Source organism: Camelina sativa, chromosome 20, assembly GCF_030686135.1.
Source record: "Camelina sativa cultivar CO46 ecotype springtype chromosome 20, ASM3068613v1".
In the NCBI taxonomy this organism is placed as follows: domain Eukaryota; kingdom Viridiplantae; phylum Streptophyta; class Magnoliopsida; order Brassicales; family Brassicaceae; genus Camelina; species Camelina sativa.
In genome coordinates this window covers 11,911,503-12,055,681 of record NC_141899.1, presented here as the reverse complement: position 1 = coordinate 12,055,681, position 144,179 = coordinate 11,911,503, and the positions used below count along the sequence as shown (strand labels likewise).

Here is a 144,179-nt window from a genome sequence, read left to right as displayed (position 1 = left end):
TGTCTTAGTAGACACTGGTAGCACGGTTAACGTCCTGTTCTCGCAAACAATGGGGAAAATGGGTGTCGCACCGGAGCAAATCAAACCGGGAGGCAGAACGCTGACCGGGTACGATGGCGTAGCCAAAACGTCGATGGGCGACGTAAAACTGCAAGTCCAAACTGGTGGCGTAACACGCAAGACCAAGTTCGTGGTCATAGACGCCCCACCAATCTACAACGCCATCTTAGGCTCACCCTGGATCTACTCCATGCAGGCAGTTCCTTCCACCTATCATCTCTGCCTAAAATTCCCAACGGCTGCGGGAATTTATACGTTGTATGGCGACCATAAGATGGCTAGGACCTGTTCCGTTCTCGAGAAAAAACAAAGGCGGAAGGACGACGCATAGCAATTACAGGGTGAGGATCACTCCGTCGATCCTCATAAACCAGAACGAGATCGGCTGAAGGCCACAGGATGCCGAATCATACAAGTTAACATCGACGGAACAGACCCCTCCCGGGCCGAACTCGACGAAAGACTCAAGACCGAGCTGGTAGCGCTTCTGAGATCGCGATCCTTGACGTTCGCCTGGTCCACTAAAGATATGGTAGGCATCGATCCGTCGGTCACATGCCATAAACTGAATATCGATCCCACTTTCAAACCAGTTCAGCAGAAACGACGGCGTCTCGGTACCGATCAAGCAAAGGCAGTGCAGGATGAAGTCAAGCGACTCCTGAAAGCCGATCAGATAACGGAAGTACAGTACCCCGACTGGCTGGCCAATCCGGTGGTGGTCAAGAAAAAGAACGGTAAATGGCGAGTCTGCGTTGACTTCACCGACCTCAATAAGGCATGTCCCAAGGACTGCTTCCCGTTACCTCATATCGACCGACTCGTGGAGGCCACAGCAGGTAACCAACTCCTCTCGTTCATGGATGCTTTCTCCGGATATAATCAGATCGTGATGAGCCCAGCCGATCGTGAGAAAACCGCATTCATCACGGATAGAGGAACCTACTGCTACAAGGTGATGCCATTCGGCCTGAAAAACGCAGGGGCGACCTACCAACGCCTGTTCAACACGATGTTCGCCGACCTGTTAGGAAAAACGATGGAAGTCTACATTGACGATATGCTGGTCAAATCCCTCATAGCAGAACAACACGTCCAACACCTCACCGAATGCTTCGACATCCTAGATCGATTCCAGATGAAGTTAAATCCCACCAAGTGGAATTTCGGGGTTTCCTCGGGGGAATTCTTGGGATATATCATCACAGAACGCGGAATCAAGGCGAACACCAAAACAGATTGAAGCGGTGCTGGGACTCCCATCGCCAACCAACAAACGAGAGGTACATCGCTTAACAGGTTGAGTTGCCGCGCTAAACCGTTTCATCGCCCAATCGACGGACAAGTGTCTCCCATTTTATCAGCTTCTTCGGGGCAATAAAGACTTTCATTGGGACGACGCTTGTGAAGCTGCCTTCATACAGCTTAAGCAGTACCTGACCAATCAGCCGGTTCTCGTAAAGCCCGAGGAAGGAGAAACGCTATACCTCTACGTCTCCGTCTCCAGCTCGGCGGTAAGTGGGGTGCTAGTCCGAGATGACCGCGGCGATCAGCGACCAATATTCTACACAAGCAAGGCTCTCAACGATGCGGAGACACGCTACCCAACCTTGGAAACACTCGCTCTCGCCTTGATCGTCGCTGCTCGGAAGCTACCACCTTACTTCCAGTCGCACTCCATTGTCGTGTTAACCGACCAGCCGCTCCGGACGGTCCTTCACCGCCTCCTTCAGTCCGGGCGAATTGCGAAGTGGGCAATCGAGCTAAGCAAGTACGATATCGAATATCATTCTTGCCCGAGCTTAAAGTCACAGGTCCTAGCGGATTTCATTACCGAACTATCCCCTAACCTCGAAGAGACCATATCTAAGGAGGAACCCTGGACGTTGTTCACCGACGGCTCCTCTTCCAACCAAGGATCTGGCGTTGGGATTATACTCCGACGGCTCCTCTTCCAACCAAGGATCCTCGAGCAAGCAATAAAACTCGGCTTCAAGGCATTAAAAATGAGACCGAGTACGAAGCTGTCCTAGCCGGACTACGGTTAGCTCAAGGTCTGGGGGTAACTAGCATCCAAGTTTTCTGCGACTCCCAGCTAGTGGTTAGCCAGTTTAGTGGGGAGTACGGCGCTAAGAACGGGCGCATGGAGGCATATCGCCAGTTATTCCGGACTCTTTCCGCACAGTTCGCCTCGTTTGAACTAATCAAAGTCCCGAGGAGCGAAAACGCGTCAGCAGACGTTCTCGCCGCCCTGGCAAATTGTTCCGACCCAAGTGTGCGGCGAATGATCTCAATCGAGTGTATCGAAGCTCCCAGCATCGACCACGTTGACGTGGCGTACACCATCAGCGACGCCGTAGACCCAATATATGTCGATCCACCCGTCCAGGAGCCGGTGGAAGTAATACAACCGCCAGACGATTGGCAGCTCGAAATAAAGAAGTACATCGAGGACGGTAGGGTCCCGGAGGATCGCTGGCAAGCTCGCCGGTTGAAGGCTCGATGCGCACACTACGCCATGATGGGCAGCAACCTCTTCCAACGCAGTTCGTCCGGAGTCCTTCTCACATGCGTCAATCGAGAGGAAGCGGAACGAATAATGACAGAGGTCCATGAAGGCGATGGCGGAAACCATTCCGGAGGGCGTGCACTCGCGTTGAAAATCAAGAAGGATGGTCATTACTGGCCGACCATGGTTGCTGATTGCGAGGCATTTACCGCGAAATGCAAACCTTGCCAACGCCACGGACAGATGAAACATGTACCTCCCGAGCTGCTAAATACCGTCACCGCGCCATATCCCTTCATGCGTTGGGCGATGGATCTCGTCGGCCCACTACCCCCATCAAGGTCAAAGAAGTTCCTCTTGGTCCTGACTGATTATTTCACCAAATGGGTGGAAGCAGACTCGTTTAACAAAATACAGTCACTGGACGTCACCAACTTCATCTGGAAGAACATCATCTGCCGCCATGGGCTCCCTTACGAGATCGTCACCGACAACGGAACATAGTTCACCTCTCTTATCACTAGACGCTTCTTAGGAAAATGGGGAATACGTTTGAGTACCTCGACCCCCCAGTACCCTCAGGGAAACGGCCAAGCCGAGGCAACCAACAAAACCATCATAGACGGATTGAAGAAACGTCTCAGACTCAAGAAAGGGGCATGGGCAGATCAACTCGACGGCGTGCTTTGGTCCTATCGGACTACCCCACGATGAGCTACGGGGCAATCTCCGTTTTTGTTAGCATACGGCATCGAGGCTCTGGCCCCAGCCGAAGCTGGAGTGCCTACATTACGCCGCGCTATGCTGGTCGACGATTCCAAGCTCAACGACATCATGATGCTCGATAACATTGATTTCGCCGAAGAATTGCGCAATCAAGCTCTCGTCCGGATCCAGAATTACCAGAATGCCGCGTATAAGTATTACAATAAAGCTGTCCGCCAGCGCAGATTTAATGAGGGCGACCTGGTGTTGCACGAGGTGTACGAGAATACAAAGGAGACCAACGCTAGCAAACTCGGTGCTCGCTGGGAAGGGCTGTATCTCATCTCCAAGATAATTCGCCCCGGAGTGTACGAGCTCCTCACCATGGAAGGCAAGCAGATAAAAAACTCTTGGAACGCGGCTCACCTCAAACGATACTACTACTAGACCATTTGATTAAACTCGGTTTTTGAAAGTATGTATACTACGAACTATGACTGGCTTGATCCCGAATTTCGGGTACGTAGGCAGCCCTTGATTTCTTTTACAAGATCTCGAGGGCACAGCTAGGAAAACAATAAGATTTCTTTTATCCTGAAAGAACTTGTTATTTCAATTTATGACTGCCATCTCACCACATACAAAGAGTATTCGACATCGGCATATCGCCCTAGAATGACGGTGCATATTAAAAAAAAAAAGAGAGAGAGAGAGCTACAAGCAAGAAAAAGTGACGATCTAATGCAATAATAGGTCTTCTAGTCTCGGGAAGCAGATGCGAAGTGTGACCCCCTCCTGTGATCTCAACCTCCTCGGCGATTCACAGGCGCAGAGCTCGAGAGGTTAGACTCCAACGGCTCCTCAACGGCTATGCCTTCCAGATATGCTCGCCAGTGTCAACGCTCCCGCCTCAGCTCTTCTAGCCGACCTGCTGGCACTTCTGCCCCCTTGTCCGCCATTTCCTCCAAAAACGCGCATGGACCCTCCACAGTACGACTCTCCCGGTAATGATGATCAGTGGCCTCCAGGTGAAGGATGTATTGGCGTAACCTCTCTATACGACCCCTGTAGATCGGGATTTCCGCAACATGCAGATTCTCCGATTCGCCTAACTGCTCGTAGTCGCCCTCCGGCAGGTCGGGTAATAAGGTCCTGGCGACCTCCCCCTCACATCGATCACGATCGACAAGTAGTCGGGTCATGCGCCAGCTCGCCAGATAGAAGCCTCTGGCGATGAGCTTGTCAAGAACCAAGATGGTTCCTTCCAGGCGGCAGACCTGGTAGATGAGATCGTATTTCAGGCGAAACGCCTTGATATATGAGCTCATCCGCTGACAGTAGGCTCGGTAGATGCGAATCTCTCTTTGCATGGGGTCCTCCTCAATGTCCACGGCGAGTTTGTGGGATGGGGGCGAAACCGCCTCTTCTATGGGAAGGGCGATATTCGACGCTTCCGGGTCGAATCCGCTGACCCCGGCAGCAGTCAGCTCTCGAGCTCGCCTCAACCATGCAGATCGTGTTGTGGTAGGCATACTTTGCAGTTAATCTTTCTGAAGTTTGGATGAGAGATGCTCAGCAAACCTCCTCTTCACCTATTTATAGGAGGAAAGGGGGAGATAAATGTTGCGTCCCAAAAATCTCGCACCAATCAGATCGTGGGAAGATACGCGCTGCGTCCCGAGACTCTTCCACCAATTAAATTGCATTGTGAAACCGCGTCTGTATTTAATGCAGCGGTTACGCCTCGGGAATGAGCAAAAAAAAAAAAAAAGAAAAAAACCTACTCAGTTCGGAACCGAACCACTCGACATCTCGGTCAGGTGATCGACCTACTCTCCATCAGGAGATGAATCGGACCCAGAGAATTCTGTTCGGAATTGTTCCGATCGTAAGCCTCCGGCGCGAGGCACATCGAGCCCAGAGAATTCTTCTAGACAAGAGATAAACCGAACTCAGAGAATTCTTTGGAATTGTTTCGTAAGTTCCAGCTCGGACAAATATAAGCCGAACCCAGAGTTATAAATTTCGCTTTTTCGCTTTCCGAAATGGGAAAAAGAGGGTAAGCCGAGGCATCATACCTCGCCCCTCGTTTAAAAAAAAAAAACACACACACACACTCGTGTTTGGGCTAAACTGCCCTCACAAAGGGTTATTCAGTGTAAGCCGGGAGACGTCTCGCCTCGTCTGAACAGGACAAATGCGACAGAGAATTAGGAAATAAAATATAACGAAAGGATCAGATCGCCAAAGCATGTCAACTATCCAGGTCAAGTCCGGCGTCAATCTTCCTGGTATCAGCTTTAAGTCGCTTCGGCATGGGCCATAGGAGTTGAAGTCCCGTTTTCTCCCAGTCAGCAGGATGCGACTCCAATGCCCTGATCTTTTGCTCGGCCTCGTCCATACGAGCAACGGCTTTTCCTCTCTTTGCCCTTAAGGAGGTGATCTCTGCATCCAATGCCGCCAAACGGTCATCGATTTCTTTCTTCTTCATGTGGTGATAATACAGCTTGTGGCATTGTTCGCGGTGCACGGATTCGATCTGCACACAAGGTCGTCGATCAATAAAGATTTGTTATGATAAATTCGCATAGATAAAACTAGGGTTCGTTACCTGGCGAACAAAGGCATGAGCAGCAGCAGCTTCAATGTTGTTGGCACGTCTGCTCGTGTAAAACGTCTTCACCTTGGAGGGCATGAACTCGCCGCTCAAAGAAAAACTTGGTTCGCTGGGAATCGAGTTCTCCGACCGATAGCACTCATTGCAGTAGTCGATCAAGCACTGCGGCATGTCCGCCACCCTGTTCAGACCATTTTCGATCCAGAACCTTGGGTGGGATTCGAGCAGCATAAGTTTGAAAAGCAGTTCACTTCGCGACTGCTCTATTGCGGCTAATCGCTCGCGGTACTCGGAATGGCGTTCTTTGATGCGGGAGAGGAAGGTCTCTAATTCCAGCCTCTTCTCCGGACTAACACGAAACATTAGCATCCAGGGAGCTTGGGTGTTCGGGTAAAAGGGCATCCCTCGCTCAATGGCTTCCGAGTTTGAGAACGTCGGGACATCGCTCCTCACCTCGACTGAAGAAGCAGTACTGGCAACAGAACTCGGCATCTCGAAATTATTTCGTCAAAGTTACGGTAAAATCAAGGATGGGGCAACCATATTTATACTAATCCTAGACGAAACATTTCCAATTTCGATATTGGAAAATTACCATTTTCATTGTCTGACAAAAAGGCGATATTCCGTGCAAGCGCAAAAAGGAAATTTCCAAAAGAAAAAGAGAAGTCAGTCGCCAAATAGGCAGCAATATCACAAAGTCTTAAAAAGGAAAATACAAAAAGAAAGGAGAACAGAACGCGTTCCTAGGGGACGCTGTCTGACAGATCGGCCCAGAAAAGCCCGGCATTGGAGCCGTACGGGTGTCGAACGGAATCAGGAGCCGTAGTTCCAGATTGAAGCAATCCAATGCCAAGTTGGTTTGGAGACATGTCGAGATCGCCTTCTCCGAACTGTAGGAGGTCTAACGCTTCCACCTCATTCCAAGCAATCTCTTGCTTTTCCTTGATCTCGGCAATTAGATTGTCCGGAATGGATGCACAGTTCTTCAGAAGATAATCCATAATCTCCTCAAACCCGTGTGCTTAGTTGAGAACATCCTCTTTCGGACGGGCGATCTCCTGCTCACGCAGGTAATCCTTTACCTTGTCAAGTCGGCGCTGCGCTTTCTTCGTGGTGCCCTCAACCTTGGCTTGGCGATCTAGGCGAATTCGTCTCATTTCTGACTCGAGCTTTGCCCCAAGATCCTCGAACTGCCTCGTCAACTCGGCCTTCTCTTCCCCCAGAGCTTTCTCCTGCGATTCCAGCTCGGCAACCCTCTTTTCCAGGTTTTTGCAGTCCTGCTCCTTATTCGCAAGAAGATCTTTCAGCTCCTTGATCCTCTCGCTCTTTAACTTATCCGCCTCTCGGAGATTCTCCAAGCACTCCTTTATCTTATCGAACTCGGTCTCTGCAGAGGTCATCGATTTGACGCGCCTATCGTACATAAGAGTGAGTGTAGATATGTAGGCGGCGGTCTGCATTTCGAAGCGGAACAAAGTGAGAATCCAAATGTGCGATACAAATATATATAAGGAGGGCAATGTGATTCGAACCGAAAGGGCGGACTGAGCGGTTTGGACTTATTGGTCTCTGAATTCCAGTTCGTCGAGCGGCGGCAGCATGACCGAAGACGGCTTCTTTGTTGCAGACAAGAGGTGTTTCCCCAAAATAGTCGTAGCGAAATTGGTCAGTTCGACCAGCCGCGCGTTCAACTCGGAAGTGGTCATATGATTCGAAGCCGGCCTCTTCCGTGGAGCATTTCCGACCTGTCCCCTGGGCGGATTCTTTTCCTTTGCCCTTCTCTTTGTTTTTGTCTTTCTTGGACTTTTTCTTTTTTTAACCACCATTCGATTCAGTGGCGATCTGAACTGCGATGATCGGCTCCATCGGTGGAGGAGGAGATGAGTCATTGGGAGCTACGTTTTCATCTTCAAAAGCAGGATCTGGGAGCTCGTCACCATCTTCAATGTTGATGAATTCATTTCCGGTTTGCTCTAATTCGGGATTGGCAGTCTGTTCTTCGTGTGGATCCACAGATTGGAGCATCTCGGCGACGACAATTGTGGTTAGTGGGACCTCGGAAGTTTGACCCAACGAGCTTGCGAAGCTGGCGAACTGCGTTCTTGCCTTGCCCATTGCTGCTTCCATGCGACGTCGAGAGATTTGACTCCAGCTACGGTCTGCTACACTGAGAAGAGAGTCCTTGACGTGTTCAAATCTGGAAGGTAGTCCCTGAGTTGAAGAAGGGCGAGCTGTAAAACACACGAAATTTAAAATCAGGTCAGAACGAGATTGTCCGATTTAGCAAAATAAAGAACGAGACGATACCCGGCGAATCGTTCCATACTCTTCGGCGGCCGCATTTCGGATTTTCAAAGGAGCGGTCGTCAACTCGGACAAAGAAATAGCAAGCTCTCAACTTCTTGAAGTTACTGGCTATTCTTGAAGTTTGTCAGCTGTTCAAAGCATTCTATTTCGAGAAAAACCTCAGCTTCGGCCGCGATTGTGAGGGCGGCGACGAAGTTGCAGATACTCCCTGGGGTAAGTTAGCATATCGGAATTTTGCGACAATGGGCATATTGGGTGAGCAAATTAGGAAGAGGGAAGAACAACCGGCATTGGGAGAAGAATCCCTCATATAAGCAGATATACCCGAGAGGCGGAGTCCACAGACGCTGGTGATCTCCAGGGATAATAATATGAACACCAGAATTGGACAGGCCACATGAATTCATCAGATCGCCAACCGACTTAGCAGTGTTGGTCGTCTTCTCGCGCCCAATGTAACCTCGGTGATCTCGGAGAGGAAGGAGGTTGTCGATCATGGCGTCATCAGGAGCAAGTCGGACTTTTTCACCATTTGAGTTGTCAGGTGGGAGATCGGAGATTGACGCAGCATTTCCGTGACCTTCGCGATCATCTTCATCGATCAAAGAGGGTATTGGAATCTCGTTGGATCTGCGCCTTGAGGAGCATTCGGCCTATTCTGGTCTACTCGGCATCTCGCCTCAGACCGATCTGATAGCATTCGGAGGTTGCCTACTGGAGTTCTTGCGGATCAACGGTTCACTTCTGGTAGCCGACGAGGAAGCCATGGCCGAGGTGAAGAACAATGCAGATCGCCGAAGAGTGTAGAAAAACTGACGAGTAACAAAGTAATTAAGGGCGAAGAGAGAAGGAGAGCGAAGTAATTACCTTTTGACGAAATGGCGAAAAGTGAAAACAATCGGTGGATATCGAGTATTTATAGAAGGGAGTGGGCAGCAACCCTACGCGGAGTCATAATTGCCTATCTACCCTATGCGACGTTTCAGTTTCCGAATTGATAGACGCAACGTATCGGACACGTGTCACCCGACTAGAGGATGGCGAAGCGGCGCAATAATCAAGGAAATTAGATTCGGATCTCTTTACAGATTAAATCAGATATTCTCTCTTAAAGTCCGGTCATTCGAATTAACTTCTGAATGTACCGAACTGAGGGGGGACTAATTGTTGGTGCGGGAATTAGCACCCCCAACATACCGATCTAAACCCGTTAAGAGAACCGATCATCTAAACCGGGAACTCGACCTGGGTTTGGACTTCATCCCTGAAGGCCCAATAACACCGAGAGGCCCACTGCCGAGGTGACGAACCGACACTTCAACTCGCCCTGCGGCTGACCTAGCAAGAAGGGAAAGACTTTCCTAATCAGTTCGCCTGATTTTAGGAAACTCAATATCTTTAATATATTCGAATATATTAATTAGATCTTTGAATACCTATAAATAGAGGGCAATCCTCTCATTGTAAGATCATCCAATTCTTAATACAAAAACCCTAATTCCTCTTTGTTCTTGAGCAAAACCTAACTTGTTTCTCAAGAGATTTCATTTCTCATTTTCTTGTCTACTTTGATCCAAGTTCTTTAAGAGATTGTTATTGAATTTGTTTCTCTCCTAAACAAATTCATTGTGAGAAACACCAGTTTCTACAACGTTGTTGTTTTGCCATTTCCATCTCTGGATCTTCAACTACAACTGATCCGCGAGAGATCCTCGCAGCAGATGCTTCAGTCTCAGGTGTTTCACTTGGATTTCTCAATTTTCCCTCTTTCTTCACCATTTTCGCAAAAATCAAAGGAACGGAAGAAGATCCGTTGATGATAGAAGCGTTTCGCCGGTGAAATTATGGAGAATTTGATGAAGAAGATGATGAAATCACAGAGAATTGCGGAAGAATTGCTCTGATACCATAATAGAGTTTGAGAGCAAAGAGAATTTGTGAAATGATTTTCTTCTCTATTCAACAGGTGTGTTATATACATCAAATTACAGTAAACCGGATTAAACTAAACCAAAGAACTAATTACAATTAAATAACTAAACCGGGTAACTATTTCACTCCTAATATCCCTTTCTCTCCCCCTTGATCAGAAGTTCTCTCATGGCCGCTTATCTCTTTGCTTCTAAGGGAGTTCGATTGAGAAGAAAAGCTACAACGGCGGTGGCTTAGCTTGGGATGAGAGCAATACAACAACGAAAACAGCCACGATGCCAACAACAACAAGCCAACGATAATGATGGTGAGCTCCGATGGGGTTAGCGTTCCCAACTCTCCCCTCTCGCCAGAAACAAAGACGGCGCCATACGTATGTATTTACATGTACACGAGATATAAGCAAAACGAAAAACCCTTGTCTTTTGTTCTTTTGATGGCAATAGGGCCTAATGGGCTGCAATTTCAAAATGGCTTACGTTCTAATATTGGAGTGTTACACCTCACCTTCTCCAGAGATCACTCTCGGATTTAACAGGGATTGAGCGCCACAGAACATCCATATTGGAACAGAGAGGTTGAACCTCAGTAATTATCTTTGTTTCAAGGAGGAGGCCGGATCGGTAGGATCAGACTCGAACCTCTAGATTCCGTCGCGAGCCCTCAGTAGAATCCTTTTCGCACTACTATGCACGTCAGATTCACGATCACCATGGATAAAGTATATTAAAAAAACAAATACACACACACACACAATTACTTTACAAAAATTATGTATTCTACATCTCAGTTAGCAACCACAATCATTTGCACCATTGAACAAACGACAAGAGCCATGGATCTCTTTGTTGAGTATAAATAAACACACGTTTGTTTGGTGTCATATCAGAAGTTGCGGTGGCTCAATTGATATTGAATGTGATGCAGTTATGTCTATAAGGATTGATGACCCATAAGGATTGCACATGATAAATACGAAAAAAAATTCTGGTTATGTAACTTAGTATATTGTGTCAATGCAAAATCATATCTATAGACAACAAATTTTTCTGTTGATAAACTCACACTAAAAGTGAAATTAAATAAGCCAAATATTATACAAGTGATATGAACTATTCCAAAAGCCAAATATGCAGAAATATTTTTCAAATACTTTAATACACCACTCAACTTATATTTCTGAAACCCAAACACACTTAATTTCATATAGCATGAATAAACCAATCCATATTTTTAAATGAAGATTCAATGTGAACAATCAAATCATGGCAAAAAAGCATTCATTTGGTCCCAACGTAATATTCAAAAAAAAAAAAAAAATGGTAAAAACAAAAATAAACACAAAACACGTTGTAACTGTTATAAAATGGATAATAACTTTTGTGATTATCCATCACATACTTCTCCTTTAAGTAACTTAGGCTCCAAGTAACTTTGATCCTATCTCTTCATATATTTTATTATTTACTTCTTATCTAAGTAATTTATACTTATCCTGTTTTAGCTTGGACACAAAGCTACTGTACTATATATATATATGTGCGATCTCATTGTTGTAAGTAGAAGTAGAGAAGTAAGAAAGAGTGAAAAATAATAAAGGAGTCTCATTATTTAGTTCTCTCCCTTCTACTCTCGATCTCTCTCCATTTATTTATTCTAGTGTATATAGTTATACATATATATACATATATACATATATAATATAATAATTTTATATTTTATGTTATGTTTTGTAACATATTATCAGCACGATGTTTTTACCGCTGAAGCTTTTACGAGGTAAATAAGTTTATATTGTTTCAATTATATTTATAGAACATAAATATTATAGACAACATGAAATTATACATTTTTCTGGATTGATCGTCATTAGTTGTAGGGGTTGCCTCCTTTACGATCAAATCTATAGCTAAATCATATCCGGATAGATCGTTAGATGGTAGGCTCTGCCTCTTTTACGATCATATAAAAGCTATGTCTTTTCCGGATAGATAGATCGTTATATATGGTAGGCTTTGCCTTCTTCTAAATCTAACAAAAGACATTGTCTTTTCCAGAAAGATCATTAAAAATGGAAGGCTATGCCTCCTATATGATCAAATATAAAGGCTAAGTCATTTTTTGGATTGATCGTTATAAGTAGTAGGCTTTATCTCCTTTGCGATCAAATATATAGCTATGTTATATCTGAATTGATTGTTTGATATATGGTAGGCTCTGCCTCCTTCAAGATCAAATAAAAGCTATGTCTTTTCTGGATAGATAGATCGTTATATATGGTAGGCTTTGCCTCTTTTATGTTATATATAGCTATATAATATCTGGATTGATCATTTTATATGGTAGGCTTCGCCCCTCCATCATGATCTAACAAAAGGCTATGTCATTTCCGGAAAGATCGGTTTTGCCTTCTATGCGATCATATATAAGGCTATGTCCTTTCCGCATTGATCATTATACATATAGAGGTTCTGCCTCATTCATGATCAAATAAATAGCTTTGTCTTTTCCGGATTGATCGTTATATATGATAGGCTCTGCCTATTCTACGATCAAAGAAAAGTTATGTCTATTAAATTCTTATATATAAGGCTGTAGCTCTTATTTTATTTTCTGAATTTATATGTTTGTTTATTTAATTTTGTTTATTCGTAAAGAATAATTATATGTGTCATATAAGATTTAAAGATAATGAAATATCTTTAAAATCAAAAATATATTTCTCTTATGAGAATATATGTAGCACATGTCAGTATATCATAGACAGTGCAAACAAAATTGGAAGTTCTAGGTGAGTTAGTCTCTCGACTTTCAAAGACATCAGATTCATAATTATCGATGTCTAGCGTTTTCCAAAGTCTCAAAGAAACTTATGGAGTTTCAAAGACATTTTGTCTTAATAAAATTATCATGTTAAGACTATAAATAATTATGGTATCGCAAGATCGACCATATTGGAGACATGCATGTATATGATTATATCATGCAAAAAGAAAGATGGCAAAATAATAGTATATATGAAATTCTTTTATGCTTCACGTATAACATTACCAGTTAAGCCATCCTGGTCAATCAATGATATTAAAAATCATTAAAAATTTGTTCAGAGGAACAAAAATTCTTTCAAAAGTATTGCATGTCCCCGTTCACATTTCATGAGGTTGTAAGCATTGCAGTTCATTCATATTTCAGGTAACATCTAATTTATGTTGAATTTATTTAAGTTTATTTAAATTTCTATCTATTGTTTATGGAGTCGATGGTTATATACCTTCTCCTTAATTCTGTAGTAGGCTATGCCTCCAGAATCATATAGTGTTGGTCCATTCACCATCCTTTTGGATTAACAAGCTCATTATATATATATGATGATTTGATTTCTTTAATAAATCCCCAAATTAAACCCCTAAAATAACCGATCTAAAAATAAGATTCGGTCAAAGATGAATGGTCATAAAAAGTCATCATCTTTAGAGGGGATAATACTAGTCTCACATCTCTATAAGGATCTAAGATAATACACATGACCCAAATCGGTATGTTGTTGATCCTAAAGTGGGATTCAGTACGAGATGAATGAACTTCAAGAGTTATCATCTCGAGGGGGAGAATTAAAGGAATCCCACATCGACAATAAGTCGATAAACTTCGGTAAATTTGACACCCAGAGCGATATAACTTTGGTGAAGTCATATCTTTTAGTGTATCACATATATATGTCGCATGTGATAAAGTGGAACATCCATGATGTTCACTCTTGAAATGAGCTATAATGAATCGTTCATAGCGCAACCCCAAGAGATTGTAAAATGGTTCTTGATGATTTAATCTCCATGTCAAAACATGGAAAACTGCATGTAGTCGATATTATATATGAGACCAACAATCTATAAAAAAATATCTCCCATGTTATGTATTCATGGTTGGAGATCAAATATTTCTCATTTTGAATCTTATGGGTGTGTGATATATATTTTAAAATGCTCCTCCACACTGCATAAAAATATCATCCACAGAGGATGAAATATATAGATGTGGGAGATGAATCTCCGCTCTAATAATGTTAAAGCCATCTTATGAGAGATGTGCTTATTGCAAGATTTGCATATCATCATGTTGGATGATAAAGATCCCATCACTATGGGGAAATCATAGAATAGTTTGGATCTTTGAACAAATGAATATAATGAATGTGAACTTGATTGTTCAAAAGTTCAAAAGACCACTATTCAAAATGTGTACTGCAAATCAAATGCAAAAAGCTGATGGATGAGATTTCATATTGATCCTCGTGTAAATGAATATGAACTTGTAGTTCTAAGAAATCTCACATCCCAGCTAGAAATGCTCCAATAAAATATGTCTCTGACGGATGACATACTAAGTCTATGACACACAAGAAACGTGATATACTACTTTGGTTCCTAAGATAAATAAAATCCTCGAAAAGAAAAAGAAGCAAATTTAAAAGAGGTTTATACTCTCAAAAGAGGAGCAAATGAACTCCTAAAGAGGAGTAGATAGACTCTTAAAGAAGAGCTAATAGACTCCCTGAGAGGAGCACATAGACTCCTAAAAAGGAGCAAGATACTTCTCAAGAAGAGTAGAGAAGCCGATTGATATGGTTAATAACGAAATCAGGTACCTGTATAAAATCATTTATATAATGATTAAAGAGATCTCGATTAACCATGTCATTACGGAAAATATGGAACCAAAGACATACATGTCGACAATAAATTGTATAGCGCAATGTGACTAATGAGGATCATAAATTTCTGCTCTATGAGTGTATAGAGATATATATTGGCCGATAAAAGAGATAATCAAGTCTATATTAAACTCGTATGAAAGACGAGTGATTTTTGGACTAGTGGTCCAAGCATCAAAAGGGTATAATGATATATAACAAAATGGTGTGTCGCGCCATGTTTTGTTAAAGTACCTTATATCAATCAATATTGATGTCATATGATGACTTGAAATACATCTCGTGGGATACTTGAAGAGTTTATCCCGAAAGATATATGATATCATAATTATGTTCTCGAGAACTCATAACAGTGATGATTTTGAACATCATCAAAACTTTTGAAGAGTTATATGGAATGAAAGATCTTGGAAAGACAAATATGTCTCCATATATTCCAAAATAAACATCTATCGAAATAGTTGTTATACTAATCACTTCTAAAGGAAGTCATATATATATATATATATATAGTTATATAAGATCATATATAAATGCTGACGAGCATTTATATATTTTATGAATTGTACATAGCATTTTCTACTAAACACTTTGCAGCATATAACTCATCCTCTATGAGTAGATTTTGAGATGAGTTAAAACGTATCTTCTATTGCAAAGGTATGATTAACTTCGGCTTAATATATTTTGGAACCCCCAAGTTTGGTTTAGTTGGTTTTGCAGATGGAAGATCTATATCGGATCAATATAAAGATAAATCGCAAAACAACGACTTCGCGATGTTTCAGTGATAGACATTGGCCGTCGCTTGTTCAAGTCATGCCAAAATAATTGTGCTTCATATGCCGTATCGAAAATCCCTAATGGCTCGAATGATGCCTGAACGTCAACCAATAGTTCTCTACCTAAGATTGAAGCCTCGTAACATGTTAGCGAAGAACTTCAAACAGAGGGTTTGATCGACATCAACTAGTTAATGCTTTTTGAAGAATCTGTTGTATATGTCGCCCAAATCAAAGGAAGCTACACCAAGAGCGACAAAACAAGACATATTCCTCTCTTACACTCAAGAATTCGAGAAGAATAAAGAAGTTGATAGCCCGTCCATCAACTCAAGTAACAATGTAGCAGAGTTACTTACAAAGGGGGAGAATATGATGATTCGCGTGGCTGCAATCTTTTTCCCTTATTATGGTTTTTATCCCACTGGGTTTTTCCATGATAAGGTTTTTAACGAGGCATCAAATAACACGCAGAAGATCGACCTCAAAGACGAATGTCAATGGTGAAGGTCAATCTCTCTTTAGAAGAATGAAGAGAATGATCGATATGGATCATCTACGGAAGATATGAAAAAGTAGTCTCGTTTGTTCGAAGAAAAGAATGATCGATATGAGTCATCTACAAAATCTATGAAGAGAAAAAGACTCGTCTATTCCAGAGGGAGATTGTGTTATTGTACTCCTTTTCCCGAATCATAGTTTTATCCTAAACGGTTTTTCCATGATGGGGTTTTTAACGAAACAGTACACAATACGTAAATAGTGATGGATACTCAAGGGGGAGTGTTATAAAATGGATAATAACTTTTGTGATTATCCATCACATACTTCTCCTCTAAGTAACTTAGGCTCCAAGTAACTTTGATCCTATCTCTTCATATATTTTATTATTTACTTCTTATCTAAGTAATTTATACTTATCCTGTTTTAGCTTGGACACAAAGCTACTGTACTATATATATATATGCGATCTCATTATTGTAAGTAGAAGTAGAGAAGTAAGAAAGAGTGAAAAGTAATAAAGTAGTCTCATTGTTTAGTTCTCTCCCTTCTACTCTCGATCTCTCTCCATTTATTTATTCTAGTGTATATAGTTATACATATATATACACATATACATATATAATATAATAATTTTATATTTTACGTTATGTTTTATAACAGTAACAAACTATTTGGATTTTTGTCTCATATTATAATTTGCCATCAGCTTATTAGACATAACTAGAAGATATTTGTTTCTAGAAATTTCTACAACCACAATAAAGAAATTAAATGAAGAAACACAAAACTTTATTGACAGAATACAAGTATTATTTAAACTCTCTACTCATACGCATATATATATTTATAAAGCTAATGATATTTAAGAACGTCATCATAATTACACAAGTTAGCACGTACATACAAAATATATATAGCCAGCAAAACTAATACGGAATAGTGACTCCCTATTAAGTATCCTGATTCAAATATATCAAGTAATTAACACAATTTATCAAAAAAAAAAAAAGTAATTAACACAAAACTCTAATAGATTTGTTTTTCTTTATCTGGTTAACCAAAAAGAAAAAGAAGAACAAGATTTTAAACTACCCTTAATGTGAATTCGATTGCCATTAAGATAAGGTTTGGTCCACGCAGCGTTTACACACAAAGTCTACAGAGAATGTGATGATAAGTGTATCATACGAAGTTTGTGGTTGCTAAATGTAGACCAACTAGTATTTAAACGAGCCTTGTCTCATCACCATTTCATCAATACAAGCTTATAACTCTCCACATATACATTTTGCAATCAAACAAATCGAAAGATGGAAGGCAAAACCGAAATATTTATCTGTATAACACTGCGAATGGATGATAAAATATTTTCTTGCATTCGAACACTTTAAAATTTAAAAGGCTTTCGTGGTAAAGGAAAATCAAAATATAATATTTTTTGGTTATGCAACTTAGTATATTGTGCCAATGCAAAATCATATCTATATATATAACAAATTTTCTGTTGACAAAACTCACACTTAAAGTGATATGAACTATTCCAAACAGCCAAATATGCAGAAATATTTTTCTGAAACCCATATCCATACTTAGTAAACCAGTCCACATTCTTAAATGAAGATTCAATGTGCTATACGTAATTTCCAATGGGCATGTACAAACCAATCTATATTTCAACAAAAATCCTTTTTTTATTCAGAGAAAATAAACAAATCATGCCCACAAGCATTCATCATGGTCCCGCGAAAAACAAACAAAAATAAAACACCGATTTATTGCCCACGACAAACAATCTATTCTTTTTACTGTAAACCCGAAATACATATAGAGGATACATAGATATATTATTTTTCTGGTTGAACTGAATTTTATAATTTCAGTGAACATTTAATTTTTATCGATCACGAAAGCTATTAAATATTTAGTACTCTAGAATTATCAGTTAATTAACTCTAACACACTAAGTCGGATGGATGACATAAGTTTCAAATATTTTAGCACACCACTCAAATTATTAGGCACCAAGTGTTTATTTGGTCCCAACATATAATTCAAAACTCCAATACAAAAAAAAAAAAAAAAAATTGGTTAACAAAAAAAAAAACAGAACACGTTTTAACAAACTACTGTATTTGGAGTTTTGTCTCACTCCAAATTATAAGAACGTGCTTAATAATTACACGGTTAGCACGAATATATACAATATATAACCAGCAGAACCAATACCAAATAGTGAATATTAGGTATCCTAATTCGAATACTAAGTTAACCATAACGAAAAAGAAGAAGATGATTTAAATTTATCCTGTCTGAATCAGATTGCCATAATGCCATTAAGATAAGGTTGGTCCACGCAGCAAGTACAGAAAGACTCTATAGAGAGCATGGGATAAACATATCATACGAAGTTTCTGGTTGCCAGTCGTAGACCCAACTAGTATAAAAGCGAGCTTTGTTTCATCACCATTTCATCAATACAAGCTTATAACTCTCCACATATACATTTTGCAATCAAACAACTGATCAATCGAAAGATGGAATGCAAAAGTTTGATTCTAGGTGTGCTCGTAATGAGTCTTGTCATGGCACAGATTCAAATCGAAGCAAAGAGTTGTTGCCCGAACATGACTTCTAGAAACTGTTACAATGTATGCCGTCTTTCTGGAGCTTCTAGGGAAACTTGTGCAAAACTTTGTGGATGCAAAATTGTTCAGGCGCCATGTCGTCCTCTGGATCCACGTAATTTAATTTCACATTTTTTTTTGTTGTTGTTTCATTAAATTATGCTGGACCAAGATTTTGATGCAAGTTACAAGATTTATTTTATTTTATTTTATTTAAGGTGGTGATGTCAACCAATACTGCAAGTTGGGTTGTTACTATTATTATTTTTTAATTATTAGATTTTTGGAGCAAGTGAAAAATCAATTAACTCTAATTAATATTGTTTCCGTAAATGAGATGCAAGTGAAATTGTGAATGGAGCAATTATACATTGCACCAAGGCATGTTCTGAGTTATGTACCAAGGGCTCATCCAATGCAGTTGAAACTGCCTAACAAGCATACCAACGAACTATGTGTTGTTTTCCCTGTTTTCAATAATTGTCGTGTATGCGACAAAAAATGCTAGATTCTTGAGCTAGCTTCTACTATTTCCAGGTTTTCTATGTGACGTAGAAGAAGATCATTGATTCCTAGATTGTTTACCCCTTCTACTTGCTATTATCCAAATGAAGAATAATAATGTGTCCTTCTACTTGATTTAACGTAAATCTCTTACAATCAGTGTATATATATCTTCACAACATCCTGTGCCAACTTAGCAAATCGATCAATCTCAAATTATATGAAGCCTTGTATGAACCATTCAGAATGCAATCGATAGGTTGAAGTAATGGAATCATTACAGGGATGATTGTTAAGAGTAGTAACCCAACAGACCTTTCGTTTTGATGAACATGAAATTCTCAGTAGTATATTGTAGAATTAGATATCAAACTGACTTGCTTTATTGATTTTGGGTAACAACCCTATATATACAAGTTTATCTAGGGTTTACATAAACTGTCATTAACATAAACATTACACTTAAAGCCTAATATACAAAAGCCCATAAGCTAACACTAAGGGGATGTCATTATCCGTAATACTCCCCCTCAGGTTGGAGCGGGAGGAACACGAACACCCAACCTGGACATGATATAGAGAAACTGTGGACGACCAAGAGCCTTCGTTAAAATGTCGGCCAGCTGCTCACTAGACGCCACATGTTGCAGAACAATAATACCATCACGCACCGCATCGCAAACCGCATGACAATCATTCTCAATATGCTTGGTGCGTTCATGAAATACAAGATTAGAAACGATATGAAGAGCAGCTTTATTGTCACAAAACAATCGAGCAGGCTGAGATTGTTTGATACCTAACTCTGTTAACAACTTACGAAGCCACTTGATCTCGCGAAGAGCAATGGACATTGCACGATATTCGGCTTCAGCGGAAGAGTGAGAAACAGTCTTCTGTTTCTTGGTTTTCCACGCAATGGGAGAACCACCAAGAAGCACAACAAACGAACTAATAGAGCGCCGAATAATGGGGCAAGAAGACCAATCCGAGTCGCAATAAACTATGAGAGAGAGATCAGAGTCAGCCTTAAGCAAGATTCCTTGGTCCGTAATATATATTGTCGACTGAATGATTACACCAAATCAATACAATAAAACTAGATCGAGGACACCTCAGCATTTTGGAGAAATCTGGAGCTGACACATCATTTAAAACGAAGTTACCAATCAAAATATCAGAATTAATACTACTCAGCATATTCATCCAATAATAATTTTTTTTTCCTCTTTTCCACGTGTACACATGTGAAGCATGATATAGCTTTAGTCATTTAAAAACTCTTCAACGCTTAAACAGTTTCGTTTTTATATAAAGCTTGAAGAAAATTTTTAATCTAAAGTTATGTTGAGTGGTAGCAATTCAAAATTCTCCAAAAAAGATAGAAAAATAAATCTATCAAGAAAAATGGCTCCACCGGTGCTGCTGCCAAAATGCATATATCCCTTAATTCTATTATTTGTTTTTAACTGTCAGAAATTGGGTACAAGAAATTTCTAAATTCGTTACGAACTTTTTTATCATGAATATTATGTATAGAATCGGAGGACAACTCTAATGATGATTTTGGGAAAAACCTTTGGTTTGTTTTGGTAGATTAACTCGAATAATCTGAAAATTTTCTCAAGTATATTTGGCTCAGCAAGTTACATTTGAGGCTGTCACCTTAGAAGTACTATGATCTATGTGATTTTTGCTTCCATCTTATGTGTATATACTTATATGGTTTCTTTTATGTGTCTCTGATCTGATTTGATGGTTTTAGAACTTTTCATGAGTTGAGGGAACTTGATATTTTCTTCATTAAGGGAACACAAGATTCTTTAAACATCTTGGTTACGAATTATTTGTAATCTAACATTTTTTTGGCAGTTTATTTTATTCTAAATAACAATCCACACTATGTGCAGAATAAAATAATTATTAAATAATGTTACCGTAATTTATATATACAGAATCTATAATATTTATCGGTAAAATTATTATTTTGGATCTAAAATTTATTTGTGTAGTATATATTTTCAGTTTTAATTGAATATATTAAATTCTTGTATAATAATTAAGATTTAACATATGAAAATTATTATAATATGAATTTTATATTATCTCATTATATGAATAAAGAGTTCTTAAACTTTATGAAAATATAAGTAAGTGATACAATTAAATTATAAAAGAAAATAGAAGAACTAAATTTTGGGTGTCATAAAAAAAATACAATGGTATGTAAATATAAATACTACTAAAAACAGAAGACAAATAAAGAAATTATTTCTCGAGCTTTGTGGGTGTAACATGTCAGCATTTTTTTGTTTTTTTCTGAGAAAGCTTATACGTATAAGGGATATGAATCAAACTAGAGTAATCTCTCAAGCTTCATTGGCGGATAAACTCTCTTTGTTAAGTATACATAAGCTAACTTTGACAATTAACATAATCCTTATAGACCTAATATACAGTTTAGCATAAGTATAATATTTAAATAATAACACAAAACCAAACTAACGTAAAAATATGTATATTTACTTTGACGACTTGTTATAAAAAGAATTAATAATTTACAAAAGGAAACAAAACAAATAATAACGTAACAACGATACACTACAAAATAAAACTACAATAATATATCTCCTGTAACAAATAACACGAGAAAAAAAGAACATAACATACAGTAGTGTTAAACCAATTATACATCACAAGCAAGCAACAGATCAAGGATTAGGTCTACAACAGTGGGTAACTTACTGCCCAATTTATAAAACAAATTTAGGTTTCCTTACCTATAAATGGTCTCGACGATGGGCTACGGCTGCTCCGGTGTCAGTGGGTTACATCTCCGGTTACACACAGTGGCTGATTGACCAATCGCGGTGATCGACGATAATCGTCGAACGACTGGCCTGGTTCTCGAGTACATTTCTCCTCTCCTTCTTCTCCTTTCCCTCTCGTCCCTTTCTCTCCCCCTTGATCATAAGTTCTCTCATGGCCGCTTATCTCTTTGCTTCTAAGGGAGTTCGATCGAGAAGAAAAGCTACAACGGCGGTGGCTTAGCTTGGGATGAGAGCAATACAACAACGACAACAACCACGATGCCAACAAAAACAAGCCAACGATAATGATGGTGAGCTCCGACGGGGTTAGCGTTCCCAACTCTCCTCTCTCGCCAGAAACAAAGACGGCGCCATACGTATATATTTACATGTACACGAGATATAAGCAAAACGCAAAACCCTTGTCTTTTGTTCTTTTGATGGCAATAGGGTCTAATGGGCTGCAATTTCAAACTGGTTTACGTTTTAATATTGGGGTGTTACACCTTACCTTCTCCAGAGATCACTCTCGAATTTAACAGGGATTGAGCGCCACAGAACATCCATATTGGAACAGAGAGGTTGAACCTCAGTAATTATCTTTGTTTCAAGGAGGAGGCCAGATCGGTGGTGATGTGATCGCAGGACACGACCTCGGCCAGGAAGACCAAGACACGCCGGATGCGACCGAGACGCCTGACCAAGATGCATCGGACGCGGCCAAGACAACCACTTCGGGCACAGCCAAAGCACCAGCAATCCTTCCCAGAGCCACCACACGCTCCAAGAGCTCAGCAAAGGCGGCCAAGCAATGGCTCAACCTGTTCATCCGGTCATTCACCCAACGCCAGCCGTCCCATGAAGACTCCGAAGGCTCAGTTCGCTTAGTCTTCACTCTTACCCATGATTGAAGACGATCAAATCGCTTAAGCAAGGAAGTGTACTCTTTTTCCTCACTCCGGGTTTTTCCCAATGGGTTTACCGGATAAGGTTTTAATGAGGCATGGAGCTAAGTGCACAACGCCAAAGGCTAAGTTGCTTCCCGCGCAAGGCCAAGGCGGTTATCTCTCTTCTCTCTTATCTTTGGTTTAAATTTGAACGTTGTGAATATTCCTCTTGTGATCCTTTTGCTTTTGAACGTTGGGAGCTTTGCGTTGAAAGTCAATTGAGGCGACGTGTTCAATTTACAAGGGAAACATGTCTAAGGACGATTGTGCGGATCATAAAGAATCCGCGTGCCCCTAAGCCCTCACTTGACCTAATGTATATAAACTCTCTCTTAGCATTTGTTCCTCCTTAGACTTGAATGAAAATAAAACTTTTCTCAAGAGAGATTCTTGACTTGTCTCACTTTTCTCTTTCTTCAATCCGGGATTGAACATTGAGGAAACCCTAACAAGACTCGAACCGGGTTCGACCTTGTTAGTGACCGTATCAAGAGGAGAGCCAAACCTCTTGTGTCGTCGTTCGATCCACCTCTTTTCCATCTTTCGTTTTCCCCTCGAGTCAACTCCATCTCGCTTTCATTTCCACAATCTCACCTCAACCATCGGTCATCTTCCCGCATCGTCCATCCGTTCCGCAACCGATCGATCTGATAGCAGCCTCCGACCGTATTCACAAACGGCTCATTGGAATCTCATCATTTCTCGTTTCCCTCGTTTGAATCCTCACTAGATTCGAACCCTCCTTCCTTGTCCGAGTAAACTTTCGCGAGCCGAGTTCTGTCCGAAGTTGTTTCTTCTGTCCGTACTGGATCCGCGACCATCGGTCACATCAGCTTGGTAACAGAGCTTTAAAAGCTCTTGTCAGGTTGTTTTGTTTCATAACTCATCTCTTTCGTTATAAAGTTTCAATCCTTGTTTGTTTGGTAGCTTAGTTTGCATCTTTTCGTTTCATAGGTCCCGTTAGAGTTTTGGTTTAATTTGGTGTATGTTTGCGGTTGATTATTGTTTGTCTAGGGTGTCAGCTTTCGATTTTGTTCATCGTGTTCATAATATTGTTTGTCTATGTTCTTGTGAGTCCACTTTTAGATCGATAAAGCTAGGAGTGTGTTCTTGTTTACGCGTTTTGATTTTGAGTCATAAAGCAGTATTTGTCGTTTTGCACTTTTACTTTTACTTTATTTGTTTAAGTCATAGGTTTGAATGTATCATAGCTGTCTTCAATCATTGGTGACGAAAAAAAATCTTGTGTGGTCCTCTTGAACGAGTGAAACTCACGTGTGTGTGCTTTTTTATGCTTAATTTTGCGAGGTTTAAATTCAAGTTTCACCGTGAAGCCGCGCCACGTCACCAACGACCAGTCCGTACAATGGCCGAAGAAGTTCCACCAGCGCCACCAGAGATTGGCGTCACCCTCGCCGCATTACGCACCGGTCTAGAGCAGCTTCCCATGAGAATTCTTGAACCCTCCCCGTGAGAATTCGTTGCCCGCGAAGCGACCATGATGAGAACCAGCAAGCGACCAGTCTGATGAAGACTTTGAACCGAGGCCTAGACGACGACACCATTATGATGATCAGTACGATGAAGCTCCAAGATATCACGAGCCGAACCACAAGATAATCGCACCCACATTCGCGAGAAAGTCAGACCCCGAGGCCTATCTCGAATGGGAAAGCCGTATGGAGCACTTATACTCGTGTCATGCCTATCCGGAGCTGCGAAAGGTCCAATATGCGGTGGCTCAATTCACCGATCACGCCCTTACCTGGTGGGATCGACTCGAAACTGAGCAGCGATGCAACCGCGACCGACCTATCACTGTTTGGGAGGTCTTGAAAGTGGAAATGCGAAGGCGCTACGTGCCTCCATACTACCACCGCGAGCTCCAGAAGAAGTTCCGGAGACTTACGCAAGGCGCGCGAACCGTGGAGGAGTATTACGAGGAGTTTGAGCACTTGCACAACCAATTGCAAGTCGATGACTCCGAAGAGTCTCTCATGGCTCAATTCTTGGACGGATTGCAAGAACGCATTGTGCACAAGGTCGAGCGCCAACCCTATCAAACTTTTGAAGAGTTGTTGCACCTCTCGGTGCAAATCGAGAATCAAATCAAGAAGAAGAGCGCCTCTGCGCCTCGTGCCTGAACTCAAGGAGTTTCAAATTGGACTCCTAACGCGTCGCCATCGAACCGTTTGCCAGAGAAGCCAAAGGCGACCAGTGCAGACTCAAGATTTAAACCAAGGGAGCCGGCCACCAATGAGCGCCAAGATCCGCGACGCAACACCACCGACGTCCGTAGCCGCGACATTGTGTGTTTTAAGTGTCAAGGGAGAGGCCACTACGCTCGAGAGTGTCCGAACGCACGCACAATGATCCTGACCGAGGATGGCGAGATCGAGTCCGACAATGAGGCCACCAAGGAGAATGTTCGAGGAGAGGCTGAACTGGAGGAAGCTGTTGCTGAGCCCGAAGTCGGAGAGCTGTTGATGATACACCGCATCCTGAAAGCAAGCGTAGCCACCGACGACGCCAATCAGCGCGATAATATCTTCCACACGAGGTGCACTTTCAGTGGTCGCGTTTGTGGCTTGATAATAGACGGAGGTTCTTGCACTAACGTGGCAAGTTCCAGTCTTGTCAAGAAACTTTCTCATGAAACCACAAGCCACCCCCATCCTTACCGTTTGAAATGGTTAAACGATAAGACCGTGATCCATGTAAAGGAATAGGTCACGGTCCCATTTAGTGTCGGTCCGTATAAGGACCAAGTCCTATGTGATGTAGTGCCTATGCAAGCTAGCCACCTCTTATTGGGGCGCCCATGGCAGTTTGATAAGCGCACTACGCATTGCCGCCACGCAAACCAATATTTATTCATTCATGATAACAAACGTATTTGTTTGAAACCCTTGAGCCCCACGCAAGTGCATGAAATGCAAAACAAGTTTTCTAAGGATTCGAACGATAAAAATAACTTTTTGGTTCAATATGGTGATGTTAGAAAGTCCATTAGGGACTCTGGCCAAGTGTTATTGATGGTTATTCGAGATGTGTTGCTTTCAGGTCTTGAAGGTCCGATCGACGCCTTACCGGAGGTGATCCGCGACGTCCTTAGGCGCTTCGCGAACGTGTTTCCCGAAGAGCTTCCCGAAGGCTTACCACCGATCAGAGTTATTGAACATCAGATTGACCTTGTTCCGGGAGCACAACTGCCGAACCGGCCAGCCTAACGAGTCAACCCCAAAGAGGCGAAGGAGCTTGAGCGACAAGTCAAGGAGCTGATGGCGCAAGGATACGTTCGAGAGAGCTTGAGTCCGTGTGCTGTCCCTGTTCTCCTAGTTCCCAAGAAGGACGGATCATGGCGTATGTGCGTTGACTGCCGAGCCTTCAACAACATCACCATCAAATATCGACATCCGATCCCACGCCTTGATGATATGCTCGACGAACTAAGTGGCGCCAGCGTCTTCTCAATGATCAACTTGAAGAGCGGCTACGATCAAGTTCATATGAAGGAGGACAACGAGTGGAAGACGGCCTTCAAAATGAAAAAGGGTTTGTATGAGTGGTTGGTAATGCCATTCGGTCTTTCTAACGCCCCTTCTACCTTTATGCGTCTCATGAACCATGTTTTAAGGTCGTTTATCAATTAATTTGTAGTGGTTTAGTTTGATGACATCCTTGTGTATAGCTCTAGTCTGTCCGATCATGTTAGGCACTTAGAGGCTGTCTTGTTACCTCACCACGAAGAGCAAATCTACGCAAACTTGAAAAAGTGCGTGTTTTCTGCTGATGAATTGGTCTTTTTAGGCTTTGTTGTGAGTTCACAGGGCCTCAAGGTCGATGGAGAGAAGATACGCACGATAGAGGAGTGGCCCACGCCAGCAAGCATCACACAAGTCCGATCGTTCCATGGGCTCGCGAGTTTTTATCAGAGGTTCGTGAAGGACTTCAGCACGGTCTCCGCGCCTCTCACCGCCGTTATAAAGAAGAACAGCGAGTTTCATTAGGGAGAAGAACAAGACCGAGCTTTCATCAAGCTCAAGAGGCGCCTCATGCAAGCCCCCTTGCTCACCTTGCCTGACTTCAACAAAACCTTCGAGGTTGAGTGCGATGCTTTGGGAGTCGGGATCGGTGCCGTTTTGACTCAAGGAGGCAAGCCCGTGGTGCAATTCTCAATTACCCGACATATGACAAGGAGTTGTACACCCTCGTTCGTGCGATGGAGGTTTGGCAACACTATCTATTGGCGAGAGAGTTTGTGATTCACACCGATCACGAAACTTTGAAGCATCTCCGCGGCCAAACCAATCTCAAGAGACGTCATGCAAAGTGGTTGGAGTACGTGGAATCTTTCCCTTACGTCATTAAGTACAAGAAGGGAAAAGAAAATGTGGTGGCCGATGCTTTGTCAAGGAGACACGCTCTCATCAGTACTATGGACGCTCGTGTGTTGGGTTTTGAAAGCATCAAGGATGCGTATGCTGGAGACGCTGAGTTTGGAGAATGTTTCCAGAACCATGGGAAGGGAATTTACACCAAATTCTACCTTCATGAGGGTTTTCTGTTCAGAGGGCGACGGCTGTGCATACCAAACGGTTCTATCCGGGAGTTGCTTGTTCGTGAAGCCCATAGTGGAGGCTTATCAGGTCACTTCGGCATCACCAAGACGCTGGCCGTGCTACAAGAGCATTTCTACTGGCCGAAGATGCGCAGTATGGTGGAGAAGCATTGTGTGTCGAGCCTCCAAGTCGACAACACACCCCCATGGCCTCTCCATGCCCTTACCAGTCTCAACCGCGCCTTGGATCGATCTATCAATGGATTTCATCCTCGGCCTACCCCTCTTGGCGCATAGAGATAGCATTATGGTGGTTGTGGACAAGTTCTCGAAGATGGCCCATTTTATCCCGTGCAACAAGAATTATGACGCCGTGCAACTGACGAACTTGTTCTTTAGTCAAGTCATCAGGCTCCATGGCGTCCCGCGCACCATCATATCCGATCGGGATCCCAAGTTTCTTTGTCACTTCTGGCGCACTATTTGGCAAAAATTCGGGAAGAAGCTCCTCTACTCCACCGCGGCTCACCCCCAAACCGACGGCCAAACGGAGGTTGTCAACAGATCAGTAGGCGCCTTACTACGCACAGCAATCGCAAGTAACAAAGGCTCCTGGCTCGAGTGAATTCTGATCATCGAGTTTGCGTACAACCAGGCGGTGCACTCATCTACAAAGAAGTCACCGTTCGAGGTTACATATGGATTCAAGCCATTAACGCCACTGGACCTCCTTCCTATACCACCAAACGAAGCCGAGAATCAAGACGGAGTCGCAAGAGCGGAGATGGTCAAGGCGTTGCACGAGGAGGTTCGAGCCAACGTCGAACGAAGGAACGAGCAATATGCATGTTTTCTCAACCAAGGCCGTAAACCGATGCTATTCAAGCCTGGTGACTAGGTGTGGCTTCACCTAAGGCCAGAGAGGTTTCAGCAGAAGCGAAAGGATAAGCTCAGCCCGCGTGGAGACGGCCCTTTCCGAGTCGTTGAAAAGATCAACGACAATACTTACCGACTCGAGCTTCCAGGTGAGTTTGGTACATCTACCTCTTTCAATGTCACTGACCTTGTTCCGTTTGATGTAGGTGAAGACGGAGATGTTTGGGGACAAAAACTTTTCAAGGGGGAGGGAATGATGTGATCGCAGGACGCGACCTCGGCCAAGAAGACCAAGACACGCCGGACGCGACCGAGACGCCTGACCAACACGCATCGGACGCGGCCAAGACAACCACTTCGGGCGCGGCCAAAGCACCAGCAATCCTTCCCGGAGCCACCACACGCTCAAACAGCTCAGCAAAGGCGGCCAAGCAATGGCTCAACCTGTTCGTCCGGTCATTCACCCAACGCCAGCCGTCCCATGAAGACTCCGAAGGCTCAGTTCGCTTAGTCTTCACTCTTACCCATGATTGAAGACGATCAAGTCGCTTAAGCAAGGAAGTGTACTGTTTTTCCTCACTCCGGGTTTTTCCCAATGGGTTTACCGGAGAAGGTTTTAAAGAGGCATGGAGCTAAGTGCACAACGCCAAAGGCTAAGTTGCTTCCCGCGCAAGGCCAAGTCGGTTATCTCTCTTCTCTCTTATCTTTGGTTTAAATTTGAACTTCGGGAATATTCCTCTTGTGATCCTTTTGCTTTTGAACGTTGGGAGCTTTGCATTGAAAGTCAATTGAGGCGACGTGTTCCATTTACAAGGGAAACACGTCTAAGGACGATTGTGCAGATCATAAAGAATCCGTGTGTCCCTAAGCCCTCACTTGACCAAATGTATTTAAACTCTCTCTTAGCATATGTTCCTCCTTAGACTTGAATGAAAATAAAACTTTTCTCAAGAGAGATTCTTGACTTGTCTCACTCTTCTCTTTCTTCAATCCGGGATTGAACATTGAGGAAACCCTAACAAGACTTGAACCGGGTTCGACCTTGTTAGTGACCGTATCAAGATAGAAGCCTCCGACCGTATTAACAAACGGTCATCTTCCTGCATTGTCCATCTGTTCCGCAACCGATCGATCCGATAGAAGCCTCCGACCGTATTAACAAACGGCTCGTTGGAATCTCATCATTTCTCGTTTCCCTCGTTTGAATCCTCCCTAGATTCGAACCCTCCTTCCTTGTCCGAGTAAACTTTCGCAAGCCGAGTTCTGTCCGAAGTCGTTTCTTCTGTCCGTAACGGATCCGTGACCCTCGGTCACATCAGTAAGGATCAGACTCGAACCTCTAGATTCCGTCGCGAGCCCTCAGTAGAATCCTTTTCGCACTACTGTGCACGTCAGATTCACCATCACCATGGATAAGTTATATTAGAAAAACAAATACACACACACACAATTACATTACAAAAATTATGTATTCTACATCTCAGTTAGCAACCACAATCATTTGCACCATTGAACAAACGACAAGAGCCATGGATCTCTTTGTTGAGTATAAATAAACACACGTTTGTTTGGTGTCATATAGAGCTGTCAAATGGTCCGTCCATAGACCATCTGGACGTGTCAATCTGGACATTCTTTTGCATGGGCCAAAGTTGGACAGTCCGAAATGGACAATGGTCCAAAAAGTGTCCATGCCCATTAAGACCATTTCCAAATGGTCATGACCATGGACAGCCCATTTCTTTTCTATTGTTATTCACTTATAAAATCTGAGTTTTATTTTTGTTCTTTTTTTAATAAAATCTGAATTTATTTTCGTCTAAACCGTAAAATTCTATTTTCCCGCAAAAACCGTAAAATTTCTGTTTTACCACCAAAACCCGTAAAATTGCGTTTTTCCGCCAAACCCGTAAAATTATGTTTTCCCGCCAAAATCCATAAAATTGTGTTTTCTAGCCAAACCCGTAAAATTATATTTTTCCCGCCAAAATCGTAAAATTGCGTCAGGACATGGGCATGTCCACGGGCGGCCCGCCCATTTGACATCTATAGTGTCATATCAGAAGTTGCGGTGGCTCAATTGATATTGAATGTGATGCAGTTATGTCTATAAGGATTGAAGACCCATAAGGATTACACATGATAAATACAAAAAAAATTGGGAGATTTTCAAAAATAGTACCAAAATAAGTTTTTGTTCCAAACTTAGCACAACATCTCTAAAAACTAAATACCAATTAATCTTTTAAAATTAAATCCTAAATTCAAAATACTAAGCCCTACCCCTTAAAACTATACCCTAAACATGAAATTGAGTACCCAAACATCAAAAAAAAAATTCTAAAAATTAATTTTAAATATTTTAATATGTTAAATAGTGCTATTTTTGGAAATTAATGTAATGTGTGCTATAATTGTCCATAAAACTTGGTTTAATGCTATTTTAGGGTATTTCTCAAAAAAAATCTGGTTATGCAATATTGTGCCAATGCAAAATCATATCTATAGACCACAAATTTTTCTGTTGACAAACTCACACTAAAAGTGAAATTAAATAAGCCAAATATTATACAAGTGATATGAACTATTCCAAAAGCCAAATATGCAGAAATAATTTTCAAATATTTTAACACACCACTAAAGTTATATATATTTCTGAAACCCAACACACTTCATTTCATATATCATGAATAAACCAATCCATATTTATGAAGATTCAATGTAAATAATCAAATCATGTCAACAAAGCATTCATTTGGTCCCAACGTAACATTCAAAAAAATAATAATAATAAATAAAGAGTTGGTAAAAACAAAAATAAACACAAAACACGTTGTAACAAACTATTTGGATTTTTCTCTCATATTTTAATTCGCCATTAGACATAACTAGAAGATATATAACTAGAAATTTCTACAACCACAATAAAGAAATTAAATGTTTTAATATTTTCACAAATAATATTATTTTATGAAATTTCTGATGAAATGTTATAATTATTTAGATTTTTGAACTTATATGCGATGTGCCATTAAATTTACTTCAAGTTTTCCGAGTTATTGTTAATTAGAATCTTATTTTCTTGTAATTGTTTATTTTATAATCTTCTCAATCGTATCCATACTTCATTTTTTCTCATTCTTAATGGGTAAAATGGTTAAGTAGAAGATATATAAAAAATATTTCAGTATCATTGATTTGTTTTAAGTTATTAAAAAAAATCCAACTGCAACTGCAAACGCTGCGGGAAATTGCTTTTGGAATACAGTAGTTTCAAGCGGTTGGGAACGATTGGGAACTATTAAAAGCGGTTTATGTGATTGGTACCAATCACTAACAACCGTTACCACCCGAAAACGCAGCATTTATGGGAGGGAGCAGGAGAACCAATCAACACCTTGTTATATTGTGCCAATGCAAAATCATATCTATAGACAACAAATTTTCTGTTGACAAACTTACACTAAAAGTGAAAATAAATAAGCCAAATATTATACAAGTGATATGAACTATTCCAAAAGCCAAATATGCAGAAATATTTTTCAAATACTTTAATACACCACTCAACTTATATTTCTGAAACCCAAACACACTTAATTTCATATAGCATGAATAAACCAATCCATATTTTTAAATGAAGATTCAATGTAAACAATCAATTCATGGCAACAAAGCATTCATTTGGTCCCAACGTAATATTCAAAAAAAAAAAAAAAAAAGAAGAGTTGGTAATAACAAAAATAAACACAAAACACGTTGTAACAAACTATTTGGAATTTTGTCTCATATTTTAATTTGCCATCAGCTTATTAGACATAACTAGAAGATATTTGTTTCTAGAAATTTCTACAACCACAATAAAGAAATTAAATGAAGAAACACAAAACTTTATTGACAGAATACAAGTATTATTTAAAATCTCTACTCATACGCATATATATATATATATATATATATATATATATAAAGCTAATCATATTTAAGAACGTCATCATAATTACACAAGTTAGCACGTACATACAAAATATATATAGCCAGCAAAACTAATACGGAATAGTGACTCCCTATTAAGTATCCTGATTCAAATATATCAAGTAATTAACACAATTTATCAAAAAAAAAAAAAGTAATTAACACAAAACTCTAATAGATTTGTTTTTCTTTATCTGGTTAACCAAAAAGAAAAAGAAGAACAGGATTTTAAACAATCCTTAGTGTGAATTCGATTGCCATTAAGATAAGGTTTGGTCCACGCAGCGTTTACACACAAAGTCTACAGAGAATGTGATGATAAGTGTATCATACGAAGTTTGTGGTTGCTAAATGTAGACCAACTAGTATTTAAACGAACCTTGTCTCATCACCATTTCATCAATACAAGCTTATAACTCTCCACATATACATTTTGCAATCAAACAAATCGAAAGATGGAAGGCAAAACTTTGATTCTAAGTGTGCTCGTAATGAGTCTTGTCATGGCGCAGATTCAAGTCGAAGCAAAGAGTTGTTGCTCGAGCACGACTGCTAGAAACTGTTACAATGTATGCCGTCTTCCTGGAACTGCTAGAGAAACTTGTGCAAAACTTTGTGGATGCAAAATTATTAAGGGGAAAAAATGTACTACTCCGCCATATATACATGCCATTCTTGAAAACTCTGGTAATTTCATACCTTTTTCTTTGTTGTTTCATTAAGTTACATCTCTTACATGTTGGACCAAGATTTTCACGATCCAAAAACTTTTTTTTTTAAATTTATTTAAGGTGATGCTGTCAACGAATACTGTAAGTTGGGTTGTGCATCCTCTGTGTGTGGTACCTTAACCACTCTCCAGAACTCTGGTAACGTGAAAACTCATTATTATTATTATTATTATTATTATTATTATTATTATTATTATTATTATTATTATTATTATTATTATTATTATTATTATTATTATTATTATTATTATTATTATTATTATTATTATTATTATTATTATTATTATTATTGTTAGATTTCTGGAACAAGTGATAAATCAATTAATTTTAATTTTGTTTTGGTGAAATAGATGCAAGTGAAATTGTGAGTGGAGCAGTTGTACAATGCACCGAGGCATGTTCTGAGTTCTGTACCAAGGACTCATCCAATGCAGTTGAAACTGCCTAATAAGGATATCCAAGAACTGTGTTGTTGTTTTTGCTGTTTTCAATAATTGTCGTGTATGTGACAAAAAATGCTAGAGTCTTAAGCAAGCATCTACTATATCCAGGATTTCTATGTGACGTATAAGAAGGTCATTGATCCCTAGATTGTTTACCCCTTCTACTTGCTATTATCCAAATAAAGACTAATAATGTGTCCTTATCTTCTATCTACGATCAAAACTCTCGCATTAACGTAATGTTCTCACAATCAGTTTTTTTTTTTTTTTTCCGGCAAATCAATATATTTGATATTAAAAAGTGTTTACAAGATATAAAGACATTTCTAAGCAACCGATTACACAAATACAGGAAATTATTACAATTTCGATGAAAGAGTGGAGGGTAACCATGCTATCTTTAGACTTATAGGCTAACAGATTATATATGTTATGTCCCTCTTTCACATACATTTTAATGGCTAACAGCTTATAGCTTAGACTCCAAAATGCACTTGGCATTACATTACTTAAAACAATGAAATTAAGTGTCGCTAGAAATGTTTCTGGAACTTGTTGTCGCATTAAAATCAAAATACTTGATGGTTACCACAAAGATTCTCTATGTTCATCATGATATATCCGTCGGTGATCTCTCCCATGGCTGTTGCCCTAGTGATTGTTTCCAAAGTGACCATTTTAATATGGAACACAAATCTCTCATGTCTCTTGCCAACGTTGCCTTTTTGTAGCGATGCTTCTCAGTAGTAAGATCATGAACTTCCACAACATGTTGGTCCGAATTAGAAACAGAACTATATTCATCAATAGCCTGATTTTCTTTCTCCATGACTTCAATAATAAGGTCGTAAACGTTGGCTTTTTGTATCCAGAGAGGAATTAACTTCAATACTTCATCTTGAATATTTGGAAACCATTTTTGGATTGTTATCATACAAACAGGAAAAAGCCATAAACTTCTCCGAATCACCAAAGACATCTCTTCGTCTGACAATTGGGGAAGTGGCAAAAGTTCATCATCGGTTCCTAGATTAATCCTAACTAGGTTCGGACCCGCACGTACGTGCGGGGTTATTTTATAAACAAAATTAATTTTGTATATATAATCAAATTTATATTAATTGAGATTTTTGTTTGATATTTGGTTTGGTTTATTAATGTTTGAAAATTTAAAATAATAATGATTTCACCAGTATCTTAAAATTTGGAACAACATAACGGTTGGACTGGTAACAAACTAAATCAAATAAATGATTGGTTAGATTCTATTAAATTTGTGAACTATCAAATTGGATATATAACCGCTAACAGCGATAAAAACCCATTTGAAACATATACAAATATTTAGAATGGTCATAACTCTCTTTTCGTTTTGTCAAGTTCCATTATGTCCTACACTCGTTCTCAAATTTTCGTTGCATAACAAAAAGCATTCCCAATATGGAACATTCCGGATATGGGAAAAAATTGTATTTCCGATTGAAAACGGGAGGGGACCGGATGAAAACATAAATTCTCGAACTCCCGTATGAAATATACATAAATATAATTCATAGTATATATGTATATCATATTTTTTAGTAAAAATATTACGAAATTAATTGACTTTTTTATTATTACTATTTTATATATATTTCACCTATATTAGATTATGTTTTTTTTAAATACTTTTAACTGTTATAGAACATATTTAAGTATTTTTATTTTTATTTTAGTTTGAACTTATGCTAGTTCAATTGAAAATAGTAATATTTATTTGAAAAAATAAATGTATTTTAATCTTTAATAGAACATGTCAAGAATTAAAATTATTTATTTAGTATGTGTAAACATATTTATATAGTATAACATCATTAACCCAAAATTTTGTCATTTTGGTTTATGAATATTTGGGTGTTTGAGTGTTAATCAGTACTTTAAGATTTAGATTACAAATTTTTATACTATGAATTATACTATGAGTCATCGTTACCTTGAATATTTCATTAGAGATTCAAGATAACCATGACTTAAAAGTCTATAAAAATTTAAAAAGTATTGAGATTAACATTCAAACACTCAAATTTCAAAGAAAATTTTAATAGACTTTTTAAAGATAACATGACTTAAAAACAAATTTCAAGGTGCTCATGTTATAAAATTTTACTGCCATGTGTGTTTTTTTGTTTTCTTTTCCGTGTCATCTCAAATTATAATGCCATTTTAATAAAGACTGTTAACATCATATATTTGGAAAAATAAGAAAATAATACAATTTAATACATACAGCTGATTACAATATAGTCATGGAAGATTAATTGTACTTATATAGTTTATGTATACGTAGCCCTTGTTGTATTTGCTGGTTTCAAAAGTTAATTAATGTTAATGCAAAGCTCAACTACATACTCTAATAAGAATTTCCTACAGAGGTTTCTTAAATAAATCTATATAAAAACTGATGAAAACAAACACTAACATAGTATTTTGTGATTTACCGGGTTCATATAAAAAATGTGGACTTCTTTTAAGCAATCAAATGTAATTTTCTTGTTTTGCAGATGCTATGTCAATTGGATGAACAGCCGTTCATACCACAATCTTCCCTTATATACAATATCTAGGTAGAAAAATGTATGCTTTCAAAAAATATCTTGATTTATATATGCTTATATACACGACAGAAAATTATAAATTTAACAAATCATAAGAATCATAAATCATAAACTGGACATATAGCATAGTATTGGTGAACTAAAAAAAGAATATAGTAGATGTTAGCAATGTATATTATACAAACTCAATACAAAGACACTTTTTTTTTCTTTTTTTTTTCAGAAATAAAGAGATAAAAAATAGTGTTAGAGTGGTTTATAACTGTATGTGAATGTTAGGTCGATTTCTCTATTTATAAGCTGGAAAGAGTAAACATTTTTACTTTTACGTTTAAAACTAAAAAATCTATATAAAATCTTCTAAAAACTTATTTAGTTTTCAGTAACTCTCAAATATACAATATGTTTGAGTCTATATGGATGATTAGATTTGAATTTTGAATTAATTGTCTAGATTTTCCTATTATACCGATGAGAGTAATATATAAGGTTAGTTTTAGAAATAATACCTAAATTTTAGAAATTTGGTAAATAATTACTAATTTTATTTCAAGATTTCTTAAAATAAATAATCTATTTAAATTTAAGTTAAGTTATTTTAATAAATGCTATTAAAAATTAATTAGATTCATTTTTATAGAAATCTTGTTAAATAATAAGTTACATTTTTGGTATGCTATTAATTGCCGAAATCTCTTATTATTTTATAAAATTTTAATAAATATATAAATTCAAGGAATCATTAATATAAACAATTTCATTTTTATTATAATATTTTAAATTTCATTTTGTAATCTTGTTGGCTTTAATTTGATTTAGAAAACTATACATGTTTAATATTTAATACATGTTTAATATTTAAATACATGTTTAATATTTAATTTAGAAAAATATTTGGAAAATTTAATATATTCGAAATTAATTATTTATGCTTTATACGCATATCAAAAATAGATACGAAATCTATAACCAATTATAAAAAATTAATCATTTATTTCATTAATAGTTGTTACAACTGTTTTGGGGAGATTTAAAATTTTATTATTATTTAGGCAAATAGGTCTGTTTGGCAACATGGATATATGTTATGTTTTTTTACTTTTTTTTATTCTTTAAGTGTACTCCCCAATTAATAGTATAGATATCGAAGCCCAACAATATATCCCTAATACCAAAAGAAACAAACAGAGAGAAGAAGAAAATATCACCAGCAATACATGAAATTGTTGTTGTAGTCATGAAATGAAGAACTGTGATCACAATCGCCAAAACAAACAGAAAGTGGGTTCCGTATATATGATCCGTCCGGAGTCGTATTCCACCCTTTCAAAATCTGTAAATAGGACTTCCTGGATCCCAAATCTGGGTTTGAAATTCTTTTCTCAATTTGAAAAAATTAACATCATAGTCATGAACACGACGATGTTGGAGACAAATATATTCAATATTGAGAAAACATAGGCCGCCTGGACAAAACCCCAGCGGAAAGACACCACCACTGTTCCGAAACCGATGCCAGATTGTGGTCGGAAAGAAACTCCCTTGAAAAGAGAGAACAACAATAATCGAACAAATTACCTGGGAAATCATATGCCGATGTTATTGATTATCTACAGAAGTAAACTAAAGTAAGGAAAGAGATCCGACCGACGCCAGAGAAGCCGACATCGGCCGGGAACGATGAAGACGAAGAGTTTGGTTGGGAACGGTGGCTTGGAACAATGTCCAGAATGCCATATTCTCGAAAGAAAAATGCTAGAATGCCATAGTAATATTTTTTAATTATTTTTTATTTTCTTTTTAATTAAAATTTATTGAAAAGACCAAAAACCCATCTAACATCATCCCTAATATTGTATCCCTTCGTTGATAACGTGAGACAAAATCTCAGATCTAGAAAAAAAAACTGACGAAATCGAGAGGAAGAGATGGATATAGAATCAGACAAAAGAGTGAAGAAAACTGTTAGAGATCTCGTTGATGGTGTTGAATCTGCGCAAAGGGAACCGATGTATCTATGTTGGCTTCAAATCCGATAAAGATTCATTTCTTTGCCATCGGAGATGTAAACAGACGACGCCGGAGGAAACCGTGGAGAGATTAAAATCTGGGGTCGACGGCAGAGAAGCGATGGCGAGAAGTAATGGGAGGTTGATGGTGCAGAATCGGCGACGGCGGCGGCGCTAGGGTTTAGAATTATAAGTGGTTTTGATTACAGTTGTACCCGTTGTATATAACATTTGTACTAGTTGTACTTTTATATATTAGTTGTACTAGTTTTACTATTCTTTATCAGTTGTACGCCCGTTGTATATATCATTTGTACTAGTTGTACTGTTATATATTAGTTGTACTAGTTGTTGTATTCTTTATCAGTTGTACTCGTTATAATATTATATCTCAGTTGTACCAATTGTCTTAGTTGTTCTATTGTACCAGTTGTCCATTTTTCTCTCAGTTGTTCTAGTTGTATTATTCTCCTCTAGTTGTACTTTTCGTCTTTAATTTCATTAAGGGTAATTTTGTAATCTCACAATTTTTATGGCATTCAGATTAAAAACTGGCATGCCAGATTAATTTTTTTCAGTTTGTGGCATTTTAGCCTGGCGCCCCGGTGGCTTTGGGTAATCGCCTGGCGAGAGAGAAAAAACGGTTATTATTACAAAAGTTTCATATCTTGACAACATCCAATGCAAACTTAGCAAAACAGTTAAGACTTACAAATTTCAAATTCTATAATTCATTGTATGAACCATTCAGCATGCAATCGATAGGTTGAAGTAATGGAAAACTTTTAGTCATGATTGTTAGAGTAGTAACCCAATAACTTCTTGGAGCAAGTTCTTCAAGTTAATCTTACAAGCAAAAGTTTTTTGAGAGCGAAGAAAAGTATCAGACGGAGCAAGAGAAGATTGCAACCTCGCAGTCCCAAATTAAAGATGCACATTTTTTGGGATCAAATGATGGCCCAACTTCATCAGACATAATTCCTCCTTCCGGAGCTGGACACTAAACTGCTTGGTGTTTACGGATATATCTCTTGTTAGCAATTTCGAAAATGTTCTTCGGCATTTAGTAAAGAGACTTACCCAAAGGAAGCACTTACATACAAAGAGTAAACACCGATATATTGCCGCGTTCAATGATCTATTATTTTTATAGTAAACCCTAGCCCTGGGCATTCGGGTTCGGGTTTTCGGGTTTTCGGGTTTTCGGGTTTAGACATATAGAACCCGTTCGGGTTTTCTATACTTTCGGGTTTGGGTTCGGGTAATACCTGTTCGGGTTCGGGTTATTCGGGTATACCCAAACTCAATCGAACCATGAACAAAGAAAAAAAAAACTAATTTTTATTTCTTTATAAATTTTAGAAAATTTGTATATATATAAATATTTAACATTTCTTTTTGAGACAGAGAAACTGAAGTGGCAAAATGGTTAATGATATACCCGTAAATGTTCAAGGTTGTGGGTTCAAATCCCCTGAAATACATATTTTTACATTTAATTCGGGTTAGTTCGGGTGGGCATTCGGGTTCGGGTAGTACCCGAACCCGATCGGGTAATACTCGAACCTGATCGGATATCAGAACCTTAGAAGTATTGAACCCGATCGGGTTTTATACAATATCCGAACCCGAACTGAACCATCCACTTCGGGTTGGGTTCAGGTTCGGGTTTCGGATCCGGGTAATATGCCCAGGGCTAGTAAACCCGAAATATTTATCTGTATAACACTGCGAATGGATGATAAAATATTTTCTTGCATTCGAACACTTTAAAATTTAAAAGGCTTTCGTCGTAAAGGAAAATCAAAATATAATATTTTTTGGTTATGCAACTTAGTATATTGTGCCAATGCAAAATCATATCTATATATATAACAAATTTTCTGTTGACAAAACTCACACTTAAAGTGATATGAACTATTCCAACAGCCAAATATGCAGAAATATTTTTCTGAAACCCATATCCATACTTAGTAAACCAGTCCACATTCTTAAATGAAGATTCAATGTGCTATACGTAATTTCCAATGGGCATGTACAAACCAATCTATATTTCAACAAAAATCCTTTTTTTATTCAGAGAAAATAAACAAATCATGCCCACAAGCATTCATCATGGTCCCGCGAAAAACAAACAAAAATAAAACACCGATTTATTGCCCACGACAAACAATCTATTCTTTTTACTGTAAACCCGAAATACATATAGAGGATACATAGATATATTATTTTTCTGGTTGAACTGAATTTTATAATTTCAGTGAACATTTAATTTTTATCGATCACGAAAGCTATTAAATATTTAGTACTCTAGAATTATCAGTTAATTAACTCTAACACACTAAGTCGGATGGATGACATAAGTTTCAAATATTTTAGCACACCACTCAAATTATTAGGCACCAAGTGTTTATTTGGTCCCAACATATAATTCAAAACTCCAATACAAAAAAAAAAAAAAAAAATTGGTTAACAAAAAAAAAACAGAACACGTTTTAACAAACTACTGTATTTGGAGTTTTGTCTCACTCCAAATTATAAGAACGTGCTTAATAATTACACGGTTAGCACGAATATATACAATATATAACCAGCAGAACCAATACCAAATAGTGAATATTAGGTATCCTAATTCGAATACTAAGTTAACCATAACGAAAAAGAAGAAGATGATTTAAATTTATCCTGTCTGAATCAGATTGCCATAATGCCATTAAGATAAGGTTGGTCCACGCAGCAAGTACAGAAAGACTCTATAGAGAGCATGGGATAAACATATCATACGAAGTTTCTGGTTGCCAGTCGTAGACCCAACTAGTATAAAAGCGAGCTTTGTTTCATCACCATTTCATCAATACAAGCTTATAACTCTCCACATATACATTTTGCAATCAAACAACTGATCAATCGAAAGATGGAATGCAAAAGTTTGATTCTAGGTGTGCTCGTAATGAGTCTTGTCATGGCACAGATTCAAATCGAAGCAAAGAGTTGTTGCCCGAACATGACTTCTAGAAACTGTTACAATGTATGCCGTCTTTCTGGAGCTTCTAGGGAAACTTGTGCAAAACTTTGTGGATGCAAAATTGTTCAGGCGCCATGTCGTCCTCTGGATCCACGTAATTTAATTTCACATTTTTTTTTGTTGTTGTTTCATTAAATTATGCTGGACCAAGATTTTGATGCAAGTTACAAGATTTATTTTATTTTATTTTATTTAAGGTGGTGATGTCAACCAATACTGCAAGTTGGGTTGTTACTATTATTATTTTTTAATTATTAGATTTTTGGAGCAAGTGAAAAATCAATTAACTCTAATTAATATTGTTTCCGTAAATGAGATGCAAGTGAAATTGTGAATGGAGCAATTATACATTGCACCAAGGCATGTTCTGAGTTATGTACCAAGGGCTCATCCAATGCAGTTGAAACTGCCTAACAAGCATACCAACGAACTATGTGTTGTTTTCCCTGTTTTCAATAATTGTCGTGTATGCGACAAAAAATGCTAGATTCTTGAGCTAGCTTCTACTATTTCCAGGTTTTCTATGTGACGTAGAAGAAGATCATTGATTCCTAGATTGTTTACCCCTTCTACTTGCTATTATCCAAATGAAGAATAATAATGTGTCCTTCTACTTGATTTAACGTAAATCTCTTACAATCAGTGTATATATATCTTTGAATTCTTGTTCCAAGTCTTTGAATTCTCTTATTCTTTGATCCAATGATACAAAGATAATAGACTCAAAGCTGCCACTTGTTCTTCGAGAATCCATTGATCTCCGGAGTTCGTGTCGTACTATCACACTGCATTAGTTGGTATCAGAGACAAATATCCTAATCATGCCTCCAAAGAAAAATCTTCAAACCCAGCTCGATGAACACAACGATGAATTCTGGAAGATGATGGCTGAGATGCAAAAGAATTTTCGAGATACCATGCGAACTACTATTGAATCTGCAGTAAGAGCTATCTTCCAAGACGAGGATGTGCGGAGACAAGAAGAGCCAGTTTTCGATGAGGATGACGACGAGGAGGAGGTTGAAGATAACCCTTTTGCACCACTTGGTGACTTACCAGATCGAAGAAATCAACATCGTGACATCATCGCAGCTCGACATTTTGAAGATAGGAGGTGGGAATCAGGTTTCGGGCTTGAGATACCTGAATTTACTCGAGGGTTACAGCCAGATGAGTTTCTCGATTGGCTTAACACAACGGAAGAATTGCTGGCGTTCAAAGAAGTTCCTGATAAGATGTGTGTATCTCTTGTGGCGACACGGTTCCGAGGAAGAGCATTGGCGTGGTGGCAGCAAACTAAGGAATCACGTGCAAGGGCAGGAAAAGATCATATAGCTTCGTGGGAAAAGCTGAAAAAGCTGATGAGAAAGGCCTTTTTGCCTTATAATTACACATGCACCTTGTACACACAACTTCATAATTTGAGACAAGGTTCAAAGTCCGTTGATGAGTATGCATCAGAATTTTTTTCTTTAATGGCCAGAAATTCATTAACAGAGAATGAAGAGCAGAGAGTGTCGCGTTTTATTGGCGGTCTTCGTTTACAAATTCAGAACACTCTATTACAGTTTAATCCCATGACGGTTTCAGAAGCACATCAGCGTGCTTTATTAATTGAGCAGTAGGCTCGAGGGCAACCATCTTCTTGGAACTCATCTCGTGTACGTTTGGGTTCTTCCATTGAAATAGGGGCAATCAAAACTAGTGAACCTGTGCGACAAAACGATTTTCACGAGAATAGTGGGATGTCAGGACAAACGCGAACATCGGCTTCTAAGTGTTTTAAGTGTGGGGAACAAGGTCATCATCAAGCGAGTTGTCCCACTCTCCAATGTTGCGGCCTGTTAACCAGTGATGCACCTGTTTATGATGATTATTTAGACGACCATGAGCTTGATGAGACTACAGAAGAAGTACTCGACACAGGGACTATGTAATGACCCTCACCAAGAGTAGAAATCTCAAAATAAAAGATCAAGGAAATGGTCCGGAAAAGACCTAAAATAAAAGAAGAAGAAAAATAAAGGAGAACGACCAAAGGAAGTTGCCCAGTACCCGAGGAAATTGTCGAGAGCTCGAGGAAGTTGCGGAGTACCCGAGAAAATTGTCGAGAGCTCGAGGAAATTGCCGAGTACCCGAGAAAATTGTAGAGAGCTCGAGGAAGTTGCCGAGTACCCGAGAAAAATTGTCGAGGCATCCGAGATGCATAGTCGAGGTATCCGAGACATGCTGCCGAGCGAGACCGATAGTAACCGAAGGAAGTGTCCGAACGAGACCGGGAAATGCCGAGAGCTGTCGAGTGCATCGGACGAAGGATCAAATATTTTTGGGAAAATTATTGTTTCCTTAAAATTTCGACCAATAAGAATTGAGGAAAGTGGAGGATTAATTTAATTAAGGAGAAGTTAGTGGAGGAAATTAAAAATTCAAGGAGATTAAGGGAGATAGTGGAGGATTAGCTTAATCAAGGAGATTAATGAAGATGGCGAAATTCTATTGGCGAAGGGCTAAGGTTAAGCACAATTAAGTGACATGCTCTAATAGAATGAGTTACATGCACTAAAAGAGTGGAGTTAGTGGAAGAAATGGCGATTAACGATTGGGGGGTGTTAATCACATTCAACATGCAAGGCATGAGCTAGCCACTTGTCGAAGAGCACTAAGGGAAGAAGAAGAGAAATCTCGTCTATAAATAGAGAGCAATCGACCTCATATTCGTGTTTTATTCTCTCATTTTTGCTCTCAAACACTTAAACACCAAAACCTTTGTTTTCTCTCAAAGTCGAGAGAGAGAGAGAGAGAGAGTTTGTCGAGAAAGATCGAAAGAGAGATCGAGAGGAGAAGTCACTTGCGTCGAGAGGGAGCTAATAAAAGACAGTATTTTGTCAAAGCGATTGAAGAAAAGGAGACTTTGTCGAGAAATCATCGACGAAGAACCGGAGTTCGTGTCGAAGAGATCACCAAGAAAATACGGTGATAGTGTCGAGAAGCTCATCGACAAAGACGGAGTTTGTGATCAAGAAAAAGGCCGGTAATTGTGTCGAAGAAAGACCAAGAGCAAGACGTATCTTGTGATCAAGGAAGATCGAGAGTGAAACTCGGTTTGCGGTAGGGTGAAGCCGAGAGAAAAAGTTGGTTGCGGATCAAAGCGGACGAAGCGAGAAGCTGTTCGACGCGAAGGAGGAGCGGTTTGTCTGATCAAGTGGTGCGGTGAAGTCCGAGTATCATCGCCGGTTGCGAAAGAGGTGAGTCTGTGGTAAGCATGTAGAGTCGCTGCATGATGTTGCGGTTAAAGTTTGTTGCATGCATGATCAAACCTGGAGGAATTTGAAAGTAATAGGCCTTGCTTATAATTGGGTACATACATGACTTAACGAGTAAAGCATTGTGCATTCTAAGGCATAATATTGGTTAAAAAGGGGTTGCATGCATAATTTGGACTTAAGAGACCTAAACGGTTAAAACGGTTGGGGTACATGCATAATTTGGCCTTAAGAGATTTAAGTGGTTAAAGCGAATGGACCTACATGCGTAAATTGGACCTAAGGATTTAAAAGGGTAAATCAAATTGGTTGCATGCGTAAATAAACTTGTTGCATGAATTGCTTAAGTTGAGGATATAAGTTGCATGCATGGAGTTTAATCATAAGTTCCTTGAATTTCTATTCTCGTTACTTGTTGATTTGTTGCATGTACTCTTGCTTCAAGTTTCTTGCTTGTTGTTGCTCGATTTTCTTGCTTGAGTTGTGGGAGGTGTGTTAGCGAAGTCTCTTGAATATGTTTCTTGAGTCTTCGCTAGTGTAGTGTCGATTATTCTGTTCCAAAAGCGGTTGTCACGCGTGAGTTCCCGACGGCCACTCACGTGGGGACACTGTCACGGCTAGCTAGCTACTAGCGTGACCGCTACATGACGATGTAGCTAAGTTGCGGGCACAGTGCTGGTGACCTTTGTGGTCTCGGCATGGGGGATGGTATGGAACGGAACAGATAATCGAGGGCCCTTAGGTGAAAAGAGTCTAGAGTATTCCAAGATCCTTGTAGTATTCTAGATGTCTTTGCTTGTTTGGTAGGCGAAGGAGTCTAGGTAATTCGAGTGTCCCTTGTTTTACTCTAGAATGTCCTGCGAGTCGCATATGGGTCAAGAGTCTAAAGTATTCTTTAGTCGTCTTGTAAGATTTATAACGAGTCTAGATCATCGAGTTGAGTCGTATGGATCTAACCTCTCTCGCTTGTGTGTGGTTTAAATTGCTTCCGCAAATGTTTTCGTTGTGTAACTCTGATAACTTGTCAAGTTTGTTTACTTGCTTGTTTTCTTGTGGACGGGGTAGTTGAGTTGGGGAAAGTAGAATCCCGTTTAGGATAATGGGGTACCCAGGCTCACTGAGTAATCTTAGATTACTCATGTTTTATTTGTTGTGGTCTTGTAGGGATGCCTAAGTGAGTCTAGTGCCGGAGCAAACGTTAGGGTACCGGATAGGGTTTTCTTGTGTTTCTTGTCAAACCCTATATTTCTTAAACGAATAAGTGTAAAGTTTTCCGACTATCTTTATGTATTGCTTTAATAACTTATTTACAAAGTAATATTTTGTTAAAGTAATATATTCGGTTGCAAAAGATACTCGGCCTTGTCCGGGCTAACACAACGCACCAGGCCGTGAGGGTTGCAAAGCCTAAGTAACCTCGGTTGCGGGTAGGATTGTGCCAGGGAGGACTGGTCGGGAAGTCTGCAGCTTCCGTCTCTCGACCGGATCACCTTGGTACAGTTCCGCATCGTAGCGTCTCGTGGCTGTCCGACGGCCTTCGTGGTCATAGGACGGTTCGGGGGCGTTACAACGGTGGTATCAGAGCGTTGTTTTCGAACCCGCGAGCACTTGTGCATTTCAAGGTTTTATCGAGTAAATGTGTCGCAAAAACACAAAACTTTTATCCGGTCGTTTGCTTGTCTAGTCTAAGTGGAACCTTAGAATGAACTAAGCATCTGACCTTGTTTCTTGTGGGTTTTAGATGTCTTCAGGTGATTCAGGTTGCGGAGACGGTTCAGGGAGTGAGGGGCCGAGACAAGAGGATTATGGGCATCACAATGGGTATTTGTCGACGAAATCAGAATCGAATGATTGGGATGAGGACGGGGTGTTCGACGCTGACGACACCAACTGGTCTATCGAGACCGATCCGTCCGAGTGTTTAGAGGAAACATAGGAGGTGGAAACTGATCAAGGTGACCAGACCATAGTGTTGGAGATTGGAGAGCCGAGCCGTCTTCAAGTTCGAATGGACGCGCAAGGAAAGTTTGAAACTATTCCGATCGGAGACCATGGAGAGGCGGAGGTGGAGCTAGCCGATAGGCTACAGAAATTACTGTTAAATCTGGTGGAGGATCAGGGAGACGATATCAGTCCCGAGAACTATATGAGGGAGTACCCGGAGGCAGTGGAAAAAATCCTAGATTTCTTGACGGACGTGTACGTACCGGAAAAAGGAGGCAACGCTAGTGGTGCGGGAGTTGTGCCCAAGGCTGGAGGCCCTAGTGGAGAGCGACCTGCGGAGGAACGACCAGAGACGGTTGCACAGATTCTCCTGATACTAAACGAGATGCGCTCACCGGAGAGAGCGAACGAGGGCGATGGTGAAGTCTTTGTACCGGAAACTGGAAGAGAAGAGAATCCAACCGATGGAGATACTAAGACTGAGGGACCGACCAGAGAAGTGGAGGTGATCGACCTTGTGTCGAGTGATGATGAGGGGATTCTGACTTTCGTAGTGGCGCCTAGGGGTGACCAAGAACCGATGCCGAGAGACCAAGACCGAGAGACGGAGACTAGTGCGAAGTCGAGGGAGAATGCGAGATTAAGGGCTAGTTCGAGCCAAGCCGCGAGAGAACGAGGAGAACCAAGTCAAGTTGCGAGAGACCGAGGGGAACCGGATCTCCTAATGCCAGACCAATTTGTACCAGATCAAGCGGAGCCGAACCAGATTGTGCCGAGGCACAATAGTCCCATTAGAGCCGTACCATTGAGGATGGTGTTGCCGAAGCAAGAAGAAGAACCAATAGACCCAGATTTGGAAAGGCTCGCTAAGATGTATGAGATAAGGAGACAATACCAAGAACAATCAAGACTTGAAAAGGGAGAAAGTAGTTCGAATTTGAAGAGATCGAGAGAGTACTACCAAGAGTTACAGGCGAAAGGGGAGTTAGAGGTGTGTTCCGTGACCTTTCAACCGAGAGGCCGGCTGAGGGTGAGAGCTACTGCCCGGAAGAGGGTGATCTACCCGAACCAAGTCCATATGCGAAACATACCTTACTGCGAGATATGCGAAGGCATTGGACATTGGACAAGGCATTGCTGGAGGACGTCGTTGAGATGCATGTGTGACCCGACGAACAAGGATTGTGAATGGTGCGGAATGCGAGGGCACTTTGCCTATCGCTGCCCAAACCCTGACCGCATGAGATACTGGAGGCGATGTGAGGCGTGTGCAGAACCGGGACATCCGAACAATCATTGCTGGAGGACAAGACCTCAGCATTTTCCGGACCCTGAGTGGGTTGTGTGTACCATGTGTGGTGGAAGAGGACACTATATCCATAGTTGTCCGTATCGGATTGTGCGTGAGAGATTGAACCCAACCAATCAATTCGAGGAGACGGGAGTGAACCCGATAGGTTGAATCGAGAGAGTTGAAGTAAACCCGACGAACCAAGCTGGAACCTCGATGGCTGCTGCCTCTACCTCAACCGAGTCTCCCGCTGAACCGCCACCTGATGAGCCAGTTGAAGAGCACGTGTGCACGTGTGAAGCGTGTACTAGACTCAGGAACCAGTAGGACTTTGGGGAGTAAGGGAAATTCTTTTTGGGGTTATATGTAAGGGTTGGATAGTATTCTATTTGTTGTCTCTAGACCTAACCTTGTTGTGTTTGTCTAGGATCCAAAAACCCTTAAGAGTATCGGCTAAGTGGTGTAGAACCTTTGTGACTTGTGTAAAAGTACTTTGCGTTCTTTAAGCCGTGTTTGTGTTGTTTGTTGCTATTTAACTTATTGCTAATCTTTGCTCGTTTGAATTACTTGCTTTGATTGTTGCTTGAGTTTTATAGGATGCGTAGTTAACTATTTGCATAATTAACTTGTACGCAATCGATGAGGATTCACGTAAGTCACCACAAAGCGCGATCAGACAAAAGAGAAGACGTCCAAGGGAGTTCAAGAGAGAGTTCAGCCAAGGCAGAATAGTTAGTTCAAATTGAAAGTAAAAGAAGGAGAAGAGAAAATAAATGGAGGAAGATGAAACAAATTCGAAAGAAATCGAAAGAATAAAAGTGTTGGTGCAAATTAAACGAAAGAGGCAAACGAGTTTGAGAAGGTCGAAACGGTTATGACCAAGGCGGTGAGAAAAATAGTGCGTGGCTCAAGAGTTAAGACAAAGAGGGTGCAAGGAGATAATGTGTAGATGACGAAATTATCGAAGGATAAACAAATAGGGTGCAAGAAAATAATAGGCGGCAAAAGAAGAAGCATTTCTATGTTAAGAGGCGAGAAGTGGGTAAGGTTATCAAACCAAAACTCATACATAACGGAGTTAGAAGGAGACGGGCGAACCAAGAAATCGACCAAGGAAGAAACCGGAAAAGTTCAAAACCCAAAGGAGCGTGAAGCTAAAGGCATCAGAGATGTTAAAATTCAAAGGAGTGCAAAGCTAAAGGAGTCAAAGAAATTAGAAAGAAGTGAGATGGTTAGAGGAGTCGGAGAAGCTGGATCAGCAAAGTATGGTGATTAACAGATGAGGAGAGTATGAAATTGTATGGTGATGGTGAACACATCGAGACAGTGGAGTGACCAAGGATGTAAGTCAAAGAAAAGAGTCAGGAACAAGCTGAAGAAAGAGAAGCATTAAATCAAAGAAGTTGAAGTAGTGGACAAGTCATGATGCAACAAGGCAAAAGCCTCAGCGATTGGTGAACATAAATAGTATAAGGAGCTAAGTGAATGCTGGAGATGAAGAAGCTTTCCAAGAGGTATCAGCAAACGGTGTTATAAGTATGAAGGGAGACTATAGAGACGAAAGAACCAAGGAAAGTAGGAATTCGGTAAAGGTTTTGACGTGATAGTAATCACAGGGCAACAACACCTATGTCAAAGAGTATCGACATCACCCGAAAAGAAGGAGAAGGCGTGAGAATTCAGGGACGAATTCTTATAAGGGGGGAGAATGTGATGACCCTCACCAAGAGTAGAAATCTCAAAATAAAAGATCAAGGAAATGGTCCGGAAAAGACCTAAAATAAAAGAAGAAGAAAAATAAAGGAGAACGACCAAAGGAAGTTGCCGAGTACTTGAGGAAATTGTCGAGAGCTCGAGGAAGTTGCCGAGTACCCGAGAAAATTGTCGAGAGCTCGAGGAAGTTGCCGAGTACCCGAGAAAATTGTCGAGAGCTCGAAGAAGTTGCCGAGTACCCGAGAAAATTGTCGAGAGCTCGAGGAAGTTGCCGAGTACCCGAGAAAAATTGTCGAGGTATCCGAGACGTGCTGCCGAGCGAGACCGATAGTAACCGAAGGAAGCATCCGAACGAGACCGGGAAATGCCGAGAGCTGTCGAGTGCATCGGACGAAAGATCAAATATTTTTGGGAAAATAATTGTTTCCTTAAAATTTCGACCAATAAGAATTGAGGAAAGTTGAGGATTAATTTAATTAAGGAGAAGTTAGTGGAGGAAATTAAAAATTCAAGGAGATTAAGGGAGATAGTGGAGGATTAGCTTAATCAAGGAGATTAATGAAGATGTCGGAATTCTATTGGCGAAGGGCTAAGGTTAAGCACAATTAAGTGACATGCTCTAATAGAATGAGTTACGTGCACTAATAGAGTGGAGTTAGTAGAAGAAATGGCGATTAACGATTGGGGGGTATTAATCACACTCAACATGCAAGGCATGTGCTAGCCAATTGTCGAAGAGCACTAAGGGAAGAAGAAGAGAAATCTCGTCTATAAATAGAGAGCAATCGACCTCATTTTCGTGTTTTGTTCTCTCATTTTTGCTCTCAAACACTTAAACACCAAAAGCTTTGTTTTCTCTCAAAGTCGAGAGAGAGAGAGAGAGAGAGTTTGTCGAGAAAGATCGAGAGAGAGATCGAGAGGAGAAGTCACTTGAGTCGAGCGGGAGTTAGTAAAAGACGGTATTTTGTCAAAGCGATCGAAGAAAAGGAGACATTGTCGAGAAATCATCGACGAAGAACCGGAGTTCGTGTCGAAGAGATCACCAAGAAAATACGGTGATAGTGTCGAGAAGCTCATCGACAAAGACGGAGTTTGTGATCGAGAAAAAGGCCGGTAATTGTGTCAAAGAAAGACCGAGAGCGAGACGTATCTTGTGATCGAGGAAGATCGAGAGTGAAACTCGGTTTGCGGTAGGGTGAAGCCGAGAGAAAAAGTTGGTTGCGGATCGAAGCGGACTAAGCGAGAAGCTGTTCGACGCGAAGGAGGAGCGGTTTGTCTGATCAAGTGGTGCGGTGAAGTCCGAGTATCATCGATGGTTGCGAAAGAGGTGAGTCTGTGGTAAGCATGTAGAGTCGCTGCATGATGTTGCGGTTAAAGTTTGTTGCGTGCATGATCGAACCTAGAGGAATTTGTAAGTAATAAGCCATGCTTAAAATTGGGTACATGCATGACTTAACGAGTAAAGCATTGTGCATTCTAAGGCATAATATTGGTTAAAAAGGGGTTGCATGCATAATTTGGACTTAAGAGACCTAAACGGTTAAAGTGGTTGGCGTACATGCATAATTTGGCCTTAAGAGATTTAAGTGGTTAAAGCGAACGGACCTACATGCGTAAATTGGACCTAAGGATTTAAAAGGGTAAATCAAATTGGTTGCATGCGTAAATAAACTTGTTGCATGAATTGCTTAAGTTGAGGATATAAGTTGCATGCATGGAGTTTAATCATAAGTTCCTTGAATTTCTATTCTCGTTACTTGTTGATTTGTTGCATGTACTCTTGCTTGAAGTTTCTTGCTTGTTGTTGCTCGATTTTTTTGCTTGAGTTGTGGGAGGTGTGTTAGCGAAGTCTCTTGAATATGTTTCTTGAGTCTTAGCTAGTGTAGTCTCGATTTTTCTGTTCCAAAAGCGGTTGTCACGCCTGAGTTCCCGACGGCCACTCACGCGGGGACACTGTCATGGCTAGCTAGCTATTAGCGTGACCGCTACATGACGATGTAGCTAAGTTGCGGGCACAGTGCTGGTGACCTTTGTGGTCTCGGCATGGGGGATGGTATGGAACGGAACAGATAATCGAGGGCCCTTAGGTGAAAAGAGTCTAGAGTATTCCAAGCGATCCTTGTAGTATTCTAGATGTCTTTGCTTGTTTGGTAGGCGAAGGAGTCTAAGTAATTTGAGTGTCCCTTGTTTTACTCTAGAATGTCCTGCGAGTCGCATATGGGTCAAGAGTCTAAATTATTCTTTAGTCGTCTTGTAAGGTGTATAGCGAGTCTAGATCATCGAGTTGAGTCGTATGGATCTAACCTCTCTCGCATGTGTGCGGTTTAAATTGCTTCCGCAAATGTTTTCGTTGTGTAACTCTGATAACTTGTCAAGTTTGTTTACTTGCTTGTTTTCTTGTGGACGGGGTAATCGAGTTGGGGAAAGTAGAATCTCGTTTAGGATAATAGGGTACCCAGGCTCACTGAGTAATCTTAGATTACTCATGTTTTATTTGTTGTGGTCTAGCAAAGAAGCCTAAGGGAGTCTAGAGCCAGAGCAAACGTTAGGGTACCGGATAGGGTTTTCTTGTGTTTCTTGTAAAACCCTATATTTCTTAAACGAATAAGTGTAGAGTTTTCCGACTATCTTTATATATTGCTTTAATAACTTATTTACAAAGTAATATTTTGTTAAAGTAATATATTCGGTTTTCAGGAAAACATGGCAAGTTGCAAATGATACTCGGCCTTGTCCGGGCTAACACAACGCACCAGGCCGTAAGGGTTGCAAAGCCTAAGTAACCTCAGTTGCGGGTGGGATTGTGCCAGGGAGGACCGGTCGGGAAGTCTGCAGCTTCCGTCCCTCGACCGGATCACCTCGGTACAGTTCCGCATCGTAGCGTCTCGTGGCTGTCCGACGGCCTTCGTGGTCATAGGACAGATCGGGGGCGTTACAGACTATGATGATGATTCGAAGAAATTTCATGATTCCACACTGTGTTGAAAAATCATGGCTTCGTACTAACATATTTCACTCTAGATGGATGGCATGTCTCATTAGCCGGCACTGGCTTTCGATTCGGGGAAAAACTAGAATAATCCGCTGCACTGAAGAGATGTTCGGCACTTTCATCTAAAAAATTTCCATCAAATCACACATCGCAGTATACTAGGCCTTCAGAAGGTGCGCGACCCAATTCTCTCTCGAGCACTAGGTACTTCTTAACAGTAAGGAGGAGTAGGTATGAATAAACTTGTACCATTCGGGGAAAAGTTTGTAGAATAATCATTGACTCTGGCAGCTGCACTAACGTGATTTCTGAGGAAGCGGTGACAAAGTTGGCCTTGTTTACAGAGTCTCATCCTACTCCGTATCAAATTGCATGGCTTACGTCTAAATCCGACATGCGTGTGTCTAAACGATGTCGGGCTCCTTTTTACATGGGCCTAAACAATAAAGACTTGGTGTTGTGTGATGTTGTTCCCATGGATGCGTGTCATCTCTTGTTAGGGAGACCTTGGCAGTATGATCGTCGAACGAAACATGATGGCTTTGTTAATACACATTCTTACAACTATGAGGGCAAGCGTATTACTCTGGTACCGTCACTGTAGTGACCCTCACTAAGGGTAGAAATCCCAAAATAAAAATTCGAGGAAATGGCCCAGAAAAGACTTAAGGAAGTAGCGGGAGTAAAACAAAGAAGAATGACCACAATAAGTCCGAGAAAAAAATTCATGAATCGGAGAATGGCCGAGCCAATACTGAAGTGACTGGAGGTGCGATCGAAACCTTAAGGCTGGTCGAAAATTATCAGTCTATGCGGAAATGGCATCCGCAGAAAGTCGGGTAAGTACCGGGAAGAGTACCGAGACATCCAAGGAGTGGTCGAGACAATCTGTCGAGATGATCGAGAAAAGTGGTCGAGACAATCTGTCGAGATGATCGAGAAAAATGGTAGAGAAAATCTGTCGAGATGATCGAGAAAATTGGTCGAGAAAATCCATCGAGAGAGTCGAAGGAGTCGAAAATGTCCGAGGAACGCCGAGAGAACCAACGATGTCCGAGGCATCGAGAATATTGTCTGGATATTGGTCGAAAGAGCCGATAGCATCCGCAGCATCGAGAGAATTTTCCGGAACTGGTCGAAGGATTATCGACGATGGTCGAGAACTGTCGAGAGTGCCGATAGTCGCGTCCGAGCGATATCGAGAAATTCGAGGATTGTCGAAGACGATGGACGAGGACGACGGAGCTGGTCGAGAAAACGCAGAAAACATGCTTTCCCAAGAAATTGACCAATCAGCTTACATGCAAGGCATGCAGAGATAATTTTGGTGGTTTAAGAAGAATGGCGCGAGGAGATTGGGCAGTGTAATGCACGCGCCACATGCAGCCAAACTTTTGCCATTTGTCAAATTCCACTAAGGGAAGAAGGAGAGAAGTCGAGCCTATAAATATGGGCTTAGTGGCTTCATTTGGGAAATTTCTCTCATTTCTCTCATTCCACTCAAACGAAAAAGCTTGCTTCTCTCTCTAAACCTAGAGAGAGTGTGTCGAGAGAGGGAAGGTTTGTCGACAAAGATTGTCGAGAGAGTTGAGGGAGATCGTCGAGAAGGAGATCAAAGCGAGGTGCTGCTTGTGTCGACAAAAATTGTCGAGGGAGTCGAGGATTTTCGGTGAAGCTGAACGAGGAGCTGTCAAGCGCGAAGGAATTGTCTGATCTGCGGTGCCGTGAAGTCCAAATATCACCGATCGCGTCAAGGTGAGTTCTGCGGTAATTGTTTGTTGCATGTAGACTAGATTCTTGGTAGAATCAGTTAAATTGTTGCATGCATAAACTTGGTAGGATTCACGCTAGATTCATGTTAAAGATTACATCGAATTTGAGCTAGGAATCATCATGCAAGATCGCGAATGAATTTGGATGCATTTTAAGCAATTTTGGACTTGCATAAAAATTTGGGTTTAGTCGCATGCATGATCGAACCTAGTTTTACTTGAATTTATTCTTGTTGAAAAACCGGTTTCATGCATGATTAAATGATTAAGTATTTTGCATAATTTTAATCGAGGTTAAGACATGCTTAAATGAACCTTAAGGATTTAAATGATTAAAACGAATAGGTTGCATGTAAAGTGGGAGCTAGAGATTTAAATGGTTAAATCATAAACAGTTGCATGCATAGTCAAACTTGTTGCATTAACTTGCTTAAGTTGCTTATATTGCTTGCATGCATGTAGAATAATCTTAAGTTGCTTGATTTATTTTCTTGCTTCTTGTTGATTATTCCATGTTAATTTTCTTGCGTGATTTCATGCTAATGTGCTTGATTTATCAATGCTTGAACTTGTAGTTGTGTGTTTCAATTTTAGCTTAGCCTCTCGAATTTGTTTCTTGAGTCTTAGCTAGTGTAGAGTGTCGATAATTCTGGTTCCACAAGCGTTGTCATGCATGAGTTCCCGACGACCACTCATGCGGGGACACTGTCACGGCTAACTAGCTACTAGCGTGACCGCTACATGACGATGTAGCTAAGTTGCGGGCTCATTGCTGGTGACCTTTGTGGTCTCGGCATGGGAGATGGTATGGAACGGAATAGATTATCGAAGGGCCCTAGGTGTAAAGAGTTTAGAGCATTCAAGTATTCCTTGTCTAAGTCTATTCGTCTTTACATGCGTGTGTTGTCTAAGATTTTAGGATAGTTCAAGTATCCCTTGTTTATTCTAGTCGTCTTAGAGAGTTGCGTTTGGTTCAAGAGTCTAAGTGCTCTTTAGTCGTCTTGTGCTGTGTATAGCGATGTCTAGATCATCGAGTCAAGTCGTTGAATCTAACTTTTCTCGCTTGTGTATGGTTTAAATTACTTCCGCTATGACTTTTGTTGCGTTGCTTTGATTACTTGCTAGCTTGTTTGCCTTGCTTGTTTTCTTTGCTTGCTGGGGTAGTTGGGTTGGGAAGTTAATATCCTGTTTAGGAGAAAGGGGTACCCAGACTCACTGAGTAATCTTAGATTACTCATGATAATATTTGGTCTTTCAGGGAAGCCTAAGCGAGTTTAGAGCCGGAGCAAACATTAGGGTACCGGATAGGGTTTTACGTGTTCTTTGTAAAATCTTATATTTTGTAAACGGTTATGTTTATTTTCCTGACTATCTTTATATATTGCTTTAATGATTTATTTATGATGAATTATTTTATTAAAGTGATATATCTACGGTTTTCAGGAAAACATGGCAAGTTGCAAACGATACTCGGCCTTGTCCGGGCCAACACAACGCGTGCTGTGGGACGCAAGGGTTGCAAAGCCTAAGCGAACCTCGGCCGTGGGCGGAGTCGCGTCCAGGAGGACTGGTCGGGAAGCTGCAGCTTCCGTCCCTCGACCGGACCACCAGGGTGCGGTTCCCACAACAAGTAGCGTCTCGGCGCCGTCCGATGGCCTCCGTGGTCATAGAGCAGTTCGGGGGCGTTACAACGGTGGTATCAGAGCGGTGTTTTCGAACCCGCGAGCACTTGTGCATTTCAAAGTTTTATCGAGTAAATGTGTCGCAAGAAACATTAGAAACTTTTATCCGTTGGTTTGCTTGTCTAGTTCTAGGGTGAACCGTAGATTGGACTAAGCACCTGACCTTGTTTCTTGTGGGTTTTAGAATGTCTTCAGGTGATTCAGGTTGCGGAGACGGTTCAGGGAGTGAGGGGCCAAGACATGAGGATTTTAGGCATCACAATGGGTATTTGTCAACGGAGTCGGAGAGTAGCCATGAGCCAATTGACCCGGAAACTTGGAGTGTGGACGGGCTATTGGACGAGGATGATTTGGGTGTTGGGATTGAGGATGGTGTGTTAGGTGATAATGACACCGAGTTGTCTATCGAGACTGATCCATCGGAGTGTTCGGACGAACCAGAGGAGATGGAAGCGGATCAGGATGATCAAACGATCGTATTGGAGGTGGGCGAGTCGAGCCGTGTCCAAGTAAGGATAGACGCTCAAGGAAACTTTCAGACCGTGCCAGTTGGAGAGCAAGGAGAAGCAGCGTCTAAGTTTGCCGAGAGACTGCAGAATTTGTTGTTGGAACTCGTGGAGGAGCAGAATGATGATACCAATCCCGAGGAGTTTATGTGAGAATACCCGGATACAGTCGAGAGGATCCTTAACTTCTTGACAGAAGCGTACGGGGATGGAGAAGAAGCTAATGTTGAAGGAAACGGGGTAACACCCGAGACTGGAGATAGCCGTACAGAGCAGCCGGTAGAGGAGAGGCCAGAGACGGTCGCGAGGATCATGCTTGTACTGAACGAGTTGCAATCACCGCAGAGAGCGAGTGAGGGTGTGGTTGAGCCGATAGTATCGGAAACCGCGGTAGAAAGAGGTGAAGGTGGTGAAGATCATAAAATCGAGGAACCAAGGACCAGAGAAGTGGAGGTGACCAACGTTTTATAGAGTGATGACGAGGGGATACCGACGTTTGTGGTAGAACTGATGTATGACCAAGACCCAATACCGAGTGACTTAGACCGAGAAGCTGAGGAAGGCGTAGAGCCGAGAGATGACGTGAGGCCAAGGGCTAGTACGAGCCGCGATGTGAGAAACCGAGGTGGACCTGACCGAGAGGAGCCGGATCTTTTGATGCCAAACCAAGTTGTACCAGACCCTGTGGAGTCAAACCAGATCGTGCTGAGGCGCGATAGTCCTATTCGAGCTGTACCACTTCAAGTGGTGTTTACTGATCAAGAGCGGGAACCAAGAGACCCATTTTGGGAAAGAAGTGATAGGATGGCCGCCCTAAGGAGAACGAACCGAGAACGTATAAGGTTCGAGGAAGGAGAAAGTAGTACTAAGAGACCGAGGGTTTCGTACCAGGAATTTCAGGCGAGGGAACAGCCTGTGACCACACAGCCGAGAGGGCGATTGAGGACGAGAGCCACTGCTAGGAAGAGAGTAGTGTACCCCCAACAAGTGTTAGGAGGAGTATGGCTTATTGCGATCTGTGTGAAGGAGTTGGACATTGGACCAGGCACTGTTGGAGACCAGAGCTGAGGCGGATGTGTGATCCGACGAATGTGGAGTGCGAGTTGTGCGGAATGCGAGGGCACTTTGCCTATCGCTGCCCAAACCCAGACCTTATGAGATACACGAGGCCGTGTGAGGTTTGTGGGATGCCGGGACTTTTGAATGGCCATTGTTGGAGGACGAGACCGCGACATTTACCGATCCCCGAGCATGTTGTGTGTACCGAGTGTGGGACGGGAGGACACTTCGCTGATAGCTGTCTGGACCGAGTTGTGCGAGAAGAAGGGAATTCATCGAGCCAACTTGTGCATACGGGAAGGAACCCGTTAGACCGAGCTACCCGAGTCGAAGAGAGCCCAACGAATCAAGATGGAACCTCATTGTCTGCTACCTCTACCTCAACCGCATCTCCCGCAGAACCGCGACCTGATGAGCCAGCTAGGGAGTGCGTGTGCACTTGTGAAGCGTGTACTAGGCTCAGGAACCCGTAGACTGGCTGGGAGTAAGGGAAGTTTTTGGGTGTTATGTAAGGGTTGGATAATTTTCTTTTTGTTGTAAGTTCTAGACTTGACCTCGTTGTACTAGTCTAGGATCCGAACCCCTAGGTTTGTCGGCTAAGTGAAGTAGAACCTTGTTGTCTTGTGTAAAAGTACTTGTGTTCTTTAGCCGTATTTGTGTTGTTTGTGGTACTATTTAACTTTTTGCTAATCTTGACTTGTTTAATTACTTGCTTGATTGTTGCTTAAGTTTTATAGGTTGCATGGTTAATTATTTTGCATAATTAGCTTGCATTGTTCAACGTGATCGATGAGGATTCACATTAGTCACCGCAAAGCGCGATCAGACAAAAGAGAAGAAGATCAAGAAAGATCAAGAGAGTTCAACTAAGAAAAAGGGCAATCAGTTCAGTTAAGAACAAAAGAAAGAGAAGAGAAATGATGGAGAAGGATGAGGCGAATCCAAAGAAATCGAAAGAGCAAAAGAGCGGTGCAACAGTTTGAGAAAGGCAAACCCAACATGAGCAAGAAAGTGGCAAAAACAAACTAAGAAGATCGGATCAAGCGCGATCAAGAAAATGCAAAAGTAATGCATGATCCAAGTATTAAGTGCACGAGAGGGTGCAAGAAGATAATACATGGGAGGTGAAGTTGTCTGCGAATAGACTAGAGGGTGCAAGAAAATAATGGATGACAAAGATGAAGAAGCCAATCTTGTGCTGGATGACGAAACAAGTGCGGTTCTATTGAGCCAAACTTGGGAAAAGAACTGAGAAGGTAAAAAAATTTGGAGAAAAACCAAGGAGTTGGGAGATAGAAGTCAACAATAAAGTTGAAGATGTTACATCAAAGTGATGGCATGGAAACTAAAAGAATCAAAAAAGTTTCGTAATCGGATCAAGGCGTGGAAGGAGTCAGAGTGAACCAGAATAATTACCAAGGCAAAGAGTCAAGAAAAAGCTGAAGAAAGAGAAGTAGTAAATCAAAGAAGTTAATACTCAAAGCGAGATTGAAAAATTTGAGAGACCAAGTAAGTGTTGGAGATGAAGAAGCTTTCCAAAAGCATTAGCAAACGGTGTAAGTGGTACAAGTATGAAACAAGACTATGGGGACGGAAGAGTCAAGGAAAAGAGTGTTCCAATAAAAATGTTGACGTAGTGGTAATCACAAGACGCGGACACTTGTGTGGAGAAGTGTCGATATCTCAAGGAGAGGAGCAGAAGAAGTTTGAGAATTCGGGGACGAATTCTTATAAGGGGGGGAGAATGTAGTGACCCTCACTAAGGGTAGAAATCCCAAAATAAAAATTCGAGGAAATGGCCCAGAAAAGACTTAAGGAAGTAGCGGGAGTAAAACAAAGAAGAACGACCACAATAAGTCCGAGAAAAAAATTCATGAATCGGAGAATGGCCGAGCCAATACTGAAGTGACTAGAGGTGCGATCGAAACCTTAAGGCTGGTCGAAAATTATCAGTCTATGCGGAAATGGCATCCGCGGAAAGTCGGGTAAGTACCGGGAAGAGTACCGAGACATCCAAGGAGTGGTCGAGACAATCTGTCGAGATGATCGAGAAAAGTGGTCGAGACAATCTGTCGAGATGATCGAGAAAAATGGTCGAGAAAATCTGTCGAGATGATCGAGAAAATTGGTCGAGAAAATCCATCGAGAGAGTCGAAGGAGTCGAAAATGTCCGAGGAACGCCGAGAGAACCAACGATGTCCGAGGCATCGAGAACATTGTCCGGATATTGGTCGAAAGAGCCGATAGCATCCAAAGCATCGAGAAAATTGTCCGGAACTGGTCGAAGGATTATCGATGATGGTCGAGAACTGTCGAGAGTGCCGATAGTCGCGTCCGAGCGATATCGAGAAATTCGAGGATTGTCGAAGACGATGGACGAGGAGGACGGAGCTGGTCGAGAAAACGCGGAAAACATGCTTTCCTAAGGAATTGACCAATCAGCTTACATGCAAGGCATGCAGAGATAATTTTGGTGGTTTAAGAAGAATGGCGCGAGGAGATTGGGCAGTGTAATGCACGCGCCACATGCAGCCAAACTTTTGCCATTTGTCAAATTCCACTAAGGGAAGAAGGAGAGAAGTCGAGCCTATAAATATGGGCTTAGTGGCTTCATTTGGGAAATTTCTCTCATTTCTCTCATTCCACTCAAACGAAAAAGCTTGCTTCTCTCTCTAAATCTAGAGAGAGTGTGTCGAGAGAGGGAGGGTTTGTCGACAAAGATTGTCGAGAGAGTTGAGGGAGATCGTCGAGAAGGAGATCAAAGCGAGGTGCTGCTTGTGTCGACAAAAATTGTCGAGGGAGTCGAGGATTTTCGGTGAAGCTGAACGAGGAGCTGTCAAGCGCGAAGGAATTGTCTGATCCGCGGTGCCGTGAAGTCCAAATATCACCGATCGCGTCAAGGTGAGTTCTGCGGTAATTGTTTGTTGCATGTAGACTAGATTCTTGGTAGAATCAGTTAAATTGTTGCATGCATAAACTTGGTAGGATTCACGCTAGACTCATGTTAAAGATTACATCGAATTTGAGCTAGGAATCATCATGCAAGATCGCGAATGAATTTGGATGCATTTTAAGCAATTTTGGACTTGCATAAAAATTTGGGTTTAGTCGCATGCATGATCGAACCTAGTTTTACTTGAATTTATTCTTGTTGAAAAACCGGTTTCATGCATGATTAAATGATTAAGTATTTTGCAATATATTGCATAATTTAAATCGAGGTTAAGACATGCTTAAATGAACCTTAAGGATTTAAATGATTAAAACGAATAGGTTGCATGTAAAGTGGGAGCTAGAGATTTAAATGGTTAAATCATAAACGGTTGCATGCATAGTCAAACTTGTTGCATTAACTTGCTTAAGTTGCTTATATTGCTTGCATGCATGTAGAATAATCTTAAGTTGCTTGATTTATTTTCTTGCTTCTTGTTGATTATTCCATGTTAATTTTCTTGCTTGATTTCATGCTAATGTGCTTGATTTATCAATGCTTGAACTTGTAGTTGTGTGTTTCAATTTTAGCTTAGCCTCTCGAATTTGTTTCTTGAGTCTTAGCTAGTGTAGAGTGTCGATAATTCTGGTTCCACAAGCATTGTCACGCATGAGTTCCCGATGACCACTCACGCGGGGACACTGTCACGGCTAACTAGCTACTAGCGTGACCGCTACATGACGATGTAGCTAAGTTGCAGGCTCATTGCTGGTGACCTTTGTGGTCTCGGCATGGGAGATGGTACGGAACGGAATAGATTATCGAAGGGCCCTAGGTGTAAAGAGTTTAGAGCATTCAAGTATTCCTTGTCTAAGTCTATTCGTCTTTACATGCGTGTGTTGTCTAAGATTTTAGGATAGTTCAAGTATCCCTTGTTTATTCTAGTCGTCTTAGAGAGTTGCGTTTGGTTCAAGAGTCTAAGTGCTCTTTAGTCGTCTTGTGCTGTGTATAGCGATGTCTAGATCATCGAGTCAAGTCGTTGAATCTAACTTTTCTCGCTTGTGTATGGTTTAAATTGCTTCCGCTATGACTTTTGTTGCGTTGCTTTGATTACTTGCTAGCTTGTTTGCCTTGCTTGTTTTCTTTGCTTGCCGGGGTAGTTGGGTTGGGAAGTTAGTATCCTGTTTAGGAGAAAGGGGTACCCAGACTCACTGAGTAATCTTAGATTACTCATGATAATATTTGGTCTTGCAGGGAAGCCTAAGCGAGTTTAGAGTCGGAGCAAACATTAGGGTACCGGATAGGGTTTTACGTGTTCTTTGTAAAATCTTATATTTTGTAAACGGTTATGTTTATTTTCCCGACTATCTTTATATATTGCTTAAATGATTTATTTATGATGAATTATTTTATTAAAGTGATATATCTACGGTTTTCAGGAAAACATGGCAAGTTGCAAACGATACTCGGCCTTGTCCGGGCCAACACAACGCGTGCTGTGGGACGCAAGGGTTGCAAAGCCTAAGCGAACCTCGGCCGTGGGCGGAGTCGCGTCCAGGAGGACTGGTCGGGAAGCTGCAGCTTCCGTCCCTCGACCGGACCACCAGGGTGCGGTTCCCACAACAAGTAGCGTCTCGGCGCCGTCCGATGGCCTCCGTGGTCATAGAGCGGTTCGGGGGCGTTACAGTCACGGTCTGCCTCCGAACCTCTTGTTGCTAGTCACGATATTGAGCAACCCACGAATCCAGCTACTACTCCTAAGGCCACGTTATTGGTTTCAAAAGCTCATATTGTTGATGAAGTTGAACATGCCGAATTGACGTATCTTATGATTTTAAAACCAGACTCTCCATCAGTGACAGCGACTACACCTATTGCGTTTCATGCTCTCCTACAAGAGTTCAAGTACGTTTTTCCTAGTGAGTTACCAGAGGGATTACCACTAATGCGTGATATCCAGCATTGTATTGACTTGGTGCCCAATACGGTTTTGCCGAATCGACCTCACTGTCGTATGAGCCCAATGGAGCATGATGAACTTCGTAAGCAAGTAGAGGAGTTTCTTGCTAAAGGTTATTTGCGAGAAAGCCTTAGTCCGTTTGCAGTGCCAGCCTTGCTTATTCCCAAGAAAGATGGTACTTGGCTCATGTGTGTGGATAGTCGAGCGATTAATAAAATTACAGTGAGGTATCGGTTTCCAATTCCTCGTTTGGATGATCTCCTTGACCAAATTGGTTCTGCTTCTATATTTACCAAATTAGATCTCAAGAGTGGCTATCACCAAATCCGTATTCGCCCTGGGGATGAGTGGAAGACTGCTTTTAAGACTAGAGAGGGTCTTTTTGAATGGCTTGTTATGCCTTTCGGTTTGTCAAATGCTCCAAGCACTTTCATGCGTGTTATGAATCAAGCCTTGCGACCTTTTATTGGATGGTTTGTTGTCGTTTATTTTGATGATATACTGATTTTTAGTTCGACTCTTTCAGAACATCTTGACCATTTACGTGATGTTCTACTTGTGCTCCGCCGTGAGAAATTATTTGCTGCGCCTAAGAAGTGTTCTTTTGGCGTCTCGAAAGTGCTTTTCCTTGGTTATGTCATTTCTAGCAGCGGTTTGAAAGTTGATCCATCCAAGGTCCGTGCGATAAAATCTTGGCCATCACCGAAGACAGTTACCGATGTACGAAGCTTCAATGGACTCACCTCCTTTTACCGACGTTTTATTCAGCATTTTAACGGTATCATGACCCCAATTACGAACTGTATGTGGTCAAGTCAGTTCCTATGGACGGATGAAGCGGAAGTTGCTTTCCGGGAGATCAAGATGAAGTTGTCTTCAGCCCCAGTTTTGGTACTTCCCAATTTTTCTTTGGCATTTGAACTCCATTGTGACGCTTCAAAAACTGGCATAGGAGCGGTGTTAAGTCAGCTGGGCAAACCTGTTGCCTTTTTTAGTGAAAAAATAGCTAGCTCGCGTGGGTGTTATAGTACGTATGACGTTGAATTATATGTTGTGGTCCAAGCCATTAAGCATTGGCGTCACTACCTTTTTCACAAAGAATTTGTGCTTTATACTGATCATGATGCGCTTAAGCATATGGGGGCTCAAGATAAAGTTTCTTCACGACATGCTTCGTGGTTTGCCTATTTACAACAATTTACGTTTGTGATTAAGCACAAGGCGGGATCGCTTAATAAAGTGGCTGACGCTCTTAGTCGACGACATTCACTTCTCACGACGTCGCATGATCTATCACCGGTTTTGCGATGTTACCGGAGTTGTATCCTACGGATCCTTTTTTGGGAAAATTTGGAGTGATATTGAGCTGGACCGTAGCTCTGATTATTTGGTGGTCGATGGATTTTTGTTTCGTGGAACAAAGCTTTGTATTCCTGATTGTAGTCTTAGACTTCAAGTTATTCGGGAACTACATGGCGAAGGTCACATTGGACGCGATCGAACATTAAAGTTGGTGACTGACTCTTATTTTTGGCCAACGTTGAGAAGGGATGTTGAGCGGTTTATTGTAAGATGTGGTGTTTGTCAAGCTTCGAAGGGTAAAGCATCTAATGCGGGTTTGTATTTGCCTTTGCCGATCCCGACACAACCGTGGACTGATATTAGTATGGACTTTGTTCTTGGCTTACCGCGAACACAACGTGGTAATGATTCTATTTTTGTGGTTGTTGATCGTTTTTCTAAGATGGTTCACTTCATTCCTTGCAAAAAAACAACAGATGCGTCCCAAGTTGCTGTTTTGTTTTTCCGAGAGAATTATCGTCTCCATGGCCTTCCTTCCTCCATGGTCTCTGATCGAGATTCTCGATTTTTGAGCCACTTTTGGCGCTCTTTGTGGAAATTATTACGCACTAGTCTGGATATGAGTTCTGCCTATCATCCTCAATCAGACGGCCAAACTGAGGTGACAAACCGAGCTTTGGGTGATCTTTTGCGGTGTTTGGTTGGTGACAATATTCGTTCTTGGGATAGGGTTCTTTGCCAAGCAGAGTTTATGCATAATCATGCGGTGAATCGTAGCACTGGATTTAGTCCATTTCATGTGATGTATGGTTTTGTTCCCCGCGGTCCACTTGACTTAAGTTTAGCCCCAGATCGCACACGTTTTCATGGGAGAGCTTGTGATGTTGTTGAAGAGTTTCAATTTGTTCATGACCAGGTCAAAGCTAATTTGGAGGCCGCCATCGTGAAGTATAAAGCGGCTGTTGATATTCACAGACGTGACGTACACTTCGACATTGGTGATATGGTCTAGGCTGTTCTGACAAAGGATAGATTTCCTAAATCCACTTACAACAAGCACAAGGCTCGTAAGATTGGTCATTTAGAGGTTCTGGAGAAGATTAATAATAATACTTATAGAATTTGTTTGCCTCCTTACATGCATACAGCCGATGTTTTCAACAATAAGCACCTATTCCCGTATGTTAGTGATGATGAAGATGCCAATTCGAGGACGAATTCTTCTTCACCCCCGGCGACCTGATGTAGCGACATCTTATTCTCTTAATGGACTTTACTCTATATTTATTTTCATCATTTTTGTTGGGCTTTATTACTTATTATTGGGTTTCTTTTATGTCGGTGTAGTTGTTGCTTGGTCGACAAGTTCCGACGAGGGTTTTGTGTTTGCAGAAACATATAAGTACTTTGTTTTTCTTGTAAGGTGGACGGCAGTTTTTATTCAAAATTTTAATAAAAGAGAAGTTTCTCTGGTTCCAAGTCTTCGAATTCTCTTATTCTTTGATCCATTGATACAAAGATAATAGAACTCAAAGCTGCGACTTGTTCTTCGAGAATCCATTGATCTCCGGAGTTCGTGTCGTACTATCACACTGCATTAACAATTCAGAATGCAATCGATAGGTTGAAGTAATGGAATCATTACAGTGATGATTGTTAAGAGTAGTAAACCAACAGACCTTTTGTTTTGATGAACATGAAATTCTCGGTAGTATATTGTCGACTGAATGGTTACACCAAATCAATACAATAAAACTAGAATGTGTTTCTCTTCAGTTGATGACACCTCAGCATTTTAGAGAAACCTCGAGCTGACACATCATTTAAAACGAAGTTACCAATCAAAATATCAGAATTAATACTACTCAACATATTCATCCAATAATAATATTTTTTTTCCTCTTTTCCACTGTGTACACATGTGAAGCATGATATAACTTTAGACATTTAAAAACTCTTCAACGCTTAAACAGTTTTGTTTTTATATAAAGCTTGAAGAAAATTTTTAATCAAAAGTTATGTTGAGTGGTAGCAATTCAAAATTCTCCAAAAAAAAAATAATAATAAATCTATCAATAAATTTCTACAGAATTATCAATTGGATTGTAAATTATATTTTTAATTTTTCTAACTACAAGGCTAGTATCAGATAAAGAAAGAATTTTGTGCAAATAATATAAAGAAAAATGGCTCCACCGGTGCTGCTTTCAATCAAAATGCATATATCCCTTAATTCTATTGTTTGTTTTTATCTGTCAGAAATTGGGTACAAGAAATTTCTAAATTCGTTACGAACTTTTTTATCATGAATATTATGTATAGAATCGGAGGAAAACTCTAATGTTGATTTTGGGAAAAACCTTTGGTTTGTTTTGGTAGATTAACTCGAATAATCTGAAAATTTTGTCAAGTATATTTGGCTCAGCAAGTTACATTTGAGGCTGTCACCTTAGAAGTACTATGATCTATGTGATTTTTGCTTCCATCTTATGTGTATATACTTATATGGTTTCTTTTATGTGTCTCTGATCTGATTTGATGGTTTTAGAACTTTTCATGAGTTGAGAGAACTTGATATTTTCTTCATTAAGGGGACACAAGATTATTTAAACATCTTGGTTACAAATTATTTGTAATCTAACATTTTTTTGGCAGTTTATTTTATTCTAAATAACAATGCACACTATGTGCAGAGTAAAATAATTATTAAATAATGTTATTGTAATTTATATATACAAAATCTATAATATTTATCGGTAAAATTATTATTTGGGATCTAAAATTTATTTGTGTAGTATATATTTTCAGTTTTAATTGAATATATTAAATTCTTGTATAATAATTAAGATTTAACATATGAAAATTATTATAATTTGAATTTTATATTATCTCACCATATGAATAAAGAGTTATTAAAACTTTATGAAAATATAAGTAAGTGATACAATTAAGTTATAAAGAAAATAGAAGAACTAAATTTTGGGTGTCATAAAAAAAAATACAATGGTATGTAAATAGAAATACTATTAAAAACATAAGACAAATAAAGAAATCATTTCTCGAGCTTTGTGGGTGTAACATGTCAGCATTTTTTTTTCTGAGAAAGTTTATACATATGAGGATATGAATCAAACTAGAGTAATCTCTCAAGCTTCATTGGCGGATAAACTCTCTTTGTTAAGCATACATAACCTAACTTTGACAATTAACATAATCCTTATAAACCTAGTATACAGTTTAGCATAAATATAATATTTAAATAATAATACAAAACCAAACTAACCTAAAAATATGTATATTTACTTTGACGACTTGTTATAAAAAGAATAAATAATTTACAAAAGAAAACAAAACAAATAATAATGTTTTTAAACCAATTATACATCACAAGCAAGCAACAGATCAAGGATTAGGTCTACAACAGTCGGTAACTTACTGCCCAATTTATAAAACAAATCTAGGTTTCCTTACCTATAAATGGTCTCGACGATGGGTTACAAAAAAACCCTCACGCGTTTTCTCTCTCCCGAGTCTCCTCCAAACCCTAGCCGCCGCTGATTTCGCTTGCCTCTCTGCCGCCTAAGGCTTTCGCCGGCGGTGTGAGAGGGCTCTGTTTTTCTTCTTTAGCTTGTCGTCCAGTTTAGTCGTTCCAGTAGTGACCCGCTCTCTTCCTCCCCGTCGCACTGAGCAGTCCAACCGTTGCATAGTGATGGTGTGGTGGACGACGAGATCTCGGCTCGCCTTCCTCTCCGAAGACTGGTGGTGGGTCGAAGCTGCTTCGGGAAACCTTCATTGCAGCTTAGGGGCGTTGGATCTGAGTTTCGGATCGCGACCTCCTGTCTCCTCCACCCTTCTGCCGGAGATGCTAGTAGATCGGAGGTGTATGGTTGAGTCGGGTTGTTTAGAGTCTACCGTTTGTTGGGGAGGCTTAAGGTGTGCCGGTGGCCGAGATTTGCGGACATCCTCATAGCCGATGCTTCTTGAGAGCTTCCTCAACTTCTGGTGTCAACAAGGCATCTGCGATGTGGCCTTTCCAATTATGCACCGTGAGGTGATGATATGCTAATCTGGGCTTCAATTCTTTATCATGAGAAGATTAGCATTCGGGTTTTTTTTTTTTTTTTTGTGTGATTAGTTTGGAAAAGTTGTAGCTCTTGCTGGTGGTGTTTCGTGTCTCTTGGTCGGTTCAGTCGGATGTATTGTCCGTTTTAGGTTTAGGACCGGAACAGTGAAAGCCGGAGAGACCAAACTTTTCTGATGATGCGCCGTTGGGTGTTGAAGCTATTGGGACAAGTTCTTAATGTCGATCCAGAGGTTCTCATAGCTGGGTTTTGATTGTTTTCAGTAGTAGTTTTTGGCCTTCTCTGTGTTAGTACTTGTTTTCGTGTCATTAGGTTAATTTAGGTGGTCTAAGAGATGATTTCACTCTGAGTTGTAGAGTGTTATCTATCTCATTGTGGGTAAAAAATGCAATGGTCATCGATTAGGTAGCGTTGGTTCCATCTGGTGTTCCAGGGTTGTACTTGATCAGCCATTGCATTTGTTTTGTGGTCCAAGTCTGTTGGGGCGAATGTAATGTGCCTTTGATTTGGTTGTATCAATTAGTTAATGAAAAGTTGATGTTGAGCCAAAAAAAAAAAAAAATGGTCTCGACGATGGGCTACGGCTGCTCCGGTGTCAGTGGGTGACATATCCGGTGACACACAGTGGCTGATTGACCAATGGCGGTGATCGACGGTGATCGTCGAACGACTGGCCTGGTTCTCGAGTACATTTCTCCTCTCCTTCTTCTCCTTTATCTCTTTGCTTCTAAGGGAGTTCGATCTACAACGGCGGTGGCTTAGCTTGGGATGAGAGCAATACAACAACGAAAACAGCCACGATGCCAACAACAACAAGCCAACGATTATGATGGTGAGCTCCGACGGGGTTAGCGTTCCCAACTCTCCTCTCTCGCCAGAAACAAAGATGGCGCCATACGTATGTATTTACATGTACACGAGATATAAGCAAAACGCAAAACCCTTGTCTTTTGTTCTTTTGATGGCAATAGGGCCTAATGGGCTGCAATTTCAAAATGGCTTACGTTCTAATGTTACACCTCACCTTCTCCAGAGATCACTCTCGGATTTAACAGGGATTGAGCGCCACAGAATATCCATATTGGAACAGAGAGGTTGAACCTCAGTAATTATCTTTGTTTCAAGGAGGAGGCCAGATCGGTAGGATCAGACTCGAACCTCTAGATTTCGTCGCGAGCCCTCAGTAGAATCCTTTTCGCACTACTATGCACGTCAGATTCACCATAACCATGGATAAATTATATTAAAAAAACAAATACACACACACACACAATTACTTTACAAAAATTATGTATTCTACATCTCAGTTAGCAACCACAATCATGTGCACCATTGAACAAACGACAAGAGCCATGGATCTCTTTGTTGAGTATAAATAACACACATTTGTTTGGTGTCATATCAGAAGTTGCGGTGGCTCCATTGATATTGAATGTGATGCAGTTATGTGTATAAGGATTGAAGACCCATAAGGATTACACAAAACACAAAACACGTTGTAACAAACTATTTGGATTTTTGTCTCATATTTTAATTTGCCATCAGCTTATTAGACATAACTAGAAGATATTTGTTTCTAGAAATTTCTACAACCACAATAAAGAAATTAAATGAAGAAACACAAAACTTTATTGACAGAATACAAGTATTATTTAAACTCTCTACTCATACGCATATATATATTTATAAAGCTAATGATATTTAAGAACGTCATCATAATTACACAAGTTAGCACGTACATACAAAATATATATAGCCAGCAAAACTAATAAGGAATAGTGACTCCCTATTAAGTATCCTGATTCAAATATATCAAGTAATTAACACAAAACTCTAATAGATTTGTTTTTCTTTATCTGGTTAACCAAAAAGAAAAAGAAGAACAAGATTTTAAACTATCCTTAGTGTGAATTCGATTGCCATTAAGATAAGGTTTGGTCCACGCAGCGTTTACACACAAAGTCTACAGAGAATGTGATGATAAGTGTATCATACGAAGTTTGTGGTTGCTAAATGTAGACCAACTAATATTTAAACGAGCCTTGTCTCATCAGCATTTCATCAATACAAGCTTATAACTTTCCACATATATATTTTGCAATCAAACAAATCGAAAGATGAAAGGCAAAACTTTGATTCTAAGTGTGCTCGTAATGAGTCTTGTCATGGCGCAGATTCAAGTCGAAGCAAAGAGTTGTTGCTCGAGCACGACTGCTAGAAACTGTTACAATGTATGCCGTCTTCCTGGAACTGCTAGGGAAACTTGTGCAAAACTTTGTGGATGCAAAATTATTAAGGGGAAAAAATGTACTACTCCGCCATATATACATGCCATTCTTGAAAACTCTGGTAATTCCATACTTTTTTCTTTGTTGTTTCATTAAGTTATATCTTTTACATGTTGGACCAAGATTTTCACGATCCAAGAACTTTTTTTTTTTAATTTATTTAAGGTGATGCTGTCAACGAATATTGTAAGTTGGGTTGTGCATCCTCTGTGTGTGGTACCTTGACCACTCTCCAGAACTCCGGTAACGTGAAAACTCATTATTATTATTATTATTATAATAATTATTATTATTATTATTATTATTATTATTATTAGATTTCTGGAACAAGTAAAAAATCACTTAATTTTAATTTTGTTTCGGTGAAATAGATGCAAGTGAAATTGTGAGTGGAGCAGTTGTACAATGCACCGAGGCATGTTCTGAGTTCTGTACCAAGGACTCATCCAATGCAGTTGAAACTGCCTAATAAGGATATCCAAGAACTGTGTTGTTGTTTTTGCTGTTTTCAATAATTGTCGTGTATGTGACAAAAAATGCTAGAGTCTTAAGCAAGCATCTACTATTTCCAGGATTTCTATGTGACGTAGAAGAAGGTCATTGATCCCTAGATTGTTTACCCCTTCTACTTGCTATTATCCAAATAAAGAATAATAATGTGTCCTTATCTTCTATCTACGATCAAAACTCTCGCATTAACGTAATGTTCTTACAATCAGTTCATATCTTGACAACATCCAATGCAAACTTAGCAAAACAGTTAAGACTTACAAATCTCAAATTATATAATTCATTGTATGAACCATTCAGCATGCAATCGATAGGTTGAAGTAATGGAAAACTTATAGTCATGATTGTTAGAGTAGTAACCCAATAACTTCTTGGAGCAAGTTCTTCTAGTTAATCTTACAAGCAAAAGTTTCTTGAGAGCAAAGACTAGTATCAGACGGAGCAAGAGAAGATTGCAACCTCGCAGTCCCAAATTAAAGATGCACATTTTTTGGGATCAAATGATGGCCCAACTTCATCAGACATAATTCCTCCTTCCGGAGCTGGACACGAAAATGTTCGGTGTTTACGGATATCTCTTATTAGCAATTTCGAAAATGTTCTTCGGCATTTAGTAAAGAGACTTACCTAAGGGAAGCACTTACATACAAAGAGTAAACAACGATATATTGCCCGCGTTCAACGATCTTTTCTTTTTATAGTAAGCTCGAAATATTTATCTATATAACACTGCGAATGGATGATAAAATATTTTCTTGCATTCGAACACTTTGAAATTGAAAAGGCTTTTGTCGTAAAGGAAAATCAAAATATAATCTTTTTTGGTTATGCAACTTAGTATATTGTGCCAATGCAAAATCATATCTATATATATAACAAATATTTTTCTGAAACCCATATACATACTTAGTAAACCAATCCACATTCTTAAATGAAGATTCAATGTGCTATACGTATTTCCAATGGCATGTACAAACCAATCGATATTTCAACAAAAAATAAAACTTTATTCAGAAAAAGTAAACAAATCATGGCCACAAGTTAAGCATTCATCATGGTCCCGCGAAAAACAAACAAAAAGAAAACACTGATATATTGCCCACGACAAACAATCTATTCTTTTTACAGTAAACCCGAAATATATATATAAATGGGTGAGTTACTATACTATGTCGTAAATCGATGTTTATTACTAGAATGGGGGGTACGGTGTTTTGATCAAAAATGGCAAAATAACCTTTGGAAAATTGTGTTAGGAAAAAAATAATTACGAAACATGCCATCGTAATTAAAAGCCACGTAGGAAAGAGATCGTTAAAAGGGAGCTGTTTTTGGAGGGAAAATTTCCCGCCAATCCATAAGTCTACCATTGTAGTTACGATAGAGTTATATGAGGTTGGTAGAGTTAGCGAGTAGATGTATGGATTTTCTGAGAGTTATGCGGTAGATTGAAGTAGAATGGTGATAGAGATATAGTTTTATGGTACAGTTAAAAAACTAATAGAGTTACGCGAGAGAGTTATAAATAGCTATGGTAGAGTTAGTTAAAAATGTAGAGTTTTACGGTAGAGAAAGTCACTGCCGTAGACTTAAATTCTTAGAGTTATGGGCGAAATAGAGATATGCGATAGACTTAATTGTAGTGGTGGTAGAGTAAGAAGGTAGAATTGAGTTATATGGCAGACAAATAAATAGTGACAGCAGAGTTATCGTTTCTGATAGAGTTATCGGTAAGAATAGAGTTTTTAAATTATGTTATGGTAGAGTTACTGCTTACTAAAATAGGATAAGATTCATATACTTAGCATTTCGTGTGGTGATAGAGTTAATAATTGAACGTAGATTTAGGTCATCGTTTTACAAGTATCTTATTATATAAACCTTGGTTCTGAAAGTTAGTAACTCACCAGATCGTGACACGTGTTAATTTTAACGATCAGAGATCAAAGTTAAAAACTCACCAGATCATGACATGTGTCAATTTTAACGATCAGAGATCAAAGTTAGTAACTCATCAGATCATGACACATGTCAATTTTAAAAAGTTAGTAACTCATCAGATTGTAATACGTGTTAATTTTAACGATCAGAGATCAAAGTTAAATACTCATCAGATTATGACACGTGTCAATTTTAACGATTAGATATCAAAGTTAGTAACTCATCAGATCGTGACATATGTCAATTTTAACGATAAAAAATCACAGTTTTCAAGATTTGTGAAGGCACATGCGAAGAAAACGAAAATCATGGAGAACCGATTGGCATTCTTAAGAAAAAAGCTTGAACTAATCTCTTTTTATTATATTAAAAATCTTATTATATAAAGTTGGGTTTTCAAATTAGCCACATGTCAAATATACTGATGAAATGTTGACAAGTGTCAAAAATTAAACAGCTAATTAAAAAATAACATTAAATCTAAATAAAATTTACATGTTTATCTAAAAAAAATTTCTTAATCAAAAAGGAAACTTAACAAAACTAATATATTTTCCATTGTAAGCTACTTATGCTATACGTGTTTTGTCAATAAGATTTTGACATGTATAAACAAAAAAGTAATTCACTAAACATGTATATTATTATTAATAAATTATGTCAAAAGAATAAGTTGAGAATAATTAATAAATTATCCTCCTCTCCAGGATATCGTCGCCCTACTTTTGATTCGGGTAAAAATAAGTTGAGAATTTATGATTCGAGAATATTTGAGACGAAGTCATAACTTTAAGTTGTTTTGGTACAATTGAATACTTCTGAAGAGTAAATAGGTCGTTGATCCTTAACATGATTATGACATATGTCATGTTTTGGATTGTATATAGTATAAAGTTTCTATTTTGTATATCTGAATTATCTAAGACTTATATATACTATCATGATTATAATTTTCAAATTTTTATTTTTATTATATTATATTAAATTTCTTTCAATTTCTCAATTTTTATTGGGTTAGTCATAAAATCATAGTGATTGAGTAAATAATTTTTACCAGTTGTTCATCCAATATATTTGGAGCAAAACAATTTTAGTAATTATAAGAACTATAATTATGCTAAAATGAAAGTAAAGCAACATAAAATTTGTTTAATTTGTTTAGAAGACATTTTATAGGTGGTGATAAAGAGCATACTTTAACAATAAAATAATTTTGGGTTTAAGAACATATTTTTAATGGTAAAACATAGAGTAAAATAGTATGTGGTTATTTATTAGATGTTGCTTTGATGAATTTGTTGCATGTAAAATATTTTGTGAATAAGTTGTGAAACGTTTTTGAAATTTGACAATAGTAATATTTGTAATGATGAATATTTGGCAAAAGTTTTAGTGGGATATAATTTAGCTTTAAATTATTATAATAATTGTTATAATATATTAAAAATATAGAAATGTAAATAAATGTATGAAGGTAAATACAAATATTCTCTAACTTAAATTATTTATATATTTACTTTAGAAAACAAAAATTTCTTTATATATTTTTGAAAAATTGTTTTAGATTTAGAATTTATTTTTCAAACAATTTTTAATCCCGCACATCGTGCGGGCCCTTATCTAGTTTTTTAGGTTAAATGAAGTAACCTAAATGGTGAAAAGACAAAAATAGCCTTAACGAAGAGATAACTGAATTTTGTACTAAGTATAAATTGAGAAATAATGTGAGTCTCGAAGTTTTTGAGTGGATTTTCCAACCGACTAAAGAGAATTAGAGTTTTATCTAGGATTCTATGTAAAGATCTAATTGCAAGGAAACCAATGCAACTAATGGCTTGCAAATCGAAGTTAATCTTCATGTGCAAAACTCCTTAGAATTCGGCTCATAATCATCAAATCTATTGAAAAAAAACATTGTGTTGATTTGCATGGTTCGTATGCGCATGTTCTAAGTTAGCTCATACTTATCTTCATGATCTAAAAACAAACCATGTTGTTTTTATTTGCATGGTTCGTATGCACATGTTCTAATCGAGTTTGAGGCAGTTGACTTGTCGGTTTATAAAAGTGATCAAGACAATTGGATATATGCACAATAACTCTAACGGTGGTATGAAGCTACTCAAAAAGTCGATGAAGAGCAAAATGATAAATTTTATAAATTTCAAAAGAAGACAATATAGCAACGGAGGATGTTCTAATTTGTATTTATCCAACCATACAAATAGAGGTATACAACAAGACTATATAAAACACTAGAGCTAATTGTTGTTATTGCACCCTCAGTATCCCAATCCAGATTTTAGTCTCAGAGGGTCATTCTTTGATAACTTGTACTCACCTACACAAATCGCTTGCATTGTAACCTGAGAAATCATAAAAAGCCAAACAAGCAAGTGTTAAACAAGTGAGAAATCTTTTAAATTATCATACCTTTACAAGAACCAAGAAGGGACAAACTGTATACAATAAACTCCCAATATAAAGGCAAAAACATTAAACCAAGTAATCATCAATTTGATAACCGTATAGTGTATCATACAGTCTGTATGACTTCATTCACATATATGGATTCAAAACTAGAAGCGGTTTCACTTTCCAATTACTTAAACAGAGGCAAAATGAAGCCATAAAGCTACTAAATTCGTCTGTCTTGATGCAGAGTACAAACAGAGTGCCAAAACAACCTAGAAAATTATGGAACTTGGTGGAAAGATACACAACAGACATACAAAACCACAGAAAAAAACAAATCTTGATTTAGGTTTACGGTTTTAAAGTTATGACCAAATTCCCAACACATAAGCAGAATGACAACCCTGCGAACAGTCAACTTTGGAAGCAATTTCCCACAGAAAAAAAACCGCACCTTGTTCGTCATCTTCCTCGTCATCTCCACTCTCATCTTCTTCTTTTGGTGGTGGGGACATCTTTGAAGCCTTAGTGTGAGATTCAGAGTGGCGAGGCTGCATGAGATAACAAAAGGAGTAAATAAAGATAAGAACCCAACCCAACATTGATTATTATTAGCTAGACTGTGAGAGAGAGAAAAAAAAAAGAATGGAGTAAACAGAAGCTTCTACCTTGGCACCGATAGATTTGCTTCTGCTACTGTTGTGGTTGTCAACCTCAAAAATGGTTGGGAGATCATTTATCATCTGGAAGAGCCTCTTCCTGAAAACAATTAACGAGTTCAGATGTCAGAGAATATAAAACAATTAACTCTTCAACATTCAAGAGAGGAACTAGAGGCTCTCACATGAACTTTGAATTTAATATAGTCAGTAAAATTGATTCAGCTTGATGTGAAACACAACACTTATGAGTTCACTTTTTATTCATAGAACAAGATATCTTGAGTTTAAAGGAGATTGTAACAACAATAATTGGGTGAAACAATGCCAAAAAGGTTGCAGGTACCATGACGGTTATTGTAATTACCCTATGATGAGAAACCACACAGAACACTAGCTTTATCATAGTTACGTATATGTTAGAAACCAAAAGCTCATGAAGCAAAACAAAAAAAATGCATTTTCCAACACGAATTCTTCCCTAATCCAGACCCAAAAGGAACTCATCTTAACTTGAGTAAAAAAAAAAACAACTCTTGAAAACCAACTAAACAAGCAAAGAATCAATGTGTTACGAAGCTATACAAAGATGTACCAGAAGACTATCTTTATTTCGAATGTGTAATTTATGTCATGTTTCTATTTACCTTCCCTCATGAGCTTGCCATGCTATAACATTGCCTGCTTCTTCTTCTATAACTGGCTATTCTCCAGGGACAGCGTTGAGTGTGTCTGAAGAAGTGAAGCCACTGTCACTGATAAATCTGCTTCCACTGTATACAAAACGAGATTGCTATTAGTTAATAATACCAGATTCAATGTGCTAGGTATCTGACGAAAGAATTACAAATGTAACTATACACAATCATCTAACCCAACAAAAAAAAGGCGTCAAATGCTAAAGGCGATATCGTTTCTCTAAACTACGAAACAAACATTTTGAGGCGTCAAATCAAAAGTCTAAGCTGAATACAAACCTGGCGAAGATACATCAGAAGCTAAAGGCGATATCTTTTCTCCTTGGCTCGAACCAGCATCATTCACCGATAGCCAAAACGAAGTCCGCAACCTTAAATCCGCATGAAAAGAAACGCAACCGAAAGAGACCTCCACCGCCAACTCCTGAAGCAGATACCACTACCACTACCTAATTCGAGAACCCTGCTTCTCATCGAAAGCCATGCCTCGGCGGAAGAAAAAACCACCAATCCAAAATACCACTCAAACCTTCCTCATGTCGGAATCGAACCACCGCAACCCCATTTCTCATTCTCAAATCTCCAATCAAAGCCGCAACAAACAAGAAAAAGAGAAGCAAAAGCTTCTGGCCTGAGAAAGGGAGGTCGGAACCGGCGCTAGGTCAGCCACCGCGATCCGGCCTCAGATCTACATTTTTTTCCGGCGGCTAGAGCTCGAGAGAAAAGAGAACTAGGTTTATATTTGTTTTTCTTTGGTTTTATATATATTTAAGTTTCTTTAAACCAAAAAATAATTCATAATGGCACTTATGTAATTCAAAGATTATAAAGGTGGTTATATGACTTTTCCCAACAAATGTATACTACTCTAGTAAGTGAAACGAATAAGGACCTATTCTAGTAATAAACACCGATTTATGTACTAGTATAGTCATTCTTTCTATATATATACATAGATATATTATTTTTCTGGTTGAACTGAATTTTATAGTATCAGTAAACATTTTGTTTTATCGATCACGAAAGCTATAAAATATTTAGTACTCTAGAATTATCAGTTAACTCTAACACACTTACTCGATGGATGAAACTTATTTCAAATATTTTAGCACACCACTCAAATTACTAGGCAACAACCATTTATTTGGTCCCATTATCTATATATACATTTTTTGAGACATTTATAAAATAAATTATAAAGTTGGCACTTATTTACAGGCATGTCATGGGCATTAAATAATTTATTTAATAAACATATTAAATTTACCTATATTCAAATCTTATTATAGAAACTAAATGTTTTAAAAGGTAACAAACATAATTGGAAATGTATGTAGATTTTATTTTCTTATTTTATAAGAAGATGAATGAAGAGGTTCACCCCTAGGAATTAATCCAAGTATTATTCTTTACTTGATAAAAATTTTAAAAATTGATTTGATAAAAAGTGACTTTTAATTCATATACTATATTTTACTTTCATGGGTTTCGTATGATGAGTTTTTGCAAATTAAAAATATTTGAACATGTTGCGTGATCCGCCTAGCATGGCGGATTTGGACTATAGAACCAACACTAAAATTATTAGTTTATTTCATATACTCACTACAAAAAATATATACATTGATAGCACCTCGTAATAGCACTAATTTCAAAACTGCTATCAAAGTTTAGTTTATAATTTTGTTACAATATGATAGCATTGTATAAACGCTATAATAGTGTTTTTAAGAAGCGGGAACTAAAATCACTTATTCCGCCAAACACTTAGCAAAATTTACCAAAAAATAAAAATACTAAACACTCTCGCTTCACTTATCGCACTCTCTCTCCTTCACTTCACCCCTTTTCTCTCGAAACCCTAAAATCTCGAGAGGCAATTCCTCGCCGTTGCCGCTTCTGAAGCACTGCCGGACTTAATTAAGCACCGCCGTTTCCATTCTTTTGGTTTGTTCGAGTCTCTCTCCCAGTTACCCGTAAATCTCTTACACATACCAATTGGTTCGCCAATCGCCGTCGCCGTCACCGCCCTCTGAAGTACCGCCGGAGTTAACTTCTGGATTTGAGCTCCACTATTGTTTTCTTCCTCATATGATTGTTTTATATAAGTTTTGATTTTTGGACATGCAATAGATTTTTTCAATTGATTCAGAGCATATTAGTATCCGATTAGTTACGAAATTGATTCACAGTTATGAAATTGGAACAATACACAGTTATTTTTCGACATGCAATAGATTTGTTTAATTGTATCCGATTAGTTATGTATCCAATTAGTCTCTTCAATTTTGTTTAAGTATCCGATTTTGTTATGTATCCAATTGAAACTTATACTCTTTCTCTAATTATGTTTTGCAAGTGTTGCTAAGTGTACATCTTGGAACTGAACAAGATTTTATTTATCTCCATTTACAGCACAGGTTAGTTGCTTCTTTCTTTCTGTCTCTTATGTGTATTGAACAATTTTTTTTTCTGTTTGGTTGTTTCTAAATATTGTTTGTGATTGCTATTGATTTAATATATGTGATATAGTTGTCTAAATACTGTTTGTGTTTTTGATTGCTATTGATTTAATATATGCGATATATGTGTGTGTGATTGTGATTCATGTCTAAGATTCTGTCAATAAATCGTATATGTTGTTTATGTAGTAAGGTTAGATCATATAATGGTGGACAAGGATTGGGTGCATCTTTGTAGGTATATCATTGCATAAATTATTCTGGTTAGGCTAGCTTAAGTAGGGGTTTAGAGAGTTTACCTTTTTTTTTCTCTTCAATTATGCAATGAAGAGCTGATCCAGCTTACAAGAGAGGGCTATAAATTTTGTACGAGTTGTGGCTGCTGATTTGGGAGATGGTGATATGATTATATGTCCTTGCATTGACTGTCGTAACATTGACCGTCACTCAGCCAGTGTTGTAGTTGACCATCTTGTTACAAGGGGTATGGATGAGGCTTATAAGTGGCGGTCAGATTGGTATCATCATGGAGAGTTAAAGTCTGGGGTTGAAGGTGACAATAAAGCCAGTCAGTTTAATGATGAGATATATGGGTTATATCAAGCTGTTGAGTTCATGGATGATGACTTTGTCAGAAATGCTGAACTCGGTGAGATTGCAGAGTGTGAGGACAAGAAAGAAGATGAGTTTCTTGCAAAGCTTGCAGATGCTGTAACACCCTTATATCCAAGTTGTGTTAATCACAGTAAACTCTCGGCAATTGTGTCCCTATTCAGACTTAAGACACAGAATGGCTGGAGACATTGCCGGAAATGTTACTAGAGGACAATGTGCTACACACGTCACTATATGAGGTGAAGAAATTTCTTAAGTCATTTGATAAGGGCTACCAGAAGATTCATGCATGTGTTAATGATTGCTGCTTATTCAGAAAGAAGTACAAGAAGCTCGATAATTGTCCTAAATGCAAGGCTTCTAGATGGAAGACGAACATGGTTACTGGTGAAGTAAAGAAAGGTGTTCCACAGAAAGTGTTATGCTACTTTCCCATAATCCCACGGCTGAAGAGAATGTTGAGGTCCGAAGAGATGGCTAAGGACTTAAGGTGGCATCAGACTAACAAGAGCAACGATGGTAAACTCCGCCACCCTGTGGATTCAGTAACATGGGATCAGATGAATGCCAAATATCCTTCCTTTGCAGCTGAAGAAAGGAATGTGTGGCTTGGTCTTTCCACAGATGGATTTAATCCATTCAATATGAAGAACAACAACTACAGTTGCTGGCCTGTTTTGCTAGTAAACTACAATTTGCCACCTGACTTATACATGAAGAAGGAGAACATCATGCTTACATTGTTGATACCTGGACCACAACAGCCTGGTAATAGCATTGATGTATACTTAGAGCCGCTCATAGAGGATCTTAACCATCTCTGGAACAATGGAGAGACAACATATGATGCATTCAGTAAATCAACTTTTAATCTGAAGGCAATGCTGCTTTGGACGATTAGTGACTTTCCGGCTTATGGGAATCTTGCAGGCTGCAAAGTAAAGGGTCAGATGGCCTGTCCATTAGGTGGAAAAATACAGACAGTTTGTGGTTGAAGTTCAGCCGAAAACATGTCTATATGTGCCATCGAAAGAGACTGCCACCAAAGCATAGTTTCATATTAAAGAAGTCGTGGTTTCATGGAAAAACTGAACATGGGAGAAAAGGAAGGATATTGTCTGGGCAAGAAATTTCTCAAAACCTAAAAAATTTCAAAAATAACTTTGGAAATTGGAAACGATCTGCGCGCAAGAGGAAAAAGACTGGGTGTACTAGTATAAAGTCTGATAAAGAGGAGTTATCTAGTGAGTCAGAAGAGGATGAAGAAAATGATGTAAATGTAGATGAGGGAGAGTTATCAAGATGGAAGAAAAGGTCTATATTTTTCAAGTTACCGTATTGGGAAGTATAATTTTATTTTCGAATTTTATAGTTATTTTCCATTACACTTTGTGTAAACTTATAGTTATTTATTGTATTTGTTCTGTTTATTTCTTAGGATCTTCCTGTGAGGCATAACTTAGATGTTATGCATGTAGAAAGGAATGTGGCTGCAAGTATTCTCTCTAATTTGTTACAGTGTGGGAAATCAAAGGATGGTCTAAATGCCCGTAAAGATTTGGAGTATCTTGGTATAGAAGGATTTGCACCCTAGGATTCAAGGGAAAAGAACATATCTACCTGCAGCTCCTTGGTCTTTATCAAAGAAAGAGAAAAAAATATTATGTAGTCGTCTTGTTGATTTCAAAGGACCAGATGGCTACTGTTCAAACATAGCGAGAGGCGTATCTTTAGACGACTGCAAAGTAACAGGTCTGAAATCACACGACTATCACGTGTTAATGTAGCAACTCCTTCCGATTGCACTTAAAGGTTTGTTGCCAAAAGGTCCTAGGCTAGCGATTGTACGCTTATGTGCATTCTACAACCACTTGTGTCAGCGAGTAATTGATAGAGAGCAGATTTTGGTAATGGAAGCTGAGGTTGTTGAAACGATATGCATGTTTGAAAGATTTTTTCCGCCAAGTTTCTTCGATATCATGGTGCACTTGACGGTTCATCTAGGAAGGGAAGCTCGGCTAGGTGGACCAGTCCATTTTAGATGGATGTACCCTTTTGAGAGGTATAAATTTTCTCTTTTTGTTACTGTTAATATGTTCATTTTGTTCATTTCTAACCTATAAGTCTTCAACATTTCACAGGTACATGAAAGTTCTCAAAGACTTTGTGAGAAATACTGCGAGACCAGAGGGGTGTATTGCTGAGTGTTATCTAGCCGAAGAATGCATTCAGTTTTGTAGTGAATTCTTAAAGAAGTCTACAAACGTACATGAAAAGCTAGATAGAAACACTGACTATGATAATAGTTCTATTCTAGAGGGTCGTCCTATATCCGCTGGAACTTCCATAACTCTTTCAGAAATGGATAACAAAACAGCTCATCTTGCTGTCATCCAAAATATGGCTGTGGTTGAACCTTATATCGAGTAAGCATATTTTTTTTTTCTCTTATCATTTACAATTACATTTGCAGTCTCTCATGAAACTTATTATTATTAATTTTGTACAACTGAGCATCTTCAGCATCTACAAGACACAAATGGAAGATGTCGACATGATGCATCAGTTTTATGGGCTACGCACACTGAGAATTTTGCATCTTGGTTAAAACTACAGGCAAGTTTCATCAATTCTACTATTTTTGGTTATTATTTAATGTTTATGTTTGATACCACTTGATTAAATTTCATCAAGTCTGACTTTTTATTTTGTTTTATTTGTTGTAGATACCACTTGATTCAGACTGCTATGGAGAAGTTCTAAAATGGTTGGCTTATGGTCCACGTTGCACTGCACGGTCATATACGGGTTACATAGTGAATGGTCAACGGTTTCATACAAGATCAGTTGATAGGAAAAATCAGAATAGTGGGGTTTTTTATGAGGCGACGTCAGTCTGTAGGGCTAGTGCGAAAGACACTTCACAAGTGGTTGATTTGGTATCCTACTACGGCAGAGTGATAGACATCATACTGTTAAATTATAATGTTTTTTATGTTCCTCTTTTCCGGTGTCAATGGGCAGTATTGGGTAATGGAGTTAAGATAGAAGATGGTTTCACATTAGTTAATTTGAATCATAGTCAAGTCTCCTTTTTAAGAGATCCATATATATTAGCCTCGCAAGCAAAGCAGGTGTTTTACTTACGGGAAGACGCAGAATCAAGTTGGCATGTTGTTATGCGAGGTCTTTCAAGAAGATATAAGAAAGATTTGGATGATGGGATTGGAGACATTGGACCATTACCGTCAAATGTGGACATGGATGAATCTGAAAATGCCCGAAATGATTGTGAAGGCATATATGTCTGAAATGGAGTTTGTTAGTCATTTACATTCTTCTAATTGTTTATTTGCTATGTCTGATGAGTGCTTCATAATTGTTTGATTTGTAGTTGTGTTTGTTTGTTATGTTTGATGACTGCTTGGTAATTGTTTGTTTGCTATGTCTCATGACTGGTTATTAATTAATGACATGGTAATTGTTTATTTTCAGGTGAATTGACATGGGACGACCGAAGAAGAATGTAGGGAACATAAAAAATAAAAAGAACTCTGATGAGCCAGAATTCGTGTGTACATTGCTTCCACAAACTGAGCAGCCTACAAGAGAGCAGCCTACAGGAGAGCAGCCTTTAGGAGAGCAGCCTTTAGAAGAGCAGCCTTTACAAGAGCAGCCTTTACAAGAACAACCTTTAGAAGAGCAGCCTTTAGAAGAGCAGCCTACACGTAAGAGAAAGCGAGGACCAACAAGGATGAAAGACATCGCAAAGGATCCAAATAGCAGAGTACATGTAGACTTCACTTTCATGGGAGAACATTATGGTCCTGGGTCTGTTAAGTTGTCATCGTATCTGGGTCCATTGGTACGAGAACACGTTCCTGTGACAGTTGAAAAATGGTCAAAAATTACTGAGGATGTCAAGACAGTGCTTTGGAAATCTGTCCAGATAAACTTTTCTCTACTTTGACATCTACTTACTTAATAGCTGGTTTAAATATTTATTCTTAAAATGTGATTGATTACACGTAAGGTTTGAATTAGACGAAGATTACCAAAAGACTGTCGTGCTTAAATAGATGAGAGGCTTGTGGAGGTCATCAAAGTCACGACTGGTTAAGAAAATTAGGGAGGCTCACACTAACCAACAAATGATGAATATGCGACCTAAGAATGTTAATCCAAATTGTTGGTGTAAATTTGTGAAAAACAAAACTAGCAATGAGTTTAAGGTATTATTTTTTAATTAAGTTAGTTAATTTTATGTTTGTTTTTGGATCTAATATGACATATCTACAATCATGCGTTAGGTCCTAAGCGATAGCTATAAGGAAAGGAGACGCAAACAGATACCACACACTTGTAGTTGCAAAGGAATGGTTAGACTAGCTGAAGAATTGGTAAGGTTAATGCAATTACGTTGTTAATTCTCAGCACTTAAAAAGTATTTTGAATGATATATTGTTTATTTGTTTAGAAACAAGAAAGTTCAGATCATTCTGAAGTGTCAAGACTAAAGGTGTGGGTGAAATCGCGTACTAGAAAGGATGGGACACCCGTGAATACAAATGCAGCTGAAAAAATTGTAAGTTATAATTTAGTATGCTCGTTAATTAGGTTTTTAGATTAACTCGTTAATTTATATTTAAATTATACTGTTTTCACCTGTAAATGACTACATTTGCAGGAAAAGGCAGCAGAACTTGTTAATTCTGATAATCCATCAGTTGCAATAAATGTAGGACAAGATACACTAACCCAACTCTTAGGACCAGATAATCCTGGTCGATTGAGGGCAATGGGCAGAAATATGAGTAAGACCAAATTAGCTTGTTTCCAAGTTAAGCACAAGTGTTTCGTTGAAATGGAAGAGAATCAAATTAAGCTCAAGCACAAGGTTACTGAACTACAAAATGAAATTTTTAATCTGAAGAACCAGGTAATGCACTATTCTATTTGTACAATAAGCTGATTGATAATGATGTAAACTTTGTTTCATATTTTTCTTGCATTTTACAGAGACAAGCAGCTGAAGTTGGTGAAAATTCAGCTGCAAGGGTAAGTGATTAATAATCCATTATATTGATTTCTTTATAACTATACACTCTGTTTTTTATTTAATAATCTAAATTTGCGTAGAGTGTGAACAAAAAAAACACAACCAAAGTGTATTTTGATTGACTAGGCTGGTGATGCTGTGAATGTTGCTGAGGGACGTATTATATCGACGGATCCAGATGATGTTGTGAATGAGATTCGTTTAGGTCCTTTAGATTATAAAGTATTGGTTGACACTGCCACTGTACCCGAAGCATTCCTTTGGAGACCTGCTAGTGAAATGTTCACGATTGAAGAATCTGTTGGGCACATGATTGCATGGCCTGCCACGAAGTGTGTTAATCTAGAACAGGGAGACCACGAAGAGGATATGACACCACTTGTAAAGTTTCTATCTTGTTTATTAATTAATAAGTTTGTACATATTATAGATCATCTAGAATACTAAAGTGATTTATTAATGTTTTTTACAGGGCACAAGAACCAATTCTTCGAACAAATGCAAACTACTTGATCTGTCTGACGATGATGTAGTTGTTGCTGAAGGCCGTTGGAACACACAAGATCAGAAAGCTTTGGTGAATGGACTTCCACTCGGACCAAAGGGTGTCAAAGTTTTTGTTGATGTGGTACGCGAACCCAACACATTTATTTGGAGGCCTACAGTAGATGTGACATACATAGAGGACTGTTTACTGTCTTTTGTAGCATGGCCTGTCACCAAGGTTGTCTTTGAAAACAACCTAGATGAAACAGGTCAGTTATCTCCTACTCAAAAGTCTGCATCTAAATCGCATAAGACACAAACCTCAGCATCATGCGAGAAGTCTCCAAGAACAGTTCAAAAATCTAATGCAATGGAAACTCAAATAGCTGCACAATCACCTCTTCGAAGATCTCCGGTAACTTATATTTATATGTTCTGAGAAGTTGATTATGGTTATCTCTCGTTCCTGTAGTAATTGGTTGATATTGTCAAATTGTCAGCGAAAAAATGGAGCTATCAAGGAAAATCAGAAGTGTAAGTTAATGGATATTAGCGGAAGGAAGCGGGTTGTTGCTGAAGGACGGGTGCATTCAACTGATCTAGAGCAAAAGGTACACTGTGTTCGCTTGGGTCCTAACGCTGTGCGAGTTTGGATAGATATAGTCAAGGTAGATGACGCAGCGGTTTGGAGGCCATCAGATGAGATTGAGTATATGAGAGATGCACTTGGTTCATCAATCGCATGGCCAATTGATCAGTTGGTTATCTATTGACTGTTATAAACTGATGCTTTTGGTAAGTATTATTTACTGTGATCCTTGTGCTTTTAGTATTTCATGTGCAACACTGATATAAGACAATGTCCATTATTGCAGGGGATGAAGCAACTTTGGTCCAGCTAGTTTAAGACAACTTTGGTCCAGACAATGTCTTATGTATTTCGAATTTGGAATGTTTTATGTTGTGCATTTTGGATTTGGAATTGTGTTTGGTATTGTGCTTGGGATGTTATTCACAATGCTTTTGAGATCTTATATAAATGGTATCTTTTTCGGAAAATTACAGATTATATATATTACATATGATAGCATGTTCTATTTTAAAAGATAGCACTAAGTCATCTATATAATAGCAGGAGAAAAATGTTATATGCAACTATAATAGCAAAAAAAAAAGATGTTATAATATACATCATAGAGAATAAACTTAATTATGTAATAAGGTAATACAACACGAAAAAGAGTTATGAAAACATAAATTACGGCAAAAAATATTTGCTATTGTACAATGATATATCATAGCACCCAATTTGAGTTGTTAGAAAAAATTAAAAATTTTTATAAATTGTTATGAAAAAATAAAATTAAAATTTTTATAAATTGTTATGAAAAAATAAATAACGGCATTCAGATATTGCTACGAAAAAACTAAATTAAAACATTTAACTAACGTTATTGTATATGAACTTATTATAGCTCAGAAAAATAACGCTATCGTAGATGGGGTATCTACCATAGCTGCCGATATAATAGCATTTATGAAATCGCTATGTATTACATATGATAGCATATTTTCCAAGCTAACAATGTACGTCTTTCTTGTAGTGACTATAAATTTGTAGTTATAGTTTGGAAAATTAACTTAAAAATTGTTTAGTGTATGAACTACAAAATATTACACATACTACAATACATCCTTAATATTCCCAAAAAAAAATTGTATACACATAAAAATATACACTAACATACCATATATGCATATATCTCTGTTTAATTATTGAAAACAAAACTAAATCTTTTAAAATTTTATATTCTATCTAATAATAAATTTAATGTAATAAGGTTTTAAACTGTATAAAACGTAAGAAGGAGAAAAAATATTCTAAATAAAATTAAAAATTAATTAATTAGAAATTTAAAAATAAAATAAACTAAAAACTATTATTTAAAATACAATAATTTATAATTTAGTCACGCAGTGTATCGCGGGTGAAAACCTAGTATAAATCAAAACTCCAATACAAAACAAAAGAGTTTGTAAAAAAAAAAAACACGTTGTAACAAACTATTTGGACTTTTGTCCCACCCCAAATTATAAGAACATACATAATAATTACACGGTTAGCACAAATATATGCAATATATAACCAGCAGAACCAATACGAAATATTGAATATTAAGTATCAGATTGCAATTAAGATAAGGTTGGTCCACGCAGCAGGTACAGACAGACTCTAGAGCATGTGATGATAAACATATCATACAAAGTTTCTGGTTGCCAGTCGTAGAACCAACTAGTATATAAATGAGCCTTGTTTTTTTTTTTGTTAAAGATATATAAATGAGCCTTGTTTCATCACCATTTCATCAATACAATCTTATAACTCTCCACATATACATTTTGCAATCAAACAACTGAAAGATGGCAGGTAAAACTTTGATTCTAAGTGTGCTCATAATGAGTCTTGTCATGGCGCACATTCATGTCGAAGCAAAGAGTTGTTGTCCGAGCACGACTGCTAGAAACTGTTACAATGTTTGCCGTCTTCCTGGAACTGCTAGGGAAACTTGTGCAAAAATTTGTGGATGCAAAATTATCAAGGGGACAAAATGTCCTCAGCCATATACACATGACATTTTCGAAAACTCTAGTAATTTCATCTTTTTTTCTTTGTTGTTTCATTAAGTTATATCTTTTACATGTTGGATCAAGATTTTGATGCAAGTTCTAAGAATTTAATTTTTTAATTTTTTAAATTTAAGGTGATGTCGTCAACGAATACTGCAAGTTGGGTTGTGCATCCTATGTGTGTGATACATTAACCACTCTCCAGAACTCTGGTAATGCAAAAAGTCATTAATATATATTTTTTATTATTAATAGATTTTGGAGCATATAAAAAATCAATTAATTTTAATATTGTTTCTGTAAATTAGATGCAAGCGAAATTGTGAATGGAGCAGCTGTACAATGCACCGAGGCATGTTTTGAGTTTTGTACCAAGGGCTCATCCAATGCAGTTGAAACGAGAATTCATCTCTAGTGTCCCTATACCAGAAATTTATCTCTGCATTACCCCCACTTAATCTCACTACCCCTTTTTTTAACGAAAGGACGAAACTACCCCTCTAACAATTTTTAAAGAATAGTTGTACCATATATCTCCTAGTTGCACCTTGCATAGTTGTACCATATATCCCCTAGTTGTACCAGTTGCACCATAGTTGTACCAGTTGCACCTTGCATAGTTGTACCATATATCACCTTGCATAGTTGTACCATATATCCCCTAGTGGGATTCGAACCCTGGGCGCGCACGCGTGCGCATGGAGCTCACAACCACTAAGCTACTATGTTTTTCGTTGAACAATTACTTATTTAATTATATTTAACCTAAAACAATCTTCATTAAGGGTAATATTGTCCTTTTACCATTGAGGGAGTTTTGAAAATTTGTTTTGATAGAAAGGGTGTTATGAGATTTTAGCTCAGTTGAAACTGCCTAACAAGCATATCCACGAACTATGTCTTGTTGTTTTTCCTGTTTTCAATAATCGTCCTGTATGTCACAAAAAAATGCTAGAGTCTTGAGCTAGCTTCTACTATTTCCAGGTTTTCTATGTGACGTAGAATAAGGTCATTGATCCCTAGATTGTTTACCTCTTCTACTTGCTATTATCCAAATAAAAAATAAGAATGTGTCCTTATCTTCTATGATCAAAACAAACTCTCGCTTTAACGTAATTTTCTTACAATCAGTTCGATATCTTGACAACATCCGATGCAAACTTAGCAAAACAGTTAAGACTTACAAATCTCGGATTATATAATATCTTGTATGAGCAGAGCATTCAGAATGCAATCGATAGGTTGAAGTAGTGGAAAACTTTTTATTTAGTAATGGAAAACTTATAGTCATGATTGTTAGAGTAGTAACCCAACAGACCTTTCGTTTTGGTGAACAGTAACCCAATAGACTTTAAACACAAGGGAACGGTGAAATTCTCGGTAGTATATTGTGGACTGAATGATTACACCAAATACTTCTAATTATGAGTAGTTTAAAGCTAAAGCTAACGTTTGATTTTAGTGTTTTAGACTGCAATTAAATTGGCAAAGATAAGTAACCGGCTGTAAAAAATATTAATCCCACTACGTTTGATTTTAGTGTTTTAGACTGCAATTAAATTGGCAAAGATAAGTAACCGGCTGTAAAAAATATTAATCCCACTCATTATTAATAAATTTATTATTAAAATAAATAAATTTGTGAGTATAATTCTAAATATCTAAAACGAATCCAAAATATTAATTGATTTATTTATTCTGATCATAAATTTTAAAAAATGAAATAAAAAGGTAATTTTTTTTTCACTCTATCGCAAAGAAACAAATCGAGTTTCTCTATATATAAAGAAAACTAGGATTTAACCCATGGAACACCACGAGACAACTATTTAATTTTATTTATAATGATGTTTGATTTTAACGGTATTTAATTTAGTAATAAAATTATATATTTTTAATATTTAGTATTTTTTATATTTAAGCGGTATTACAATTATTCTTAAAGTATTATAATTTTATCTGGATAAAATACTAAAATTATGATATATAACTGTTTGTATAATGTATAATTAATCAGAATAATATTTTGTATTTATTTAAAATAATACTATTATTTTTTGTTTAATATATAATTATTTAATTTAACTGATTGTTTATTTTTTAGTGTATGCAGTTTAATACTTGATTTTTTTTTACTATTATATTGGGACACATATATAAAAACAAATTTTCTATTAATAAGGAATTTAGGTAGAATTAATTAGTTTCTATAAAAAAAATTGATTTTGCCAATCTACCATATTTTACTTATTGCTTTTAGTGCAATTTTGTAGGGACTAAAATTTTAAATAAGCAAAATTAAAAGGGTAGAACCCAAAATGTACTTCAAAAATGTATATATAGATAATAATAATATCTATTTCAAAAGCGAAAATAGAAATGAATTAAAGTAAATTTAGAGTTTATAGAAGAATGAAGATGGTGAGTTTGCGATGCTCTTATGTAGTACGATAGACTTTATAAGCTAATCTGGAGACGGGCTTCCTCACATATTGACATTTATGGAGGAGACACACAAGTGCAAATCGAATGCGACATTTGTCGATAAAAAGGTGGAATAAATAGCTCTACATCTTAGAGCTGCAAAGGAGGAGAAACTGGCAGTTCAGTCAGCAAAGAAATTCACCAATAGACTACCAATTATCCCTAGTCGAGAAAGATGACGTTTTCCACTCTCTAAGTTTTCATACTTTAATTTAATTATTGCATAGTAGTTATTTTATTTCCAAATTTCTCAGTATCAAGTAGAATTAAGAAAACGCAGAGATGTGGTGTGGGCTCAATCCGGTTTGACAAAGGTTTTGGAGCAAGTTCTTCAAGTCAATCTTACGAGCAAAAGTTTCTTGGGAACGAAGAAAAGCATCAGAGGGTGCAAGAGAAGATTTATAACTCTTTGACCGCCAATTTTCTTAGTGGACTCCATATCTACTACAAATCTATGAGCCAATATTACCCCTAGGAGTGAACCTAAGTATTTTTCTAAAATTATATTAGTTTGCTTTAAAAGTTTGAGAATGAAATAATAATCCTTTCACCACAGAATTTATTAGAATCACAACAATTATGATATTAATCCACTAAAACTAACTGTTAAAAAATGTTTTTTTCACTTATGAATAAGATTCACAAAAATCTCAACATAGTACATATTTTGGAAATCGATAATATTTAAATTTTTTGAGATACTGAAATTGCCCAACAATAATCTATTCTTTTTAGAGTAAACCCGCAATACTATATATACATATATATATATATAGATATAGATATATTATTCTTTTGGTTAAAGTGAATTTTTTAATTTAAGTGAACATTTAGTTTTTATCGATCACGAAAGCCTGTAAAATATTTACTACTCTAGAATTATCAGTTAACTCTAACACACTTACTCGAATGGGTGATTTTTTTTCCAAATATTTTAGTACACCACTCAAATTATTTAGGCACTAATCATTTATTTGGTCCCAACATATACAAAACTCCAATACAAAAAAAAAAAAAAGAAAGAGTTTGTTAAAACAAAAAGAAACACAAAACACGTTGTACAAACTATTTGGATTTTTGTCTCATATTTTAATTTGCGATCAGCTAGACAGAACTAGAAGGAGATTTGGTTATAACCTATAACTAGAAGAGATTTAGTTATAACTTATAACTAGAAGTATTTTCAAAAAAAAAAAAAACTTATAACTAGAAGAGATTTGGTAGAAGCTCTCACAACCACGAGAGAGTTGGTTAAAAATAAGAAAGAATTAATCAAATGTTATCCAAAAGTTGGTTTATTACTCAAATCTATAAATCTTTTGAAAATTACTAGAATGTTTAGTGCCCTGGGTGTAATTACAATTTACCCCTTGGGTTTTGTTTTCCGAATTTGAGTAAAAAAAAAAAATACACATCAACAAATTAAAATACACATCAGATATGAATTAACACGTCATTAAGCAGTTTTTTTTAGATCCACAGTTTTGTTTTCTCTCGTTTATATCAAAGAGAGGGAAAGTGAATAGTTTTAACTATTCACAAACCGCGAGAAAAAAAAATTATTGAAACTCTCGTCTCTCGTCGCCGGCGATACTGTCATTGTCCACTCTCTTGCCGTCAATCTCCCGCCGTCATCTCTCGCCGTCATCTCTCACCGTCTTTCTTCGTCGTCGCACTCTCTTTCTTCAATTGGCTCTCTCTCTCTCTTCGTCTTGTCTTCTTCGTCTTCGTCTATCCGGTATGTGTCGACTGTTTAATTTCGAGTTTTCTGACTGAATGTGGATTTTTTCGATGATTTACGGCTGATTGTCGCCGTTGTTAATGACGGCTGATTTGTTAGATTTATTCGATTCGATGGCTGATTTACTTTTTGTTTTATGTTGCGGCTCAGTTATTTTAGGGTTTACGGCTGATTTGTTAGATCTATTCGATTCGATGGCTGATTTACTTTTTGTTTTATGTTGCGGCTCAGTTATTTTAGGGTTTATGGCTGATTTGTTAGATTTATTCGATTCGATGGCTGATTTACTGTTTGTTTTATTTTGCGGACGGATGAGTTGTGACTGAGATATTTTGTGCTTTAGATCTGAGTTATGTGTTTGTGGATGAGTTATGTTATGCTTTATGTATGAGTTTGTTTTATGTTATGGCTGATTTATGTTATGATTTACTTATGAACTATAACAGATGTCGATGGTGATTATTTCTTCTGAGAACAAGCAAGGGATTACCCCCAAGACTATACGCTAAAATAGAGTGTAGAGATATAAACACAAATTTCAGGATGAAAGAATTCCCTCAGATTAGGGAATCAATAGGACTGGATGCGTGGGATGAAACGAAGAAAGTACCAATTGGAATAATCTCTAAGCTAGTTGATAGCCAATTCGTCTGGTCTGGTAAGGTTGTTCATTTCCTACTATGTAACCAGTTAAGGGTACATAAGAAGGAGCTTTGGTTTGTGGTCGGCGGTCAACCTATCAGGTTTGGGTTGAATGAATTTCATTATCTGACGGGGTTAAACATAGACCCAATGCCTACTGAACAGTTTGAACTTGAAGAGGAACACAAAAAGTTCTTCCGACTTTTGAAAGTGCCTGGTGGGGCAGGTCCAACGCTACTTGAACTCAGGAAAGCATTAAAAGTGTGCCGGGGATGGGTTAACCTTGATCATCGTAAATGGTTGGGGCTGTTGCTTCTTCAACACATTGGACTTTATGGTTTGCATCATAACTCTAGAATTCCATATGAAAGTGCCAAAAGAGTTTTTGATGATGAAGCAATGAAGACGTATCCGTGGGGTCGGTCAGCATTTGAAGCTCTTGTTGATTCCATAAAGATGCTGAACCCTACGGGAAAGTCGTACACCCTTAGCGGGTTTACACCCGTGTTACAGGTTTGGGCGTATGAGTCCATCAAATGCTTTGGAGAACGGTTTGGGAATGCATCAGCTGAAGATGGTGGCATACCGATGCTTCAATGGGGTGGAAACCGTACACGTTCATCGCTGGAAACCGCAATTGCTGAAGAGATCAAAGCGCTTGGTGAGGTAAGGTTTATATCTGGTTGAGCGAGTGTTTAGTAATGGATGAGTATGATTAGTTATGGCTGAGTTATTGTTTAGTAATGGCTGAGTTATGTTTTAGTAATGGCTGATTTATGCTTTAGTGTTGGCTGAGTTATGTTTTAGTAATGACTGATTTATGCTTTAGTCTTGTCTGAGTTAAAACTTACAGATGGGTTTCATAATCTCTTATGTTACAGCTGCGTGTGATTAATATGGTTATGAAGGAAAATGGCTGCGAGCTATTTCATTCGTGGCCAGAAGAAGAAGACGACCCAGCAATCGATCGCCTGATCGAAGACATACATCTGAATACGTTTGTTAAAGGTTTTTGGGATGTTAAGGGGAGTGATAAGAAGAAAAAGAAAAAGAAAGGTGAAGCAGTTGTTGAGTCTGAATCTCCTCCCGCAAAGAAGCGGAAAGTTCAGAAGATGAAAGTTTCCAACAGTCAGGAAACTAGTGAAGGAGTTGCACAGGAGAGGAAGAAGAAAGAAAAAAAGGTAAGTGAGGAGGAAGATGTTGGGGAAGATGTTGGGAAAGATGATCTCTACGAATTGATCTCTAAGTTATACACAAGGTTTGACACCGTTGATAGGAACATTGAAAATGTATCAGCGAATCTGGAGAAGAAGATGGATGAAAGGATTGAAACCAGGCTTGGATCTTTTGAGACGGACCTCAAACAGATGAAAGAGCTCGTGCTTCCAAAGAGCACGACTGACCAGACTTTAAAAATGGGACAGGAACTAAATAACCTGGGACATGGACAGGAACTTCAGACATCAAAAGGTCCACCAAAAGTTCCGGTAACGTCTGGTTTATCTTTGTTTTATGGCTGATCTTTCAGAATGTTTAGGCTGAGTTATTATAATTTTAATTGTCTTCGCTATGATATACAGGAAAAGAACTCTTTGACTTCTCCTAAGAAGTCTCCAGTTGCTAAGAAACCAGCTGATACGAAAACAGGGCCTTCCACGAGGAGAAATGCCAAAGAGTTAGAGGCGTCAGAGAAGGCCAAAGAGTTAGAGGCGGGAGAGAAGGTAATGTCTGGTTTATCTTTGTTTTATGGCTGATTTTTCAGAATGTTTAGGCTGAGTTATTATAATGTCTGATTTATCTTTGTTTTATGGCTGATTTTTCAGAATGTTTAGGCTGAGTTATTATAATTTTAATATACAGGAAAAGAATTATTTGACTTCTCCAGATGCTAAGAAGTCTCCAGCTACTAAGAGACCAGCTGATACGAAAACACGGCCTTCCACGAGGAGAAATGTTAAAGAGTTAGAGGCGGCAGAGGAGGCCAAAGAGTTAGAGGCGGCAGAGAAGGCCAAAGAAGTAGCTGCGTTAAAGAAGCCCAAAGAAGTAGCTGCGGCAAAGCAGGCTAAAGAAGTAGCTGCGGCTGGAGGTAGAGGTGGAGGTAGAGGTAGAGGTAGAGGTAGAGGTAGAGGTAGAGGTAGAGGTAGGGCGCCTAAAAATCCTACTGCTGCTGTTGTGGCTGCTGGTGTTAAGCCGTTGAAATTTGTACTACCTGGAGGTTCAGAAGCTGGTGGAGAAGCTGGTGCAGAAGATATTACAGACGAGTATTTTGCTGAAGCCGACTCACTTGAAACTGAATCTAAGGATGATGAGGACGAAAAGATTAGGCTTGATAGAATTAAAGCTTTAAGGCTGGAGAGTGTTAAGCTGTCAGCGGATGGGAGTGCATTGAATACACAACAAGATCATCCAAGCTGGATTTTCCCTAATATTGGAGACAACGGACTGACGTGCATGAGGAAGAACTGTTCACCTGGACCTGGAATATATGATCCTCTGGCACCTGTTGATCCGGTCAAGGTTCAGAAACTTTTGGAGCACCTAAAGAAAGCCGAGTATGACCCTTTAGACCCTTTTGCTTAACAAGTTAATAACAGCTTGTTAACATTATATTAACTTGTGTTTATTTGTTTGTTAGGAATATCCCGTTAGGCAAAGGCGGAATGGAAATTGAATTCTATAGGGTGCTAATCACCGAACGAAAGGACTGGCCAGAGAAGCCAGAGAAGCAAGAAGAATATGGTAAATATGGGTGGCTTACTGATGAAGTAAGTTTATCTTAATGTCTTAGTTATTGTTGTCGTTGTCTGACTTATATTACATTATGGTTGTGTTGTTGTTTACTACTCAGTTTTCTGTTGTACAACACTTGGGCGCGTTTATGAGAGTCCTTAGGTGTAGGTACAAACGAGATCCCTTCCCATTCCACAACAAACGCATTGCGTTTATAGACCCGTGGTTCACCAGTGAAATGGTTCACCGTCATTATCCGATGTTCATGTCCGCACCCAAGTTTTTTACAATGACTGACAATTGTTATGAAGAATTAGTTAAAGGTTTGATTCCATCAGACGAACAAACTAATTTGAAGTGGATAGAAGATGTGGATCACCTGTATATTGCTCCACAAACTGGAGGCGATCACTGGGTGGCGCTGCACGTGGATCTCAACAGAAGGCATATTGATTGCTATGATAGCATCGTGGGACAAGTAACCGGAGAGAGTGAGCTTAGAATTCTGAATGCTTGTAGGGCGTTTACGCGGATGATTCCAGCAATGATGAACGCGAACGTTCCTCATGAAATTCATACACCTACTTACAAACAGTTTACCTTCAGGAGGAGGACAGTCTCCAAGGTCCCGCAAAACGTACATGTTGGTGACTGTGGCGTGTACTCTTTAAAGTTTATAGAATGTCTAGCGCTTGGTGTGTCTTTCGATGGAATCTGTGATCAAAACATCCAGGGTATACGTGTTAAAATGGCAGCAGAAATCTTCGATGAGTCACCTGATTTTATGAATCAGTTCACGTAAAAAACATTTGTATTTCTTTTGGTAGGTAGGACTTGCACTTTGGATATGTAAAAAAACCTTTGGATTTCTTTTGGTAGGAATTGTACTTGGATATGTAAAAAAACATCTGGATTTCTTTTGGTAGGAATTGTACTTGGATATTGGAAAAATTTGGATTTCTTTTGGTAGGAATTGTACTTGGATAAGAAAGTCCTTTGTTTAGTATATTTTCAATGTTACAGCTGAGTTATGTACTTTACACGGCTGAGTTATAATTAAATATTGAATAAACATATATGTTATGGCTGAGTTATATATTTCGAACGGCTGAGTTATCTACTTCGTACGGATGAGTGAGTTATGGCTGATTTATGTACTTGGTACAGCTTCGTTTAGTCTTTCGTGCCGTGCCTCGATATTACTAAAAGTGTTGTTGGGGAAGCCCAAACAATAATTCTATGCTTGCTCAGATCCACACGCGTAATCAATTTATAAAGTTAGTTTTTCACAATATATTATACAAAATAATTAAAAAATTGAACTCAAAATTCGAATAAAAAATCTTAAAATTCCGACAAAGTGACTAAGTGATGGCTGAGTTATTGACTTACACGGCTGACTTATAAAATATTTGTAAATTTACATTATTATAACTCAACATTTAAATGTAAAATTGAATTATGAATATTACAATTATTATAAAATAGATATATATCATTATAAACAATTTGTAAAACCTTTTAAAACTTTCTAAAAACCAGATATACTCTTGTAAATGAATGATATATATAACTTGACGGCTGAGTTATAATATTTACGGGAAAACGAAAGGTCATGTGACGGCTGAGTTATAGTAAGTTATGGCTGAGGTATCACAAGAAACAATTTGAAGGTAAATGAGTGATATAAATGACTTGACGGCTGAGTTATAATATTTACGGGAAAACGAAAAATCATGTGACGGCTGAGTTATAGTGAGTTATGGATGAGTTATAGTAAATATATGGCTGAGTTAGTAAAAAAGATTGATAAAACACCACTAACAACAACATTAGTTTGCTTGGAATCCATAACCATTAACAACAACATTATGGAAACATAATCCCATCATACACTATCTCATCCTGCTATCTTAAATAGACCAAACATGATTATATAACCAAAAACTATCACAACTATCATAACCTTCATCCTTGCTTTCAATTCTGATTTTGCATCTTCAACCCTCTCAAATAGCTCATTCCTAAGCTCCATTTGTAGTTTTTCAGCTTGAACAGAGAAAGACTCTACCTCATCCAACAGTGCCTCATCGACCCACTTGAAGACGTGTTCATCATTCATAAGCTATCAAGGTGATGGAGACAACAATTGGAACAAGAACAGATTCAATATAAACCAACAAGAACAGATTCAACATAACCAAAAACAGACTCTACCTTCTTCGCAGCTGCATACCCACAACGGAAGTATCGTCGACAAGGATTTGACTTATGGCTGAGTTAGAGTGACTTATGGCTGAGTTATCACAAGAAAAAATTTGAAAGTAAATGAATGATATATATGATTTGACGGCTGAGATATCATATTTACGGGAATTCGAAATGTCGCACCGATTCATGTTACGGCTGAGTTAGAGTGAGTATGGCTGAGTTACCTCAAGAAACTTTATGAAAATAAATGGCTGATATATATGACTTTGCGGCTGAGTTACAATATTTATGGGAAAACGAAAACTCTCAAAGATTCATGTGACGGCTGATTTATAAATCTTTAGTGGCTGATTTATCATAATACCGGCTGAGTTATATTAATAAGAAACATTACAAAAAGAACTAAAAATAAAACAAGTTCAGGGTTCATAAAGAAGAAGAGACGACATTACTATGGAATTAACTTCTAAAAACCGATTAAGAGGAGGAGGAACCATGAGCTTCTAAAAACCAATCAAGAGGAGGAGGAACCACACACTGGTCGGCATCGGCCTCCGCAATCTTTCTCATCTCCTCTAACTTCTTGTCCTCTGTGGCTAAGTCGACAAGTTCTCCACCCAAGATATGATTCAGTCGGTTTAGTTGAGCGTCGATTAGATCCAGTTGATGCCGGAGGACGGTCTTCTCTTCCTTCTTCTTCATATGCTCATCCATCATACGCAGAATTTTTGTGTAGCGACGCTTTGACTCCGCCTCAACCGCGGCTCTTGTCTGAGAAAAGGCTTCGGACACGGCCAATAGTGATTCCTCTTCCCACTCGTAATTTGGGACTCTTGCTGACGATAATGCTTCGTCTGCCTTGCGTTTTTGACGTCTACTGGAACCCTCTCCGTCCATAGCTTGGCTATCAAAATAAAAACAACCGTCACCAACTGATAGGTGCAATGATCGGAAAATATGCAATAGATTGAGAGGGGATGGAGAGGAGACTTACGTATGCAATGATCGAAGGATATATTGATATTGGTTGTAGAGGAGATTTGTAGGTGCAATATATTGTGAGCGGAGCAGAAGGAAACGATACAATGAGTAAGAAACCGAAACGATACAATGAATTAAGAGAATATAAAGGAAAAACAATAGGTTAACTTATGGAAAAACGAAAGGTCACGTCTATTATTAGGTTAAGTTATGGTTTCCCGCCAAAATATTGCTTTACGGCTGAATTATAGTTTTACGGATTCATGTGATAGCTGAGTTATAGTTATCAAAAGACAGGTCGCGTCTATTATTAGGTTAACTTACGGTTTCCCGCCAAAATATCGCTTAACGGCTGAGTTATAGTTTTACGGGAAAACGAAAGGTCTCGTATATTCATGTAATGGCTGAGTTATATATATATATATATATAACTTGACGGCTGAGTTATCACTAGGATTGTTAGTCTATTACATGAATAACTTATGGTTTCCCGCCAAAAACGATACAATGAATTAAAAGAATATAAAGGAAAAACAATAGAAAAACGAAAGGTCACGTCGATTATTAGGTTAACTTATGGTTTCCCGCTAAAATATTAGTTAACGGCTGAGTTATAGTTTTACGGATTCATGTGATGGCTGAGTTATAGATATCAAAAGAAAGGTCGCGTCTATTATTAGGTTAACTTACGGTTTCCCGCCAAAATTTTGCTTAACGGCTGAGTTATAGTTTTACGGGAAAATGAAAGGTCTCGTATATTCATGTAATGGCTGAGTTATAGTAAGTGATGGCTGAAATATATATATGACTTGACGGCTGAGTTATCACTAGGATTATTAGTCTATTACATGAATAACTTATGGTTTCCCACCAAAATATGCTTAACCCTAAAATCATTAGTCTATTTATTACCTCTCAACTACAAATAGAACCAAGTGTCTGAGTTATAATATTCCCGTTTTTAGTCTATTACCTCTCAACTACAAACTAGAATAAAATTATTTTTTTCAACACTATGTCCGCGCTAGCACCCAAGATGCCGGATCTCCCCGACGACGTTTTCATCAAAATCGTTTCCCTTGTTGCAGAAAATGCTGCAGAATATGGTGGATGGACCGCACTTGGTTCTATTTTAAGGGCTGGTCGTAGGGGGAAAAATGCAGTATACAGTGATGAAGTTCTAAAGACAGCTGCTATATATTGCCTTTGTACTGATCCATCAGAAATCAACACATCCAATGCCCCTGATGGTAGCCTCCAAAATGAAGGGCGGCACAGGCCTTTCTTCGTCAAATGCTTTGACGCCGGCAACCCCATTGCCATTTACTTCGAAGGGCTAAGGGTTGTGGCTGAGGATAGAGATATCCAGCGTGGGATTGATATTCTCAGTCGTATTGTGCCGGCCGATGGTTATGCCACCTTAGCATGTGGGGTACTAAGTATTTGTCAAGGGAATGAGGATATGGCCGTCCATTACCTCCAGCTGTTTGATGCAAATCATTATCCTCTGAAGTCTTCGGATGCCATTGTAACCGGTAATTATTTTCTGGATGATTTATCTCGTTATAAGACGGCCCGGAAAAACTCATACTCAGCCTCCCATCGCTATCCTGACAGCCCGTCACTCCCTAAACCCGTTTGTGCTGTGATGTGTTGTTTGTATTATGGTTTCCATTCTCTCCGCTATGGAGACTATGAAATCACGTGCGAAAACTGTTACCTTCTGTGGTTGTCCCTCAAAGTCTCGGAGATCCTTTAGGGTTTCCAGCAGTGATTTTTAGTTTTACCTTATCAATTTGTGACTCTAATTTCTGTTTATTTTAAAATAATTGTTTTTTATTTATTCGTATAGTTTCCCATCTTTTTCATGTATTAAACGTCCCTTTTTTTCTTCGGCTAATTCTATGTATCCACCTTTCATGCTTCCACATTTTAGTATCTACTCTCATGTATTGGCTGAGTTATAGTTTTACGGGAATACGAAAGGTCACGTCGATTCATGTGACGGCTGAGTTATAGTGAATAACGGATGAGTTATCAAAATGAACAATCTATATGGCTGAGTTATCAAAAGAAAGGTCGATTCTATTATTAGGTTAACTTGCCAAAATATTGCTTAACGGCTGAGTTATAGCTTTACGGGAAAACGAAAGATATAGTCGATTCATGTCATGGTTGAGTTATAGTGAGTTATGACTGAGTTATCGAAAAAGACAATATGAAAACAAACGGCTGAGTTATCAAAAGAAATGTTTTTGTAATTATTAGGTTAACTTGCCAAAATATTTCTTAACGGCTGAGTTATAGCTTTATGGGAAAACGAAAGACGCGTTTCATTAAATGTGTTGCACGGTCTTTTATAGTTATTCTCGGGACACAGCGGAATTTTCGCTGCAGTCTGATTGGTGGACTCAGCGGCGGTTACATCCCATGACTCTATATAAATAGGGATGAAGGTTGGGGGAATAAATCATTCTAACTTCCACCAGCGTAAGAAATAGAAGGATGCCAGCAAGAACTCGATCCGCATTGCTGAGACAGGCCCAAGAAAGGATAGCCGCCGCATCCGGCAATCGGGAGCCGGAAAATCCCATTCCAAAGGAGGTAGGAGAGACGTCCTGATCTCGTGAGGTCGCTCCGAACTCAAATACTGTCGACCCCGGTGTGTCTCCCCTTCAGCTAGAACTCACCGAGCTCGGCGAAAGAGGATGGGCGCGTATATTCGGGCGCTTCGGCTGAAACTTGACCAGCTCCATCGTTTTTACCGTTTAGAGGGAACCATTCTAGTCCTGGAAGACCTTATCATCGAAGGTTACTTCTTGGCACACTGGCGAATGGTCCGTCTACTTGATGAGCACAAAGCGTGCAAAGAACTGGTCGATCAGATGGATGTACCCGATCTCCCGAAAGGCGATCGCGAACCCCTGAGGGAAACCGCCTTCCCGTTCGAGACGGATGTCTGGGCCTATCGAGCTTGCTTGACTAGGTTAATCCGATACGTCAATTTCCTGGAGTCGTCGGGTGAAGCCTTCCGCGAGCGCCATCTTCTTGAAGGCCCATGTGCCTTTATAGAGGACATGATGTCCAGAGGCTCCGGATTGCCAATCGAAAGGCTAGAGGCCTTACAACGGGTACGAGATTTCTGTCGAATTGCGGTGAACGAACTCGCAGTGGAGGAACCATTGGAGACTGAAATATCTGGCCCAGCTCCCATTCTGCGATTGCAGGACCGTCCAGAACGCTAGAGGGTTGGTGGCGAAACTTTTCGATCGGGCTCCCCCGACCAGAGATCTCTTGTTTAGGCGTTGTTATTATATATATTTTTTGTTGTTATTTGGATGAAGTGTAATGGAAACTAATCAAAACGATTTTAGCGAAGTTTAATGTCATGGCTGAGTTATAAAATTTACGGCTGAGTTATAGCTTTTACGGGAAAACGAAATATATAGTCGATTCATGTCATGACTGAGTTATCAAAGAAACAATATGAAAACAAACGACTGGTTTATACGACTGATTATATGGCTGAGTTATAGTTTATTACGACTGAGTTATCATGATACAGGACGAAATATCTTGTCGATTCATGTGATGGCTGAGTTATAGTGTGTTATGGCTGAGTTATACTACTTGACAGATGAGTAATACCACAAAATAAAGTAATAATACTTTGACAGATGAGTAATAACACAAAATAAACTATAGAGCACAAGTTTTCGCATTGTGCCCAACTTGCTTACATCGCGAACATGCGTGTTGCTTCCTAGGGCGTTTATTTTCAGTGGCAACTTCCAAAGATGATTTAATCCTACGCTTCTTTGGTCTTCCTGGCTGGTTCACAACAATCGGAGGCAAGCACTTCTGATTATCCACAACTTCAGGAGCAGGGAATGATTCATCTGGAGGCATGATTGAACCAGCCCATCCGTTAACCAAATCGACACTCCTAAATTTTGTATCGCACATGGATATACGAGACACATCCATATGCTCTGCAGCTGCGATTGCATGGATGCATGGTATTTTCTCGTGGTCGAAACGACGGCATGTGCAACTTTTTTTTTCTAAACTTACAACATGCAAAGATGATCCATATTTCACTTCAGCACGTACAGCATCAATCGTTTGTACCTCCATAAGTCTTGCTCCGGTGACACGGTCCTATAAGGGAGTAGAACAAAAAACAAAAACGTTTTAGGCTGAGTTATGAAAACTATAATGGTAATGGCTGAGATAAGGAAACAATTACGGCAGAGATATGGTAACTGTTACGGCTGAGTTATCAACATTGACGACTGACTTATGTAAAATTACCTGTAATAGTTTCTCAACACCTCGAGTGAGCGTTGTTTGCTGCGATTTCGCATCCTCTCTCCATTCAGAAAACCATCTGGTCATCATATTCCGTATCGATTCTAGAAGTTGAACTATGGGAAGACTTCTAGCATTTGACAGTGCATGGTTCATTGATTCTACAATATTCGTTGTCATTAAATTGTACCTTTCACGCGGGAAATGAACACGCGCCCACATTCGGACACCAGCTCGTTGGAGGTATCCATGTAGTTCGGGATGACGTGCTTCAATCTCATTGAAAGCCTCATTAAAATCAGTTAGCCTAAAACACTTTGCCGCTTTTTTCACCAGAGGGAACAAATGTTTTCCTTTGAACTTCACCAAGATGTTCTTATACAAATGGTAAGTGCAAATTCCACGTGAAGCCAACGGATACACTTGACGAATCGCTTTCCCTATTGACTGATGTCTGTCGGAGATTATCGCAAGATCCTTTTTGTCTGGAATGGCAACTTTGAGTTGTGTAAAGAACCAACGCCAAGACTCATCATTTTCAGTGTCAACAATAGCGACAGCTAATGGGAAAATTTGAAAGTTACCATCCTGAGCTAGGGCTGTTAGAAGTGTCCCTTTGTAACTACCATGGAGAAACGTTCCGTCGACAACAACAACTTTGCGCATGAAAGCAAACCCAGCAATACTCGCACCAAAAGCAATAAAAACATATTTGAATCTATCTTCATCACCTATTTGAAGACGCGTGACTGTACCCGGATTTTCCCTTTTTAACTTGAATATGTAAGAAGGCAACTCGCTAAAACTTTCCTCATGAGTTCCCTGATGGATCTGCCTTGCATTCAGCAGTGTTCGATATGCCTTCCAATAACCCATCTGTCGACACCAACAAATTAATAAATCAGCCATAATATATAAATAACTCAGCCGATACATTCGAATAAGTCAGCCTTAAATAATCAATAAATGAGCCGTAAAATGTAAATAACTCAGCCTATACATACCTATAACTCAGCCATTGTTATCAATAAAGTCAGTCGAAACATAGTAATTACCTTTAGACTAAATTGCTTATTGAAAATGACTCCGACACTTTTAGGTTTAACATCCGGACCAAGATCACCAAGATAGTCCCTGTAAAGACCTGCCCGTACATCAGCTGTTGATTGACGGCATCTAGTAGAACGTTTCGTCACAGAACATGTGTGTTCCGAATCGTATACACGAACATGAAAATCCGGGTCATCCCCTTGTACAGATGCACGAACTCTCCAAAGACATCCTTTAACCCAACACCTAAAAACCACTTGTCTCGGATTTGAGACTGGTACATTAAAATCAAATCCATCCCTAACCGAAATAAGTTTCACGTGATTCCTGAACTGCTTTTTGCTACTGTATCGTTGTCCTACAGCAATTTTTAGCGTTGACACCTCCAACCTAATAGCCTCCGGATTCATCTTCGATCCGGCAAAGTTATCATCTCTATGAGCTTTCTTCTGAGGAGGCGGAGTAGGTGGGTCTTCCACTGTACTCTGAGGCTCGCCCAATACAGAAAATTTCTCGTCATCAGATGACTCACCATCGGAGTCGTCGAAAACATCAAATCGGGTTGAAAATTCATCGTCTTCTTCTTCGTCAGATGCTACTTCGACAGCTTCTTCTTTGTTTTCTTTGTCAACAATCTTACCATAATCAAAACAAGTGCCTTCAAATCCCCCACCGCACACTTCGTATGTAGATTCTTCTTTCGAGTCTCTGCTTCGCTGAATCATACTTCCTCTAGCTCCACTAGTTTCTGTAGACTCTTTCGCCGAAAACTCTACACAGAGACGTAGCTGATCGGTTTTCCATAGCCCCAAAAAACATTGCAATTGTCGATCATTGGAGACAAAAACTGGTGGAGTATCATGCGCCATATGTTTCATTGCCCTGTTCGAGAACATGTAGCTTAGCTTTAGCTCATGTCTAAACGAGTTCAATCTGTAGTCTTCAAGAACAAGCTTAACAAGCTTGTCGTATGTTGTGCCTCCATCTATCTGCACAACTATACACCCTCTCTCGTCGGAGTTAAATACATATCTCCGTGTCTTTATCCAATTACCGGACACAACTAGTACCGGCACTGGATCCATGAAATATAATGAAGAACAAGGTGGAGTAGAACAAAAGTAGAAGAACAAGGTGTGAAAAAGAAAGTGAAGAAGAAGTAGAAGAACAAGGTGAATAAGAAGGTAAATAGTTCACTTATTAAACCAGTTGAATAACCAGAGTCGAACGACGTTTCATATTTCCGGAGAAAAAAGATGATGACATGGAATGCTGACATGGATGCTGCATCCGACGTGGCAAATCAGCCATGAAACAATACTATAACTCAGCCTAACTAAAACTCAGCCACAACACGAAAAACATTACAGTAATTAAAAAGCAAAAAAAATTGCTGCCAAACTCAGCCGCTTCATGAACTGAAAATATGTAACTCAGCCGTATCGTTTGATAAGTCAGCCGTAACTGAAAAACATTCTAGTAATTAATCTTTTGCCAATAAGTCAGCCGTCAAACGGCTGACTTGTCGATAAGTCAGCCTATGACGGCTGAGTTATAGTTTTTTTACCATAACTCAGCCGTAACTACATCTCATAAGTCAGCCATTTTTCATAACTCAGCCAGTCGGAAAATGGCAACTCAGCCGTGTCGTTGTGATAACTCAGTCAAAATTTTGACAACTCAACCGTGTCGTAGCGATAACTCAGCCAAAATCTTGACAACTCAACCATCAGGTGAAAATTCAGCCATTACTACAGCTGAGTTATGCGCATAACTCAGTCAAATTTAATACGTCAGCCATAACGCTTGGCTGACTTATGAGCATAACTCAGCCAGAGTTTCATAAGTTAGCCGTCCGCTCTTACTCAAATGTTTTTCCGATAACTCAGTCGCAACATAACTATAACTCAGCCGCAACATACTCTGTATCGCATTACCGCTGAGTTATGGTTACACGTCAGCGATTTCTGACGTAGCGTCTGACGTGGCAATGGCATTTTTGTAATAACATTTTTTCCGGTAACATAAAACAGGGGCACGCTGGGTATTTTGAAAATACCCGAAACATTCTAGTAATAAAAAACTTTTTTGTAGATTCTGGTAATATTACCTAAAATGAGTAACATTTGAGTAATTCACCCTAAAAATAAATTAAGAAGCACAAAACACGTTGTAACAAACTATGTTCTTATATTTCCCTTTACACGAGACGTGATACAAACTTTATCGACATAATAAAGTTATAAACCAAATTATAAGATATTACATAATAATTACACGGTTAGCAGGAATATATACATGGGCGGATCTGGTAAGAGACTATTGGGGTCAGCTGACTATTAAGTATCTAGTAATAATTCTGCGTGTTATAGGCTTCAAATTGTCGCTTTGCTCTGTAATCAAATCCTTTTTTCGTATGAGTCTTTACTACGCTGGCTTCATGTACATTTCCTCTCAGATTCTCAATAAAACATCCTTCCGTTGATCGTATTGCATTTTCAATTGATGAGTGGTGTCGATTCACCAATCTTGTGCATCCATGAACGCTGTGTAAAACTCTAAAACACATCGAACTTATGCTACTGTGTAACAGCTCCAAACATGATGTTATGGTCAATTGGTTTATATCATATTTGATAATATTTTCTCTATAATTTTATACTGTAAGACTTCAAAAGTTTTATTATATACCCAGACATGCATCAAATCAATGACATGAAACTGGAAGCAAGCCCTAAGATACCACATTAAGAAGACATTAAGTCACAAGACTTCCTGAAAAATCTCTCATCCGACTCCAAGCCGTGTCGAATCTGCAGTGGTCCTAAATCGTCGACTCGTTCCTGATTCGATGTTGAAGGTGATTCAAACACCCGAAGAATCCCGTATCACGACAACATACTAGTCTACTCTTTTGAATGTGTAGATATAATTACACTGGGGAGATGGTATTGTGGATTCTAGAGGATGCTATGAAACATGAAGAGTGGTCGGACATGACGTATGCCCTAGATTCTGAATGCAGTTTTCTACTTGGGGATTACGTAAGGGCCAAGGGAGAGATCCACGGTTAGGATCCAGGAATATGTGATTGTGTTTTATTCGTTTGGGGGATGGAAACTATGGATGTCATTTGATACATTTGGATTTCGAGATTTGTTATCTGGTTACAAAACAAAGGAATCAACATTAACTGGTGATGATGTTGATGATTACTTCTTCAGGTCAAAAATTTACCCATTGGTGGAAAAATTATGAGGTTCTTCACTAACTCAAGAGAATTTCATTTATGTATTTGGTCCGAGACGAAAGCGACGTTCTCGGCGAGTTTCATTACCCACCACCTTTTGGTTTGAGTATGCAATTTGGTTTTTCGACATAGGAATGGTCAAGATTAGGGTCCACAAAGAGGCTCAGGACAGATCAAAGCTTTTTTGGGATATTTTCGAGAGGAAAGCAAGGTCACTATTTGTAAGAAAAACACTGATACGGACTAATTAGTATCAGATTGTTGACTATTCAGAGCTATCAACGAAAGCAATGAGTTTTGTAATACGACGTGCATTTTGGTATTTTTACAAAGAAAAGTTTGCCAAGCACAACTTTCGTATAAGAAGATCGATTACGGAAGAGGAAAATAACGGTTTCATTTGGCCGTTAGCGAGTAAGGCTTTAAAGAAAGCATCGCCAAATTCACTCCTTAGTTTTTATCATCTTCAGTATATGGCGCATATTTCTGCTTATGTAATAATTTGTTTTCAAAGTTTCTGTAATGACTTTATAAACTCATAAAGATATCAATGAATTTGTTTACCCGAAAAAAAAAAATCAAACTTTTCCTTAATCTATAATCTATGAGAACGAAACGAAGGAGGGAACAAAACCAATTTTTCGGAGTGGACACTAACAAATTCATAAAAATACCTTGATATGAGATTGATGCAGGTTAAAATCTAAAAACACTCCAATAATACAATTCTTTGATTTTTTTTTTCCTACTTTTAAAAATACTCTGAAAACAATAAATTCGAAACATGTTTTTGTAGTCCATAAAAGTTTATATATAATAAAAAGAGGTGTAAAATATAAAGGTGTAAAACATAGAGGTGTTAAACAAAAAGGTGCAAAAATTAATAGGTAATTATTAAATGATGGGGGTACGACGAAGAGATGCAAAAATTAAAAGGTGCGACTTTTGAAAGATGGAGGTACGACGAAGAGACACGATCATTTGAATGAAAAAGACTTGCAACTGTTGGGACCATTATTAAGTTTCAACCGTTAGATGAAATAATAAAACAAATCTCATCCGTTGGATTAAAGATGACACAAAAAGTGGATTGCTATTATATATAGATTATTGTGTTCAAATGTGACCATTCAAAGTTTTGAGTATAAATCTATATAAACACTAAACGTAATTAACTAAATGATAAACAACATATATATTTTTGAAGATAATGTTTCCTTCACAAACAAATAATTTGATACTCCATATATGAATTCAAAATTTACTTCCATTCTAAAATTTAATAATACATTTAAAATTTTAATAAATTTAGAATTGACACTTGTCAACATCTTAATGATACAACTAACACGTGTCATGATCTTGTAATGAGTAACTTTAACATCAAACTTTATATAATAAGATAGATTTATAAGATTAAATATTATAGAAATAAAAAATTATTTATAAATTAAATAGCATAAGATTTATATGTGTCTTAAGTGGATTACTACTAAAACTACTAAAATATCTACTTGAGTTGAGACATTGACTTTCCGGCGACTTTCCGGCCAAATTCTCGGAATTGTCGGGTCGATAGTGCAATAGAAAGCTGGTAACGAGTACTACAAGATGGTATACTCATACGTCCAAAACGGAGTTGATTTGAATGAGAAATAAGAGTGTGAAGTGAGCTACTTTGGATGGTTTGGGAAATATCCCACGTCGGAAATATGACTGATTTTTCACTCATATATATATTGTTTCACACTCTTCTAGTTTCAAAAGTGTGTAGAAGGAAGAGGAAAGGTTCCCACATGCGAGCCGAACCAAACCGAACCAGGCACGGATGTAGGGCAGGCCGAGCACGGACGCGGGGCGGGCCGGGTTGGGCTGGGCGTGGACGCGGGCCATAGGCTGTGGGCTCGTGGGTTTTTGGGCTTTTTGGAAAGCTTTAGACCCATTTATTTTTTGGAAAGACTTGGTGTGAACTCCAAGCAACTTGGACAGCACTCCGAAAATATTCACTGAATATTTTCTTGAGACCTCCCTCCTTCCACTATATATAGAGACATAGTCTCTCATTATTTCTCACACACAAAAACACAAACACTCCTTCCTCTGAAGATCTCTCTCTCCCTCTCCCTTGCTTAGTAGTCCAAGTAAGTTCTTAGTTTAGTAGTCTCGAGAGTATAACGTAGATCTGTTCGTTTGAGTTATATTACTGGTGTGCTACTGTAATAGTTCGTGATCGGTTGTATCCTGGGATTCATAATCGTGATTGTCCGAAAGCACTTACGGTCGATTTATTGAATAAAGGAAAGAGATATCATATCTTGCCTCCGTGATTTATTTTATGCTTTATATTATGCTCTTGTAATTCGTTTCTGATTTCGATAATTTAAATACAATTCGCATATTTTCTCAATTCGATTTTTGGGCTCCTAACAGTCTTAATTCAATAAATCCGCTTTATGCTTATCGCTTTAAACGGATTGAGAAGTTTTCGAATTTTTTATTTTAAAAACGATTTCAAAATCTTCTGAAAAACTGTTTCTGCTTTCATCTTTCGGTGCTTACGCGGAAAGTTTTTGAAGAACGCTTTTACTTTAATTATTTCTTCTCTACTCTCTCTGGTTTCCACGAATGCTCTTAATTGAGTGAGTTTGTGAAACAAGTTTCTGCGAACGCTTGTTAAGCGAGTTTGCAAAACTAATTCAGTGTAATTTAATTACTTGAATTGTTTGATTAATATATTAATCAGATCTGTTTATTGTGAAACAGAAAAATGTCTGGAGACAACACCAACAACGTTGACGGTGCTAGGGTTCCTGCAACCCCTGTTGAAACTCCTGCAGAGTTGGCTTTACGCCTTGCTAAAGAACTTGAAAACACGAAGCTTACCGATTCGGATATGGAAAACGTGCGCCGAAATCTGTTCGGTAATGGATCAACCCACATGGGGATACCACCTTCGGCTTCCCAAGGGATGATGCCAGATAAGTTCGATGGCAAAGCTGGGTTCAAAACGTGGCAAAACAAGATGCGCTACTACTTGGCCAGCATGAACATGGAAAGGTACCTCACAGAGGATCCACCAACGCTTCCACAAGGTGACACTGATGTGTATGTGGTTGGAAGTAATGGAGTAGGGGAACGAAAGAATCAAACTCTGAAAGAGATGATGAATGCGTTGTTGCAAGAATCTGGGTTAGCCCAAAATATGTGGGGGGAAGCTTTGCTTACCACTAATTACATCCTCAACAGGATACCGCATAAGGTTACTGGCAAGTCACCATATGAGCTTTGGAAAGGTATTGTACCTTCGTACAAATACCTCAAAGTGTGGGGGTGTCTAGCAAAAGTGGTTGTACCACCTCCTAAAAAGGTCATAGTTGGGCCTAAGACCGTAGATTGTATCTTCATCGGATATGCACATAGCAGTAGTGCATATCGATTTCTGGTTCATAAATTAGATATTCCAACTATCCATGTGAATACAGATATGGAATCAAGAAATGCTTCATTTTTTGAAGACATTTTCCCTGTAGGAAAACTCAAAAACGGACTCGTGAACAACGAGATGCAGCGACTTTGGAAGCTGGCAATACTTTGAGTACTACTTCTGTAGAAACAGAACTGGAACCTAGAAGGAGCAAACGAGCTCGCAAAAGTAAATCGTTTGGTGATAATTTTTTGATGATGGCATTTCTAGCTGAAAATCTACCAAGAACATACGCAGACGCTATGTCTACACCTGATGCACCTTATTGGAAGGAAGCAGTCAAAACTTAAATAGACTCTATCATGCAACGTCATACTTACGAGATGGCAGATCTACCACAAGGATTTAAGCCTTTGGGATGTAAATGGATTTTTACGATAAAACGAAAACCAAATGGCGATATTGAGTGGTACAAGGCTAGGCTTGTAGTGCAAGGATTTCGGCAAAAAGAAGGCTTAGATTTCTTTGATACATATTCACCGGTAACAAGACTATCTTCGATTAGGATGCTCATAGGTATTGCAGCCTTGAGAAATCTTGAAATCCATCAAATGGATGTAAAAATTGCTTTTCTCCATGGAGATTTAGAAGAGGAAATCTACATGAAACAAACTGAGGGATTTGTTATTTCAGGACAAGAACACAAAGTGTGTAAACTTGTGAAGTCATTATATGGACTTAAACAGGCTCCTAAGCAGTGGCATGAGAAGTTTGACAGTATGATGATGTCTAATGGTTTTCGCATTAATGAATGTGACAAATGCATATACTACAAAACTACTCCATCAGGGTACATTTTGTTATGCTTATATGTAGATGATATGCTCATCATTGGAAGCAACAAAGACATCATAACTCAAACGAAAAACATGCTCAAAAGAAATTTTGACATGAAAGACTTGGGTTTAGAAGATGTAATTTTGGGGATAAAAATCATATGAACTGACGAGGGCCTTATCTTGTCTCAAACGCACTATGCTGAAAAAATGCTTGATCGATTCAAGCAATACTCAAATGGGACTGCAAATACTCCAGAGGATCCTCAAATTCACTTGACCAAAAATTCTGGTGAACCTGTGGAACAGGTGGAGTATGCAAGAGTAATTGGCAGTCTAATGTACTTGACAAGCTGTACAAGACCAGATTTAGCGCACTCTATAAATGTACTTAGTCGTTACACAAGTAATCCAGGACATAAGCATTGTATGGCTATAACTAGAGTTTTGGACTATCTACGTTATACCAAAGATCATGACTTGCACTATGGTAGAGAACCCGGAGTTTTGGAAGGTTACAGTGATGCCAACTGGATCGCAGACTCGAGAAACTCAAAATCCACAAGTGGATATGTTTTTACACTTGGAGGTGCAGCAGTGTCCTGAAAATCTTCCAAACAAACTCTGGCAGCTAAATCAACTATGGAATCTGAATTCATAGCTTTGGAGATAGCTATGTCGGAAGCTGAATCACTTTGTAATTTCTTGGAAGACATCCCAATATGGGGGAATCCTGTGCCTGCAATACGTACACACTGTGATAGCCAATCGGCTTTGGGCAGGGCAAGGAATACCCATTACAATGACAAATCTCGTCACATCAGAGACAACTTATCTCAACTGGTGTAGTTACGATTGATTACATCCATACAAAAGAAAACCTAGCGGATCCATTTACAAAAAGTTTGGCGCGAGATCAAGTTATAAAATCATCAAGAGGAATGGGTTTAAAGCCTACGACTTAAGAGGATTGTCCGAAAGCACTTACGGCCGATTTATTGAATTAAGGAAAGAGATATCATATCTTGCCTCCGTGATTTATTTTATGCTTTATATTATGCTTTTGTAATTCGTTTCTGATTTCGTTAGTTTAAATACAATTCACATATTTTCTCAATTCGATTTTTGCGCTCCTAACAGTCCTTGTGGATCATCATCACGCGATTTACCACCAGCCGCCATGGAAGATTCACAAACTTGTCCTTCAAGTAACATAGATCACGCCAGAAAATCCATAACAAACATTCCCCTTGATCTCACCATCGTGATACTCTCTAGACTGTTAGATTTAGTGGAAGTGAATATGTTGAAATAGAGAGTTTAGAGAAGAGAATGTGAGAGACTTTATTAGATTAGAATAGAATAGTTTACAATCTGTGTACAAGTCTTTAAATAGCAAAAAGAACTAGGGCTACACTCTTTACACTTTGTCAACTAGGTGATAGAGGCATAAGGAGGGTGGATCTCCATGGTGATAGTGACCAAAAATGGTCTCCTAGGATGAAATCAACATGTGACTCTTCCTCCTCTTATCTCCTAACGTCATTAAGAGCATTCTAGATCCTTCTTATTGGCCTTAGATAGACTGAACACTTCTCTTCATCATGTACTTCGGCCTTATTGGACACTTGTCTGGATGTCCGTACAGCTATGACTAGATCATGATCAATACTGCCCCTGAAGCTTAGCCTAATGAAATGGCTAAATTTGGAACCCATGAAGCATCACCTCATTAAAAACCTTAACATAGAAAACCTCATAGGACAAAACTATGTTAAGAGGAAAAGAGTGGTGATGTCCATGTGTTAGGCAAGTCGATCATGGGCGTGTAAGGTCTACAAGTCCAAGTTTGCGATGGATGTGTTCACAAACCTTGGGACATGCAGCCTTAGTAAAGATATCTGCCAATTGGTCTTCACTTTTGGTGTAACAAGGGAGTGTCACTCCTTCTTCAATCTTCTCTCGAACCTTATGGCAGTCTACTTTCAAAGTGTTTGGTTCTCTCGTGAAAAACAGAGTTGGTAGCTATGTGGATCGCTGATTGATTATCACAATGCATAGTGATTGGTTGCTTGGACTCAATTCCGGGATCTTTAAGGAGTGCTTTAAGCCATGTAAGTTCATTTGTTAGCTTCCTCATAGCTCGATACTCTGCCTCTGCACTCGAACATGAAACCACCTTTTGCTCTTCGACTTCCATGTTACCAAGTTCCCACCAATAAATGTACAATACCCCGTGGTCGAGCGTCTATTTAATGTATCACCAACATAATCCGAATCACAGTAGCCTACGATTTCAGTGTTTGAATTCTTTCCCATCCAAATGCCCTGACCTGGACTTCCCTTAATGTAGCTCAAGATTCTTTCCACCATGCTCCAATGGTACTTACTTGGCGCTTTCATGTACTGACTTACCTGATTCACAGAATAGCACAAGTCAGGTCGTGTAATTGTAAGGTAGATTAACTTACCTACCAACCGACGATATCTTGTTACATCTTCATATGGCTCATCTACTGGATCCAATGACTTATTCTTTTCCTTCTCCCCCTTTCGCTTGAGCTGGTAGTCGTCAGGAAGTGGAGTGCGAGCAGGTTTAGCTCCAAGTTTCCCTGTTTCACTCAAGAGATCAAGAGTATATTTGCATTGAGAGAGAAAAAGGCCTTCCGGAGAGCGGCAAATTTCAATCCCCATAAAATATTTGAGTTCACTGAGGTCTTTAATGTCAAACACAGATTTGAGAAAGGTTTTAGTCTCCTTGATGTCGTCTGTGTTGTCTCTAGAGACAATAATGTCATCCACATAAATGAGAACAACAACGATGCCAAGAGAGCCTTGAAGAGTGTGTGATCAGCTTCAGAGCGTCGGAAGCCACGGTCTTTGAGGGTGGAGCTCAGTTTATGGTACCAAGCGCGAGGTGACTGCTTGAGACCCTAGATGGCTTTGCGAAGACAAAGAACTTTACCCGGAGCGACAATATCCTCAACACCAGGAGGCAGCGTCATATAAACCTCCTCATCGAGTTCCCCTTGCAGATAAGCGTTTTTAACTTCCATCTGCCAAAGGTCCCATGAAAGATTCACAGCCAAGGAGAGAACCACATGCACAGTGTGTAACTTAGCCACCAGTGCAAAGGTCTCAGTATAGTCAGCACCATACGTTTGTGTAAACCCCGGGCAACAAGGCGAGCTTTGTAGCGTTCAATGTCACCATTACTTAAGTATTTGATGGTGAAGACCCATCGAGAGCTGACAGCTTTCTTTCCTTTTGGTAAGTCTGCTTCATCCCAAGTGTGGTTGCGGATCATGGCACCCGTTTCTTCTTGAACCACACCTAACCATTCTTCACTCAGACTGGCTTCATCATAGGGTTGAGGGATATAATGGTCATCAATCTTGCTAATGAAGGCTTGAAACTCTGAGGGTAGAAGCTCAAGCGAACAAACAGATTGAATAGGATGAGCGACGGCTTGGTTATAGTAATAGAACTGCTTATCTCACAAGGTGGAGGGATGGAGGCTTAATACGTGTACTCCGACGAAGGGGTTGGACAGAGACAGTCTCCTCTTGAGGCCTAGGTTGAGCTTCATGAGGTGATGGAGCACTCAAGATATTAGGATACTCTGTATCACCGGTGTCATCAGTAATTGCTGCAGGTCTTGATGTAGGTGTTGTAGCAGAAGCAATAATCGTTGTTGTATCCGTAGAAGAAGAGTCTGCAGTAGGAGACGGTGGTCTGTCCGAACCTTGGTGTATTGGTGGGATAGTGTTGCCAAGATGTTCAAGGAGGAACTTCAAACTCGCGGATCGATCACTAGAGGAACACGAGAGATCTTTCAAGTCATTCCAGTCGCCCTTCCCAAAGTAGCATGCATTTTCGATGAACTTAACATCGCGAGAGACAAGCATACGGCTCGTGGTTGGATCATAACATTTATACCCTTTCTGACTTGTTGAGTAGCCTATGAACATACACTGGATGCTTTTGGCATCAAGTTTACTTCTCTGTTCCCCTAGGATTAAAACAAAACAAACACATCCGAATATGCGTAAGTGATCCAAAGAAGGTTTGCTATGATTGAGTACCTCAAAAGGAGATAAATCTTGGAGGATTTTTGTTGGTGTCTGGTTGATTAAGTAACAGGCAGTCATCACAGCATCTCCCCAATATCGTTTAGGAACATGTGTGTGAAACATGATCGATCTTGCAGCCTTCATGAGGTGTTGATTCTTCCTTTCCGCCACTCCATTCTGTTGAGGGGTGTAAGGACAGCTCGTTTGTTGTCAGATGCCATGCTTGGCTAAGTGTTCTTTGAATCGATGACCTGTGTATTCTCCTCCATTGTCTGATCTTAGTACCTTTATTTTTGCATTAAAGTGATTAGTGACATAATTCCGAAAGTTAACAAAAGCATCATACCTCACTATAATTTCATTTCCAAAATAGATATCTCCATATTTGAAGATTTTGGAATTGAATTTTTGTTTAAATTTTTATTTTTTGTAGATATTCATTGCTAACATGATTCTCAACATAAACAACAATTTTGTTTTAAAGGAGTTAGAGTCCAAAGAGATCACTACGGCTAGAGATGGTTTGGAGTGTACTTCTGGACTAATTTGAAATGAGTCAATCGGATGCGGAGATTTCCATGCTTGGTTGAGATTTATGTTTTAATGTAAAAAACAGTGAAAAATATGTATTCTTTGCTTTTCACAAAGAGAAAATGTCAGGAACTAGAAAAAACATCTAATTTGTTTACTTGCTAATTGCGAGTTAAGGTTTCACCAAAACTTTTTTTTCTTTCATTTTAACCTTTTTCTTTGTTAAAAGGTGAAAAGGAGAACTGTTGGTAGAAGAAGAATCAAGATAGTAAAAGATCAATAAATATATAAAATATTTTAAGCAAAGAAAAATAAAATACTTATGATATGTTTGCAAAAAAAAAAACAAAAAAAAAAATCAAAATATTCTTAGGATACTTGATGGCAAGCATCATTTTGATAGAGATGGAGGGATCTTCTTAGTGACAGCTTGATCACCACTGTCATCCAACTGCTTCATGATCCTCCTCATCTTTTTTGTTCTCTTGTTTCTGTTTTGTGCCCCCTTAATAATATTTATACTCGTTTAATTAACTTTAATAATTCATGTTACTATTCCATTTAATCCATTTCTTCAACTGTAGTAAAAAATAATAAATTTGAAATTTTTTAACCCATTCCCATTCAATAATGTGAAATAGTTAAAGTATAAGAATGTAATACTTTTTCCCTAGACCGACAACTTCATGCCTACTCGATCCGGTCCCTTAAAATATTGTGGTGGGACAAGCTAGCCCAAAACACCAACGGCATGACCCGAGCCGACTCGATTGAATGCATTGACCGCGACCAAAAAATAAATGAAAAAGGTAAAACAAAATAAGAGCTGTAGTAAATAAAATATTTACCCAAAAAGGTAAAAGGACACGATTTGTGACAAAATAGTACGCAAACTTATAAATTCTCCAATTTAAGTCCAAATGACTAGACGCGTAAATTTCATAATTTCGGATTTTCCAAAATTAACAGTATACTACAAAATTGGAACAGTCATTAGTTGTAAATAAAGAAAAGTATAAGTCGTCTGAGTCTCTCGTCTCTCCCCCGCAGGCTTCTCTCTCCTTGTGTGCACAGATCACTCTCTCCTTTTTTGAATTTTCCTCTCCATCGGACGGAGGTGTCATTTTTACGTTTCTAAATTAGGGTTTCGATCTCACCTACCGCGAATTTGCTTATGCTTCAGCTGTAGTTTGCGGTTTACTTCGTTGGTAGATCCGGTTTCGATCTGCTCCGTGTGAGGCGGCGGAGGACGGTGGATCTGAGGGACTACGTTCCACCATGACCGGAATGAGAGGTCTCTCAGTCTTCATTAGCGACATACGTAATTGCCAGAACAAGGAAGCCGAACGACTCAGAGTTGATAAGGAGCTCGGGAACATACGTACATGCTTCAAGAATGAGAAGGTTTGAGGCTTCTCTGTGGGCATTCCATTAATCTTCGTTTTTGTTTTTATCTATTGAGAGTGGTAGTTCAGTGTCGAAGTACCCCTTGAGATTCTGTATTGATTAGAGATATTGGAGATGTTTCTCCTTTACAGTTACCTATTCCTCTGAGATTGTTTAACTTAAAAAATCAATTGGAATGCCTAATGTTAGAGATGATGATAGGTTGATACGTGAATTAGAGAAGAATGTAGTTGAAACCCCACAGTTGACGAGAGGGTAGCTTTGACAGGGTGTATAGTGTTTCCATTGTATAGCTAGCTCATATGCTTTGGTATTAGCCGTCAATTACACTTTGAAACGTCATTACTGCTTTCTACTTGGAATGTCGTCTGTGTATATCAAGTGCATAGATGGGACACTACTTTATGTTTAAACTACTTTATATCTTCTGATCAATCAAGATATATAAGAACAAAGAATATCTGAAGATATTAAGGAGCTATAAAGAAAGAACGGCCAGACAGTAAATTCGGTTACTGAAAGATTGGAATTGCAAATTACGAAGTAGAGTAAGCTGTGTTGATGTAAGATGTTTTGGGTGGAATTTTGGTTCTATACCATAAGTGGCAGATCTGTACCCGGCCTGTAGTGGCCAATTGGACCAACACCAGATTTATTCTTTTCTGAGTTTCATTGTAGAAATGATTTATTCATGCACTCTTTGATTACTCTCCGTGATGTTTTAAATTTTACAGGTTTTGACACCATATAAAAAGAAGAAATATGTCTGGAAAATGCTTTATATACATATGCTAGGCTACGATGTGGATTTTGGTCATATGGAGGCGGTTTCTCTTATATCTGCGCCAAAGTATCCAGAAAAACAGGTAAGCAAACGTTTTGTTTGCTCAAGAAATGAAATATTGCTTTCTAAGGCTAGGAGAAGAGGATAGGCGGGGTTATTTGTTTGACTAGTCTAGTGATCAAGCTGAAACGGAAAAAAAATCTCTGTAGATTGTGGAAAGCTAGATTTAGATAACCAGGAACCAGTTATTGTTTTCCCAAGGGTTTGCAATTTCAATTTATATTAGTTTATGCTCCCTACCTCATTTGCAGGTATTGAACTTTTCATCCATGATTACAGGTTGGCTACATTGTTACATCTTGTTTGCTCAATGAGAACAATGATTTTTTGAGGTTGGCAATAAATACAGTGCGGAACGATATTATTGGTCGGAATGAGACTTTCCAATGCCTAGCACTAACCTTGGTATGTGGGCTTTTGTCCATACTACGTTGAGATCTTTACTTACAGCATAGTGAGCTCTTTCTGATTGTAGTTAAATGACTATTTTTGTGGACGTCGTTGAATACATTATGTCTTTTGTGCTCTATTATTCATGATTCGAAGCCACTTTACTACATTAAACTTGTATTACCTTTTTTCTAGCTTTCTTACCTTGCCATGCTTACTTTGTCCTGTAGGTTGGAAATATCGGTGGAAGAGATTTTTCTGAGTCATTGGCTCCTGATGTTCAAAAGCTACTTGTAAGTGACTCCAAAGGAGGAAAGGTTATGGGTTATTTTCAATATAAGTAAAAATATTAATGTTATGGGGCTTCTCTGCTGTAGATTTCTAGTAGTTGCAGACCTCTTGTAAGAAAAAAAGCAGCATTGTGCCTGCTGCGATTATTCCGAAAAAATCCTGATGCTGTCAACGTGGATGGCTGGTACGTATTAGCACTCTGGGTTATTGGTTGTTTGTTTTTACTACTACACCTTTCATATATCCTCATTGTTGTATATATTCAGGGCGGATCGTATGGCACAACTTTTGGATGAACGAGATATTGGTGTCTTGACGTCTTCAACAAGTCTTCTTGTAGCTCTGGTATCTAATAATCATGAGGCGTACTCAAGTTGTCTACCTAAATGTGTCAAAATTTTGGAACGCCTTTCTAGAAACCAGGACGTTCCTCAGGAATACACATACTATGGCATTCCATCTCCGTGGCTCCAGGTTTGTCTTAACAAAGCTTATTTACTCTTGTTTTGATGGCTTTATTTTTTTTAAGCACTTCTTTTTTATTCCCGTGCATTTTAAAATTTTTTATGTGAAATTAGCTTATAGAAATAGAGGCTTGACCCATCTTTGGTGTATCTTTGTTGCTCAGTTAAAGGTATCTTGGATACTTATATATCTTTGGTTAGTACAGGTTAAGGCAATGAGGGCTCTTCAATATTTCCCAACCATCGAAGATCCCAGTACCAGAAAAGCTCTCTTTGAGGTTCAGTTTTTCTTGTGTAAATCTCTAATATATGTCTTCGAATTCTCTCTCATGGCATTTCATGGAACTTTCAGGTCCTTCAGCGAATATTGATGGGGACAGATGTTGTGAAAAATGTAAATAAGAATAATGCGTCTCATGCTGTGCTGTTTGAAGCTCTATCCCTGGTAAGTTCGTGAGACAGCTGAGAAAAAATTGATGCCATGAATTTTACTAGTTCACTGGCATCTATTCCCTTCCCCTTCACACTTCCTCAACTTCCGGTTAAATCACAGTTACTCAAAGCAGGATACTAGTGTGTTTTAAAATATGTTTTTGGCTTCGCTGGAGAAACTTCGAGTGTTGAATTGCTTGCAGCTACGTGTACAAAATTCTTTGTCTGTTCTTATTCTTGTTTGAACGTAAATAGTATTACATGCTCTGCTTGAAGGTTGCGACACTATTTATAAGAGGTTTATCATGGATAGTTGACTTGAGTTTGCTTAACAATCCTCTGGCTTAGTGTGCAACCTTCTAACTTATTAATGTGTTTCAATATAGGTCATGCATCTTGATGCTGAGAAGGAAATGATGTCACAATGTGTTGCTCTTCTTGGCAAGTTTATTTCTGTCCGTGAACCCAACATCAGATATCTAGGCTTGGTGAGATCTCGCATACCCAATTCCTGCATCTAAGCCTAGCTAGAACAGTAATTTGTAAAGTGTTTGGTGGTTCACTGTGTGGCTTCTCATGATGCATTTGTCGAGAACATTGCAGGAAAATATGACACGAATGCTGATGGTCACAGATGTTCAAGATATCATAAAGAAGCATCAGTCTCAGATAATTACTTCTTTGAAAGACCCTGACATCAGGTTGGTTTATATTTGCCATCTCAGCATTAGCTTTTATGGCTTGCGAACCTCTTTAATACTCTACTTTGGAACCTGTACAACAATCTTTTCAATCATGAAATCGGTCATAGCTCTATTTTTCTAATCCAGAAAAGATGACTAGCTTGGATGAATATCACTGTCCATTTGAATTTAATTCTATTTACGTTGCAAATTGTGGCTTTTGTTACAAGAGCAAATAGTTTGATATACATTCTCTTGGCTCTTATGTTATTGGTATCAGATTCACTGTTGGTTGAACTTTCCTGCAGTATTCGTAGACGTGCTCTTGATTTGCTATATGGGATGTGTGATGTGTCAAATGCAAAGGATATAGTTGAAGAGTTGTTGCAGGTTAGACTTTGACCTTGCTTCATATTGATATTTTCTTGATTTGTAGTCTCCTTATGACTTGTGAAGTTTAACAGAAAGGAAGGATTAAGTTGTGTAGTGTTTAAGCTTACATGAAACCCAAAAATACATTGCAGTATCTTAGCACAGCAGAGTTTTCGATGCGAGAGGAACTATCACTTAAAGCTGCTATCCTTGCTGAGAAGTTTGCTCCTGATCTCTCATGGTAAGGAGAACTCGAAAGAAGTATATGTACACGTTTTTCATGCAAACAATTTCGGTTACAGTGACATGCATTGGCGATTGGCCATTTGGTGTGACCTTTAGATCCTTGCACAAGCAATTGCTTAAAGATGTTAATTTTGATGTTCTCAGGTATGTAGATGTGATCCTTCAGTTGATCGACAAGGCTGGGGATTTTGTTAGCGATGACATTTGGTTTCGTGTTGTTCAGTTCGTAACAAATAATGAAGACCTGCAGGTTTTTACAATTGTTAGGATAAATATATAGTTTATCCTATCCATGACATTCAAAAGCTTACAAATTTCTTTGATCTGACAGCCATACGCCGCATCAAAAGCAAGAGAATATTTGGAAAAAATCGCAATACATGAGACCATGGTGAAGGTTGTACATTCTTGCTTCCCATAAACAAATTCTCTATATTGCATACTCCAAATAAGTTATAGTTATCATTTAAATTGGAATTAGAGCTACTACCTTACACATTCTGATACAATCGTATCTGTATCTAAATTCTTGGCAAAGTAACAATGATTAATACAGAAATATTGGTTATCTTCTAATTTTTCAGGTCAGTGCTTATATTCTGGGGGAGTATGGTCACCTTTTAGCTAGACAACCTGGATGTAGTGCAAGTGAACTCTTTAACATCTTGCATGAAAAGCTTCCCACAGTATCGTAAGGACAACACAAACGCTGCATTGTGCTCTTCTTGTGTTTGGGTATGTCTTAAATGCTTCCTCTCTTTTTTTTCGCTCAGGACTCCCACCATTCCTATTCTTCTTTCCACATATGCAAAGCTTCTTATGCACACTCAACCCCCGGATCCAGAACTACAAAAAAGAATTTGGGCTGTATTTAAGAAGTGAGACTTGCTAACCTTGTTGTCCTTCCCCAATGTTTTGCTTATTATATTATGTTCTGTTCTTTTCTGGTAATCAAATCAAGTTTCCTAAAAGAGTTTTGTTTTGGCAGGTATGAGAGTTGTATTGATGTAGAGATACAACAGAGAGCAGTTGAATACTTTGAATTGAGTAAAAAAGGGGCTGCCTTTATGGATGTATTAGCTGAGATGCCAAAATTTCCAGAGCGCCAGGTTTCTAAATTATTTTATGATTCTACTGTGATGGGACTTTTGTGCTAAAAGATTTAATGCTGGTTTTTTTGTGTCTCTTCCATAGTCTTCACTGATAAAAAAGGCAGAAGATGTTGAAGATACCGCAGACCAGAGTGCCATCAAGCTTAGAGCACAACAACAGCCTTCGAATGCTTTAGTTTTGGCTGAACCACAGCCTGTTAACGGGGCACCCCCACCTTTGAAGGTTCCAATTGTTAGTGGAAGCACGGTGAGTACTTCTCTTTGTAGGCCCCGATTGAGACATTTTTTGTGTGCTATGTCTTATATAGCACTTACTGTACTTTTATCTTACTAATATTATCTCTGACAGTCTGTTTTTCCTTGCATTTCTAGCAGGACCCCGATTCAGTTGCTCGATCTCTCTCTCAGCCTAATGGAACTATAAGTAATATAGATCCAAAAACTCCATCACCCGATCTCCTTAGCGACCTGCTCGGTCCTCTTGCAATAGAGGCTGCACCTGGAGCTGTCTCAACTGAACAACATGGTCCCATAGGGGCAGAAGGCGTTCCAGAAGAAGTTGATGGTTTTGCCATTGTACCTGTTGAAGAGCAAACAAATTCAGCAGAGGTATTCTTTTCTTCTTCCTTTACTTTCTTTGATATAGTAGATTTTAGCATGCATGGAATTAGACTTCTAATTTCTTCTAGCTCATTATTTCCCTATGTTTTTTAATTATCCGCCATTTTCCATTATATGATTCCTCTTTTGTAATTATTACGAAATAGTATAATGTTTACTTAGATGGAATCCTACCTAAGATGTTCTATCTCAAATAATACTCTCTGAGGAGTTTTTAGATTTTGTTGCAGCTGCTAAACTTGGTGGACTTGTCGTAATTGACAGTGTATACATTTACAGTCGATGTCAATAAAAGAAACCAAACCACTTTTGTACTCCATAATACTATTAACATGCTAGAATTGTTTTCTTATACACTTTTGTTTTCTTTAACAGCTGATCGGAAATATTGCCGAGAGATTCCATGCTTTATGTTTGAAAGACAGTGGTGTCTTATACGAGGATCCTCATATTCAGGTCTTATCTTAGTTTTTTTCTCCCTGCTTTTATATATTCCAGTACGCAGATTGCAGACAGGCAAGGCTCCTACTTTTTGAGCTTTCTTATGTTCCTCATTATGTTGATTGTTGGTATTCCTCAGATTGGCATCAAAGCTGAATGGAGAGGACAGCATGGGAGACTTGTTCTCTTCATGGGAAACAAGAATACTTCTCCACTTACATCAGTTCAAGCTCTAATACTACCCCCTGCCCATTTAAAACTAGATCTGTCTCCAGTACCTGATACAATTCCTCCTCGAGCACAGGTACTTTTGTTTGTTGATTTTTTTTTTCAGTTTACTACTCAATCTGTCAATTTCTACTCATTTCTGCATACGTTACTAAGTGTTGCAATTTTTGTGGTTATAGGTACAATCTCCACTTGAAGTGATGAACATCCGCCCTAGTAGGGATGTTGCGGTTTTGGATTTCTCTTACAAGTTTGGTACAAACATGGTACTTACTTCAACCGTCCATTTTGGTAATCGCTTATTTAGTATCTGTGACTCTTTCTGACATGCTGGATATTTATAGGTCAATGCCAAACTACGCATCCCAGCAACCTTGAATAAGTTTCTTCAACCTCTACAATTGACATCTGAAGAGTTCTTCCCGCAGTGGAGAGCACTTTCAGGGCCACCCTTGAAACTTCAGGAAGTTGTATGTATCTCCACAGCTTCTCTGACCAAATTTCAAATAAATGTATTTGGGTAGTGCAGGAAAGAAGTAAAATGCTCCTGACATTTCTTTTCAAAGAAATTAGTGAATTAGCTTTCTTCGTAAATTCCTTGTAACAACTAATGATTGTTCTAGCTAAATCACAACACTAATAGATAACATCCTATATCCACTGATAGATTATTTCCAACACTTCTACATATGCTTGTTAATGCGGTATAACTTATACGTGTATCATAATCTTCTTGCAGGTTAGAGGTGTAAGACCTCTAGCTCTTCCGGAAATGGCAAATCTATTCAACAGTTTTCATGTGACGATATGTCCTGGGCTTGTAAGTAATTGTTTACGATCTCTGTTCTTCTTTCCTCATGCTTGTGTGCTAACTTGTATGGTTTTCTATTATAGGATCCAAACCCTAATAATCTAGTGGCAAGCACAACCTTCTACTCAGAAAGTACAGGAGCCATGCTCTGTTTGGTGAGATTTCAACCAAGTTTCTCTTATTGGTTTTAGCACTTGTCCTAAATTTCTTATACGTACACACTTGATAGTGCACTCTCAAAAGTCTGTTTTGTGACATCGTTTGTATTTTGTGATTTTCAGGCAAGAATTGAAACAGACCCAGCGGACAGAACCCAATTGAGAATGACAGTAGGCTCCGGAGATCCTTCCCTTACATTTGAGTATGATAATCTCTGCCTCTTAGCTTGAACTCAATTACAGACACGACGTGTTTTCATCTGCATTTGTTGACCGACCTCTTTTATGTTCAGGTTGAAAGAATTCATCAAGGAACAACTTATTACTATTCCAATGGGATCTCGAGCTATAGTTCCAGCAGCAGGATCAGGACCAGCCCACCCTGTAGCTCAACCACCTAGCCCAGCGACTTTGGCTGATGATCCTGGAGCTCTACTTGCTGGCTTACTATAAATTGATTGGGGTAAGATATTACTTGCACATGGCGAAAGTTTTTTTTTATTATTATTTTCCGTTATTGTAGAATATAATGTGGAAAATATGGAATGATGGGAGAGTAAATGTAGAGAAAAGGGAGAGAGAGGGGGAGCGGGAGGGTTTAATTAGAAAAGCTAGTTTTTTATTATATTTGTGCCTGGTATCCAAAGCGGGCGAGTTGAGTTAGCTACGAAATTTTGCATTCATTCTTGCACATTTGTATTGTGAGGTCAGTGGTTGTATCAGCTTGTTCTTGTTCCTATATATTTTCAATCGCTTTCTTCATGATTTTTCTGAGAGAGAAGGACTATTTTCGCACTAGAGATTCTAATCTAGTCATAAAGGGGAAAAACAAATGCATACCAAACGCATAGCATTTCCCTTATGAATTTCTGATCTAATTTGATGTCAATATTAAAGCGATATATTATGTTTCTCATTTTTGTGTGGCCATTTTCGTCAGTGCAACTTCTCATTTTTGTGTGCCATTTTCGTCAAACTTCTTGGCTACGACACATATGATGTCAGTAGGCATATTATACATTTGACATGTCAAGACACATCCATCTTCTTTTATGTTTCTTTCAAAACTACAAGTATTCTAGTACCCAAATAAAATTTAACATAACCGCTACCAGAACATCTAGAGTATACAGTTACTATACCAAAAATTACCACAACTAATGGTCTCATCTACGTTTTACAATTATCGTATTGTTTTGTATTGACAACTAACTTTAGAAGCGTACGTAATCGTCTCAATCCCAAGTACGAATAGCATCAAAGAAATTGAGTCACTCCTTTCTGCGGCCACAACGAATTGTGTCATTTGCATGGAGAACTTCCAACTCATTTCATACAAATCTAATTTACTCCAGCTGCTTCCGACGCAAGTAGATTGAGCACTGAGATTTTATTGTCATATTACAAGTCTAACATGTGAGATGGGTTTCGATTTTCGAATTCCATGTCTTCGTAGTTAAAACATTAGCTCGACTTCAACCATGTTGTTGCCAGATGCATCCCATTCCATCCATGAGAGGCAATGTTGTCTTCGTTTCTGGTTTCACAATGGGCATTAATTCGGGATGCATCTACGTCTTGTCTTCACGTTTCACTAGCCTCCTCCTAAACTTGCGTCAAATTTGGATAAAACATGAAACGGCATGACCCAACCCGAATTCACAGCCCGGTTATCCCACGGTAGACTGAAATATACCAATGTTGCGTTGACCGGTAACGGTAAATATTAAATAAATGAAAAAGTGAAAACAGAAACAGAAGTAAATAAAATATTTACCCAAAACGGAAGAGGGAGACAAGTGTTTACAAAGTAGTACGCAAACTTATAAATACTAAACTTCAGTCCAAATGCCTACACGCATAAATGTCGAAGTTTCGATCATTTGACTTAAAACTAAATTAAACAAAACTGAATGGTCAGAGTTGTAAATAAAGAAAAATAAAAGTCGTCTCTCTCCGTTTCTGAGATCGTCGTCGTCTGCAGAGATCACTCAGCTTTTTGAATTTTCTTCTCCATTGGAGGTGCCATTTCCCGTTTCTAGATTAGGGTTTCGATCTCAGCTCCCGCGAATTTGCTTATGTTTAATCTGTAGTCTACGGGTTTACGTCGTAGTTAGATCTATTATCGCGAGTTTTGGATCTGCGCCGTGTGAGACGGCGGTCGGAGGACGGTGGAGATCTGAAGATTCGGTTCCACCATGAGCGGAATGAGAGGTCTCTCCGTATTTATTAGTGACATTCGTAATTGCCAGAACAAGGAAGCCGAGAGACTCCGAGTTGATAAGGAGCTCGGAAACATACGTACATGCTTTAAGAATGAGAAGGTTTGTGCCAATTTCCTCCATTTTTTTTTTCCTTTCCAACGTTTTGTTCTCAATTGAGAGGCAATTCAGTGTCCAAGTATCCGCTGAGGTTCTGTATTCTTCCGAGATTGTTTCACTTTAGACTCTCAGTGAGAGCTTTTAGGTTAGAAAAGAATGTGGTGGAAACAAAGATGCTGAATCTTTTTAGTCGGGAGAAACGAGAGTTTTGGAGCCTGTAGTTTCTTACTTTATCGGATTGAGAGACCATAGCTTTTGATATAACACAAGTTTCTGTACCTGGAAAGGCAGTATAATGTTTCTGTTGTATAACTTTTGAAACATCACTACTACTGCTTTATACTTGGAATATCATTAGTGTATTTTCAGGTTGATAGATGGGAAACTATAAACTACTATTTGTTCATTCTTTTTCCTAGTGATCAATCAAGATATATAAGATCATTGAATTTTCTGAGGATATTTAGGAACTAGAAGGAAAGAATGGCCAGGCAGTAAACCCGGTTATGTAGTAATGGTCTAAGAAAAGAAATCAAGGTTACTGAAATATTTGAATAGCTGATTACGAAGTAGAGTAAGCTGTGTTGATGTAAGATGTTTTGGGTGAAATTCTGGTTCCACACCATAAGTAGCAGATCTAACGTCGGCAAGTAGTATCCATCTGTGGCCAATTGGACCAACACCAGATTTATCGTTTTTTTTAGTTTCATTGTACTAATGAATTATTCATGCACTCTTTGATTGCTTTCTCCATGTTGTTTTGAATTTTACAGGTTTTAACACCATATAAAAAGAAGAAATATGTATGGAAAATGCTTTATATACATATGCTAGGCTACGATGTGGATTTTGGTCATATGGAGGCGGTTTCTCTTATATCTGCGCCAAAGTATCCAGAAAAGCAGGTAAGAAAACGTTTTGTTTGCTCAAGAAATGAAATATTGCTTTCTAAGGCTAGGAGAAGAGAATAGGTGGGGGTATTTGTCTGAATCAAGATTTCGAGTCTAGTGATCAATTCTCTGAAAAGAATAGGTGGGAAAAGGCTAGATGTAGATACATTTTCACGCGCTTGCCACTTACTCAGTTTGGCGACCTGGTAAAGTACTGGAGACATTTACTTGTACACAATGCATGAGTTACTTAGTAACATCTTAGCAACTCTTAACCAGAAACCATGTTTGTATCCCAAGGCTTTGCGTTTCCAGTTTATATTATTTTCTGCCCCCTACGTAATTTGCAGGTATTAAAATTTTCATCAATGATTACAGGTTGGTTACATTGTTACCTCTTGCTTGCTCAATGAGAACCATGACTTTTTGAGGTTGGCAATAAATACAGTGCGGAACGATATTATTGGTCGGAATGAGACTTTCCAATGCCTAGCACTAACCTTGGTATGTTTTGTCCATACTGCGTTGAGATCTTACAGTACAGTGAGGTCTTTCTGATTGAGAGATGTAGTTAAATGACTGTTTTAGTGGAAGTCTTGAAAACATTATGTCTTTTGTGCTCTATCATTTCGCTGTTCAAAGCCATTTACTTCAACAAAACTGGTTCGTACTTTGTCCTGTAGGTTGGAAATATTGGTGGAAGAGATTTTTCTGAATCATTGGCACCTGATGTCCAAAAGCTACTTGTAAGTGACTCCTAAAGACGTTAGGTTATTTGGTTTTTTTTTTTCAGTATGAGTAAACATATTTATGATATGGGGCTTGTGTGCTGCAGATTTCCAGTAGTTGCAGACCTCTTGTAAGGAAAAAAGCAGCATTGTGCCTACTGCGCTTATTCCGAAAAAATCCTGATGCTGTCAACGTGGATGGCTGGTACGTATTAGCACTCTGGGTTACTGGTTGTTTGATTTTACTCTTGCGCCTTTTATTTTAAACACTCTCATTGTCGTATACTTTCAGGGCGGATCGTATGGCACAACTTTTGGATGAACGAGATCTTGGTGTCTTGACATCTTCCACAAGTCTTCTTGTAGCTCTGGTATCTAATAATCATGAGGCGTACTCAAGTTGTCTACCTAAATGTGTCAAAATATTGGAACGCCTTGCTAGGAACCAGGACGTTCCTCAGGAGTATACATACTATGGCATTCCATCTCCTTGGCTGCAGGTTTGTCTTAAATCGGCTTATTTACTCTTGTTTAACGTAGCTTAAATATTTGATTGTCACATCCTTTTTCCAATCCCATGCACTTTAAACATTTTATGTGAAATTAGCTTATAGAAATAGAGGGTTGACCCGTCTTTGGTGTATCTTTGTTGCTCAGTTAAAGGTATCTTGGATACTAATATGTCTTTGGTTAGTACAGGTTAAGGCAATGAGGGCACTTCAATATTTCCCAACCATCGAAGATCCCAGTACCAGAAAAGCCCTCTTTGAGGTTCAGTTTTTCTTGTGTAAATCTCTAATACATGTCTTTGAATTCTCTCTCTCATGGCATTTCATGGAAATTTCAGGTCCTTCAGCGAATATTGATGGGGACAGATGTTGTAAAAAATGTGAATAAGAATAATGCGTCTCATGCTGTGCTGTTTGAAGCTCTATCCCTGGTAAGTTCGTGAGACAGCTGAGGAAACAATTGATGCCATGAATTTTAGTTGACTTGTTGAGTTGTTGAACTATGATATGCAACCTCCTAACTTGTTAATGCGTTTCAATATAGGTCATGCATCTTGATGCTGAGAAGGAAATGATGTCACAGTGTGTTGCTCTTCTTGGCAAGTTTATTTCTGTCCGTGAACCCAACATCAGATATTTAGGCTTGGTGAGATCTCGCATACCCACTTTCTGCATCTAAGCCTAGCTAGAACAGTAAATTGTTAAAAAATGGTGTATGTATTATGTGGCTTCTCATGATGCATTTGTTGACAACATTGCAGGAAAATATGACACGAATGCTGATGGTCACAGATGTTCAAGATATCATAAAGAAGCATCAGTCTCAGATAATCACTTCTTTGAAAGACCCTGATATCAGGTATGTTTAGATTTGCCATCTCGGCATCAGCTTTTATGGCTTTTGAACCCGGATCAAAATATCTCTTTACTTTTCGAATTTGGAACCAGTACGGCAATTTTTTCAATAATGAATCGTTCATAGTACTTTACTTTTTCTCTAGAGTACATGTGGATTTAAGATCATTACAATCAGCATTGAAATTGTTTAATTTGGGTTGTATATAATAAATGCTTTTCAATGAAACATTATTTGTTGATTTGTTTTCTTGTGAGAAATATTGTATTATTGTATGGTGGTCAGTACTATTTCTTTGACGTTTTGCATAACAAGATGACTAGATTGGATAAATACCATAGTCCATTTGAAATTAATCGTATTTCCGTTGCAAATGGTGGCTTCTATTTCAAGAACAAATAGTTTGATTTATATTATCTTGGTTCATTCGCTATTGGTATGGGATTCACTATTGGTTAAACTTTCCTGTAGTATTCGTAGACGTGCCCTTGATTTGCTATATGGGATGTGCGATGTGTCAAATGCAAAGGATATAGTCGAAGAGTTGTTGCAAGTAAGTTTTTGACCTTGCTTCATATTGATATTTTCTTAATTTGTAGTTTCCTTGTGACTTGAGAAGTTTAGCAAAAAGGAAGGATTAAGATTTGTAGTGTTTAAGCTTACATGGAACCCAAAAATACATTGCAGTATCTCAGCACAGCAGAGTTTTCCATGCGGGAGGAATTATCACTCAAAGCTGCTATTCTTGCTGAGAAGTTTGCTCCTGATTTATCATGGTAAGGACAACTCGACAAAAAGCATATATACACTTAATTTCATGCACACTTACAGTGACTTACGTTGGCGATTTGGTGTACACTTCTAATTTTACACTTTAGATCCTTACTCAAGCAATTGGTCAAAGATGTTAATTTTGATGTTCTCAGGTATGTTGATGTGATCCTTCAGTTAATCGACAAGGCTGGGGATTTTGTTAGCGATGACATTTGGTTCCGTGTGGTTCAGTTCGTAACAAATAATGAAGACCTGCAGGTTTTCAAAACTGTTAGAAGAAATATATTTTGCTTATCCTAATCATGACATTTGAAAGTTGCTTACAGATTTATTTGATCTGACAGCCATACGCGGCATCGAAAGCTAGAGAATATTTGGACAAAATCGCAATACATGAGACTATGTTGAAGGTTGTACATTCTCGTTTCCCATAAGAAACTCTTTATATTGCATATTGCGGATTAGTTATAAGATATCTTGTCTGTATCTAAACTGTTTGGAAAGTACAAAATAACATTGTTAATTAAAAAAAAATTGTTATGGACAAGAAATAATATTTCTTTCTCTATTTCAGGTCAGTGCTTATATTTTGGGAGAGTATGGTCACCTTTTAGCTAGACAACCTGGATGCAGTGCAAGTGAACTCTTTAGCATCTTACATGAAAAGCTTCCCACAGTGTCGTAAGGACCACATGAACTCCGCATTGTGCTTTTCTTGTCTTTGGGTATCTCTTAAATGCCTCTTCTTCTTTTTTTTTCCTCAGGACACCCACCATTCCTATTCTTCTTTCCACATATGCAAAGCTTCTTATGCACACTCAACCCCCGGATCCAGAACTGCAAAAAAAAATTTGGGCTGTATTTAAGAAGTGAGACTTGCTAACCTTGTTGTCATTTTATGTTCTGTTATTTTTTGGTAATCAAAACAAGTTTCCTAGAAGAGTTTTATTTTGGCAGGTACGAGAGTTGTATTGATGTGGAGATACAACAGAGGGCAGTTGAATATTTCGAGTTGAGTAAAAAAGGGGCTGCCTTTATGGATGTATTGGCTGAGATGCCAAAATTTCCAGAGCGCCAGGTTTGTTAATTATTTTATGATTATATAGAAGTTACTTTGATAGGACATTTGTGCTAATAGATCTGATGCTGGATTTTTTTTCATGTCTCTTCCATAGTCTTCATTGATAAGAAAGGCAGAGGATGTTGAAGATACCGCAGACCAGAGTGCCATCAAGCTTAGAGCACAACAACAGCCTTCAAATGCTTTGGTTTTGACTAACCCACAGCCTGTTGATGGAGCACCCCCACCTTTGAAGGTTCCAATTGTAAGTGGAAGCACGGTAAGTACTTATATGTATGCCCCAATTGACGAGACATTTTTCTTGTGCTTTCTCTTTATATAGTACATACCTTTATCTTATTATCTCTAATAGTCTATTTTTCCTTGCATGTCTAGCAGAACCCCGAGTCAGTGGCTCGATCTGTCTCTCAGGCCTATGGAACTTTAAGTAGTATAGATCCACAAACTCCATCACCCGATCTCCTAAGTGACCTGCTCGGTCCTCTTGCAATAGAGGCTGCACCTGGAGCCGTCTCAACTGAACAACATGGTCCCATAGGGGCAGAAGGAGTTCCAGAAGAAGTTGATGGTTCCGCCATTGTACCTGTTGAAGAGCAAACAAATTCAGTGGAGGTATTCTTTTCTCTTCCTTTGCTTTATTTTGCATGGGGAAAATTATATCCTCTTTTTGTATTTATTACTTGGAAATGGTATTGCGATTAGATGGAATCCTACCTCAAAGATTCTATTTCTCTACTCTGAGGAGTTCTTTCACATATTAATGTTGCAGCTGCTAAACTTGTCGTAATTGACAGTCTATACATTTACAGTCGATGTCAATAAAAGAAACCAAACCACTTTTGTACTCCATAATACTATTGACACGCTAGAATTTTTTTCTTATACACTTTTGTTTTCTTTAACAGCTGATCGGAAATATTGCCGAGAGATTCCATGCTTTATGTTTGAAAGACAGTGGTGTCTTATACGAAGATCCTCATATTCAGGTCTTATCTCAGTTTTTTTCTCCCTGCTTTTATATATTCCAGTACGCAGATTGCAGACAGGCAAGGCTCCTACTATTTGAGCTTTCTTATGTTCCTCATTATGTTGATTGTCGGTATTCCTCAGATTGGCATCAAAGCTGAATGGAGAGGACAGCATGGGAGACTTGTTCTCTTCATGGGAAACAAGAATACTTCTCCACTTACATCAGTCCAAGCTCTAATACTACCCCCTGCCCATTTAAAACTAGATCTGTCTCCAGTACCTGATACAATTCCTCCTCGAGCACAGGTACTTTTGTTTGTTGATTATTTATTTTCAATTTACTACTCATTTCTGTGTACTTTACTAAGTGTTGCAATTTCTTTCATGGTTTAGGTACAATCTCCACTTGAAGTGATGAACATCCGCCCTAGTAGGGATGTTGCGGTTTTGGATTTCTCCTACAAGTTTGGTACAAACATGGTACTTACTGCAACCGTCCTTTCTGATTAATGGTTTTAGTATAATAGTTTCTGTGACTCTTTCTGATATGCTGGATATTTATAGGTCAATGCCAAATTACGCATCCCAGCAACCTTGAATAAGTTTCTTCAACCTCTACAATTAACATCTGAAGAGTTCTTCCCGCAGTGGAGAGCACTTTCAGGGCCACCCTTGAAACTTCAGGAAGTTGTATGTATTTTCACAGCTTCTCTGAGCATATATCAAATAAAGTATTTGGGTAGTGCAGGAAAGAAGTAAAATGCTCCTGACATTTCTTTTCAAGAAAATTAGTGAATGAGCTTTCCGTAAAATCCTTTTTCGACTTATAATTGATTGAGTTTAATCACAACGCTTATAGATAACTTCAATATCTACTGATGATCGTTTAAGCTTACTCAAAACGTTCATAGAGGACTTCCAACATGTTTACCTATGCTTGTTAATGCAGAATTACTATAACCTATTATATAATCTGAATCTACAACTTCTTTCAGGTTAGAGGTGTAAGACCTCTCGCTCTTCCAGAAATGGCGAATTTATTCAACAGTTTCCATGTGACAATATGCCCTGGGCTTGTAAGTAATTGTTTACGATCTCAGTTCCTGAACATGCTTGTTGCACACCCTTTAAATTGACTTGTATTGTTTTTTCTGTTGTAGGATCCAAACCCTAATAATCTAGTGGCAAGCACAACCTTCTACTCTGAAAGTACAGGAGCCATGCTCTGTTTGGTGAGATTTTAACCAAGTTCCTCATACTGGTTTCGGCACTTGTCCTAAATTTTGTATACGTACACGCGTGATACTGCTCTCTCAAAAGGTCTGTTGTATAACATTGTCCGTGTTTTTTTTCTTTCTTTTCAGGCAAGAATTGAAACAGACCCAGCAGACAGAACCCAATTGCGAATGACAGTAGGCTCGGGAGATCCTGCTCTTACATTTGAGTATGATATCTCTGCCTCTTAACAGGAACTCAACTTCAAACACAGCTTTTGTTCCTCTGCATTTGTTGACCTCTTATTCTGCAGGTTGAAAGAATTCATCAAGGAACAATTAATTACTATACCAATGGGATCTCGAGCTCTAGTTCCAGCAGCAGGGCCAGGACCAGCACCTGCACCACCTGTAGCTCAACCACCTAGCCCAGCCGCTTTAGCTGATGATCCGGGAGCTCTGCTTGCTGGCTTACTTTAACTTCATTGGGGTAAGAGAATACTTGCAGATGTGGAAAATGTTTTTTTTTTTTTTTTCGTGATTGTAGAATGTAATGGCGAAAATGTGGAATGATGAGAGAGTAAATGTAGGACCGAGTGAGGGAGGTTTGAATAGAAAATGTAGTTTTGATCATATTTGTGCCTGTTATCCGAAGTGGGCGAGTTAAGTTAGCTACGAAATTTTGCATTCATTCTTGCACATTTGTATTGTGAGGTCAGGTGGTTGTATCAGCTTGTTCTTGTTCCTATATATTTTCAATCTGTTTCTCCAATGATTTTACCCGAGTTAATGTCTATTTTTCGCACTAGCCTTGTCTGGTCTTATTTTATGTCTCAATTGAGAGGTTTTTTTAATCTCGTAAATACAGAATAGAATTGGGCACATCCTAAAATCATTTCGTCTCAAAATTACAAGAATTCTAGTACCCAAAAAAATATTGGCATGTCACTACCAGAACAAAAAAGAATGAAAAAAAAAAAACAAAAAAAAAAGAATGCCAGCTACAGCCATTCACGGCAACGACCGCATCTCCAGCTACCTCCCGTGCAAGTAGATTCCTCCTCCCATGGAGAACAGTGGGAATGAATAGTCATAGTACAAGTCTTGCATGTGAGATCAGGTCCAGGATCCACATGCATACATATCTGGCATGGAATTGTATTGTCACAGATAAATGCTCTACACTGTTCCACTGTTGTCTCAACCTGGGGGTTTGGGTCATCCGTGTTTTCTGAAGCATCTTTGACATCTCCGTATCCATCGCACTGTCCACTATCCTCTGTTGTGAGTAACTCGGTGAGCGAGAAATATGTTTGGGGTTCGAATTCCATGTCTTCATAGTCAAACATTAGCTCGCCTTCAACCATGTCACTGTGGCCAGATGCATCCCATTCCGTGACAGGCAATGTTGCCTCCATTTCTGGTTTCACAATAGGCATTGATTCGGGTTGCGTTGAAAACTCGGTATAAGACAGATTACTGTTCCCGTCTGTGTCTTCACGTTTCACTTGTCTCCTAACTTGTAGCTTCTGGGGTCCCGGCACAGAACCATCCCCGTTCCATTTGACATCCAAATTGATAGGTGTAATTTGTTCGATTTTTGAAACTGACATTAAGAGAGGATCATCATCTGGAACAAACGTATCTTCAAAGGGGAATGAGGGAGTAGAGGGCATGGAGTCTTCTTGTTCAGACATTCTTTCAGAAGTAGAATCCATTCCGATACTTCCTTTCCCATGTTTTTGCCTTCTGAAGACTACTGGTTTCATCTGCCTCTGTTCCTTCAGTATGGGATCCATGTAAGGGCAATCTGGTGATCGTATACGACGGCATTTGCAACACTTGAACCCAACAACTTCAGGAATTTTCGATTCCTCGAGCTTAATAGCTTCAATGTGGTACCACTCTGCATACAAATGCTAGGATTAGATGTATAAGAGGAAACTGGTGGCACTGACGAAAATTTAGAATTTTAGAGTAAAATTTTCTTACTGTCACAATTTGTACAGTGAATATATGTTAGACCAGGATTATACGGCAGTTTGCAGAGACAACAAACTGGTTCCGGATTCGGCTGATCAGAGCGTGCAGCCAACAGAACATGTTGATGTCTGAAGCTAACACCTGTGTCTTCCACGTTCTTTTTCCTCCATATGATCCCCCAAGACAATGTTTTGTGTTTACTTTTAGGGGCCAAATTGGAATCAGGAGTGATTTGTTTAACTCCTGAAGTGGTGCTGCGTATGTTGGAAGATGGTAACTGTTGATTAGGAGGCTTAATCTGTGTCTTGGTGACTGGAGTGACTGCATTTTGAAATGGTCTGTCGATCAGGACAGCGGCTGTTGTTGGATGTTGTCTGTGATTGATATTGATTAGTGAACGGGCTCTTGCAAGGTAGCACCGTTTGCAGGTTACCAAAAGTTCATCTTTCCCAACTGTATGTTGTATACTCATAGTACATTCCTTGTGACAGAAACCTGAGGGGGAAAAAAAAAATCCATGATTATATCGCTACATTTCCTTCAGAAAAATTACCCAATGGAAAATACAGAACACTTAGTACTATAATCTTGCCAATTTTCATAGAAACGACAAATAAAATATGAGTGAGATTCATGAGAATTTAAGAACCAAGCAAAGTAAACAAATATAAGCACAGGACACTATCCTCGGAAGATATGAAACAAACAAATATAAAAATAAAAACTAGAAATGCATCAAGAAATACAAATGATTTTTAGGCGTATGCTGGAATCTTTCTACTTGTTCTTGAGATAAGCAAACAGTTACTGTGACTTTAATTAACAAGTAAAAACAAAGAAAAAGGGATAGGAAATATTGACATCTCTTTTCAAATGCATATAGATACCAATAACTTGCAAAAGTCTCAATCCTAAAATGCAAAATTAAAACAGCAAGCAGGTGTATTGTACCTTGGCAAGTACTGCATGTTGTTGCATCCCTGTAGAGAACGGGAACAAAAAATAGTGAGGTACATAAGATTTTTTATTAAGTATCCTGAAAGGTGAAGAAAGCTAAAGAAAGTACCTCATAAAAACATCGAGATGGCATGATGCACAAGAACAATTCTCTGTGTTGTCCCTCCGAGAGGCTAGGTAAGAAAATATGTTCGCTCGAGAAGCTTTAAGTTGCATTTTCTGGAGCTTTGATATTTTTCGTGATGGCTTCTTGATGAAAGGTATGTGTACCCTAGGCAAACTTTCTTCATATTCTTTGATCAAATATAAGGGAACGCGTGCTTCATGAAACCAATACTTTTCCTTTCCATCTTCAGTTTTCTCGACTTCAGTGATCTTCTTCATGACACGGGATGGCAGATGCTTTTGATTCCCAAAGACAACTCCATATCGAACCTTGTTATCTGTAATCTTCTTGTCACAAATACTAGCGTTCCTAAAAACAGCGGCCTCTGTCTCTGAACCTTTAACATCTTGCATGTTTTGCTCTGGGCGTACAAGTTCACTCCATCTTATATTCATATCCAGGTATCTAACCTGGCCCAGATTCAGTTAAATTACAGAAGATCATCAATAAACAATCATAGACATACAATCTTTTGAACAAGCATTGATGATAGAAGACAAACCTGAAGAGCAAGCTGAGATATGTTTTTGCTACTTTCAACTGCTGCTTTCCAAATAGACCGCCTGCTTCTCTTAGGAATGTAAGAACCATCACCATAACTAAATTCAGGAAACTTTTTCATACCACCTAATGGAAAAGAAGAAAAAAAACAAATTGGCACACTATCCCGAGAGTAAAATTAAACAGGATATCTCCGTTAGAAGTATCCAAAAAACAAAATCTACAAGAAAACATTGTATGTTTACGTGAGATTTGTTGACAAGCACCAAAAACATAACCTAACATTATTACCTTGCCAAGCTGCTTTCATTCTCTGAGGCTTCAACAAGACTGCCTTCAGGAGTATAACTTTTGATAACTTCCCCCCTCGCCACCAAGTAAAGCTATCATCATCAAAACCTTCTGCTGTAATTTCGGCTTGGTTCCTCTGCCTCCTCTTACCAGGTCTACGTTTCTGTGTGCCCGCAACAGTAAATGGAGCACTTTGAAACATAGAATGTTCTATTAACCAGTCATCCACTAGTTTGAGCCAGTCAGTTGACAGAGCAATACTGCAAATGTCTTCCTCAAGCTGCGAACAAGTAAAATGAACCATATCATGCCAATGAAAACACCATAAATATAATAACGAACCAAGGAATGTTAACATATATCACTATATTGTTGACACGTAACGACATCAAATCCGAACAGTGTAAATGACAAAAAAAAAGTACAATTATTTGTTAATACGAAAAGAAAGTGAATGAGAACAAAATTATTTCTGGAAAGAAAAGAAAAATAAAAATACTTACTTCAAGCAGGAGGGCTTTCATCGCTTTGCATGTTGAAGCTTCCACTAACTTCTTACGCCACTGATACCTAAGACTCTCACTAAGAAATGGCCCCGCAATGAGACCACGTAAGCTTTCCTCGAGATATAGGAGATATGCTGCAATACTAGACAGTACTCCATCCCCATTTTTTAGTGGAAAAAGGCCACTGCAGACTTTCATGGCACTTTTGGTGGCCCCTGTTACAGCTGCATTTAGCATGCATCCTCTCTTACTTGCAGAAGTGAGTTTGCAAGAATGACACCATCCACACCTTTCCCTGGTAATTTCCTTTTTATCAGGACTTGGCCAGAAGAAACTTAAGGCTACTAACGAAAATGCTTTCACCTGTAGCAAGATGTTACTTGCTGCAGCTTTCTTGGCATTACTAAATTTTTGTAGATCAGGTTCATGGGTTTCCTCTGACGATAGGACAGCCAAAGTAGCAGCAGCTGATGCAGCCAATTCTCCATTTGTGTAATGATTGATGTAAGTATTAAGTTTAAATGATAAACCCTTCTGTGTAATACCAGCAACCAAATTCTTCTCTTGCACTCCACTTGATCTTCCTAATACAGGACTGCCAGAAGCAGATGCGTGGAGGCCGACCACATTCTGAATATTATTTCCACTGGAACTACTTGCACTATCAGGTCTAATTACGTCTGACGCCTCGTCGCACCCTTCTTTTTGCATGTGTGCTAAATCGATCTCCACTTCCCTCAGATAAGAGATTAAACCTCCAGGCAGATCCCAGTATTGTGAGATCGCTTTGCATATATACAGATATTCCATTCTATGGTTCGTTGCAGACAAAAGCACCACGACAACTTTTGGAATGTCGGTGGCATTGTAGTATTTGATATCTGAATCCGCCTGGACAGAAATTTTAAGCCTGTGATATAAGCGAAATATTCATCAGCGTCACGTAATATGGGTTTTCCAACTTTAAGCAAAATCTAGACAAGATAATAAGTTTTAACTACAAAACCAACTAGTCAAGAATTTAAATGAATATGGAGATATATAGAATTGAAAGATCAGCTTGAAAGACAAAGTATCTGAAATAAGGCGTCGAAAACATACACCAGTAAGTGATTGCATGTACCCAAGAAGAGTCGCCCATGTGGATCGACTCCAAAATACACTGCTCCCCTGAGTGACGTTTTATGAGCAATAGTTGGCCCCATTTTGTTGATAGTGCATTCTGGACAATACCACGGCCCATCTGGTATGTACATTTTGACCACACCAATGCATCTCGAGTGATATGCTAAAGGGCATCCATCACAGCAAAGCAACGTCCCATCCATGCCGCATAGCCTACATTCATCACTGTTCCCATCCAGATCTGAGCTATCTCCATGACCACCATCAGTATATCTTGAGCTCAAAGTTTTTGACTCGCTCATTGAGCTTATCCCATGGTTCACTGCAACATATTCACTAAGCTCTTTCTCCTTGCAAGCTGAGGTTTTAGCAAATCTGGGATGGACCCTTCTAGGTCCATTTTCAGGAAGATCAGCAGTAACGCCATCAGGATCAAGTCCAAATTCAGATTCTTCTCGAGAATCAATTTCAGCTCTTACATCTGCTACATCAAAGACGTCATCACACAGAATTTGCAGAATCTTCAACTTCATCACTACAGGTGAGGAATAATAATCTTTCTCCACAACGTATTCATTAAAAACTCTCCAGAGAGGCCCAGTTGCATGTCCCATGGCAGCGAAGTAGTGAACCAAATAAACAGGCCAAGTTAGCGCATCGAGCAAGCTCCAATCAATGCACCTGCAGATGGCAATGCAACAATATCCCTGAATTGTTATCCACTAAGATATTGGAGATCCTAAAACAAGCTTCACCTAAACTATAAATAAGATATTTATGTTACAGTCTCTCTACAGCCATATGCCTTTCTCTCCCAGCTATAAAAAGAACAGAATTCATGAGCTTTAAGATTAATGTCAGCTAGTCTGCTTCCTTGAAGTACATATACCAAACAAACTAATCTGCTGTTTCACAGAATGATTAAGGCACTAAAAAAAACTAAGGATACGGGAAATTTAACTTAAAACATCTCCGGAAAGCAACACAAAATCAAGAAAATAAGTTAAACAAAGACATCTGTTGAAAACTGTAAACAACAAAAGTTGTCTGCGCTAACCTCAGGCACTTTGAAGCCACTTCAGACCCTTCTAAGGAGAGTCGCTCAAGATGACCCTTCAGTGCCCGCAATAAGGCAACATGAATGGCATCCAGCAAAGAATTTGGTCCTCCGAAGTTCAATGCTCCCACAAAATCATCCAATCCAAATGGGAGGATATATAACTGAACACTGAATGATCTTAAGAAACCGTATACAGATAAAAGATGCGCCACAGCCTCCTCAGGGATACAAATCGTTCCTGATGAAGAAGGCAAATCCACTGGTGGAACTGAGACAAGAGGCGACATAGTTTCTATATCTGGATCTCTATTATCTTCAGAGCCAGGTAAACCACAAGATGAATAACCACTTTCAACTTCTGCCACAGAACTTGGGCTAGTGGATGTGGGCACCTCAACTTCACTTACTCGATTTTGCAGCTCAACTCCCTTCTTCTTCATGTAATCTTTTTTCTTCTTTTCATCCTTTTTCAGAATAAAGTCATCTAATTTACTTCTTCTAACACGTAATTCATCATCAAAGTAATTATCCCCAATTATTAACTGACGAAGAGAACAAGTTTCCAGATCCTCAAACTCACCATCCTCATATTCAACTCTATACAAGCCAGTATTATACGAAACAATCTTCCCAAGAGAAACTCTACAGTCATCAAAATCTTTCAACACATAACGACCAAGAAGAGATCTAGGTACAGTCACTTTCAAAGTCTCCAAAACCGGCCTCTTCCCTCGATTAGACGACACTCCATTTTGATCCTCTGGTCTCGGGCGTTTCCTCGGTCTACCTCTAGGTCTGGCCACCTTTCCTTCCACCACTTCCATCTAAAATCAGATCCGAAATCAGTCCCCAGATTTCAAATAACCGTTAATCCATTTTCCAAGCAACTCTCTATGATTCCAAATATCACTCCTTTTTCCCCCATAAATCGAACCACATCAAAATCTAAGATCCACGAAACTCGTAAAAATTGAAGCTGAAGCAAAATAAATCAGAACCCTGATCCAACAATAAAAACAACACTCCCTACCGATAAATCTGAAATCCTTTAACTTCTCAACTTGGAAACGGATAGAATTGATGCCAAACCTTGCTAGATTTTGATAAAAGCCAAAAATGCCAAACCTAGCGACGTTGGGGATCTACTGAAGACGGCGACGCGTACAAAGAGTGATTTTTTTTCTCCAAACCCTTAATCACTAATCTCGTTCAGGATTGAAGAAGAGCGTTAGGGATTTGATTGAAGAACGATGAAGAAGGAAAAAAAATTGAAAGAACATAGCAAAAAAATATAAATTGTAATAAGTGGGCTGGGCTGGGCCTATTTTAGCCCGAAATGTTATTATAATAGCCCGAAATGGTAGATTTTGTGGTCTGAGTTCTGCTCGGGAATCGGGTTACCCGGATCTAGACCCGCTGGATACTTGTAAACGTCGCCGTTTTAGTATATTTTGTTGTAAATTAGGGAGTTTAGGGAGTAAATCTCTTAGGTTATTATTGATAGGAATTGAGGTTACAACAAGTATATATAGTGTTACAAGTCCTAAGGTAAAACCGACATACTAATGCTATCGCCGATGGGCTTCGACTAACGGGCCGAAGGCTCTCGACCAAGTGTGGTTGAGAGGCTGCGCACGGACGGACTGATAATGGGCCGGTTGGATAGAGTCCACCAAGTGTTTTGCAACACTCCCCCTTGGACGATACAACCGTGCCTATGCGAGGAAGGGATCGATGCAATGTGCTTAGGGGATGCTGCCTCATTAAAACCTTACCAGGAAAACCCATTGGGACAAAACCTTAGTGAAGGAAAAAGAGTACAGCACACATTGCTCCACCTGTTCCAAGCATCACTCCAAGTCCTTAAGCCTCCGCATTCCAATCTGGTGCGTGAGCTTCCTGAATGTTGTTGTCGGTAATGCCTTGGTGAAGAGATCGGCTGAGTTGTCACATGACTGAACTTGCACCACTTGAACTTCTCCGGCCTTTTGTAGTTCATGTGTGTAGAAGAACTTCGGCAGGATGTGCTTTGTCCGATCTCCCTTGATGTAACCTTCTTTGAGTTGTGCGATGCAGGCTGTATTGTCTTCATAGATGACCGTTGCTGATTTGTCTATGTCCATGCCACTGTCTGTCCGAATGTGCTGAGTCATTGACCGCAACCAAACACACTCACGGCTGGCTTCATGCATGGCTAGGATCTCCGCGTGATTTGAGGATGTGGCTACTAGAGTCTGCTTCATAGAACGCCAAGAGATCGCTGTACCACCGAGTGTAAACACATAACCTGTTTGTGATTTACCATTGTGTGGGTCGGACAGATAACCTGCATCAGCAAAACCAACTAAACCTTCTTTGTTATGGTTAGTGTAAAATAAACCAAAGTCTGTCGTTCCTTGTAGGTAACGCAGAACATGTTTTATACCATTCCAGTGCCTTATGGTCGGACAAGAACTGTATCTTGACAGAAGGTTTACTGTGAAGCATATGTCAGGTCTAGTGTGGCTAGCCAAGAACATTAATGCTCCTATAGCACTGAGGTAAGGCACTTCAGGACCAAGAATTTCTTCATTGTCCTTCTTAGGAGCAAATGGATCTTTATCCACTTCTACACATCTCACAACCATTGGGCTAGTCAATGAGTGCGCTTGCTCCATATTAAATCTCTTGAGTACCTTTTCTGTGTATACCTTTTGATGCACAAGGATCCCATTGTTTATGTACTCAAGCTGTAACCCCAAACAGAATTTTGTCTTGCCTAGGTCTTTCATCTCAAACTCTCTTTTGAGATATCCTACTGTTTGGGCGATTTCCCCAGAGGTTCCAAGGATGTTTAAATCATCCACATATACTGCTATTATCACAAATCCCTTATTCGCGAATTTCTTTATGAATATACAAGGACTGATCGGGTCATTCCTATAACCTTCTTTGGCTAAATATTCACTTAGCCGGTTATACCACATTCGACCACTCTGTCTCAGTCCATAAAGCGATTTGTCTAGCCTTATGCAGTATTCGTCTCTAGAACCCTTCTTATCTTTGAGTTCTATACCCTCTGGTAATCTCATATAAATTTTATTATCCAGTGGACCGTATAGATATGCAGTTACAACATCCATTAACCGCAAATCTAAACTTTCTCTTATGGCTAGACTTATTAGATATCTAAAAGTCGTTGCATCTATCACAGGAGAGTATGTCTCCTCATAATCTATGCCAGGTCTTTGAGAGAATCCTTGTGCTACGAGCTTTGCCTTGTATCTGACAATCTCGTTTCTCTCATTTCTCTTTCTTACAAAGACCCATTTGTGTCCAACTGGTTTAATTTCTGGTGTTATCCTTAAGGTCGGACCAAACACACTTCTCTTCTTTAAAGAGTTTAGCTCCACATCAATGGCTTCTTTCCATTTAAGCCAATCTTTGCTTTGTGTACACTCTAGTATAGATGTGGGCTCATGATCCTCATTTATTTCAAGTGCTACCTTGTATGCAAATATATCATCAATGTCGACATCTTTTCGGTTTCATTGTATTCCAGACATTATATAGTTTATCGAGATCTCATTGTTGTCAACTCCTTCAGGCTCTTGAGGTTCAGCGTCCTGAGCCTCATTTGGTGCCGTAGGAGTTTCTGTGACAACGTCTGGCTTTTCTAGAATTCCCTTAGCCTCGGTCTGTTTTGCACTCTTTGTTTTCCGAGGATTCTTATCTTTGGAACCTAATGGTCTACCCCGTTTCAAACGTGGCATAGACTCTGTAGCAACTTGATTATTGTGTTCCTTGTGAACATCAATACGTACTGGTGCATTGCAAGCTGGTATGTACGATTTTGTTACTCTTTTCGGGTCAACAAAGGAATCTGGCAATTGATTAGCTAGCTGTTGAAGATGTATAATCTTCTGAACTTCTGCATCACATGCTATAGTTCGAAGATCTTGCCATTCTAAGGATGTTTGATTCCATGTCAATTCTTTGCTCAGCTTGATGGTCTCCCCA

The 144,179-nt window shown here is 38.8% G+C and overlaps 7 protein-coding genes, 1 long non-coding RNA gene and 2 pseudogenes across 16 annotated transcripts; 8 read left to right on the top strand and 2 right to left on the bottom strand.

The window, feature by feature from the left end:
• The first annotated feature begins 32,714 nt into the window (after positions 1-32,714).
• On the top strand, positions 32,715-33,806 carry LOC104787183 (thionin-like). Its single transcript, XM_010512717.3, has 3 exons — positions 32,715-33,111; positions 33,216-33,293; positions 33,506-33,806. Exons 1-3 carry the CDS (start codon positions 32,880-32,882, stop codon positions 33,601-33,603), a joined length of 408 nt encoding a protein of 135 aa, XP_010511019.1. The 5' UTR covers positions 32,715-32,879; the 3' UTR covers positions 33,604-33,806.
• Positions 33,807-41,033: 7,227 nt separating this feature from the next.
• Positions 41,034-88,415, top strand: LOC104770619 (thionin-like). Of its 5 annotated transcripts, XR_015592509.1 has the most exons (5): positions 41,034-41,140; positions 69,868-70,073; positions 70,178-70,255; positions 70,384-70,534; positions 70,603-70,699. XR_015592509.1 is itself a non-coding variant. In XM_087504416.1 (4 exons), exons 1-4 carry the CDS (start codon positions 41,121-41,123, stop codon positions 70,479-70,481), a joined length of 402 nt encoding a protein of 133 aa, XP_087360542.1. In that variant the 5' UTR covers positions 41,052-41,120; the 3' UTR covers positions 70,482-70,699. The 5 variants fall into 5 exon arrangements, 3 of the variants coding, with proteins under 3 accessions (XP_087360542.1, XP_010493375.2, XP_087360541.1); XM_087504416.1 differs by having other exon boundaries at positions 41,052-41,140; positions 70,384-70,699; XR_015592507.1 differs by lacking the exon at positions 41,034-41,140 and having other exon boundaries at positions 69,734-70,073.
• On the bottom strand, positions 74,598-76,989 carry LOC147918749 (uncharacterized). Its single transcript, XR_015592217.1, has 5 exons — positions 76,515-76,989; positions 76,185-76,310; positions 75,547-75,637; positions 75,333-75,429; positions 74,598-74,829 (listed from the first exon to the last, which is right to left on the bottom strand). It is a non-coding gene; the product is annotated as an uncharacterized LOC147918749 (long non-coding RNA).
• LOC104772459 (uncharacterized) lies at positions 79,184-82,623 on the top strand (annotated as a pseudogene).
• On the top strand, positions 83,121-85,296 carry LOC147918748 (uncharacterized; annotated as a pseudogene).
• LOC147918747 (uncharacterized) lies at positions 85,340-85,630 on the top strand. Its single transcript, XM_087506198.1, has one exon. It carries the CDS (start codon positions 85,400-85,402, stop codon positions 85,628-85,630), a length of 231 nt encoding a protein of 76 aa, XP_087362324.1. The 5' UTR covers positions 85,340-85,399.
• LOC147918746 (thionin-like) lies at positions 87,203-88,601 on the top strand. Its single transcript, XM_087504414.1, has 3 exons — positions 87,203-87,507; positions 87,620-87,697; positions 87,794-88,601. The coding sequence occupies exons 1-3, from the start codon at positions 87,279-87,281 to the stop codon at positions 87,898-87,900; spliced, it is 414 nt and encodes a 137-aa protein (XP_087360540.1). The 5' UTR covers positions 87,203-87,278; the 3' UTR covers positions 87,901-88,601.
• A 28,055-nt stretch (positions 88,602-116,656) lies between these two features.
• On the top strand, positions 116,657-125,016 carry LOC104770613 (AP-2 complex subunit alpha-1). Of its 3 annotated transcripts, none has more exons than XM_087505931.1 (27): positions 116,657-117,153; positions 117,891-118,022; positions 118,280-118,405; positions 118,621-118,683; positions 118,768-118,865; positions 118,948-119,155; positions 119,352-119,423; positions 119,498-119,590; positions 119,964-120,065; positions 120,181-120,278; positions 120,569-120,650; positions 120,785-120,873; positions 121,023-121,128; positions 121,210-121,275; positions 121,463-121,569; positions 121,652-121,756; positions 121,867-121,987; positions 122,073-122,237; positions 122,366-122,599; positions 122,987-123,067; positions 123,192-123,356; positions 123,460-123,546; positions 123,625-123,750; positions 124,020-124,100; positions 124,175-124,246; positions 124,373-124,452; positions 124,543-125,016. In XM_087505931.1, exons 1-27 carry the CDS (start codon positions 117,028-117,030, stop codon positions 124,700-124,702), a joined length of 3,045 nt encoding a protein of 1,014 aa, XP_087362057.1. In that variant the 5' UTR covers positions 116,657-117,027; the 3' UTR covers positions 124,703-125,016. The 3 variants fall into 3 exon arrangements, with proteins under 3 accessions (XP_087362057.1, XP_087362056.1, XP_087362059.1); XM_087505930.1 differs by having other exon boundaries at positions 116,676-117,153; positions 122,363-122,599; XM_087505933.1 differs by lacking the exons at positions 121,652-121,756; positions 122,073-122,237; positions 122,366-122,599; ... (6 more) ...; positions 124,373-124,452; positions 124,543-125,016 and having other exon boundaries at positions 116,676-117,153; positions 121,463-121,613.
• A 1,087-nt stretch (positions 125,017-126,103) lies between these two features.
• Positions 126,104-134,363, top strand: LOC104770614 (AP-2 complex subunit alpha-1). Of its 2 annotated transcripts, none has more exons than XM_010495070.3 (27): positions 126,104-126,573; positions 127,344-127,475; positions 127,839-127,964; positions 128,144-128,206; positions 128,296-128,393; positions 128,481-128,688; positions 128,888-128,959; positions 129,036-129,128; positions 129,242-129,343; positions 129,459-129,556; positions 130,025-130,106; positions 130,241-130,329; positions 130,480-130,585; positions 130,672-130,737; positions 130,902-131,008; positions 131,092-131,196; positions 131,285-131,405; positions 131,503-131,652; positions 131,787-132,020; positions 132,314-132,394; positions 132,519-132,683; positions 132,771-132,857; positions 132,942-133,067; positions 133,373-133,453; positions 133,538-133,609; positions 133,742-133,821; positions 133,906-134,363. In XM_010495070.3, the coding sequence occupies exons 1-27, from the start codon at positions 126,448-126,450 to the stop codon at positions 134,069-134,071; spliced, it is 3,036 nt and encodes a 1,011-aa protein (XP_010493372.2). In that variant the 5' UTR covers positions 126,104-126,447; the 3' UTR covers positions 134,072-134,363. The 2 variants fall into 2 exon arrangements, with proteins under 2 accessions (XP_010493372.2, XP_010493371.2); XM_010495069.3 differs by having other exon boundaries at positions 131,503-131,667.
• Positions 134,364-134,415: 52 nt separating this feature from the next.
• On the bottom strand, positions 134,416-141,437 carry LOC104770616 (DDT domain-containing protein PTM). Of its 2 annotated transcripts, none has more exons than XR_015593509.1 (9): positions 140,178-141,437; positions 139,097-139,801; positions 137,993-138,905; positions 137,490-137,769; positions 137,200-137,324; positions 136,641-137,102; positions 136,526-136,554; positions 135,584-136,069; positions 134,416-135,497 (listed from the first exon to the last, which is right to left on the bottom strand). XR_015593509.1 is itself a non-coding variant. In XM_087505929.1 (9 exons), exons 1-9 carry the CDS (start codon positions 141,002-141,004, stop codon positions 134,593-134,595), a joined length of 4,737 nt encoding a protein of 1,578 aa, XP_087362055.1. In that variant the 5' UTR covers positions 141,005-141,437; the 3' UTR covers positions 134,416-134,592. The 2 variants fall into 2 exon arrangements, 1 of the variants encoding a protein (XP_087362055.1); XM_087505929.1 differs by having other exon boundaries at positions 136,641-137,107.
• Positions 141,438-144,179: the final 2,742 nt, after the last annotated feature.

What these genes read in the sequence shown, in the direction of transcription:
- LOC104770613 (XM_087505930.1), top strand. Translation starts at nt 117,028, where the DNA reads ATGACCGGAATGAGAGGTCTCTCAGTCTTCATTAGCGACATACGTAAT. An exon ending in TTGAAAGACCCTGACATCAG is followed by an intron (nt 120,279 to 120,568) that starts GTTGGTTTATAT and finishes ACTTTCCTGCAG; the next exon opens with TATTCGTAGACGTGCTCTTG. An exon ending in TACATGAGACCATGGTGAAG is followed by an intron (nt 121,276 to 121,462) that starts GTTGTACATTCT and finishes CTAATTTTTCAG; the next exon opens with GTCAGTGCTTATATTCTGGG.
- LOC104770614 (XM_010495069.3), top strand. Translation starts at nt 126,448, where the DNA reads ATGAGCGGAATGAGAGGTCTCTCCGTATTTATTAGTGACATTCGTAAT. An exon ending in ATTTGGGCTGTATTTAAGAA is followed by an intron (nt 131,197 to 131,284) that starts GTGAGACTTGCT and finishes TTATTTTGGCAG; the next exon opens with GTACGAGAGTTGTATTGATG. An exon ending in TGACAATATGCCCTGGGCTT is followed by an intron (nt 133,454 to 133,537) that starts GTAAGTAATTGT and finishes TTTCTGTTGTAG; the next exon opens with GATCCAAACCCTAATAATCT.
- LOC147918746 (XM_087504414.1), top strand. Translation starts at nt 87,279, where the DNA reads ATGGCAGGTAAAACTTTGATTCTAAGTGTGCTCATAATGAGTCTTGTC. An exon ending in TGACATTTTCGAAAACTCTA is followed by an intron (nt 87,508 to 87,619) that starts GTAATTTCATCT and finishes TTTAAATTTAAG; the next exon opens with GTGATGTCGTCAACGAATAC. An exon ending in AACCACTCTCCAGAACTCTG is followed by an intron (nt 87,698 to 87,793) that starts GTAATGCAAAAA and finishes TCTGTAAATTAG; the next exon opens with ATGCAAGCGAAATTGTGAAT.
- LOC104787183 (XM_010512717.3), top strand. Translation starts at nt 32,880, where the DNA reads ATGGAAGGCAAAACTTTGATTCTAAGTGTGCTCGTAATGAGTCTTGTC. An exon ending in TGCCATTCTTGAAAACTCTG is followed by an intron (nt 33,112 to 33,215) that starts GTAATTTCATAC and finishes AATTTATTTAAG; the next exon opens with GTGATGCTGTCAACGAATAC. An exon ending in AACCACTCTCCAGAACTCTG is followed by an intron (nt 33,294 to 33,505) that starts GTAACGTGAAAA and finishes TTGGTGAAATAG; the next exon opens with ATGCAAGTGAAATTGTGAGT.
- LOC104770619 (XM_087504415.1), top strand. Translation starts at nt 69,842, where the DNA reads ATGAAAGGCAAAACTTTGATTCTAAGTGTGCTCGTAATGAGTCTTGTC. An exon ending in TGCCATTCTTGAAAACTCTG is followed by an intron (nt 70,074 to 70,177) that starts GTAATTCCATAC and finishes AATTTATTTAAG; the next exon opens with GTGATGCTGTCAACGAATAT. An exon ending in GACCACTCTCCAGAACTCCG is followed by an intron (nt 70,256 to 70,383) that starts GTAACGTGAAAA and finishes TCGGTGAAATAG; the next exon opens with ATGCAAGTGAAATTGTGAGT.
- LOC104770616 (XM_087505929.1), bottom strand. Translation starts at nt 141,004, where the DNA reads ATGGAAGTGGTGGAAGGAAAGGTGGCCAGACCTAGAGGTAGACCGAGG. An exon ending in GTGGCTTCAAAGTGCCTGAG is followed by an intron (nt 139,802 to 140,177) that starts GTTAGCGCAGAC and finishes TGCCATCTGCAG; the next exon opens with GTGCATTGATTGGAGCTTGC. An exon ending in TGAAAGCCCTCCTGCTTGAA is followed by an intron (nt 137,770 to 137,992) that starts GTAAGTATTTTT and finishes ACTTGTTCGCAG; the next exon opens with CTTGAGGAAGACATTTGCAG.
- LOC147918747 (XM_087506198.1), top strand. Translation starts at nt 85,400, where the DNA reads ATGGATATTAGCGGAAGGAAGCGGGTTGTTGCTGAAGGACGGGTGCAT.